The following is a 107103-nucleotide window of genomic DNA, read 5'->3' as shown; positions in this document are numbered from 1 at the left end:
ATTGGTATGATGGGCCTTTTGAAAAACCTCACAACTCAGGCTTCAAAGTGATGTGCTCAGAAGAAGGACAGGGCATCGTGATATATAGATCTGCCTTTAAAGCTCATTCAACATCATAAGATGAAAAACATCATCAAAGTTTAGCAAGAGCCACCAAACCAGCTGAAATTATTCTCAGAAAACCCCTCATTTGTGTGTGTGTGCGTGCGTGCGTGCGTGTGCGCGCGTGTGTTGGAGAAAAACTTTTAGTAAGCACTTCATTTTCAGTCCAGGCGTCTCTGTTCTCCATATGACCTTCATAGATTTGCTTTTAAGTGGATTTATGTCCACTGTTACCTGCTAAATGCTATACTGTAGGATAACTGTCTTATTAGCATAAGGAGAGGGGGTGAAAATCTGAAAGTTTATTTACAGAATTTATCTTGACATACAGGATCAGTTCTTTTGATATGTATCAAGAGGTTTTTATTTTCCAAGTATATTTATTTTGCATAAAAATTTTCTCAAGGCACCTCAGTGATATCTATCAAGCAGAATAATTTATGCAGGGTATAGGCAAAAAAAAAAATCTCTTGCAACACATTTAATAACTGGAAAGGGTAAATGATTGAGACATTTCAAAATACTCGACCCTACTTCTAGAATTATCAAAGGGAAAATATTTCAGTTTTATTTACTTATTATTATTATTATTATTATTATTACACAGTGGCTCAGACATTCAGTCACCCATCAAAAATAAAAGATCATTCCATTAATTTCAATTTAGGATAATAATATATGTACTGAGATTTACAGCTGTGAAATTCAACAGTGCGATACTAAAAGGCATACAGTGATCTCTGTACCACACAATCCACAGGTGTGATCAAAACTGTGACTGCAAGTGTTGCAGCAGAATTTTCAAGGAGTAAAAGATTCTTTGTGAGAAGCGAGACAGGTCCCTTTATCTGTCCATCACGGGCCATTCAAAGCTCTATACTCAGCTCAGGCCAGCTGAAGGAGAGAGATGTTTCTGTCTCTTCAGGATGAAAGAACTGCAGAAGCTGAGCTTGAAGCCCTTGATGTGGTCTGTGCAGTGGACCCTCTAATGAAGGGGAAGTTGTGCTCGGGTAATTATGATTGATATTTACCATATCTTATTTAATAACTGAAATTGAGCCAAAAGAAGATCATAGGCACTAGAAAAGTAATGAACACTGGATGAACTCTCTGGCATGTTTATAATCAAGGTCAGTGGCATCCACAACAGCAAACATATATAAGGAGTGATGGAGTAAGTTTGAGCTGCTTTTCTAACCTTTCTCCAGGGAAGAGCCACCTTCAGATGTGTGTACCAAGCAAACATCACAGAATGTCATCCATAATTGCCTCCCAGATTCTTCTCGCTCTGTGCTCAACTCGCTGGCCTGTGTGGAGATCCTGGCTAGCCTGTTTCACTGAAATAGAATAGCTGCCTCTTGTTAGTGCTGCATGCTATCGTAATCCTCATCTGCTTTGGCAAAATCGTGATTATATTGCTCATAATTGGTCTGGAAAGTATCAAACTTTTTGTAATATGGACATGAGTGTGGTAAGATTTATTTTTTGCCTGTTTGCAAGTAGCAGATGTGTAACACCTGTGGTTCTACTCACATCGCTCCGAGCGGCATTCGCTTCCAGCATGGCACTCTAACAAGGACACTAAAGACAGCAGTGCTGCGTTTAACTCCACTTTTAGACACTCGCAAACTTCCCTGAGCACTTCCCCTCGGGGGAATCCCCACCGGCATTTTGAAGTGCGTTCAACTTCGTCAAGTGGACGAGGGAAGTTTATTTGGACAGACCCTCCACCCCTCGGCTCTGAGCGAGGGAACAAGTCTACTCAACGTGTAGCCTACCCTTCAGTAGACCACAATGCGCCATGATTGTGATACCACAGCAGATCGCAGTTAGTTTACCCTCACCCCACACAACTTTCCCCCAGTCTCACAGACTAAAATGTATGTCTGAGCTGTTTGTACTGAAAGCAACTTGTACTGACATATCTTAAACATGCCAGTGCCATTGTTTTGTCTCAAGATGCACACCAGTAATGGTTTGTTTGCCACACTTTAGATTAGGGCCTAGTTCTCAATATGAACTATTAACTCAATAAACTCTTAATTACTGCTTATTAATAGTTATTAAGGTAGTCGTTAAGGGCGTGTTTACACGAGAACGCTCGCGGGTGAAAACGGAAAAATATTTTATCGGATGTGCCTTTCGTTTACACGGCAACGGCGTTTTTGGGGCTTAAAAACGCAAAAAAGTGAAACCACTCTCCAGAGTAGAAATCTTAAAAACCCTCCACCATCGCGTTCTCGTCTAAAGGGTAAAAACGGTAAAAAAGCAAAAGTCTGCTAGACAGTGAAGGCGTCGCGTACGTGTTTACGTCGCAGGCATGCGCCAGTACAGGAAAATAGCAAAACATTATCAAACTAAAATATACCATTAATTTAATTGACGAAAAAAAAATTATGTAATTTTTGAGCGACACGCGAAGAGCACCGAGGGTTAAAGCAGCAGCTTTACCGTATTAAACGTGAAAAACAGTGTCAGCGTCTCTTTCACTTTCAGTGCTCCACATTGCCACCTAGCCGCCTGGAGTGCATACTACATCGAATTTCACACACTTTTGCGTCACAATATGCACGCAGATTTCTGCCCCATAACGCTCGTATAAACGCAGAATAAAGAGTGATAACGCAGCGTCACTTTTGGGTTTTCTCTTCAGATCGTTTCCGTGTAAACATAGCCTTAGTTTTGGTATTGGATAGGATTAAGGGATGTAGAATATGGTCATGTAGAAAATATGTGCTTTATAAGTACCAAAAAACAGCCAGTATCCTAATAATCTGCATGCTAATAAGCAACTAGGTAGTGAGAATTGGACCCCAAACTAAAGTGTTACTGTTTTAAAATTGTATAAAAGCTACTTAAATGTCCTAATTGAACTAAGGCCTAATCCTGACTTAATCTAAGCCCTGTCTGTGAAACCACGCCATAGTGTATGATATTGGAGTTGCTCTGCTCCGAGCGGGATTCGAACCAGGGTCTTTTCGAATGCTGCAAGGCTAATAATAATAATAAACAATTATAAGTATATATTATTTTCTATTATCATTAGCCCTGCAGCATTCACTGTCCTGTGGCAAGGAGAAAATGATCATAAATAACAGCTTTCCCACTGTGATGCCTTTTGCCTGTCAGTCTAATTTAATCCCCATTAAAATGAGTGACGGCGGGCACTAAATGAATCGGCTCAAGTTCAGACTCTCTCTACCTCATCTCACCGTTCGCCAGCACCAGCAGACTCATTAAATCAGTCAAACCTCCGGCCTCATTTGACCAACCTCATCCATGACACTTATGAATTTAATGAACACTCTGCCTGCATGAGATAAAGGGAGGTGTTCAGCATGGACAATGTCAGATAGGAGGATAACATGTTCTCTCACTGTCAGCTATGGATCATTTATAAATCAGAAATTGAAAATCATGAAGTGAAAATCATGAATTGAAGTACGCCAGAATAGTTATTACATTTTAATCATTTCATAATTGTTAGGAGTACACTATAGCTTCAAAGCTATAACAGACATGGACTAAAAGATTTTATGAGGTCTTCTGAGGATTATCAGATTGCTTATCATCCACAGTCCACAAATCATTCCACTAGAACACAATTCAAGGTGAATAAAGAGTAAAGTTCATAATCTTTTCACTGTTTACTCAAGCAGCAGATGTTCTTTGAAGTTCTGAGCCCTGTACACCAGCAAACAGCAGGGTTGCAATGGGCCAGTGTTTCTCTTAAGATGTAGCAGAGGACAAATATCTTGTTTTTATTGTATCCCTCTTTCTATTCCTTCATGCCCCATTAAGATTGCACACAGCGAGAGATTTCCGGTCTTCAAGTCAGAGAGTTCGTTGTAATCTAACAACCTTGTGCGTGCTATAGAGAGCTCCTCAGATAGGCTGTCGATTATGCTCGCCGCATGAAAGTCTGGAGACATTTTTTGCTTGTTAAGGACTGTTTTGCTCAAGTGTCATGGCGTGTCAATTAAATGTAAAGTTATTTTTAAAAGTGTGTTTCAGACGAGACCCTTGTACTGTAATTCTCCAGAAAAAGTCTCAGGGCCAGATTCTTCTTAAACCCCACTCACTCAGAAAAGATAAGAGGATATGAAAAAATAAGAACTGCACATGCAGCACAATGTGTACTTTGAACGCTTTGACCTCTGGCCTGTTTTTTTCTTGTCTGTAAAGAAAGTAACTTTTACATTTTTCAAAGTCACTTGAAATTCTGAAGACATTTATATGCGATTCATACATTTTTAAGGGGTCTGAATATTTTCTGAATGCATTGTATGTATTGTTTTATAAATAGAAAATAATTTCAGGTATAGTATAAGATTTGATGGATAGAATATTTCACAAAATCTATCTACACAGCCTTTGATTAAAAAAAAATGATTTTCAGTGGGCGTAGGCTAGACTGAATTCATCAAATTTCATAATCGTGAGGCCCAGTGGCATGACTGTCAGCCATGACATCTTATTATCAGGCATGGCAGCAAGCAATGAGCCTGTTAATGCAATAAGACAAATCAAGACGGCCATAGATATGACTAAGACAAGCAAATCCAATCCCATGGCTTTTCTTCATAACATTTCACTTATAAAAATTCTGACCATGAGCATAGATGATCATCTCCTGCAACAGAAAGTACTAATGTGGCCACACACACAATAACATACATTTAATATAGAAACTTATTTCTAAACTAAGTCTTGCTGTCTTTTGTAATTAGCTGATGATCAATAAAATTCAGCTCATAACTGTTGCTTTTATGACGTGAACTCCATTAAATCTGCATATAACTGGAATTGAACAATGGATTTAAATCCGTTTTGCGAAAACACATTTATGTGACCAAGTGTAAATGGAATCTTTTTGATAAATCAGACAGCTATCCGATCTGAGAAAACGTATGAAGTGGCCAGGTGTAAACAGCCCCTTAGATCATACAGAGGCTTTTTAGGTTGTGTGGAATCTGCAATCTCTGACCCAGTTTGTTTGCTCGTTTCCAAGGCTGCAATATGCTGTGTTTCCTGCTAACTGGCATCCCGGGGTGTCAAAATACTATTGGGTGAACTGGCAGTGGGCGAGATCACACAAAACAAGACAAAACCCGACTGACAACACGGAGCGTGTAAAATAATAAGTAAAATAATTGGCTGTAGAAGTGTTTTTCATGGGTATGTGAACTTAGCATGTTTCCTAAATATCTGCAAACATATTATGGTATTTTACTGCTTTAGTAGAGTATAAAAGTTACATACAGCACCTTTAATTAAAACTCATCTTTCTCTCATGCACTATATTGATTTGGGTGGCTGTAATAATTGCACATGACACAGGAAATTCAATAACAAAGTCTTTACTTGGAAAACACACAGGGATAAAACTCATGTTGACACAACCACTTCAAAATAAACGACATGAACAGAAGAAACTAAGGGTTTAAATACACAGAGTAATCAACCGAACTGAGAACAGGAGAGGGACTAATGAATAACACGGGCAAAACGGGACAATGAAACCAAGGGTGCGTCTCAATCAGCTTCCACAAGGTCATGAATCAGTATCGTGTTCACCACTTCAGGCACTGGTAAGGACAGTTAGGACCCTGGTTCACTACATATTGGGACACTGATGACCCTATTTCTGGTGACATGGCAACGTCCTCATTGTACAACAGCACTATTGGAATTTATTAACAAAATCTGATATCTTTCTGACATCATTATGTTAATGTTATTTAAGGTACATTATGATAGTACGTGCAACATTTCAGCAGTAAATAAATGATAAATGTTAGCCAGATTATGTTTATTACCTGTCTAGCGATGTATGTTTATGCTGAACTATAATTAAATAATTGGTTGTATATTAAAAAACATCTATCGCGTGTCATTGTAGTGAGTTGGCTCACGTGATTTATGTTTTGCACTTCAGAACTCCTATCAAGGTAGTATTGATGCTTCTTTGCACGGTGCATTGTGAGACTATAGGGAGCAAACGTTTCAGTGCCCTGGAAGACAGCCCTTAAAATGGATGAATCCTTGCAGTGCCCTGCCTACTGAATATGGAGCAGATGAAACAATGAAACTAAATAGACTTGAACATAACCCTGACATTTACCTTTAATGTATTGCAGACATCACTAAAAAAAAACTGCACAAAAATGTGTACATTTTTTACTCAATTTTCAAAGCATGTTTAGCAAGAGCCATTGTGTTTGTAGCAGTGATTTTCAGTGTTTCCAGCACTGCTGTTTGTTGTTGTTGTCATTCTCAAAAACACAATGTATTCAGCTAATGTATTCATCACTCACTCAGGGGACCTGCAGAGCCTGAAACTCTTTGGTGAATATTGAATGTAGAGAGAGCATAGGTTCAAACAGAGAAACTTCCCTTTGGGTAATGACAGCCTGTTGAGACCCCAGTGTTTGAGTATGAAACCAAAAGCCATCCATTAAAATATTGCTGAGCTTCTCTTTTGAAGATGTATAGAACATCTGTCCATCTGTAAAGCATTTAGACTTACAGCCAATGCATAATGTATAGTGCTTATATTATATTATGCTTATTAGATAACATACTGCTCTACATAATATGCAACATCTCGGTAGAAATCGTAAAGGTCCTCTGGCCCCATGAATCTGGACCCCCTGTTGTCAGTCCCCTTTCCCCTGCTTGCAACGCCCCTGCTCTTTCCAAGAGCACATGGGAAGTGCTTTCACATCCTCTCTGGTTCTTCACAGGAGTATGCTGCTCTCTTGTGGTAAAAATGGACATAGCCTATTCAGTTATAATAAGGAGCAAATGCAAGTTGTGTTTTCTTCATCACTATCTTTGGCCTATGCTATATCTTTTTCTTTGTTCTTCGGGTACTTTGACACGCCCACCCATTCCACAATTACCACTGAGGTAGCCTACATGCATTGGATCTGCTTGCAGCCGGCAACAAGGCTTGCAAAAGTTACATCACCATGACTTGGCAAAAGAGATGGGAGGACTTTGTACTTTATTATCTACTACATGCTTATTAGCAATAGTGTTGGCTCAGTTTGTATATTGCCGTGATTCAAATACGGTCGTATTTAAAACAATAAAACTAATATGTAGCCTAAACTGTTATGTTAAAAGATTTTAATTTACATAAAGCTTTTAGGAGTCCGGTAGGCTACTTGTCACACATGGATGTTTATGCTTGTTTTCTCTAGCAGTGATTTAAAAAAAAAAAAAAGATTAGGCCTAATCTATTTTTCGTAAATGTCAGGCTCGTATATATGTGACTATATATTAATTAGGCCTACAAAATATTTATTTAATATTTTTGTTACCTTTTTATATTTTTTGAAAATAATGTGTGTTTCATAATTGTTGTAACCTACAGTTTGGGGTTTTACTGAAAAGCGTATGTTGTCACAAAAGATGTGTGTGTGTGTTGTTGTTGTTAATATAAATAATAAATAATAGTGAAGATCGAAGATGTAGAAATTCACTTGAAATATTCAATTAGGCCTAAGTCAAAAGATACAGGCTACTGATTTTCTCATGTGAGTTGATATTAATCAACAAAACAAAAAGTTTAAGCCTCATCTTTTTAAAGATGGCCTGCATTACTGTGAATTGTAGGGCGGAATACCGGTTTGAACCAATCATTAACCGCTGCACAAGCGCGTGTGTATCCCACCCTCTCACCCTCTCTCTCTCTCTCTCTCTCTCTCTCTGCGCTGAGAGGATACTCATCATCTTTGCTGAAGCGTCTCACACAGCGAAGAAAAGCCATGGCAGCTGCGAACCGTGTCCTTGTTTACGGAGGAAAAGGAGCACTCGGCTCGGCATGTGTGAATTATTTTAAGTCGAAAGGCTGGGTGAGTGGAAACGATTCTTTATTTTGATTCTACAGGAGCCGAGTCACTGTGAGTTGGTGCGTGTGCTCAAACTGACACCTGTTGATGCGACTGTATACATTTTGCTGTAGCATTCACTTCCATAGGCTACTTATTTTAATAGCATGCATTGTTAACTTGTTTCATAGCTATAACGTGTTTCTTTTATATTAAAGTGGGTTGCCAGTATTGACATAGTAGCGAATGAAGAAGCGAACGCAAACGTCCTGGTGAAGCTCTGCGAGTCATTCGCCGATCAAGCCGCTCAGGTGGGTGGAGCCAATGTCATGACGTCACATCTGCTTGTGTCTGTCAGCACATAGGCTTATTAAATGGCCTGTCATGCTGCCATCTACTTTCCATTTCACAGCCAAAGTAATTTCCTGCCTTGCCATGACATCCCCAGTGTTCTGGACAAGCAATCTTTTCTCATTATCGGCCTTATTGTGTCTGCCATTGACTTGCTGTTAATAAATAGTGTCAGTTAAATGGCACACCGTTGGAGCTGTCCTCCTTATGGCACAGCATTGTGTCCCTCGTTTTGTGGTCTTGTAACACTATTGCACTTTCATTCTTGAAATTGTTAACCCTGGGCCATTATAAACCTTCAACCTCATCACTCCAGATAATGGGTTCACCTCCAATGTTCTGCATTGTTTTCCTCGGACATAACATGAAAGTTTCTGGGACTGTGCAAAGCACATGAATCATGAACTGAGACAGATTATGATAGATTGTCTGTTTTTGAAAAACTCGCTGTAACATCGTATTATCTCTGAATCATAACCTGAAATCAAAACTGACCATTCTTAATTTTTTTTTAAATATAGCATTATTAATTATAAATTATTTTCTGTGCACAGCATAATTTTTTTTAAAATTCATATGTCCTCGTAATCTTTAATCAAAATAACTTCCTCCTCCATCTTTCACTGACATGACATCTCTTCTCTTCTCTGATGACGTGTTTAATGTGTTTGACAACCTGTCACTCACATGAGATCATTACAAACCACAATGAATCAATCAACTCTTGATGGACAAAATCAACTCCCGCCATACATTTTTTCTTGTTTGAGAATATTTTTAATTCGCATTTGCATCACATTAGGGAAGGAAAAACTAGCGCAACTTCCATATCATGCTGACTTTAAAAGTTGTTTAAAAAAAATATCAAATGTATGAGTGCTTTTAGTGTTTTCAGTGATGTACAGCCTGTATATATCTCTTCTCATCTAAAAAAATTATGTGTTATGGGGTTTCATGACTAAAAATTACAAGTGTGTATCTCAGGGTTAAAATGGGCCTTGTACAGTAGTGTAGTGTGAAAAAGCCTTTCATATATTATGTCAGAGGTCTTCATTGAGTTTGCACTGTTGTTTACACTAAATTGTAAGCACTTACTATTGAACCAGAACCTAGTAGAGTATGGTCTGTGATGCAGGTGACGTCTGATGTAGCCACAGTGCTGGGGGAACACAAGGTTGATGCCATTGTTTGTGTGGCTGGAGGATGGGCTGGAGGAAATTGCAGCTCAAAAGGTGAGCGCACCTTATTTGTCATCCCAGACAGCTTTTGCATGCTTTATAATTTTTATTTCATTACATATTTATGTATTTATTTGTTACATTTTCTGTGGAATTCTGTTAAACATGGAAGAAATGTGTTAAACATAACTGAGAGTGCTGCACTCTTATTGGTTGCTGAAAACATTTTCAAATTAGCTAACATTTTATAAATGAGCATGAAACAGAAGGGGGATTTGTAAAATGTTATGAATGACAGACAGTCGTGTTCCAAAGAGAGTGTAGATACTGTGTCACAACTCACAGGAAGCTAATAAAGATACTGTACATAGATGCTCCATTTAGTGAGAATTGCACGTCTGCTGCATATTTGAAAGGCATTTAAGATACTTTTAACTCCTCCTAAGTTTTTTTAATAGTAAATTTCAATCGGTTCATGATTTAATTGATTTTGCTGGAGATGTATCAACTTTCTCTACTCGTTTTAGACTTGTACAAGAACACTGATATGATGTGGAAACAGAGTGTCTGGACCTCAACCATTTCCAGTCATCTAGCATCGCTCCATCTGAAGCCAGGAGGCCTGCTGACTCTCTCTGGAGCAAAGGCATCACTGGATGGCACTCCAGGTACAGTAGTAACATCCATCCTTATACTCCTGCGACATGTCGCCTACTGGAAACCCCATCTTGTAAATGTGTTTTCAGCACAGGTTTACCTGAGGATACTTCAAAGTTTGATGTTTATTGTGTAAAGGTACATTTATATTCCAAAGTGGCTAAATAATATTGTTTATGTAGGAAAACACTTCAGTCTTCATGAGGTTTTCCCTTAGGTGGGTGAAGTCAGTAATAGCATTCATTTATAACACCAAGGATTTTTCACTGCTATTGGAAGTGTATATAGTTTTGAATTGGCTGTCACATCCATTGTACTTGATTAGCTTTACATATTGCCTCACATCCCAAATCGTTTCAGTGCCCCAGATGTGAAATGTTAGGTTAATTCCTTTAGTGACAAAACTCAATAAAGCACACAACAGAGGTCGCCTACAGCCTATTCAAAACCTCCAACATCAGCAGACTGCTCTGATTGGCTGAGAGGCCTGGGAGGGTAAATGAGTCAGCAGGTTTTTTTGGAGACGGGAACACATGTGGACTGTGTTTAGGAGTTTGAATTCCTTAACCAAATAGAACTGATTTCGACAGGAAATGCCCTGCAGCGATGAACACTGCTTTGATATAATATGAAGAGAACCTCTAGTTGGAGCGTTTGATGTACCTTGTTCAAAGAGACAGGAGCAAGCTCTGGTGAACATTTCTGATGGGGCTGTCAGCTCTTACAAGCCTACAAGATCAGTGTCATGTGCTAGTCACACCACAAGCTGAAACACTGCTTCTCTGATTGCTGTTTTGAAAAGTGAGACAGTTGTTATGATAGATACTAATGCCAGCTGTAGTATTGGTTAAGTAGCTAAAGAGTAATGTTGCATTTTGTTTAAATATTTTTATTAGCAATTTTGCAAAATAAAATCATTTGTAATTTCACATATTAAATTATTCATGCAAAAACAAAGCGTTCAATTACTTAAGAATAGAATGAATCCACATCCTAATATTAATATCCAACTTAAATTAAAATGGAAAATGAAATATAAATATAACATGGGAACTAAAAACAAGACATTTCTCCCTCAGAACATTTCATTTTAAATTACTTTTAGGTAATCTTATCATTTTGTTTTTGTTATATTCTATAAAAGGTGGTTTTAATCATTAACTTTAAATTCTTTATAATACATAAAATCTGTTCTAAAGCCGAAATAGCTGCAAAGTCCTGGTGTGCTGGGTTTGACTGACCTCAAAGCTAAAGTTCAGTCTGGATATCAGACATACCAAAGAGAATTTAAGTCAAAGCCGAGAGACAGACCATGTGATTAAACTGTGACCCGTAATGTTCATTCAGTCATGAAGGGTCACGCAGTGTGGCTGAAACTTTCACAAAACACTGAATTCTCTCTCTCTCTCTTTTCTTTCTTATTTTCTATAATATTGAAAAGAAAGAAAAATATATGGAGCTTCTCCACCCCTCTTTCTTATTGGCTCTTATTGGGTTTGAGGGTAAAAAATTTGATTATTGGAAAAAAAAGTAGTATTTAACCCCCTTATTACTACATCAAGTATGCTGGTTATTGAATCCAGATGCCAAGCCAACAAACATCTAGAGAGGAGCTGGCAAGACAAGCTCTCTACTTTGAAAACAACCAGATTATTCCCATTAATAATCTATAATCCATCCATCTATCTATGATGCATTCGATTTTTTGTGCTAAAAAAGTATTTACTGAAAAAATTACAAATTGTGTTGGAAACAACATACCTCTTTTTCGTTCCACCACCCTCCTTCCGGAAGATAAGAAAATAAAAATGCCACTAGTACAGACAATGAGGAAATAATTCATAAATGCTGTTTTAAAAACTTCTCTCATTGACACCTTACAAATAAACTGAACGTTACTGTGCCTTTAAGACTTCTGTGCAGCTGTGCCCTGTATCATATCTCTCTTCCTTATTATCATTATTACTACATATTATTATTATTACCTCACTGTGATATATGGGTACTAGTCATTTTGTGTTGTTTCCAATAGATGGTGTTTTTAAACTGACGTTTTGAGTTAAAGTACTTTGGAAAATCAAATTGAATTCCTCATGATGTGAACCCCTAAAATACACTGGCATTTATGCTCATAAAGCTTCATTGGTGAGAAAAAAAAATGATCTGACTGTGTAGGAGGAATCAAATTCAATTTGCTTGCTTTGTATTGCAAAATCCATTTTATTCTCTGCTTGAGGCATCCAACCAAATTATTATTGACCAAACCTCAAAGCAACAGCTGTTGCCTGTGAGACATTGTTAGGCAAATTGTGTAGTTGGCATGCTCTCAAGTGCTGTGTGCGCATGCATTGTGTCCCATAGTCTGCTGTATGGAGCGAGAGCTGTAGCACAAAGCATGTGAAGAGGGCTCTGTTCTCCATTCACCTCTTTGCATTTCTCTCTGCATGCAGGAATGGTTGGGTACGGCATGGCCAAGGCTGCAGTCCATCAGTTGTGCAAAAGTCTGGCTGGCGAGAACAGCGGTCTTCCATCTGGAGCTGGAGCTGTGGCCATTCTACCGTAAGAGCATCTGTCAATCATCATATGTCTCTACATACACTTATCTGTCTGTTTTAGTTATGCTTTCTCCCAAGATCCAAACTGAAAATATTGAGCATTGCTTAAAGTAGTGTTTTAGGCTCCTTTTAACTCAAATGTTACAGTAGCGTTCAAAAGTTTGCAGTCAGTACAATTTTTAAAGTCTCTTATGCTTACCAAGACTGCATTTATTTGACTAAACTACTATAAAAACAGTGATATTATGAAATAGTATTACAATTTAATCACAATTCTATTTTAAAAAAAGATAAATAAATAATAATTTGTTCCTGCGATGGCAAAGCTGAATTTTCAGTATCATTACTCTAGTCATAAGTGCATGATCCTTCAGAAATCATATATTTCTCATTATTGTCAATGCTGAAAACAGTTGCACTGCTTAATTTTTTTTGTGGAAGCCATGTTGGATTATTTCAGGATTCTTTGATGAATAGAAAATAACAGCGTTCATTTGAAATAGAAATCTTTATAAATATATATATATATTAAAATATTGATGAATAAAAGTATTCTTTAACTTGAGCAGTATCTTGAACAGTAGTGTATATATTTGTGCAATAGTGATATCAGTAGTCAATGTGAAACTCATTTCACTTCCATAACGTGACACATTTCACAGTGAAACAGTATATTCATATTTTAAAAATTTTAGATCCAGAGAAATTGATTACATTTTGAATGATTACAAAAAACATGCATTAAGGAAGTAAATCAGGTTGTTTTTAAGGCCTGTATTTAAGTATTCATTAATCCATGTTCATAGATAATATAAACGAATGCTCTGTTTTTGTGTGTGTGTGTGTGTGTGTGTGCGTGCGTGCGTGCGTGCGTGCGTGCGTGCGTGCGTGCGTGTGTGTGTGTGTGCGCGTCTGCTGTTATTTGTACTCTTAGAGATCTGCATGGTTCACATTTGACTGTTGCCTGTTTGCATTAACTGAACGTATTGAGGTGTGAGTGTTTTCAAAAGGCCAGTCTAGTTTAAGCTATCGCTGCAGGCTCTGTTCCACAGTCTCATCTTCCACCAAGATAACAACATTATGACATCATCCTCCAGGGTTACCTTGGATACACCAATGAACAGAAAATTCATGCCTGACGCAGATTTTGGGAGCTGGACATCGCTGGAATACATCGCAGAGTGAGTGCACTTTTCCCATGTCCACCGAGCACCAGATTTCATTACGTTTGCTGATAATGTGATAAATCGCAGATGAGACCTGTTTGGAAAATAGAAAAAAGCCTCAACAATACAACATGTCCTTTCTGCAGCCTGTAGTGCAATGGCGTACTGCATTAAATCCAACACGCGGACAGTTTAAGGTTAGGGTGTAGGTTTAGGGGTTAGTGTCTATTGTAGCCAATCAGCTCTGTGATTGACAGGAGTAATGACAATTTTAATATCAATTGTTTGTTGCATACAGGTTTGGGAAATAAAAAGGACGCGTCCACTATATCGGTTTTGGGTTTTAATGCAGTAAGTCATGGCCCTACAGCAGCAAGGACAGTCTCCAACAATGGGATAAACTAAAAAGCATCCATTTCTCACCAGAAGAGGGCAGTGAAGTTCTTCCGAAAGACACCTGATGTCTGCTTCATGTTATTCAGGGATTTGAATATTGTGAAATACACATTATTAATCCACAATCCATTGTTATGATTTATTTCATGAAGGTCTCATGTCATCCAGCTAGCATTATTGTTATCCCAGATTTGATTTCAACACAAAATCTCGCTCCCATAAGATAGAAATGTTTTAAATCAGGTCTTAAAAACCTTCCTCAAATGTTACATTTGATTTGATTCAGTAATATTAACCAAAAAAGCCACAGGCAATTGTAAAAGCCTCTTAGAAGCAAACACATCCTGCTTGAATATTGAATTACAACAGAATTTAAGTGAATAATGTCAAGCATCAACCCAAGCACAGACCTTTTAGAGAAATGCATGTATTTATATTCAGTGGAATTGATATGAACACAAATGCCTCTCGAAAGATTTCACGAAAACGAATGAGAAATGATTTATAGGGGCCATTCACACAGAACACATTTGTGTGGTTAATAAATGTGGGATGCAGGGCAGTGAAAAAATAAAAAAAATCTCTTTAAAAGTTGAACTTATAGAATGCCGTGCCATATGCAACATGCTGTAAATGATGTGACCACAACTGTCAAACACGTCCATCTAATGCATAGAAAAACAGGAGAGAGAAAAAACATAGGAAAAACATGCAGTGGAATGGAAAAAAAGTGTTCTGTGTGGACTTGTTTCTAATATATGGCTCAGATGTGTAGCCAAATCTCTCCTGCCAGTCAGCACAGATTAGGATGAGGATTTGATGCAACTCCATAATCCCAGAGGAGCCGCAGAAAACCCGGCTGTATTAGAGGAGCACATGAGAGATGGAGGAGTATAAATGGTCTTTGTGTTAGAGGCAATTAATATGTAGTATTACTTCAGATGCTACAATGAGTTCAATTGTCTACAGTTTCTCCCGAATGTTTCAGAGTAGACAAGGCTTGCCATTCGGTTCTTAATTTCCTCTCTCCGTCTCCCTCCTCCCATCTCTGTTCTCATTATCTCTCTCTCTCTCTCTCTCTCTCTCTCTCTCTCTCTCTCTCTCTCTCTCTCTCACTATCCATCCTTCACCACCATCATTTTACACCTGTCTCTCTTTCTCTTTCTCTGTTCCAGAACCTTCTACAGCTGGGCCACTGGATCAGGCCGGCCAGCCTCAGGCAGCCTCATACAGTTGGTGACGACTGGGGGGAAAACCGAGGCCTCCGCGGCCCAGTAAAGGGGGAACAGAGAATAAGAGAAATACAAAGAGTATGTTTACCAAAATACTGTGCAGCAGAGAAGAGAGGTCAAACGAAACGATGTGGCATTTCCGTTTATCCAGTCTCATTGGAAATGCACAGTACAGTATATCGAATGAACAAAGTAATAACTCAACATGTTTATGTCGAGTCAGTTATGTGCTGTATATGAAAATATAGATAAGTGTACGTTTGTGACTTCCTTCTTGACAACAAAAAATGTGCTGCTGTCGTATGTGAAACTTACAGTCTTCTGTTCAGAGAAGTGGCCTTAGTTTGTAGTTGTGAGCGTATGTGATTACCGGTTCAAAAGCAATCATGTACGGATGCTGTATCTTCTCTCGGAAGTATTTCCTCTCCAGTGTGTTGAATTCCTGCTGGACCATACTTGCATAATAAAGACAAATAAACACAATATTTTGTCATTATAAATAATTAACATTAAGTATTTTTTAAAATGTATTATTTGCAGGAATAGATGATGTAAACAATTATATTTCTGTAATTTCTTCCCATGTCAGTTTAATATTTAATTTAATATACTGTCATTTTTTCCAGCTCTCAATTTTCTCCACCCCTCATATTTGAAACTGGCTCATCGTGTTTATTGCAACAGAGAACCAGTGGTGTTTTTGTATAGATGACATCAAAATTGGCACACAAGGTGCCATTTGTATTTTATTTTTTTAATCCGAACACAACCACGATTGAAATTTACAAGCTGCAGTATGGGACAAATATTCAGTGAATAAATTAAATTTCACAATGCGACTTAAAATTGTTGTTCATCCAAAGCTATCACTTGTTGTTCTATTTGGTCAGAAACATTATATTAGGCATATTATGTTATAACAGAAGTTATAAATGGATAAACAAATACTTACCTTAAACTTTTACTAGCCTGCTAGCTTAGCTACCACTGCTGCAAAACATAACCAGAATAATATTTTTGATGCAAAAGACTGGATGAAGATTTAAAAAAAAAATGTGTTCCATGAACAAGAATTCCACAACAGCTTATGGATTTGCAAAAACATTGAGTAAATAATACAATTATTAAATTTGAGGTCAGCTGTTCCTTTAAGAGATATTAGTTCTAGCAGTGTATAGTTAAAACTAAGCCCTCAGTAATAGGCCTATACAAAATATTTTTTCTTCTCCCATTTATTTATTGTCTATCTGTTTATTTGAACAGATGGTTTGTATTCAGTCAGGATGTGCTGAAGACAGGGTTTGTCTGTATCTTGTCTTGTTTTGTTTTGTCTGGCTGATGGTTTCTCTCTGCAGTGCTGGGTTTTGTTGGCTAAATCTCCTTCTCTCCCTGCAGTTGTTGTGGTTCTGTCTGATTGCCATGTGGAAGCCATTTTGTCTGGCGAGCGTGGTGACGGTATAAATGAAGAGCTTACAGATGGAAGTGGTTAGTTCAGCCATGGTAACTTGAGTGTGAGGACACTGGAAGGTGATTGTGTGTGTGTGTTTATGTGTTTGTGTGTAAAAGAGATAAAGGACAGAGTAAATGATAGAGGACAAACATTGTCTCTTCCAAATGTTTAGCATGCACATTTTTGGCATGTGTATCCTATTCACAAATGTAAACCGAGTTGTTTGATGTAGCACAATTTACAACAATCACAATATAACATTCACCTCCTGTGCAGTATTTGCCATGACCTCAGTCACCTCTAGATGGCACTAGCAAGCAGCTTCGCTAACCTGCACAACAATCAACACGTTGAACTCTTTCTCTCCTTATATTCCTCTCTGCTTATCTCCTAGTCAGTTATTAATACTGATACACTACGATTAGACTGTCACAATATAAATATATCACACAAAATATACTACAATATCCACAATTTACCTTATAAATTATATGCAGAAAATTAAGTAATGCTTAAATAAATAAAATGTATAATATTTATATGCAGAAAAGATTGTAGTCCAGTGTAAATCAAGAATTTTATTAGCACACACACACACACAGAGAGAGAGACACACACACACACACATATATATATATATATATATATATATATATATATATATATATATACACAGTGCTGGATATGCTGCATTACTAAGTAGGCCTAATACAAAATACCATTGAAGAAGTAATTAGTACCTAGTAATTAATTCATTTTCCCAAGTAACTTTCCCAACATAAGTTGGGATATATACAACAATATATATACACACACACTACCCCTTTTTTCCTTTAGGGGTAGTGGTAGAATATTCAGTCAAATAATTAATAAAAAAAGTAATAATTATAAATAAATAAAAACATCTACGGTATATGTCCTACTCTAGATAGATAAGTAAATATGTCTGTTTTTGTTATTCACGGATTCACTGGTCTTTCTTTTACCTCTCCCTGTCTTACACTCATTTACTTTTTTTCTTGTTCTGTTTTGCTCCCACATTTTGAATGTCTCTGCTAAATTCTGCATTAGTTTCAACTGTGTTGCTGTCTATACACTATATTTGGACCAAAGAGAGATGAGTACATGAGGTTGAAAACCACCACAGGCAAAAACTATATTGGATATATTCTTTTTTTTAAGAAGACAGCGAAGCATTTTCAATTAATGTTATGAATTGGGCTGGTAAAAAGACATTACAACATGTTAATGTTGCCATGACCTCTTTCAAACGGAGTCAATATCCACATGAATGTCAACATGCTGAGCCGTTTTAAACAAATCAATAATTTCTCAAGCTAGTTTCAGTTGTGTGTTATTGTGCCTCGTGGTTGGAAAAATGATTCTCTATACTGTAACTAGTTATGCATAAAAGGTTTTACATAGCTTTGCTACATCCTTTTATGTGCAAGCGTCAATCAAAGTAAATGACAGATTCTCTATAAGCGTGACGAGCTATAAATGGACTGAAGTCCTCAGATAATATTGTAGAGACAGTGCCTGAGAATTTCTGAATAGTTATCCAACCAAAAACTTCATTTTTTGGGCGTTAACTTTAAACTGCTCTGCTTTCTCCGCACTGTCAAACCCAGAACTGTTCAATGCTTTTCCTCTATGTATTTTTAAATGGTTTATTATTATTAGGCTTTTCTGAGAGCTCTTTCTGTTTGTTTTGAGTTTAAATATAATGTGAATGATCATATGTTCACATATTTCTGTTCTCTGCCATTCTTTGCATCATGCATGCTATGTACATTCAGTAAAGTTGCTCCAACTTTGTTTGGTTTTTTAATTTTAACATTTTCCCTCTTTAATGTGTGTGACATGAATGTTTTCAATAATGTGCAACACATACAAACAAATACATCTCCCCAAAAAATTGTGTAGTGTGTCATGACCCTTTAAATAGACATGCACCAGCATATTACAGCGTGACAGTTCATTTAACTTAAGCAGATGACAATCGACACTACTGTGAAACATCTGACCCGAGTCACTCTACTTTTTTATCAAATGTATACTTATGATGATCTGAAAAGAAACCAAATCATCAGCTAAATTTTATCTAGCAGTTTAAAGTTCAGCCCTGCATTATTCATGCTAATTTATGCAATAGAATATAAGCCTAATGATATTTTTGAATATGTAAGTGTCTCTGTCAGAGGTAATGAGATATGCAGATAATGATATGCAAATTTGGTGAATTATTAAAGAGGCATAGATTCAAATTAGTTCCCATGTTTATTTCAAATAAATATTTTTTAATCATTCTCTGTGCTCCTTTAGATGGTAGTTTACGTTTCAATTAATTATGAAGCCATTTATTTGAATTTAAAATGTGAGTATATTCAGGTGAGAGTGTTTAAGAGCAGAGAAACAGTCGATCACAGTTAAAACACTTTTCTTTAAATATGTCATACAGTCTGAGATTATTAAAAAAAACTGCCTTAGGTTTTACTTCCTATTCAACTTTATTGCAATGTCTGGTTATTTTGAATGCATGTCTATGGCGGCAAATCAATGACAATAATAAACGAGCGCACAGCTGATGCTGGCGCGCGCGGTAAATGACTTTCGCGAGCGAATAACAGATCTACACGCGAGGAAACGGGAACTCGCGAGCTCATTCAAGCCCTGCGCACGCGTAGACATCTCCTCTGCACGCAATTCAAGCCCTCGAGCACGCGCAGACATCTCCTCTGCACGCAATACAAGCAATCGCGCGCGCGCACGATCATTCCCCACGCTCTCGCGCTCGATCTGCTCTCGCCTGCTGATTTTGCTCGCTCGAACACTTTTATTTTTGGCAGTCGAGGGGCGGGGCTTACTGTTTTAATAACCTCAAATGTCATTGGTTACATCCCTTTTCCCGGAAGTCACTTGTGATTGGACGCCTGTGATTGTCAATCAAGAGCGGCAAAGGCACGACCCAAAAGCTGGTTGTCAACCACCGTTAAAAACAAAGAAGAAGAAGACAATCACTTGACTTAAGACATGGCTTCATTAACGGAGCAGATGCATGCGAGTTATCACTTAATTTGTTTTTATTTTATTTATTTATTGTTGTTTATTAATGTGTAATGTGATTTAATGCATTGTTAATATAGAATAGATTCTTACCAGAAACTACACTAGTCTTAGGGGTAGTGATTGCATTCTTGTGTTGTTAAGAGATATTTACAGACTGTAATGACACATTTCCATGGTTATTCGCATTGCAAATCTACCAAAATGTTTACAATTTTCTACATTTTATATTTATAACACTATTAATTGTGTTATTTGTATTAAATATTTTTTTTAAAATTGGAGCAAAATGGGAATGCAAAGATATATGCTGTAGTTCACCACTACATAACAACTATACTCCCTCCCATTCACCACCATACGTTTACCCAACCAAAATGATATTGGTTCTGAGAACCTCAGAAATGTAAAAAGTGTCCATTAAATAGTTGTAAATCTAACAAGGGCTTTGGATGAAAGATAAATTATGTGTTTATATCAATAAGCACTGTAAAAATGAAAACATAGATTTTATTTATATCTAATTAATAAAAATGAGGCAACAGATTACAAGCAATATTATTAATTAAATTTAACAAATTAGAATTGAGTAATAATTAATTAAATTAATTCCTTAAATGTTAACCATTTAAAATGAGTAAAAATTACAAAATATATGTTATTGCCAACATTGAAGACACCTGATGTTAACAAGCAGTTTTTTGTAATTTTGTAATTTTTACTCATTTTCAACAGCATCTTTGCATTCCCATTTTCCTCCAATTTTTAAAAAATATTTTAATACAAATAACACAAATAATAGTGTTATAAATATAAAATGTAGAAAATTGTAAACAATTTACAATGCGAATAACCATGGAAATGTGTCATTACAGTCTGTAAATATCTCTTAACAACACAAGAATGCAATCACTACCCCTAAGACTAGTGTAGTTTCTGGTAAGAATCTATTCTATATTAACAATGCATTAAATCACATTACACATTAATAAACAACAATAAATAAATAAAATAAAAACAAATTAAGTGATAACTCGCATGCATCTGCTCTGTTAATGAAGCCATGTCTTAAGTCAAGTGATTGTCTTCTTCTTCTTTGTTTTTAACGGTGGTTGACAACCAGCTTTTGGGTCGTGCCTTTGCCGCTCTTGATTGACAATCACAGGCGTCCAATCACAAGTGACTTCCGGGAAAAGGGATGTAACCAATGACATTTGAGGTTATTAAAACAGTTAGCCCCGCCCCTCGACTGCCAAAAATAAAAGTGTTCGAGCGAGCAAAATCAGCAGGCGAGAGCAGATCGAGCGCGAGAGCGTGGGGAATGATCATGCGCGCGCGCGATTGCTTGAATTGCGTGCAGAGGAGATGTCTGCGCGTGCTCGAGGGCTTGAATTGCGTGCAGAGGAGATGTCTGCGCGCGCGCACTGCTTGAATGAGCTCGCGAGTTCCCGTTTCCTCGCGTGTAGATCTGTTATTCGCTCGCGAAAGTCATTTACCGCGCGCGCCAGCATCAGCTGTGCGCTCGTTTATTATTGTCATTGATTTGCCGCCATACATGTCAGATTTGTAAATTGTGAATTTGCAGCCTTGTTAGTTCCTCATTATAAAGAGAGTGTATTGTCAGATTACAGTTTAAGTGCAGTTATGGTATCTTTTTTTGCAAACTGGCCAAATGATCTTGTTTGAAACAAGATAATGGTTGGTCTCCAAGCAATTTCAAGAGTTATTTTATTCAAAAACTACAGTAGTAGTTATATGTTATGGTTTGATTCACTGTGCATTTATTCATCAGTCACACCAACACTCCTTCACTCATGCAGTCATTCTCTGCATGTTAGTGCTGTGCTTCCCTCTCTTTTTCTCACTCTCTCGTTCTCTTCTCATCTTTGGATCTCACTCTAACTCTGTCACTCTCTTTCTCTCCCTCTCCCTCTCCCTCTATCTCCCTCTTCTTCCTGTGCCTCATTTGCAATGATTATGTTATCAGGGCAGCCAGGCAAAAGGGTGGAGCAACCATAATTTCAGCGCTGGATTAGGCTGAAATAACGAGGTCACCAAGTTACTGTTGCCTTGGCAACGGCACATCCAAGAACACAGGATGCCATTGCAAATCCAGGACCCGGGAAAATCTTCTCTTTTTTTTTCTTCCTCTGTCTGTGTCCTTTTTTTCTTTCTCTCTTTTTATATTTTACAAATAGCATTGTTTTCTACAATGAACCTTTTTGTTTTACACATAAAACTGCATTTAGAAATATTCAGATTTACAGGATAAATGAATGATGATGTTATGAATCGAGTCCTGGTGGTGTATCGTAAATTGCACCTGTGCTGAGCGTACAGAAGCAGCGAGACTGCAACGAAAATATGGAAAACTTGTTCATCCATACCAAGTGTAACAGTGAACAAACTTCTATGGGAAAATTAGTTGAGGTGAACAAAGTAACAATATGAAATAATGAGGAGTCAAGACCTCACCTGCAATTTACTTGGACAAATTATGAAATAAGACCATTAATAAATGGTAATTTTATTATATAAAATCATAAAAGTCATGGTGCTCTCCCAAATACTATTCCTTTACTTTTTTTTTTTTTTAGAAAGTAATCTTATCACGTTTGATGTTAAAATTTAATTAAAGTTTAATCTTAATTCAAATTAAATGGTGAATAGACTAAAATGATTTTGAAACGTTTTGATATCTACTTAATTTTTAAGATAAAAGATTACATAAAGTAAATCTAAGATATTAGCAACAAAAAATGTGGATGGATTTTAGATGTTATTTTTTATACATCAATTTCTTTATATCTATTGTATTTTGGACATAACAACTATTACAAAGATCAAACTAACAGTTGTTCCCTTTCAAAGTGGAACTCAACACTGCCTCTGGAATGATGTTATGAACAACGTCATCTGTGGGACCGGTGTCTGAAGCACACGACACACGACAATTTTGAAGCAAAAGACTGGATGAAGATGAAGATGAAGACATGCTTTGTGATGCGGTTGCAGTGAAAAGCTCCTATGCTTGACTCTCTCTTGAGGGGTGAGAGTTGAGCACCTACACACCGCGGTTTGGGTCCCACGGCCACCATAGCATGGGAGGAGTCTGACGGGGAGACCTTTTTCAACACTTTCATGTCGGTTTCTGATCAGGAGTACAGAGGCGGGACACTGGGAGAAAGTAATTTGAGGAAGCGATTTGGTAAACAAGACCGAATCGTAGAGGAGAAGTAACATCCCTCAGTGTTGTCAGAGGGATGTAATACTGTACACCCAAAGAGCTGAACAATCATATCAGGGAATCTCTCCTCAACCACCACCAGTGTGCAGCATCCACAGCAGGTGCTGGGAATATTGGGACCCTGGACAGACTTGAGTGTAGAGTAGAACCCTCCCTACTCTCTGGGTTTTAAAGTAGGGTCCTCTGCTCCCTATTGGGAGCCTAAACCGGTCCCGGAGAACCTAACAAATAGAGGTTAAATTGCCTTTTAGCAGTTCTTCTTGTTATCAGACGCCTTTTGTCAGGTGCTGGGAGTCTTGGGACCCTGGACAGGTTTGAGTGTAGAGTAGAACCCTCCCCATACTATCAGGGTTTTTAAAGCAGGGTTGTCCACTCCATGTTAGAGCCTCAATCGGTCCCTTAAAACAGTAGAGGTTGATGATTTACTCTTGTAAATCATCTGTATGTAAATCCCTGTATGATTTACGCTTCTGACTCCGGCTAAACAAGTCAAATGCTATGGCCATTGTGGTTGTGCATAGGCACAGCTAATGAGGCAGGCATTCCCTCTGCATGGCGGAGTGGGTATTTTTGCCCCCATAGCATTGATCCAGATGCAATGTTGAGTTACACTTCGAAAGGGAACGTCTCAGGTTATGACTGTAACCACAGTTTCCTGAAAAGGGTACTGCGTCTCACTGCCATGCCTCAAGCTCGACTGGATGTTTTTTTTCCTATAATCACGTGCGCTCCGGTAGTGATGTCATTGACTGTCGTCGGCTAATGAAATTATCATGTGTATACAAGTGATTCAAACACTGGTCACACTGATGGCATTCCCCATAGTGCCGATCCAGACGCAGTGTCTTGTTCCCCTTCTCAGGGTACCGTGGTTACAATCGTGATCTAAAAAATGTTGCAGTAAAAAGTTTCTTGCTCTCTCTCACATTTTTCTTTCCATCGTATGTGTTTGCCGCCATTTTTTTTTTATTCCTCCCAGTACTTGTTTTTTCATTTCTTCTTATTTGTGCTCTTTCCCTCTTTGGAAGACATCTGTGTTGCCATAGGACCGCAGCCAAACTCAAAAGGATGAGAAAACAAAAGAAAGAAGAGAGCTGATGATGATGCACCATTTGCTTTCCTACATATTGTTTTTCCTTTCTTTTAATGATGACAAATGTGTGTCAAATACTACATTTTAAAACGCCCCTCCAATGACTGCCTTGTCTAATTGAATTAATTCTAACACACAATAAAATAACTTTGTGTCATGTTTTAAGCGATTGCAAACCTCTTGTTATATGATGAAGTGGTTCATTCTGAGCTCCGACTGGGAGAAATGAGCGATTCGGAAGCTGTGATTGGCCGGGGGCCAGTTTAACAAGCTGGCTTTTGCCCCCTAGAGTGTGGAACATGGCCCTCAAATGACCCCTGTCATGCGGTCTGTGGTCCCTGTGCCAAACCCGCATCAGTGCTGGTCACTGTGGCACAGCAACACAGAGAAATGACCACCACGCTCATACTGGGCACTAATGAAAAACATTAAGATATATGTGACAGGAGAGGAAAACAAACGAGAGTTGGGTGAGAGATTAGAATTCTGGAAAAGAAGATACAGCAGGCGAAAAAGCTGGATGGAGAGAGAGAGAGAGAGAGAGAGAGAGAGAGAGAGAGAGAGAGAGAGAGAGAGAGAGAGAGAGAGAGAGAGAGAGAGAGAGAGAGAGAGAGAGAGAGAGAGAGAGAGAGAGAGAGAGAGAGAGAGAGAGAGAGAGAGAGAGAGAGAGAGAGAGAGAGAGAGAGAGAGAGAGAGAGAGAGAGAGAGAGAGAGAGAGAGAGAGAGAGAGAGAGAGAGAGAGAGAGAGAGAGAGAGAGAGAGAGAGAGCGAGCTAAAGGCAGAGAGGGGTCAATGTTACTGTGACTGCACAGAAAAGCACAGAAAATCCCCAAAGGAATTTTTGAAGGCTTAAATCCAAAAAAGAAAGGGGGAAAAAAACCCAGCAAAGGAGCCCGTCTTAGACAACACAGATAGAAACCGGTTTGGTGCTCAGACGCTGAAATGACTTTATGTGCATATAATGTGGATGGTCACACCTCCCCCGTTCTACACATACAAGTGTCATTTATTAGAAAGAAAGCACACACACTTGTTTTTGTTTTTGCTCAATTTTGAATGATAAAACAATAGATTTGTTGTTCAAAACGAATGGATAAATATTGTGACACTTTCTGTTTATATGTGATGAACACCTGTGCTACACTGTGACATACGTTTCTTTTTTTCTGGTAACCTCAATAATGTGCTTCATGTGAGAACATCTTTTAATGTTCTATTAACTCATCTTTTATTCTTGAGTTCATTTTTAAGTCATTTAATCAGACTAAAACAACCTGATAAATTACGTTACACTAATAAAAAAAAAAAATTTATGGGATCGATCAATTACATTTTACATTTATCAGACGTGTTTATCCAAAGCGACTTGCATTGCATTCAAAGTATACTGTGCATTTTATTAGTTAATGTATTCATAGGAATCAAACCCATGTCCTTGTCATTTCTAGTGGCATGCTATACATGAGTTACAGGAATGCAGAACTCTGAGGTAACTCTTGCAGGTTACAACTTTTTTCAGTGTATGGCATCTGTATGAACTTGAGGGAAATTACTTAATACAGCCATTCAAAGCCACCTTGAGACCAGTTAAACTCATTGTAAAATGGCTTATAAAAGTGATAGAAAGAACTGCATCATTTGCTTTCAGAAGCCACTCAGTTTGATATTTTATTATCTAATGCAATGAAATTAATGCATTCTATGTGGTTGCCCAAATCCTTTTTGGACCATTGTTATGACATAAATGAACTTCCAAAGTACTTAATGCATTAAAGAAACATTATGAAAGGTGCATCCAGAACATTTGCAAATTAGATGCTATTTTTCAATCATAACAATCCAGATCAGGTCCAGTTGTGTGTGCAGTCAGAATGTTCGGTGTAGAAGCCGACTGCTATCTTCAACAACATGAGTTGAGAATCTGCGAGAATGATAATCTCGTCTGTGCTGTCGGGGTAATCTCCAGTTGTGTGTGTGTGAGTAATCTGTCGATAGAGGTTTTTGCCTTTCTCTCTCAGTCTGAATGCCTGCAGCTCTGGCCACTGATGTTCTTACAGTCATGCTGTCTGTGTCTGTGTACGCATCTGTTGCATTTTATGCACAGTATGCATAAATAAAGCTATACATTAGTGATTTCACCAAGGGGTGCTTTTACCATTTAAAAGGCAACCCAGCAAACAAAAATATGTTCTATAAGAAAATTTTGATAAAGTTTAAGTCACAGAAAGGTTACTGAATGTTACTGGAAGAATATTTGTTCATAACCCTGCCAGAATGTTCTGAGAACATTTCCTCTTAGCTGGGAACATGCAAAGGATCTATTTCTATTTTCTACTTTTTCTAGATAAAAAGTACTTTCATTGGTGTAACCTAATCTTGTCAGATTCAGTCATATTATGTTATTTATTTATTACTTAATTAAGTTAATTATACATTAGTTACCACGCGTAGCACATTTCGGTTACCTAACTATCCATTTATAATGCTAATTAAAGTAATACACACAAAAATGAACATTTCGTCATCAATTACTGACCTAAACATGTAAGATTGAGCTTCTGTTTATGTTTGCTGATATATTTTTATATGTGAATAAAAGCCTGAATTGAATTTGTTCATCATATAAAGTGATCGTGTTTTTTCAGAAGACAGATTACAGCACTCAATATGGATCTCTTCGTGAGCGTTTTGAAGAGTTTTCATTGAAGGGAAATCTCCCAGAAAAAATATTAATTTGTGTCCTGAAGATTAATGAAAGTCTTACGGGTTTGGAACGACACAAGGGTTAGTAAATGATGTCAGAATTTTCATTTCTGGGGAACTAACCCTTTAAGACATTTCACCACTGTGAAAACTATGTATTTTTGCTCTGCACATGAGTGTGGTCCCAGCAAAAAAGAGACGAATGCATTTCTACAAACAGTGTAACTATTTTTGTTTATTAAAGACAGCAGAGAACACATTGGCATAATTTATCTGTTGCTTGTCTCATTTACACTTAAAAGGTTTCGTTCTCAGCTCAATCATCACAGAGTCACGTCTGGTGTACATCAGCCGATATACGCAGTGTAACTTCAGTCAGATGCATTACTTCTTATAGTCAGGTGAAACATCAAAACATCAGATGCGAGTAAGATGCTAGTCATTAGGACTGCTCCTGAATCCACAGAGAGGTGGAAACATTTGTCAACACATGTTAGTCATTTTCTGTTGTGTGGAATAGAAGGAATAATCACGAAGCAACTATGGAGAACAAGACAGACAGGCTGAGAGATGTGTGTGTGTGTGTGTGTGTGTGTGTGTGTGTGTGTGTGTGTGTGTGTGTGTGTGTGTGTGTGTGTGTGTGTGTGTGTGTGTGTGTGTGTGTGTGTGTGTGTGTGTGTGTGTGTGTGTGTGTGTGTGTGTGTGTGTGCGTGCGTGCATTCGTGCGTGTGTGTGTGTGTGTGTGTGTGTGTGAGTGCGTGTTCGGGTCTCATGCTGAGGTGGAGTGTGGGTAAAATTCCACTCCCTCATTCCTGCAACGTTCAGCCTGAGACTATTCCCTTGAGACTGGACTGTTTGTGCCCTAGAGAGACAAATACACACAAAAATCACAGCACATACTTACAAACAATTTGAATGCATACTCTTTTAAATAGTTATGTGGATGAACAGTCAACATATGTGCATCTGTGGGTGTTAAAATATGTGCCATGGTTCACATGCTCGTTTTGTGTGTGCGTGCGCGCGCGCATGTGTGTGTGTGTGTGTGTGATTCAGTCAGACTGTGAGGTTCAGGCAGGCTTCCTCTCTTATTAACTGACCTGCAGGGGGATGGGAAGCAAGCTTGAGGAGAGGAGAGGAAGTTGAGATGGGGGAGGGAATCGGTGTGTGTTGCTGGTTTTATAGATGTGTGTACTGTATTTGACATTCTTTCTCCCTCCCTCTACCTTTTTCTCCATCAATAAAACTGGGTGTTTCCCTGTGTGAAATGATGAAATCAAATCACAGGACACTGGGACAAAGTCATTTATCAATTTCGATACAGATCACCATGAGACTGTCGTGTCAGTTGATATGTAAGTGTTCGTGAAGGGCCTCAACCCCATGACTGAAATTGTAAACAGATGTTCGATGATGGTGAAGATCTATGTAGACTTCAAGACTGGGCAGAGGGTGAGAGCGAATGAGTGAAAATGTCGAGAGGGAAAAACAGTGAGTGCTGAAGAGAGAAAGACAGAAGGCTTCAATGCTAAATCGATACAGTGTCAGTTGTTGGTTCAGTGGTGTAGTTGGTACAATGATGGAATAATAGTAACAGAAAGATTTATACAATTAAATGTAGCAATTATCTTATAGCCTTTATATAATTTATTAAACTAATTTATTAATAATAGGCTATATACTGTTCAAAAGTTTAGGTCAGTAAGATTTTTTAAAAGAAATTAACTCTTATTCAGCATTAAGTTTTATTCCGCATTAAGTTGATCTAACGTGACAGTGAAGACATTTATAATCTCACAGAATTTCAAATATTCACTTTTGAAGATTCTATTAATCAAAGAATCCTGAAAATGTATATCACAGTTTCCCAAAAAATAGTAAGCACCACAACCGTGATAATAATAAGAAATGTTTCTTGATTTCTGAAGGATCATGTGACACTAGGACTGGAGTAGCGGCTGTTGAAAATTTAGCTTTGCATTACAGGAATAAATTATATTTTAAAATATATAAAAACAAATAAATCATATATATATAATAGTTGTCGGTGGTTCTTTGCCTTCACGTCGCACATTAAAATCGTTTAATGCACAGCAAGCCATGGATTATCTCTTACATAAATAAATGTATGTGCACACACACACACACACACACACACACGATAACTTCAAACAGATTTTAAATGTCTAATATGTCTAATATATTTTGTCAATATACTACTCTGGATATTTACTCCATGGGAAGCTCAGTATAAATAGCAATCAGTTTAGTTTACTCTGTGGTTTAGTAAGAATAATTACCTTGATTCTTTAAGTACAGCCTTCCTTAATTTTCTTTTATGTTTGCTACTCAGGCACAAGATATAATATATGTACAAAATACACAAATAAATTATTCTATGCAGCTTCCAACTAAACTAAGTCAAGATAATTGTTTCCCATAAATCACTCGGGGAAAGTCAACAGTTAGGTTGTGCATGCTCAAGTGACACAAGTCAGACAAGCCAAGCATGTTAAACTGTGAAATTAGATTTTTTTTTTTATGTTTTTTTTTTTTTTTTATGTAGTGGGAAATTTAAAAGGTTTCCAGATTTTCAGTTTGGCTTTAAAATGTCACCATCAAGGAAAATGAGTGTGCGAGACAGAGATACCGCCGTTTGGTGACCACCAGCAGAGCCGCCGTATTTAAGCAAATATTGCTTTCACATTACAATGTCATACGCCACTGAAATGAAATACCACATGGAAAGGTCAACTGTAATAAAGTATGCAGAAGAGATTTCTCATGCCTACAGTTAAACTGCAAGAAATTGCACTTCAACTACATATAACACAAAATATTATTGTCTTTAATAATTGTAATTCTGAGATAATGTCTGCAGTCCTTCAAAAATGTGTTTGGGTTCCTCAATGCTAAAATTTCCCTCAGGTGACACATTTGTTGTCCTGAAGTTTCAGATTAATTGAGAGACAAACTATAATGTTTTTGTTTATTTTGTGATTTTCTTTTCTTTTTTTTCATAATGAGAAAAAAACTTAAGTGTTTATCTCAGCAGTAATGGATGTTTTCTCTGCAAATGCTCAACAAGTCAACTATTTGTATCTAATACAAGCAGGGAAACATAATTGAAAGGCGTCTTTCAATTAGAATTTATTTAACTTAAATAATGAAATAAAATATGGAGCTTCAAAGTTTTAGCTTTTTTTTTTTTTTTACCAACTCTCTCTCTCTCTTTCTCTCCTTTATCCAAAGGGGAAAAAAATCACTCTTGGCAATATGCAAATAAGGCTGCAAGCTATTACGATGCTAATGAGATTCTCCAGCAAAACTAGCAGTTCTTCCTCGAGCACAGGGGTACATTTCATCCATATTCAGAAAACATTAGTGTGTGTGTGTGTGTGTGTGTGTGTGTGTGTGTGTGTGTGTGTGTGTGTGTGTGTGTGTGTGTGTGTGTGTGTGTGTGTGTGTGTGTGTGTGTGTGTGTGTGTGTGTGTGTCTGTCCTAGGTCAAAATCACATTGCATCTACCTCTGTGTCCTGCAGTGAAGATCTTTGTAAAGTATTACTCATGAACAAGATCACACCATTATTCATTATTAAATTCACTAAGTCTGTTTGTGTTGATAGACTGAGATGATTTTTCATAGAGTAAATTGTTCTTGAGGCTTGATGATGCTGTTGTTTAACATAATCTATTGTTATGTGTTTTGGAGCATTGGAAAATAAAGCAGAATGGATGCAAGATTAATAATTATAATTAAGTTACAAATTGAAAAATAATATATTGCAAGACTATGTTTATGTTTAGGTAGGTGTGTGTGTGTGTGTGTGTGTGTGTGTGTGTGTGTGTGTGTGTGTGTGTGTGTGTGTGTGTGTGTGTGTGTGTGTGTGTGTGTGTTTGGGTTCAAACCTGCCGAAAAGGCGGCATCCGCCACGCACCATGGTATGTTACCATAGTAACAGTGGGGAGCCTGGCGAAGGATTGTCTATATGTGTCCTGACCCATTTCGATTTCCCCCAGAAGTGCTCTTCCTCTTTCACCTTACCACATATATCTCCCTCAACACCACTAACTCCACGCTAAGACTCGACTTCTAATTAATAATAAAAAAAAACACTCCAATTCCAGACGCTCTCTCCTTAAACCTAAAATTAAAAGTAGATGGCAAATAAATAAAAAACAAGTTTTTTTTGCATAGCCTTTGGTCACACTCTGCAGAAATGTGCTTTGGGCAAACAACCACTTCTTCTAAATAATTTTAAGTTTTTGAGATATTAAATAATGTAATTTTTAATTAAGAGTTTTTTATTAATAGATTTTCACCCCAACTTTCATAATTACCTATCTCTGTGCCTGGAGTGTTTGGAGTTGAACTTTCATTTGTCTAAGATGGTCGAGCCTCAAATACTTCCACAGAACACACAATATAAGAATAATTTGTAATGGCTAATTAGCATAAATTGAGAAAATGGATTTCGAAGAGCATTTTTGGGCTTGACTTGAAAAGGCTTCTAACACTCAATGTGAAAATGTATGTATCAACATCAGCATTAGAATAAATTAGCATAAAAATAAATAGACATTGAATAATTTTCCAATTCTGAATAACTCCAGCAACATACTGTAAAGTAACGTTTCAAAGCACATTTGTATAGTGCAGTTTCTATTTACAACTGATGCAGCTATACCAGAGAAGCCTCAGGTGTGGCCATTATTCGGATATATGGAGGTGCTATAAAATTGCTATATTATTTTAGTTTTAAATTATAGAGGTTATTTTTGGAGCTATAAGGTGTTAGGATACTGTACCATACAGTATTAACAGAAGAGCAAAATCACATGTGCAACCTAAGCCTTACAATGTGGGATGAATAGTTTTATTAGTAGTATTTACAGTGCATTTGTCTTATTCAAGATGGGTCAAAATGTACACAAGCATTACATCATATTCTGTCCTTTAAACATTATAACTCTTTACTTTAATTGTATACTCTCTGTATATCCTCTTTTGACCACGTAAAATACACCAGTCATTATTTTATGTTGAATGCTTGAATATTAAATCATTAAATATATTAAAATAAATTCTCCATATAGTATGTGTAATTAATCAATAGGCATGGCATTTTAAGATACCTATTATGTTACAATTTAATCCAAACAGGATAATTCATTATGGTTACATTTTACCCCCACGTTTTGAAATGTTGCATGTTTGCTTAGAGCCCCATTCATTACATTCTGGCCCTGGCATAAGGTCTAAAGTGAATATTTTCCCCTTAAAGGGATACTTCAGGATTTAGCATTACGCTTTGTATCAGTAGAAAACCTGTAGTATTTTCAAATGCCCGTGCTTCCCTCCCTCATATCCCCCTGAGACAAGAGATTTATGTATTTTTTTGTCTGTAAAAAATCCTCCGATGGCGCAAAAAATCGTAATTTTGCGTCATCGGATGCTTTTTTGGCCAAAGGCTAAAAACTACAGCCAGTAGAAGGCGCTAGATCCGCATGTTTTCAACCCGCCCATAGAGGGTGGGATCTCACTCACAGAATGTACAAATAGTGTCAGCCATCTTTTATTTGGAAGCTAAGCTAACAGGTTCTTGTTCTGTGGAGAAAGCTGAGTAGTAGGGGTTACCATTCTCTTTTTCCCGGACATGTCTGGCCGTCGAGATCGTCCAAAATGTCCGAGATTCGGCTTTTGCTTTCTGCAGTCGCCATTCATTGTTTACATGCACACCTTTTGTTTCAATCTAACTGAATTCATTCCGATTGGTGAATCTGAATGTAGTGTTTACATGAACGCTAAACAAGTGATGGGTTGATGTGCGTTTTAACATTGCTAAGAAAATTCCCGCTCCTTCGTGAGAGATACGAGACCGGTGCGTCTCACAGGTGCCGCTCATCAGTAATCACGCCACTGGCCTCGTGTCGTTCTCCCGCGGCCCTCAGTCTCGTCCTGCTCGCCACAGTAAACATCATGAATGGTGACTGTAGAACACAAAAGCCGAATCCCGGACATTTTTGGCGATCTTGAAATCCCGGGCAGACTTGTCACGGAGACTCACTAGTAGCCTAGCCTTGTTGTTTAACTGCGCTCTAACCGGTAGGCCTGGCTTGGTAGTGGCCTCGTAGGGCAGCACAGCAAATGCATTAAGTTACATAAACAAATGCATGGGAGTTGTTGTCTTTCATCCACATGAGCCACAAATACATTTTCTGGCTTTTCTCAGTCTAGAAGGCTATAAATTAAAAAATAATTTCACATTTCTACTACATAAATGACCCATTTTAAATACACATTCATCTTTCCAGAGGTGAAGTATCCCTTTAAAGAAAGATACAGATCATGTTCGTGGTGTAGTTGTCACAATGAGAACCTGCCATATGCTTGGACATTGTAAAATATTAAAAACACATGTGACAACCTATACCCCCACTTGAGATTTGATGTCATAAGAACAAGTTTAAACTTGACAATGCGTGGCCTTAAAGTCACTATCAAAATGGACTATTCTTATTTTTGTGGAATATTGCAATAGCCTGTTTATTATAAATGATGTTTCCTCCATGCACATCATTATTTTTATATTAAATTATATGTGTCTTTATAATCATTAATCAAAAATAACTTAACCTCCGCAGCTTTTTTTTTAGCCACATCTCTTCTTCTCTGATTTCTCTGACGTGTTTGGCGCGAGGGCGGGACAACCTGTCACTCACATGATATCACAGCAATAGCACGACAACAATCCAACAATTCATTAAATTTCCGATGGACAAAATCAAACATTGACCTCACTGATCTATATAGATAATCATTATATAGATCAGTGATTGACGTACATTTAGTCTTGTTCGAGAAGCCGTTTCACTCGGAAATACGTCACAATAGGGAAGAAAATACTATCGCAATTGACTCTATTGTTTACCACAGTACTAAAAATACGACTGGAAAGTTCATCTGAAGGATATAGGCCTATTCCCAAATGATAATGTTCTAGGCTACTTCATATAGTTTTGAACTAAATGTTTGAAACCAACACTGCTAGTCACGAAGAAAACAACATTTTAGTGACCTATTGACGAAGTCCTCAGTGAAGACTTCCCCATGTGACAACTAGCCCCGGTTGAGCACAACACTGACACGCTAATGTGAATGTTACCGAACACAAACATTAACATAAAGGCCAGTTGCTTTTTGGTGGGATGGTAAGACTTGCTTGGCTCACCCTCAACAATGTTCCAGTGCAGCCTGCGGCTATCCAATGAGAGCCCAGCCCTCCTCCTCTGCTCTCCTCCTCTCCCGCCTCCTCCGCGCGCTCTCATCTCTCCGCTCCGCGTGCAGCCAGTGACTGCTGCTGCTGTCTCGCGGCGTTTGGAGATCCTGCACGCGCGCTGTATGGATGCTGAATCTTCGGCGCTGCTGTAAACGCGACACGGAATCAACATGTCCAACCCTCCGCACGACCCGTTCTACTCGTCCCCTTTCGGACCGTTCTACCGGAGACATTCACCGTACATGGTGCAGCCTGAGTACAGAATCTATGAGATGAACAAACGACTTCAGTCCCGGACAGAGGTGAGTTTGGCATCGCTCCACATGAGACAGTGACAGCTGTAGTTTGGGAAAAGTTATGCTGGCCAGTGCTTTTGCGAAATTATTCGCACTTCACCTGATTGTACAAAACTAAGAGTGTGAACTAAGTGATGAAACTATAGCCTATGTTTTAGTTTTGCAACTGGTTGACTTTGTGATCACTGTAAGTTGCATGGCTGTACAAGTGTATTGTGCATTGTGATGATATTGCTCAGCCTCAGACCACTTGTTTCGGGATAGTGATTACTCAAAATTCCAATGCACTTTCATTGAATTATTTCCAGCTTCGGGAGGGAAAGCGCATTTTTATATACATTTTCAGAACAAAATGCGTATTTAGAGACATATTTCAGACTTTCTGGAGAGCTTTTCTGAATTTACATCATTTAGGTGCGCTGCATACAAGAAGCAACATCCACTTTGATCACTAATTAAAATCCACGTGGAGTCAGTAAGGTAATGAACAGCGCACGAGCTCAGAGGAATGATGCTCTTCTAGAGCAACACAACCGTTTTAAATACATAGTTTAAAATTAACTTCTGCTATAAAAACTATACAAGTGTGGCTACTAATAATCTGACTATTAGTCTAAAGGTAAATTATTAAGTGTATACAAGATGCCAAAAGCACTTTGTGAAAAAGCATAACCGTTTGGCGTGCAAGGGAAAATGAATAGTCCCACAAACTTTGCTGCAAAAGTGATATCAGCACTGGAATAAAAAAGCATTATTTGATTTCAATATTTTAGATGCATTCAGAACTTAAATGTTTGCATGGTGTCGTCCACACCTAATAGTTTATTTGAATAATTATTAATAATAATACATATATTGTTGTGGAAAACTAAAAAATCAAGGCAACACAATAGTCCATTTGAATTTATTGTTCACTCATTTAAAAATAAATGTCACATTCAGCCAATTAATTGTCAAGGCAACTACAGATTTCTCATGCAGCACATTTTCAATTAACAACACAAAAGATTTGAATCGTCATCACTGTATGCTTTTTATGACTCTTAACATCAAGGGAACTCTGCAATCTTTGCCTCTAAAGGAGAGATACATTGAATTAGATGTAGATGCACGTAAACCTAAATAACGGTGATAATCACCAAGCATAAAGATTATATCACCACCACACACACACAAAATAACAGTGACAACAAAAACAGCATATAGTTAATATATTTAGCAAACAATAAAAATAAATCTGTAACAGTAAACACATAATTTATTCATTCTGCAGTGCATGCTGGGAACTCGCATATATTGTTCGATATGAAGTTGTTTATTCTGACTCTGACACCTAACTCTGTTAGGCTAGTTGGGACAAAAAAATAATTAACAACAGTTTAATGACAACAAAACATAGATGCACTTAAAACACTGCCAGCATTTTACTTCCTTTATTGTACTTTTAAAATAACAGTAAACGTCTGTAAATAATAGCTGTAAATATTTGTGCTGTGACACAGGGACATGTCTGTAAAGCTGATCCCAATGGGAAATAGTCATGTTTTCTTCAAAGATCCGCTGGTTATAATGCAAGTCTTGCAACCTCTACCTCCGTATTCCACTCAACTGTCAAAAAAATAATATATCCAATTACAGCATTTATCGCTATCACAATCAGTCTTGCCCATTTGTGATGTCATAGACAGAACAACTTTTGACAATTCCTTTAATTGTCCCATTGAAAAACAGCATGATATGCTAATGATGGCGCTGGTGCCTATCGCTGTCGCAGTTCTGACACGTGCGCCTCTGCTCATGTGTTTGATGGAGGTGTTGTAACTTTAAGGAGACCTGGGCTGTATTGCGGAGATGCAATGGAACAACATCATGAATAATGCATAAGCAACGGCCCAAACCCTGTAGACTGCCACTCTGAAACGGCACTTACCAAAGAGCCTAATAAACATGTGCCAATATATCATTTTAATCTTCACAACCTCACTTTGGCATAAAAGGGCATTTGCTAAGATTAAATCTTTATGTGTGATCGATCTTGGTAAGATATTTCATTGTGAGGGTAACAATGAGTTTAGTTGACAAATGTGATTTGTTTCTGGAAACTGTTGCAATCTATGCAGCTCTACAGGGGTAAAAAGAGAGAAAGCATAAAGAGAAATACAATTAAGAAAAAGAAAAATCACTTGTTTTTTAAGAGATTTGTTTAAATAATGTTACATTTTTGTGCAGATTAAGAACTTTTTTCTCATTAAATGTTAATATTGGATAAGGTTTCTGAAATTAATAAAACGGTGTTATTGAAATGAGTAATTGACTCACTCAAATAACTGAATTGTATTGCATTGCACTTAAATAGACTTTGGCTGAAATACTAGTCAGTTCATGGACACCACTTAGCGAGTACATCGTTCTTGACAAATTTGGAACAAACATTCTGATGTCTTGTTATACCTGCAACATGTGAGTTTCTTTGAGAATTCTGTTTAGGATGGAGGACTCAAATGAACAAACGTCTCTGCTCTGTGCACACAAATCCATCTGGCAGATGCTAGAAATGTTTGTAAGGTCTGATTTCTTGAATCCTTCCTGCGCCTTGCCACAGCGGAATAATAGCACAACGCTATTGCTAATATCTTTGCAAACAATGAGCGCAATGTTTATTAGTCAAGCACGCTGATGCGCATTTGAAGCTAGTGTTATTTAGCACGGATTTTACAAGGGAGAGTTCCCCCCACAGCCATCCATCATGTAGACATCCAGACTTTCTTAGTTTAAAAGCTCCAGGCAAACACTGAAACAACAAGGGGAGCGCAGCGCTGAAGTAGCCACTGTCAAACAAAGGTGTTTGATAACCACTTGGCTCTATATTTCTCTGCATCAGTCATGTAATGACTGTCCAATAAGACTAAATAATCTATATATTAGCGCTTAACATGGGAATTAAGCTCCACGGTGCGCATCACATGACTGGAGTGAAAGTAGAATTGGACAAAAGCAGGAAAGAGCTCAGGAAAGCTAGACAAGAGGGCTCAAGAGTCCCGACTCTTGACTTGAGAGTTCTCAGTACAGAAGCTGGTGATTGATGTATTTTATTGTCCAAAGGCTAAAACTGCTCAGCCCATTTGCTGGCAGCAAACGAACTTCAGAGCAGAGCAGTTAGTGTTGCGTTTTAAAGAGCGTCAGAGAGTTTGTCACGGAACGATAGATACATGGACTATACAGAATTAAAGGTGAAATTTTTTATATTTTGTTGAAATACTTTCTCCTAACCCAGCCTCACAGAGACAACAAGTCATTTATTGGTTGATTCTGTAAACAATGTGATTCTATGGTGCTATCAAAACATTGCTGTTTGTTTGAGCATCACAATTGAGCTCAACCGATAGCTTGACTTTGGGGCGAGTATGTGTGCATGTATGTATGTAATGTATGCATATATATACATATATATACAGACACAAATTTTGCATTTAGAAGAGATATGTATTCAATATTTACTGTTTCTTGCCGCATTCAAAATTGCATACTTAATGACAAAAATCGAAACTTACTTCTGATTCACCAGTTTGTTTACCGTACATAATCACGCAACTCTATGATGAAAGCACACAATAATGATGCAGATGTTTAAATTTCTAAATCAAATAAACGAGTCATAATCAACGCACCTTTTTACATAAAACATGAGAAACCATAAAGAAAGCTTTAATTTCACTCCCTCAAGTCAAGAACTACTGCCATCAGATCACTGTTATATTTCCAATACTTTTTATTTGTTATACTTTATGCTTTTCAGCAAAAGACACCAGAAACATACTACCTCAGCAGACGGTCCTTAGCGTGTCAGATATGTCCGAAAGACTGTTCTCAGTTCAGTCGGAGCACTCTTGGAGTGCTTGATTGAGATGGCAAAAATGGGCATCATTCATAGGATCATATTCTCCTGGATATCAGCTCATTTTGAGTAGGAGTGACTGTCAGGCACATCTGAAAGTGAGTTTTGATTGAGTAACTTGTAGATCTGTGCAGACTGCTTTAGACAGTTCAGTCCAATTTGGTCAACTGGCTCTTCCAGTTCACTAATAAGAACCAGTTCAAAAGACTGAATTGGACATCACTATTGCAAATATGGCCGCCGAATGGACTGACTTTCTTTGAAATGTACTTTATAGACTTTATCTTAGTCACATGCTTTTTTTGCTGAAAAAATTAATCATGGCTGACTGAACTGAAGAACAATACTATAATATACAATAGTATGATTTTGCATTATGCTGCATCCACACCATTAGGTTCATTTTGTCTGCTGTATCAGCCTGCGCTGCATAAACCAAAAAATGTGTGCTCCTTTAACAGAAGCCATATAGAGTTCGCCTGTTTGCCTTGAGGCATGCATCCTGAAAGAGCATCAAACATGTTTTCTGCCGTTTAAAAGGTTTGCTGGATAACCTGCCACATAAGCTTATGCAAACAAGCATGCTGGTTAACATTCAGAGGAGGAGTTTTGTCGACCTCCGCTGGTATAAGATCATTAGCATAATGCGTCTTAATATTCACAAGCTCTGAGAGAGTGAAAAAAAAAGAAGAGGTCGCCAGGAAGACAACAAATGAAAGACTAGCTATATTAATATGTCTAATGCTTTTGGAATGGGATGCATTTATGCAAAGGAGCAGTGCGAGTTCACAGCGGGGTTTGGTTTTGATCTGAGGGCGATCGATAATGCATTTCACTGTGGAGAAACTCGGTATCAAAGTCCTCGAGGTAAACCAATCATTGCAGATCTTCCACAGTCCCATTAGAGCTTAAAATGGCACCAAATGGCAAATCAGTCTAACCATGTCCATCATCATTTATATTACATGCTGCTTAATTGATTTTGTAGAAAGCAGGTGATGGACGATGATTGTGTTTTAAGAGCACATGAAAAGTCTAGCATCAATTGACGTGCCCAAATTTACGAGTTTTGTTAAGCAGTCAGCCATATAGGACTGAGATCTATCGAATTATTTTGCTATCAATTTGTGTTCAGATTAATACACATGTATCATCTCCATTTTGTTTTTTTTGTAGTAGCAGTGGACTTCAACTTTATTTTGCACTCACTCTGGGACGAATATAACGCACAACTCTCTTATCAATTGGCTGCATTATGCAAAAACAGGTTATGGGGTCCTGGCTGATAGTAAAAAATGGATTCTCTGGAACAATAAGGTGGCGTTCAAACTGGCAGGATACTAGGACAATAGTCCCACCTTTTTCCTGCGGCTTTCCCAAAGTTCCTTCCAGGCTACACTGTTGCGCTGATAACAGATAAAGAGGGATCGCCCATTTTTACCAACTTCCTGTTTTTAGACTTTTTCTGTACAGATCATATTTTTGATTCCTTTTGTCCAGCCCTGAGTGATGATGTTTTTGAGGAGCCACAAATGTGTTATCATTGATAAAACAGTGAAAAGTTCTCTGCTGTCAACGTTCTGCATGTGTTGGTTTTCACTGCACTTCATCCATATTCGGACTGGTTGTGAACCTTCATGCTTCTTTACCCATTTGCACAAAAATAGCTGAAAATGCTTTAATGTTGTGTCAACTATAGCACAAACACTTTTGCACTTAGAAATATATACACTACCATTCAAGATGTTTTATGTTTTTGAGTCCAAGGCTGCATTTGTTTGAGTAACAAATATAGTAAAAACAGTAACATTGTGATTGTGGATAATACAATATAAAAATAACTTCTATTTTCATATTTATTGAATGTAATTTATTCCTTTGATGTCAAAGCTGAATTTTCAGCCTCATTACTCCAGGCTTCAGTGTCACACTATCCAGAAACCATTCTAATATGCTGATTTGGGCTCAAGAAACATTTATTATTATTATCAACGTTGAAAACAGTTGTGCTGCTTAATATTTGTGTGGGAACTGTGATTCTTTGATGAATATAGAGAGTGCAAAAGAACAACCTTTTTATATATATGTATATATATTTATATATATAAAGTCTGTCATTTTTTTATCAGTTTAATGCATCCATGCTGAATAAATATATACTTTATTTTATTTTTTTAAAGCCTAACTGACTCCAAATTTTTGAACTGCTTGAACAAACAAACAACACAGTTCTTGGCACAGTTCTGGAGTTGTTTTCAGTGCTGTGTGTCATATAGGGTGAGGACTTTCTGAAGGATGTTAGTTCACTTCCCCGTGCCTTTATTGCATTTGCATAATTCAGATCATGTGCACTTAACCTTATACTCAAATATTGTCAACATTCTGTTGTTCTTAAAACAACAGCAGAACAAGGACAAGCAGACGAGAACAGCTTGCTAAAATAATACCCATAAACGTTGTTTAGGCTGTCTTTGTTTACTAAAATGAGGTATCATGAATTGATGCATGAATTGTTTACGTGCTTACTGGCATTTCTACTGCGGTTTTGGCTTGTTTACATAGTTAGTATTCCCTGAGATCTGTCGGTGGCTGTCACTGATGTAGGTGGAAGAAGTTCAACAGCAGTTGTACAAACCCTGCACGTGATTGCCCACACACAGCTCTGTTCAGCTCATCAAAGACCTTGTGTACATTTCATGAGTCCTGAAAGGTGAGTCTAAATGGAGTCTGCCTGGCTAAGGACTTTTTAAATGTCAGTTTGCAGATGTGGATATATAAGGGCAATTTACACCAATTCCCACGTTGTGTGAGCTATTAGGTTGCCTTCAGCATAGTACCATTCAAAACAGAAATGTTGATACTTCTCGTAGTACTATTAATGCTGTAACACACTGCCTCTAAATAAAGTTGGAATTCATTCTAAAACAGACTTATTGATTTAGGTGGTTAGGAAACACACCTGTCTTGTTCACTTTAAACGTTCACAACAAACACAAACAGGGTGAACACACTGATCCAGCACAACCCAACAACCGTTGGAAGCTGGTGTTTGCCAAGCTATACATTTAAATTTAGAGAATGGCAGAAGCCTTCTGCCAGAAGGGTTGTAGTGTTAGATATCGTTTGAGTTTTAATGATTCCGATTCTGCTTATCGATTCCGATTCTTATCGATTCCTAATTCCTCGTCTCATTGAGCCTCGTCCCATTCAGACCACATGTTCATTTTCTCGTATTTGAGGCGTGGTTTACGAATGCCCAGAGCTGTTTATTGGGTGCTGCGAATGTCTATCAAATGCGCCTGTACGTAGCTCATAGCCAATCGTATCAATTATACCAGATGACGTATGTAGAGCGACAGAAATTCGACGAGGAAGAAGATGATGGGTCATAGATTTATGTGTACACGATGGCGTTCAGCGACTATTGCCGGTTGTGCAAGACAAACATGAGGGTAGAAGGTAAATCTGCAGTGCACATGTTGATATAAACAAACTGCTTCGGTGTGTCGCATAGACGTCGTCATCGTCTTGCTGCTCTCTCCCCGTTCTGTGATTGGTCCCCTCGCTGAGGTGAAAATCTGATCCATGGTATCCAGGCTGCCTAGCAGGGTGAATAAAATCGCGCTGTGCGCAAGGCGGCATGGGAAAACCCAGGCTAATTTTCGACTCCAATGAGGTAGAAAACAAACAAACTTAGTTATCATTCACATTTATTCTAAATCTTATTGAAAAACGTTTCATTGTAGCTGAATACCAAAAATCAACAGGCTAAAGAATACTTACTCAAGGAACTTTTGCCTACGGTTTAAAAATATGAAAAAAACTGTGTTTGTGTGTGTGTGTGTGTGTGTGTGTGTGTGTGTGTGTGTGTGTGTGTGTGTGTGTGTGTGTGTGTGTGTGTGTGTGTGTGTGTGTGTGTGTGTGTGTGTGTGTGTGTGTGTGTGTGTGTGTGTGTGTGTGTGTGTGTGTGTGTGTGTGTGTGTGTGTGTGTGTGTGTGTGTGTGTGTGTGTGTGGTCTGTTTAAACCCTACATCGACATTTTGACCATGACCATCTTCTTTGAAAATGTAAAAATGCGAAAAGTTTTTGTGATGGCTATAGGTTTAGAGCAGAGGTCGGGTCCTGGAGGGCCACTGTCCCCAGAAAATGTGTGTGTGTGTAAAAAGTTCAGTTAGTCGTTGTGTCTACAGTAGCTATGTGTTGTAAAAAGCAGCTGCTATTGTTATTTACCAAGGATATGGGACGTTGTTGTTTCTCTAAGCTCTTGGATCTACCATAAATCTGAGCTGCTTGGCCCCTGCGGAGCGGTGACTGGGTCGAGAGCCACCATTGGCACATTGATGAATCCCTTTAGACATTCCAATCAATACGGCTTTATCTTCAGGCAGCCCGTGCAGACGCCCATGTTAGTTCACCTGAGGTCCTGAAGGACTGATCTGTGCGCAGTACATCAAAGCTCACTATCAGCTATAGCATGCTAGACAGCTACAATCAGCACTGGAGGCAGGAACCTCTCATTTTCTATGTCAGCTACAGATTACTGATCTATAGCCGACTCTCTCTCTTGGCTGCAGTGTTATATGTCATCTTTATCAAACATGATCTATGTCTCTGAAATGCAGAAGCTTTGGTTTATTCCAGCAGTCAGTCAAGAGCAAAAAAAAAAAAAAAATACAAGAACAGCGCAGCAGGGGGGCACAGATATATCACTATAAATGCAAATCACATCACTAGGGAACTTTTGTACAGTATAAGAAATGATCCTATTCAACTGTTAAAAATCTAGTCCTTCCTTTCCAACTTTGGCACATCACACACCTGTACGCAGGTTTACGGATACTGTTTGCGAGGGCTGCTGAGGCATTAAATAGGGTTAATTAGCGCAAATGGGCAATCAGATTTCCTATCGATTGTGACAGTGCAGATTGCCTTCCAGATAAATGAAATCCTATAACTCTGGGTCCTGGTGCAGATACTGATAATGCTGTTAGCGGCCATTAATGCTCTTCCGTAATTAGCTTATATCAAAGTAATTAAAACAATGACAGTGTAAAGTAATTATGTTACATGCTAACTCAATATTTCGTCCGTGTTATCTCAACCTATATGCTCGATATCTTGTTTTCTCAGCATAATGGAAGACCCTTTCACCATTTTTGTATGTGGGTCATTGTCTTCATTATGTACTGAAGTGATTTCACGGATTGTCTTTGTTGATTGTGATTTACAAAACTAAAATGGGGATAAAAATATAATAGATTATGTAATCATGAGATATTTATTGTAAATATATATATTATATTAACATATAATATTAATTTGATTTGTAATGTTTTATTATATTCTGACCCTTTAAACGCTTTAAAAAGCTGCAATAAAAAACAAATAAAAATAAATAAAAATATAAACATAAAAGTTATTATTATTATTATTATTATTAATGACATTGAAAATCAGTTTCTTAAAATCTAATTTATGTGATCACCTATTTTAATATATTTTAAAATGTAATTTATTCCTGTGATGACAAAGCTGAATTTTCTTCAGTGTCACATGATTCTTTAGAAATCATTCTAAAATGCTTATTTGGCGCTCAAGAGACATTTATTACTATTATTAATGTTGAAAATAGTTGTGCTGATTAATATATTTGTAGAAACTAATACATTAATTCAGGATTCTTTGATGAATAGAAAGTTTAAAAGAACAGCATTTACTTGAAATGTAAAATTCTTTACTGTCACTTTTGATCAATTTAATGTGTCCTTGTTAAATAAAAGTATTAATTATTGACTGAGCACAAACTTTTGAACGGTAGTATATATAGTGACCATAACAAAAAAAAAGTATATAGTCTAAAAAGGCTACTTCAACTATTACTTTATCAGTGTTATGCACTAGGACCTAACCTGAGGTCAAATGTCGTTGGTGCTGAGGAGGTCATTGGTGGTGACTGTACAGCATTGATGGATCCCCCTGCGGGCCATTGACCTCAGCACCAGGAAGATGTTGAAGTGGAGGAGATCAATGAACACTCAAAGAGAGCAGTCAACACCTGCTGATACAAACACGGTTTGATAAACTCCGCTCAAGAGCATCCATCAATGAGCTGCAAAGAGATATTGAACTGCAGAGAGCTCAGGGAGTCGTGGGATTTCAATCACAACTACATGATTGTCATGCAATATGGCTAAAAGGGAGATGAGGCTCACTGACCAATGATACAGACCAACAAGATCTGTTTTTCAGACCTAAAAGAGAGAGAAAGAGACTTTTTATTCAAACTTATTTTTTGATCAAAATCGATACTTAAATCCCAAGATTGATTTCTTAGTCCATGCTGTTTTCGGTTGATGCGTGAACAAAAACTGCAATTTGACTGCAATTGAAATGTTGGTGTGTACAACATAACATTTGAGTGTTATTATATCTAAAAATAAAGAGACATTAAATTTGAACTGGTTCATTTTAACCTTTAATATAGTAATGTACCAAATGACAGTATATTTATAGTTTACAAAACAGTTTATGAATCAGCTTGGGGATCAGAATCTAACTGATTCATGAAATCTGTCAATACCCAGGCCTAGTGATTAGAGAATAGGAAGGTTGTTGCAATCCACAAGAGACCGAGATGGGGGGGGGAAGCTAAAAATGAAGAAAACATGATTATCTGATGAAGTCATGCATCCTGCTGAGTGTGACTACAGGTTTATTCACACACATACACACGAAAACACACACAAGCAGAAAGCACGGAAAAGAGAGCTAGCCAAAACTGTGTGTGTGTGTCATCATGGGTGATAGTGCTGTGCTAATAACCAGCTGTGTTGGACAACATCAGCCTCCTGCCTTATTGAATGGAAAAAGGTGTCAAAACTGATCATTCACTTACAAGTGACTAAGACAGCAGATCGTAATAGGGCACTGAGTCACTCCCAAAACACAGAGCAGACGAGAACGCTTTCCTCAGTGCTGGAAAACAGCGCTTCTCGGATACAAGACTCGGGAGTAAAGGTCTCCAGGGTCGGCCACTGTGGAATGTGACGCTGCCTGAAGTCGACAGCCCTAATTGTAAACATCTGAGAGGGCTTGTGATCTGTCACCAGGCAACATCGGCTAGATGGCAACGTTGGCCTAAACGACGTCTGTTAGAATCAGAGCTCTGTCAATCACAGGACGCCGTGGAGTCTAATTTTACATACGCCGAGGATGTTCCCAGCTAGCGTGCCCATCTGATGGAGTGGCCTTAATTTAATTCAAGTGAATTAGTAAATCTTTCCATTAGCAGTGGATTTGGAGTTTCTAGGTGCCCTGGATGTACATTATTTATAATGAATTTGGTTGTTGTTGTCGACTTTTAATAACAGTGCACAGGTGCCCTCTACATAACCAGTCTTTAATTAAGGAAAAATCTTGCATTTATAAGCTCTGGGCTCATGTCATTTGAATGCTAGATCGCAGAATGGACGCAAAATGAGCTTTTAAAGGGGTCATGAACTGCTTTTTTTATGTTCTCTGAGGTCCACTTATGATGCTATCAAGATTTTTACATTAAAAAAAACATCCTAATTTAGAAGTACTGTAATAAGATATTTTCTATCCTGTTTTGACCGTCTCTTTCGAACACACCGTTTTGATTCGCATTCAAAACTTGGAAGTAAACTCCTGCTGCTATGATTGGGTAACAGTTTTGCATATTAAAATAATTTTGTCGTTGTAACATTGTTTTGAAAACTTTCGACGTTGAAAAATATCTTGCAACATAGTTGAAACCTCTGCCTACAAAGTGCTACATTTATGCTTATTACATATGCTTTATCAGTCTTGGTTGTGGCAAATAAAGTGTAAGCACTTTTTGAGTTACCACATTTATAGTTGACAAATGATAACTTGTGATAACTTCATGTAAATGGAATTAGGAATGAATGTGCGACTGTTTGTCACACTGCCATTCTTATAGGCTATTCATAGTTCATAATTCGATAAAGTGAAAATCGTACATTGTCATTTGCAGTGTCGTGTTTTAAATAAAATTAAAAGTGTATCTTACTGAAAGTATCTTACTAATGACAAAACAGATGTCACTGAAGCTTTTATTCAGGATTGAATGGCTTAGATCAAAACAATAACAAAAGCAGCGTTCTCTACATGCTTTATTCTCATTAACCACATAAATGCTGAAGAAAAGGAAAGAATAGCACATTACAACTATTCACAGTATGACTGTGGCGCTACAGTATAACTACTCTTGTAATCCTCAGACACATCTCTATCTTACTGTTGCTGGAGTAATCCTGTGTTTGCGTCTGTCTCGTATTTACTACTAAATGACATGCGCAAATCGGTGGGTGGGGCTAAAGAGGAAATGATGTAAAAGTAGACTTTGATCTTCTGCAGAGGCGGTCTTTCGTCGCACTATGACGTAATAATGTGACAAATCTGAAACGAGTCGTTTTCTAAGCTCGCTTTCAATAAGAGCTGTTTTTGGAAAAACAATGACCTCTTATATGTCAAAAGATCACGGAACATTTGATTTCTCAATTCATGACCCCTTTAAGAGAAAGAAGACATCAGGGATGGTACGGTTCCGCTGAACTGATGTTCTCGTGATCACATGAAAATTTTGTAAGCATATTTCATAGTTTTGCTTGGAATCAATTGTTTTATTTGTGATATTGCAGTGAAATGTGCCAAATTTTGTTGTCATAATTTTTCCTACAAAGAAATTATGAACACGTGCAAAAACAAGATAAATATCAATAACTGATTATGTTGTCAGTGTGTTTTTTCCTGTGAGCTTTTTTAAATGGTAAAGTAAAACCTGTAGCTGTTGTTTGCCTTTTTTTTGACAAATAATTTTATCAGATAAATACATTAACCAAGTTTAGTGTTTTGTTCCCCCCTCATATTTAACATATTTAAAAACTAAACAAATATTTTCCTCATATTTTTATAGTTTCATTGAAAAAATCTTACTGACCCCAAACCTTTGAGTGCATAAAATCCAAAAACAAGTGAAGCTATACACAAAACATTAAAACATGTTCCTCCTTTTAAATAGACTTCTAAGACTGACAAAGCATATCACACCATATAATTAACTCCCATTAATTAACCGTGACTCCTTCTTCCCCAGGAGAGTGATAGTCTGTGGTGGGATGCGTTTGCTACAGAGTTCTTTGAGGAGGATGCTACATTGACCCTCTCCTTCTGTTTGGAGGATGGACCAAAAAGATACAGTAAGATTTAAGCCTTTTTCTTGTGCCATGTTGTCTTGTCTGCAATTGTGCTTGAACTGGTGCCAGTTAAAAAACAAGAGAGTACATGATTGTGATATTGTGTCTATGGAGTCTGAAAATGTTGGAAGGTACCAATCTTCTAAAAATCAGTAGAAAATTTGATTCAACTAAACCCGCCAGTTCCAGATTTTATTGACTTTTATTGCTCTTCCAGGGAACAAGTTTTCAGAAAACTGCCCCTAAATGTCACATGAAAACAACACTGGTGTTAATCGCCTTCCTTGTCATATTGAGAACTATAAGAAAGTGTTGTAATTGGTAAACTGACTAATTATTTTATCTGCAGGTCTGCTGGAATTTACCACTTTAAAAACCATGAGAGAGTTATTGTTTCAGTGAGCTCCCTAATGTAGTTTTGGCTGTATTTGCTAAAGCTCTAGTATGCTAGTCTGTGTCCTTTTTTGTAATTTTTGGTGGTGGTCTCTCTCTCTCTCGTCTCTCTCTCTCTCCTGCTCTCTCTCCTTCTCTATCCTTCTCTCTCTCTCTCTTCTCATCTCTCTCTCTCTCTCTCTCTCTCTCTCTCTCTCTCTCTCTCTCTCTCTCTCTCTCTCTCTCTCTCTCTCTCTCTCTCTTCTCTCTCTCTCTCTCTCTCTCTCTCTCTCTCTCTCTCTCTCTGATGATTTGAGCTGCATTGTCTGTCCTTATTGAGTTCTCTGCTTTTGGTTAGTCATGCAGAACACTCTGCCTGTTGCAAAGAACGAGTGAGTCAAACATTGACTGAAGCCTCCTCCCTTCCCAGGGGTCTTTGTAGTGCTGATAGATTCAGAAATATATATTTTTATTATGCTAAATTAATATGCCATTTGACTGTGGGCAGCATTACAATAGCTGCAGCTTTAGCCTATTTTCAAGACATGGCAGAATGTGTGTCTTCATTTTGTGCAGTTTGAATTCTTATAATTGAACAAAGATGTAAAATTCAAACACTAAAAAGTTTAATTTGTCATCTAAGATGTATTTTCCCCAATATAGTTTCAAAGTTTTTTTTTATGTTAAGTCTACATTTCAGAAAGTAATATTTTGTAATCCTCAAATATAGTGTTTAAACAGTGGAAAGACCAAAATCTTGCAATCGGCTCCAGAGGCCTATAGGGAACCAATCCCCCATTATCGATTGAAGGGGGAGTTCAGTCCGTCTCTTGTGACAGCTCATCTTTAGTCTTCAGAAATGACTCCTCTTAGTTTCAGCCACAAACATACAACCTCACTCCATCACTGTCACACACATATACACAAGCACTGCATACTACATTTGCTCGGGCCCTTTATACATTTCTCGATCCTCACTCCACCAAGGATCATTAAGGATTTTCTGCTTCTCACATCAGTATGCTTGTTTATCCTTGCTTGTCTTTGACATGTTTACAGTAATCACTGTTCAGGTTTTATTGAGTAACTCATTCCTCTGCTTTACATTGCGAGATATCAGATCAGAGATAATCTAATCCACTTTTTGTTCACCATGTCCTGATTTAATGTATTTACCTGCTTATGAATTATTTATTCAAAATAAGGTCATATCGTACGCATCCAGCGTCTCATTTGATTCTGTGGTCAGATGTTTTACTAACCTGTATAATTGATTTGTTGTCCCTGGTAACCTTAGCGGAAGCTGTAAGATAATCTACAAGTAAACTAATATAATAATTGTATCTTAAATCAATATGTACATTTATTTATTTATTTGGTAAGTAGCAGAATAAACAGGATAATTTACAGTCAGTAGCAAGTCATTATTGTAAATAGGTAATAACAAGGACTCTGATTGAACATATGTTTTGTTCTTTTAACAAGGTCTAAATTTAATGTCATACTAAAATAATTTATATTTTGTTATTAAAATAAATATGAAGAATCTCAATAATATCGTTGTTTTAATGTATCTTTGTTGAATACATGTAATTAAAGGCTTAACATTAATATGATGGTTATAAAAATTCCATATAGTTATAAAAACTATCAGCAGATTCCTTCAGTACTGAGAAATGTCAAAATATCCCTTACAAGCAGAAAAACAAGAGGCACTGAAGTTTAAGATGCAAGGACTTTGCACTTATATACACAAACATGTTCGATGTAAGATGTGGGCGTTATTTCACCGCAGTACCATTGTGTAGGGATGGATAATGGATATATTATTGAAATACATTAGTTTAAATGGCCTCACTCTCTCTGTCTCTTTTCTATTTCTCTCAATCTCATTCTCCAGGACAAGTTATTTCCTTCTAGTTCACTCTCATTTCTTGTCTCCTCTGCTTTAAAGTAATAATGTATCATAATGTATATGTATATATATTTATATCTAATTTAATAAAGTAATTAAAAATAATAATTTATGTATGTATAATACATCTATAACATATTTTACCCAATATTTTTGTATACTATTGTTATGCACATCAGAATGTGTCATTAGCTTAGTGATATTAGTTCACAATATCAAACTCCATTGAAATCAATAGTGGATCAAGTCCCTTGCATGCTTCACGCGTGGAGCTGCTGCCATGTAGACCGTTCCAAATCACTTATGCATTTCCATTACGCCTTAGAAAGCAGCTGCGTATGTTAGTATGTAGGCTAGAGACAGAAACTCACTTGCCTTTGGAATAGGACTTAATGTATGTGACTTAATTTGAGTATTATAGTATATTTTAATTTGAAATATACCACCTCATTTATCACCTGAAGATAGGAATCTTACAAATGAACATTTTGGCTCATTGATCTGCTGCACCTAAACCGAAGACCATCACCGATACTATAGCCTGTTTCTGTTTAGTTTTTTTAGCTAATTCCTGAAATACTGTGAAGTGCTTCAGCTTCTTCTTCACACTTCTTCTCATGGACATTATTAGCGGGGGAATAATTAATATCTGATCTGAAACACTGTTCTTGTTTTGGGTTGAGGCAAGGCGAGGACGAATTTCAAAGCATGATGCAATGCTCCTGCAACTGTGACACCCTAGGAAACTTCCACCACTGAACTGCAACACTTCATCAGACAATAACAAGCAAAACAAAGAGGAATTTATTAGCAGATTTGGATGAAGACTGGAATCTGCTTTGCTTTTGGTTGCCATTGCTTTAGAATGACATCAAGCAATGATTCAATGTCAAATTCCAGTCAAAAACCTGAGGACATTACACTCATTAATCAGGTTGGAATTGAATCATTTCATAAGCCCCAGGAAAATTTCACTGATAAATCTCGAAGATGATTGCCATTTACCGACCTGAGAAAGTTGACAATAATTCCAGCAATCATGCCATGTGTTCTTTTGTATTCTGCTATATGTTTATACAGTAAATCAGAGCTGTCGATGCGCAAAACCTTAGTAGATCGATGCTTTGGGAAACTCAGTCCAGAACTACCCGATACCCGATTTGAATTTGGATTTTATGATGAACAAATGCATGAGAATCTTGGAAAAAGTTTTACCTGTAATACAGAAACATTCACGTCAAACAGTATCAAAACACCAGCAGTGTAAATGTATGGTTAGATTCATGTTGTGTATTAATGTACCATGCTGTGCCTGGTACCCTCACTGTACTGCTACGTTTGGCTGCTTTTTTTAACAAAAAATTGTGCTGTTATTGGGTGTTTTGATAGTGGTTTATAGCTCATAGGTACAGTAACATTACACAATAGGAGTAATGAAGAAAATGTAAAAATGTTGTTCCCAAAGTGACTAGAATTGTACACTTTATGCTGTTGTTGGTGCATGACACCTTTGCCTTCTACAAAATTGTTACTTGCTGGGTGGCCATTGCGTAATGCTAATATAAAGCTGACATGCTCATTCACTTTTTATAGCTTGAACGTCTTTGTGTTTGTTTGGGGTTACAAGCGATTTAGCTCTTTGTACTGTTTTTCACATACAATATACGTCACACACAAAACGTCACGTCACTGTTTCTGGGTCAATAAGATGCCAAATGCAAGCAACAACTTATGCTAATGTACATTCACAGTGTGCTGTAATACTACCAAAAAAATAAATCATGAACCTAACCTTTATCGCCATACCAAAATCAAATGGCCAGACAGGGATTCGTTTTTTATGAATCATTCAAATATTGGTGTCCAGGATGCAGTGACCCCAAATAATTTATATACACTGTGAGTGTTAATATGCTTAGCTTAAAATGTGTGAAATTAATAAAAAGTGCTCATAAACAGCTGTTGAGATGGTATTCTCAATTGAAAGGAGTAGAGGCTTGAACCGGAAACAGTATTCCTTTCGTCGTGGCTTAAAGCAGATAGTAGTTTGCTTCCGCATTCATCCCAGTCATCTGCTGCTACACGCTTCCCAAACCACAATTATGCTTCTGTGATTATTTATTTTTTTGCATGTGAAGTCTAGTCATTTCAATAGGAATTCAAGTTGGTCATGTGAATTTGCTGAAATTTTGCTAATGTGACCACACTTCTACTGAGAACAGGCAGTACAGAATGAGATATGAGCCGTTCCCACAGTACTCAAGAAACACTATCCATCTATTCATCTATGTAAAGGATAATGTTTTATGTATTTGTGTAGTGGAGAAGAGTATTCTAATATTTGTTGTGATCTTTTATAACATGAGAATTTTGTCCAAAAAAAGCTTAACAACAAGTAAACTTAACAACCTATAAGTTAATGGAAATGTAATGTGATGCACTTACTGCCTCAGATGTGGCCATTCTAATGATGGAAATAACATCTGGAATTCGCTGGTCAAAAACCTTGTAACTCCATTGATTTTTGCTTGATTTTGGTACAATGTTAATAATATAATGACACCTGTGTGTCTCTGACCATATATCAAACCACAATATAACTAAAAATAAGCCACAATATCAATAAGACTGTTTAATTATTTAAAAAATACAGTGTTTTTCCACTTCCTGAAAAGTAGTGGTTTCGGACATACAAGGTTTCCACCCGACAGCGATGATATAATTCATTTGAAACATTTGAATGAATTGCCATGCAGTCCTAGATTACATAAACCTTTCAAACTTTTGAGGTGGAGAGTCTATTGTTTAAGATGACTTGTGAAGGAAAACACAGCAAAGAGAGACCGAGCGAGCTGTGATTGACAGTGTGGGGGGTTGAGCAGGCTCAGCTGCAGTCCGGCGCTGGCAAAGACACGGGTCTCCGATGACTGACAGCCCAAGTTTCAAAACAACCTCTGTGTGTTTTTATATGAGCGCTCTCGTATGGTGTATCTGCGGGTCTGGATTGATACCGTTGAGATTAGAGATGTTAAATGCATCATTCTGTGCACTGGATGGAAATGTGTGTGTGTGTGTGTGTGTCTAATGGCACTGTTTCTGAGCATATGTGTGTATGTGTGTGGGCAGCAGGAAAAGAGAACAGCTGTGCGATAGGATGGGTCTTTCTCTGCTCTTCCTTCTGTCTTTCTTCCCAACTCCTTATTCAATAACAAAGCAATATCGACTGTACTATCCGTCTTAATTCACCTCCGGATCAGCATCAGACTTGTGCGTGTGCGTGTGTGTGTGTGTGTGTGTGTGTGCGAAAGCATGTGTCAGTGTGTGCCTGATGCATGCACAGCCATGATACGCACATGTGCATCCTGCTCTACCCTCATATTAATACAGATACAGAAAGTGTGTGTCCCTGAAAAGTGGTCGATCATGTCAAACAGGTAACTGGTTGAGTGTTTACCGTGTCCATTAAAGCTCTCTGAAATGAGCAGGGCACTGTTATTGTAGTGTGTGTGTGCATGTGTGTTTTACCCAGGAATGGGGGCAGACATGCAGTCACACTGCATGGTAGATTTGGTAAATACAGAGTCATGAAAAAATTAGGAGTTATGAGGAGCCGGGTGCACTTTTGAGCCTAGAACCTTCCAGAAAGTCAACATGGCCCATGCATAATGAACGTGAGGCGCTCTCTTCTTATACACTCAGAGACCTTATGGAAAGGACACACAAGCTTTGGCAAGTAGTTTGTAGACGTACACAAACTCTTACAGAGACACATAGCTAGCTATATTGATAATGCATGCATTTGGTCAGGCTCTTTATAATGGACTAATGTAAAACTAATGGATGGAGGATATATATGTGTGTCATCAGGATATTAAATGTTTATGTTGCTCTGTTTCCCCTCCTCACCGCTGTTGTGTGCCGAATGTGGGCTCAGTTCAGCCCCCAGCGTCTTATTTTCCTTTTTGTTCACTCCTGAACTCCCTCTTTTTTTGTTTTCTGCTGATGTCCCCAAAGTCCTGTTGCCCCCATTGACTGAAACATATCTATACTGCGAAAAAGTTCAGTAGTGATGGCCACCAGCATATTTGACATGCATGGGATGTTGCTGATCTCATCAGACTTCTTCACTAACTTAACTAACTGGTCAATTAATGTCACATATACACATTATAGATATTAAGATATAGAGGTTAAGTTTTCGAGGGAACACCGATGCCGCGTCATTGTGTTGACACATCGTTTCGTTCCCATTCTCAGGGAACCGTGTTGTCTACATTAACCTTTATTATGAGACTTTTTTACATTTTTAATTAGTTTATTATCATTCAAAATATTTGTTTAATATCTTTGAAGTCTCTTATGCTCACCAAGGCTTCATACATTTGATACAGTAAAAACAGTAATGTAGTGAAATATTATTGCAATTTAAAATAACTGTTATAGTATATTTTAAAATGTAATTTATTCCTGTGATGCAAAGCTGAATTTTCAGCAGCCGTTAATTCAATCTTCAGTGTCACGTGATCCTTTAGAAATCATTCTAATATGCTGATTTACTGTTCAAAAAACATTTCCTAATCCATGTTAAAAACTGTTGTGCTACTTAATATTTTTGTGAATGATTAGAAAGTTCCAAAGAACTTATGGAAATCATTTGTAACATTTATAAATCTCTTCATTTGATCAATTTAATGCATCATTGCTGAATAAAAGTATTAACTTATTTTAAAATAAATCTTATTGACCTTACGTTTTTGAACAGTAGTGTATATTAAATTGATATATGATCAGTTATTTGGTGGTAAAAAATAATTGTACTAATTAAAAGTAAAATAAACATTAATGTGGTAGGAACCAGATTTGTTATATTCCTTAAGCCTTTCTCTTTGTCCTTTTTTGACCCTCCTTCCATCGTACCCTCGTTTTCTATCCATCTCATCCTCAAGCATTCTATCTCTTATTCTACCTGATGTGAGGCATTGTTCCTGTAGGCCCGGCGTCAGGTGCACGCAGCAGTAAAGTCGGAGGTTATTTAAACACACCCGGCAGGGAACCTTCCCTCCCACTTCATAATTCACTCAAGAGGAATGGGAGGGTGGTGTTGGATTGATCGTGGCACAAAGGAGAGGAATTACCTCTTGGAATAAGACTTCCCACATGCTCTTTATCAGTGGCAGAGACAAGGCCATATCTACAAGCATCATCTTGAGCCCAGCAGAGGGCTAAAAGAGGCTTAAATGCTGCACTGAATCCTGACAGGGACAATGATACAGGCTTCAAGAGTCCTGTGGTGTAACAGAAACTTTGGAGATGTTTCTGACACATGGAATACTTGATGAAGAGATTGTCGTGGATCACATTGTGCCCATATCTTCAAAGTAAACGTGCTCCTATTGCGAACAAAAAAGTTGGCGTTTTACAGTGCGATGCTGTAGGATAAGCTTTTTATGTTTCACAATGAACTTTGAATTCTCTGCAATACGTTCTTCGGTATCTACTTTATTTTCTGGTGCTTTAAAGAACCCAGACACTTTCTTTGTTCTGCAATATTTAGGAGAATGTCAAAACTGTTTTAACAGCTTGACTCATTAATACTAACACTTACTATTCTATATATCTATATTTAAAAGCATTTTAGAAAAATATTTACGTTTTAAGAGATTCTTTAAATGCAGATGTCCGACAAAGAAAACCTTTGGAAAGGTAAGGTAATCAGTTAGCAGCAGAATGGAGGCTCAAAAGATCGAGATATGTAAGTTTTAGGTGAGAAGTAATTCTGGGATAGAAGCATTACAGTAATCATGTCACATTGTTAATGTGTTTTCTGTTGTTTATCATGGACTTTTAGTTTGTTTTCCATCTTCAGTGTTTTCATCATCTCTGTCGTCATTTTCATTAGTTCATTTTCGTCACCTGTTTAGTTAATTAGTCTTTGTTAATCATCATCATCATCACCTGTCGTCACTCGTTGTCATCTGTGTATTTAAGTTCCTGTCTCTCACCCTTGAGTTGTCGGTCAATGCTTATGCTAATGCTTATGTTTGATTATGTTACAGTGTATCGTGAGTGTTACCGTTTTGTGTAAGCTTTATTATAGTAAAAGTTTGAATTGGAGCTTTGTGCCTTTGCCTTTGTCTTCATCCGCACCATACCCGTGACAGATTGACCGACCAAAAACGCTATGGAGGCATTTCTGTTCAATCAGAATGGGAGTTCATTGGAGGAGTTGGTGGAAGTTTACCTTCATCTTCATCAGGATGTTTACTGGGAGGAGGAGTTTTTGAAGCAACGGTTCTGGAGAGGACTTGATGATCCACTAGCCCAGATATTGCTGCTCAGGGACTTAGATAGACCTTTTATTGAGTTTATGGACAGAGCACTTTGGGTGTGTGGTTCCTCACTCACTGTGGGAGACATCCAGCCAGATCTTCGCGTCCAGCCAGATCTTGAGCCCGCTGACCCTGCGCCAGAGCCCTCGTCGCTGCCCAGCACAGAGCCCTCATCGCTGCCCAGCACAGAGCCCTCATCGCTGCCCAGCACAGAGCCCTCATCGCTGCCCAGCACAGAGCCCTCATCGCTGCCCAGCACAGAGCCCTCATCGCTGCCCAGCACAGAGCCCTCATCGCTGCCCAGCACAGAGCCCTCATCGCTGCCCAGCACAGAGCCCTCATCGCTGCCCAGCACAGAGCCCTCATCGCTGCCCAGCACAGAGCCCTCATCGCTGCCCAGCACAGAGCCCTCATCGCTGCCCAGCACAGAGCCCTCATCACTGCCCAGCACAGAGCCCTCATCGCCGTCCATCCCAGAGCTTCCTGCACCGCTGGTCCCGTCCAGCCCAGAGCTTCCTGCACCGCTGGTTCCGTCCAGTCCAGAGCTTCCTGTACCGCTGGTCCCGTCCAGCCCAGAGCTTCCTGCACCGCTGGTCCCGTCCAGCCCAGAGCTTCCTGCACCGCTGGTCCCGTCCAGCTCAGAGCTTCCTGCACCGCTGGTCCCGTCCAGCCCAGAGCTTCCTGCACCGCTGGTCCCGTCCAGCCCAGAGCTTCCTGCACCGCTGGTCCCGTCCAGCCCAGAGCTTCCTGCACCGCTGGTCCCGTCCAGCCCAGAGCTTCCTGCACCGCTGGTCCCGTCCAGCCCAGAGCTTCCTGCACCGCTGGTTCCGTCCAGCCCAGAGCTTCCTGCACCGCTGGTCCCGTCCAGCCCAGAGCTTCCTGCACCGCTGGTCCCGTCCAGCCCAGAGCTTCCTACACCGCTGGTCCCGTCCAGCCCAGAGCTTCCTGCACCGCTGGTCCCGTCCAGCCCAGAGCTTCCTGCACCGCTGGTCCCGTTCAGCCCAGAGCCTTCGCCGCTGGTCCCGTCCAGCCCAGGACCGCCTTCGCCGCTGGCCCCGGTCAGCTCAGAGTCCTCTTCGCCGCGGGTCCAGTCCAGTGCTGACCTCCCCAAGAAAATTTTGGGGGGGGGCAATAAGTCCTCTGAGGGGATCGTGGAGGCCCTGCCGACACGACCGCCATGGCCGCCCGAAGGGTCCTCACCGCCATGGCCGCCCGAAGGGTCCTCACCGCCATGGCCGCCCGAAGGGTCCTCACCGCCATGGTCGCCCGAAGGGTCCTCACCGCCATGGCCGCCCGAAGGGTCCTCACCGCCATGGCCGCCCGAAGGGTCCTCACCGCCATGGCCGCCCGAAGGGTCCTCACCGCCATGGCCGCCCGAAGGGTCCTCACCGCCATGGCCGCCCGAAGGGTCCTCACCGCCATGGCCGCCCGAAGGGTTCTCACCGCCATGGCCGCCCGAAGGGTCCTCACCGCCATGGCCGCCCGAAGGGTCCTCACCGCCATGGCCGCCCGAGGGGTCGTCTCCGCCGTGGCCACTCGAAGGGTCCTCACCACCATGGACGCCTGAGGGTCCGTCTGCTCCGCCCTGGAGGCTTCCTGCTCCAGATCGGCCACCTGTTCATCAGCCTCCAGGGCGCCCACCCTCCCACCCCTTTGGATGTTTTACGGCGCGAGGACGCGCCTGGGGGGAGGGGGGGGTTCTGTCACATTGTTAATGTGTTTTCTGTTGTTTATCATGGACTTTTAGTTTGTTTTCCATCTTCAGTGTTTTCATCATCTCTGTCGTCATTTTCATTAGTTCATTTTCGTCACCTGTTTAGTTAATTAGTCTTTGTTAATCATCATCATCATCACCTGTCGTCACTCGTTGTCATCTGTGTATTTAAGTTCCTGTCTCTCACCCTTGAGTTGTCGGTCAATGCTTATGCTAATGCTTATGTTTGATTATGTTACAGTGTATCGTGAGTGTTACCGTTTTGTGTAAGCTTTATTATAGTAAAAGTTTGAATTGGAGCTTTGTGCCTTTGCCTTTGTCTTCATCCGCACCATACCCGTGATAAATCAAGCCTTAGAGATTAATTTTTGAATAACTGTGATCATACTTTTGAGGACCGTTTATTTTTTTATCACTTAATCATCATTGTTTTGCATTGCATTATATGTTTTGCCATGTTTTTATGTTCATTTTATGTTAGTAGTCTGCTATACTTTTATAAAGGTCTAATTGATTTACATTACAAGCTATCAGAATTCCACCTTACTTTTTGGCCATGTAAATATATGCAACTGACCAAATTCATTCTCTAAATGAAATCTCTATATATTCTTCTATATCATAATATATGAGCCGTAAAAGCCTGATGCAATGTGATACTTAGCAGCAACAACAACAACAACAAAAAACATCCAATTTTTTTTTTTTTTATCCAAAGGTTCAATAAACCTTGAATGGAAAAATGTAATGTCAGGCTTTACACGGTTAAATGTGTTTTTCACTTCCAAAACCTTTGCCCATATATTGCCATACTGAAAGTGCAACTGCAGCTGTCTCTTATTGAGTCACTGTTTCCATGTTGATGGAGGATAGACATTTCAATAAATCAAATCTGGAAGATGATGGGAAGTCATTCTGGTTGATACGGTTGTGGTGGCATCCGTCCGGGAGCCCTTGAGGAAGCATGTGCCCCATGAGCAGTGTAGCTGGGAGAGAGAGTGGGCCACGCCAGCCTCTCCTGAATTATGGATGGAGGGGAAAGGGGGGAGGTGTGGATCAGGACTCATGGGAAAAGCACAGCACACATTCAGACACACACACAAAGGCAGTGGTGTGAGGCCAAGCGTGTTGTGAGGGCGGTTGTGGGTGAGTGGAGCTGTTCGCCTGTGTCTCGTTTTGGCGCGGATGTCTTCGGGGATTACCGCTGAAGAGGGGAGAACTCGGAATCTATCAGACAACCTCGCTCTCTCGCTCTCTACCCATCCTCCACATCAATGAGACCGAGATGTGATGAGTCAGAATATTCTCTGTGGTGTATCACAATCACAATCTTTTTTTTGACAATCTTTTTTCACAATCTCACAATCAGGTTTCCAATCAGTCACCGTAGCACAGATGATTTGACCTCTAAAATAACGCAAACCCACATTGAGATATGACCAAGAGTTGTTTTAGTGGTTCACCTAAAATGTAAAATTAGGTCAACATTTACTTATTCTCTTTTGTGCCAAACCTATATTCTGTTTTGTTTTCAGTGGAACACAAAAAGAAAAGAAAATTAGGAATCGTTATGTGGCTCTTGTTAAACTTCAGTTCATAGTGAACATATTGAGTCTGCCAAGCTCCAAAAATGACAAAAAAGCAATAAGCAGAATAAAAGTATCATAAAAGTTGTCGAGGGCTTGGGTTGTCCACTCATGACAGACATTTTGAGCATAACCAAATTATTGTTCTTCCTATCAACTATGTAAATGTCATCATTTTATGTTATTTTTTTTTTTTTTTGCGAACAATATTTTTTATTCTCTGAGATCAATGTACTGACGAAAGTTTGAGAGATAGGGAGAAAGGAAGGAAGAGAGATTGAATTAAAGTTTTATGAAAGATGAATATTTCATATTCTGGGCACTGAATTCCGTGTGTGTGTGTGTGTGTGTGTGTGTGTGTGTGTGTGTGTGTGTGTGTGTGTGTGTGTGTGTGTGTGTGTGTGTGTGTGTGTGTGTGTGTGTGTGTGTGTGTGTGTGTGTGTGTGTGTGTGTGTGTGTGTGTGTGTGTGTGTGTGTGTGTGTGTGTGTGTGTGTGTGTGTGTGTGTGTGTGTGTGTGTGTGTGTGTGTGTGTGTGTGTGTGTGTGTGTGTGTGTGTGTGTGTGTGTGTGTGTGTGTGTGTGTGTGTGTGTGTGTGTGTGTGTGTGTGGCATTCTCTACGTTATAGTATATAAGTATAGTAATACAAGTAATTTTGCCCCCGTGGGGACATTTTTTGTCCCAATGAGAAAACATCATACAGACTCCTCTTTTTTTGAAAATATTTCCTTGCAGTTATATTACCAAGGTGATGGAACCAGATTTATATTGGCAAATATACAACTAATTGCTTATATTTAATTATGTAAATGAAAACAGTGGCATGGCTTATTACTAGACTATACTTTTGACATCCCTGGACATTTTGAATTGCATTGTAAACAGCAGAATTATTTCAAACAGAGGTTAATAGTTGATTGAACTGGAAACTGGCAAATGATCAGCTAGATATAAAGCACTACACAATCTTTTGACAAATCATTCTCTCTGGTATATATTATTATTCCAGTTTCACCTCTCCAAGTTCTCCTCTGAGAGGGGAAGGCTGTATATTCTCAAATCTCTATTTGAACCCACACCTAATCGTTACCTATTCATAATTCACACTTTGAATCTAACTGTCCCACCAGAGAGGGTAAAACACGGAGTCATGGGAGCTGCTTTTGCATTTTTATGCTGGGAATGTGTGTGTGTGTGTGTGTGTGAGAGAGAGAGAATATAAGTGTGGGTTGTGTTTTGAAATGGAGCGATTGTCCCCAGAGAGATAATTACTGACAAGGAAGGGCAGGGTGAGAGCTGTTCTTCTCTTTTTTATCCTTTTTTTAAACCACATTCTTTTTGGAACCCTGACTGTGAGTGTCTCGTGCCAAATGAAAATGTTGGATGCTTCTTGGAGTCAGTCAATATTGAAGTCGAATAAGTAAAACCGCAGTTGTGGTGTTTGATAAGTTCACTGTTGCGCCGAGCTTTGACACCCTTTCTTCATTTTTACTCGCTTGCACGTTCGTTGCTACAACCTCTTAAGTTCTTACGGCACACTTTATAAATAACAAGTTATTTGTAATGGTGGAAATAAAGTTTAGCTCGCTCACAGCAGGCTAGATTGTGCACTTTTTGGCCTGCTGTTTGGAAAGTCACAGTGTGACCTAAAAACTGGGTGCAATATTCCCTTCCCATAATGCTGAAGCACAATTAATGATGCTGCTGTTGCACTTCTTTTCAGCATTTCCTCAGTTCTAAAAATATTCAGTTGTTTTTTAATGGGATCTCACCTGGGGAACGCCATCCCAGCCACTGTTCCAAAACCTAGTGAGATGCCTCGCTGTCTACTTTTTGAGGCAGCATCCTAAATTAAATGAAACGCTCTACATCGGAGACTACTCTCTATTGATTTCAATACAGGGCAGGAATAATGTAATACTCGAAGACGCATATATATATACACATACAGTACACACAGAAACAAACTAATTTGGGATTTATATATATGAAATATAATTTATCCAAAACCACAGTAAAGACCTATATATTTTTACAAAAAAATTCTATAAATATTCTATTCATCAAAAATTCCTGGGGGAAAACTGTCACTGTTTCCACAAAAAAGGTTCATCACTGAAGACTGAGAATTCATCTTTGCTGAAGGAATTAAGAATAAATTAATATACTATTTTGAAATATGTTGATATAGAAAAGTTATTTTGAATTGTAATAGTCTATATTACTGTTTTACTGTATTTCTGATCAAATAATTGTAGCATTAGTGAGGATAAGAGACTTCTTTCAGAAACAAACATTCTTACCAACCCCAATTCTATTATATATTTATTATTTATATATTTATTATTAATAATAATTATTTTAAACTATTTGTATTGATTACTTTTTAGAATTGAATTAATTGTATTTATAGTCAACATTCTCTACCTTCATCCACCATCTTGTATTTAATTTTTTTGACTGAACTGAATTTGTCACGGTGCCTTGGGATTGTCTTCACAGTGAAGAAGCGTCAAAATTAAGTTGCCTACATTATATGATGCATGAAAAGACAACTCTCATAGGTTTCAGAACTGAATGTGTAAGTGGCTTTATTTTTATTATTTTAAAACCTTTCCAGATGTTTTTTAAGATAGCTCTGTGGTTCTAGGTTTATAAAATTAAAAGAGATGAAGTATAGACTTAGCTTTTTGGAGGAAATTCACTTCTTTTTCCTTCTCACAATACACTCTGTTCCCAGCATGCTTTTTTACTGCAGAGCACTGCCTTTGCTTTATAAGAGCAGGCCACACCTTCATGATTTTATTTCTTCTGTAAACACCAGTGTTTTAAAGAATTATGGTTGAACTTTTCCTTACATTCAGTTGCCTTGAAACCTGAGGCTTTAAAGCTTCAACAAAGAAGCAAAAGCATCCTATAAGTGATGCACATGGCAGTGAGCTCCTGTGAGCTGGAAACCACTGTGGCCAGCTGTGATTCACAGTGAATTCAAGAACTGGATCAGTCTGATTCATTTTTAAGATTTTTGATTCATTGAAATAATGAGATTCAATAGGTTCTGATTGAAAAGAATCTGATTGAATGCAGCAAGAACATATGTCAAAATTGTCTGTGAATATGATTTAAATTTTGGCATCACATGAAGCCCTTGTATGACTTCTTCTGACTTAAAATATAGTGCAGTAGTCATATTGACCACTTTTGTGATACATTTATGGTGCTTTTGTGTTCTTTTTGAAGCTTGAAAGCACCAGTCCCCATTCATTGTAAATGCATGAATAAGAGCAACTGGTGCAAGTCTTCAGAATTATTGAAGACAGAAAGTCGTATGGGTTTAGAATGACATGAGGGTGAGAAAATAATCACAATGGTTTTATTTGAAAAAGAGAAAAGTTTGACCTTTGTTTGCATGCAAAATCACTTCTGTCTGTCTTTTATTTACATATGTTTTGCCTGTTTCTCTGCATAACCTTTCTGTCCACCCCTCTGTGTCTCTCTCTGTCCTTCTCACCCTCTCCTCTCCGTCTGCTTTGCCACTTGAAACGAAACTCCTCTCTTGTCTTTTTGGCTGCGAGTGCTGGCAGCCGTCCTGGAGCTTACGCACAGCGTGAATTAATGTGCCTAATTAACACAACGTTAATTATTTGTAAATTGCGTGTTTGGGTACACATTACTTGAGAGGCATATGTTGCACGACGTGTTAGCCGAAACAAGTGACTGCTTAATCCAATCTCTGGAGTGCTCGCTTCTGTAGATGGGCCAATCAGTCTGGAGTCCCCTCACAACACGCAAAAAGAGCCACACATGCTCAGACAAAAAAGACGCAGAAAACATGTGGGTTATTGTCAGAATCCTGCGGAGGCTAACTTTCATTTTAAAGTGAGACTGTTTGAAGTGCTCCCTCTAAAGGTAGCAAAGGAAAATCTACATCCCACTAGGACCTTTCACCATTTCTTTCTTATCTGGCACAAATTATAATGAATACAGCATGAAAAAAATAAACAAGTGTGCAACAGTGCCAGCGTGAGCGGGGAGATTAAGCTTTCCCTGAAAATGACCTAAGGAAAATATTTCCTTTTTATTGGTTATTACTGGCGCAAGAAGTTACAGGTTTCAATTTGGTGAATTTACACCAAATTCAGTATTAACACTGAATAAACTAAAAGTGTTTGGCATAATCGCTATGACAATGTTGATATATTTGGTCTTGGTGGAATAGATCTGCTACGCTGCTGCTGTTGGTTATTGCTGCTGCTGCAGAGCAAGTACGCGACTTGCTACTGCCAATACATACACGACACTCTGCTGTGAGCAAGGAAGACATGCTGCTGCTGTGCAAATGCTAACAAAGTATTGAACACACCACAAGCTCATTGGCTACTGATACAGCAGAAACCAATCAGCTGTGCCCTATAGAGAATGATGTGATTCCAAGCGTTTGAGTTAAGTGAGGTTTAATGCCCGACGAGGTGTCCATTGTCAGGTTTTAATGGACAACGGCGAGGTGTGAACCGGCCGACGCGCAGCGGAGGACGGTTGCCTCCGCCTAAGTCCATTAAAACCTGACAATGGACACCTCGAAGGGCATTAACCCGCTTATAGCATGGTCACTTGCCAAATAACACATTTTTAAAACATTAGTTTATATTTTAATTAGTTTTACAATCGAAATCTAAAGTTACAAGTTACAAACAATAACTTGGTTTCCTTTGTTACGCCTGACTGTTTATTTAGGTGTCCTCTATTACTTTTTAACGGACACCCTGCAGCCAATCAGAATCGAGTATTCACCCAGACCATGGTATAAGGACCTATAATTAGCCTGCGCCATCTAAAGTTTCATTACAGAACTTTGTATATGTTAAAAAACACAAATATACTTTATGCCTAGGTGAGAAAAAGTAGCGCAAAAGTAAAGTAACACATTACTTTCCATAAAAAGTAATGCAATTAGTTACTTATTATGGAGTAACACAGAATTGTAATGCATCACTTTTAAAAGTAACTTAAGTCTTATTTATAGAATAGGCCTATCTATATTCTCTAATAGTGGTATTTCAAGACATTTTCCTTTTTAAAGAACTCCCGGACTCCTGGCAATAGGTTACCATGTATTTAAAGACTGGATGTATAGGATGTTAAAATGGATCAATTGGTTAAGGTTTGTTTGGTTAGCACAATCCAGTTATTCCTGGATAGCTTTCTCTAGGAATTATAGAGCTCCTTGTGTGTTCAAGCTGCCCTGGTACCACCATGCACACTCACACACACACACACACACACACACACACACACACGCTCATCTGTTATTTTAGTTTTCACTGGTGTGTCTGTGATTTTATGCCCCTTGGTTAGGCATAGCGTCCGCTATGCCACAGTGCTCTAGAACTTTAGCAGGCAGTCAGGTGTGCCTGCAGAAACAACATCTCCCTTCAGCAAGACACCCCTCGCTGTCACCCTGCCTGTCAGCCTTTCATTTTGTATCTCTCACTTTCTTCCTCTCCTTCCCTCCCTGTAGCACTTTCTGTGCGCCTGTATTCTGTGCCATTTTTTCATTCATGATCATTTCATATTTATTTTCACTGTCCTTCAGTCCTTCGAAGCGCTCTACCATTCTCTCATTAACAGTCAGCTCTCGTCGTCGACTCACTCTGTGTCTTAACCACTAGGGAGACCTTCATTTATACGCTCAAGCTCGGGCTCTCCCTCCCTCCCCTTTTTCCTCTTCTCCCGTTTTTCTCACTCTCTCCCCCTGCCAAGTATTTATGTGTTGATTTAGTCATGCCAGACTTTAGCCAATTTAAGAAACAGGCCGCGTTTGCAGCTGTTTCATTTTCTCCTTCTGCCCGTGCAGTTTTAACCAGTGGCGGCAGTGGCGTCTGTCTTAAGGGAAGCTGGGTAAATGAAGTTCTCTCTCTCTTTCCCTTCACCACCCCCGTTCCGCTCCCTCAGGGCTGGAGGCACAAACATAATTTCTCTCAAAGGGGAGTTTGACTGTAAGATGGATTATTTCTGCCTGAAATCAGACGCTAAGCTGGATAAGGCTGCTCGTCCGTTCAGTTTCAATATTAAAATGATAAGTTAAGACTGCAAAGCCACTCGCAAAAATTACAAGTTGCTTCTGCGGGCGCGTCTGCTACTGTCTTGGCCAAAGATGTCCAGCTAAATGTGCATTACAATGTTTTGTAAAGCTTTTCAATAGGTGACTCAGACATATATATATGTATATTCATTTTGGGGTCTGTAAGTTTTTGTTTTTGAAAGCAATTGGTAATTTGAATTCAGTAAATAACGCATTAAAGTGATCAAAAGTGACAGCAGAGATTATTACATTCTATCATGGGTTTTCCCAAAAACGCTAAGCAGCACAACTGTTTTCAACATTGATAATAATAGGAAATGTTTCTTGAACATCAAATCAGCATATTAGAATGATTTCTAAAGGATCATGTGACACTGAAGACTGGAGTAATGATGTTGAAAATTCAGTTGTGCATCACAGGAATTACATTTTAACCCTCCACTTCACTTCTTTCTAGAGAGAGAGAATATATAATAAATGAAGTTTGTCTTTACCCATTTCTATTACTCAATCCAAGAAGCATAACCCTGACGAAATCTTCGTAGCTTTACCAAAAAAAGTATGTTTAAAATTCAAAATATTTTCTAAATATTCTAAATGTATTGATGTTTTAGATGTTTGTTATTATTGGAAACCATGATTTGAAATGATTTCTTACAGGGCGTACTTTCTGGATCCGAGAATGTTTATTTTATTTCATATAGTGAAGCAAGAATATAAGAAGAGGGGGAAAAAAAGAACCATGCAGATATTCCCGAGGCCACAAATCCAGACAGGGGCTCTGTCTTTGTTCATTGTTAAACAACAACAAAAAGGTTGTATAATTATCTCCAGCTGCAGGGAAGAATAAGTATTCCAACTTAACTTTTTGTGAGACCTCAGGCAGGTTACTGTAAACAGTTTACAAAAATGAATTAACATACTTCATATCAGTTAGGCTAATCTTCAACAATTGTTAACAAACAATTCCCAGTCTTACCATCTCGCTGGTGATGTGTGGCCACACATCACCAATCGTGTGGGAATGAAGGATCCTTTCATCTGTCTCAAGTCTTGAGTCTATTCATTAGTTTTCTTTCTGTCACATAATATTTTCAATGTTGTAGGAATGCTTCATGACAGCATCACAGAGCTCAGATTTACTTTTAGGGGGCCAACTATAATCTACCTTAAGTGTTTAGTATACATAAAGCACATGCATTTTTGAAGTAGACAACCAGATACCAACCAAAATTAAGTACATAATGACTTTAGCCAAAATCTACCTCTACATCTTAGACTGGCTCCTTCTTTAGGTTATTTTAAACGAAACTGAAATTACATTTACTTGAATTAGCGTTTGGTTCAGTAGGCTAATTGGCAAGAGGCTCTTAACAGATGTCGTTAGTCATTGTTTGTGTGAAAGTACATTTTATTTGTGTAATTTTATTGTGTGATTGGACAGCACATTGGTCATTTATAAAGTACATTTAATTGTGCTTTATAAATAAATAAATGATGAATGTTGAATTGGCACTATGTGTAGTAGTCCAATCCAAGGGTTTGCCACCCCAAAATCGAACATCCCAGCTTACAGGGATCATTCTCAGAACTTTGGCTAACATTCTTGAAAGGTTCTCTTCTCAAGTTATGAACAAACATTCTTCCAGTATGTAAATAGGATATCTGGTCTTTTATAATGTTCTCCACAAAATTGTTATTTGTACATAGTTCATGGAACATTTTTCCCTGAAATAATAGTTGGACGTTTGTCTAAAGATTTTAGAATGTTACTACTTGTTTCGGAAGGTTCATGGAACATTCAAAAGTAACGTTCTCATAATGTTTGCAAAATAATAAAAAAATTATTTTCCTTCAACTTTCGCATAATCAAGAAATGAAAAAATGTTTTTAAAACGATTTTCAGAAATAACGTTTTTATAACTTAATGGGAATACAATTCTCAGAACATCTTTTTGTTTGCTCTGGGATACAATGAAAATGTTTCAAAAACAAGAATACTTACTGTTAAAAACAGAAATGTATAATTCAAATGTGTGTGTTTGAACTATGATGTCACATATTTGTGAAAAATTTGTAGAAACCGAAAGGACTCAAGGTCCTTGCACACCGAGTCCGAAATTCGCACGTTAAAAAATAAATACGAACTTATGTTATGTCAATCACGGTTACACACTGCCTCCGAAACTTTCATCCGCCATGAAAATAATCGGAACGGGTTCGATTTTTCGCATCCGTAACAAACATTTAAATGGTGTTTTGACAATTCAGAGCCACCGAATAACGAATACGAAAAAACGCATGCGAAAATTTCGGACTCAGTGTGCAAGGACCTTAAGAGTTCCAAGAAATGGCTTGGATGTGGGGATCAACATCTTACTTTACTAATAATGTAGCGCAACAAATAGTGAGAAATTAACAGATGTTGAGACATTTGGAGTCATTTAGTAATGCATTAAAATGAAATGCAATGTAAATGACATCTTATCTCCCTCCTCAGCAATCGGGCGGACCCTCATCCCTCGTTACTTCAGCACGGTATTTGAGGGTGGTGTGTCAGACCTCTACTACATCCTGAAACACTCCAAAGAGTCCTTCCACAACTCCTGCATCACTGTAGACTGCGATCAGTGCACCATGGTCACACAGCACGGCAAGCCCATGTTCACCAAGGTAAAGAGTGTGTGTGTGTGTGTTGTGTGTGTGAGAGAGACCATGTCCTATCCTGGCAAAACACAGAGAGTTTTGAGATGTACGAATAGGCGACGAGATGATGAGTTGCTCTTTGTCAACAAAACGTTTTTCTTCTTGTGCATTTTTGCTCATTGTTGTAACTTCAGTGGAAGGAGCATCTGACACACGTAAACTGTCTAATAGAACAAACAAACATGGCAGGCTTGATAATTTACTACTTTAATCACAGCTATTATTTTGTGTTTACTGGTGGAGGTTGTTAAGAATACTCGTGAAATATTTGTCATGCTTTGGACTCTGCTGAGAAAGCTCTTTATGAATCTATTACTCAGTACTCACTCTGTGTGTTGTCATATACTTCAGTTTTTTAATGGTTTCATAGTCATGGTAAAACAAAAACACACATAATAAAATCAAGTTGGTGAGATTTCATTTTCTTCATTGTCTGAATGCACTAAAACAAGGACACAAAAGCAAGCATATCTTACATATCATACAGATCTGCATTTGAAAGGGGAGACTAAATGAGGTGTCCGCTAACTGTTTTACTGATTAAATATGCAGTTTGCAATTGATTTAAAGCAGACCAACATGGTTGATGGCATCACTTTTATTGGTTTTATTAGAGTCACTTCCCTGTTGACATGTTTATGCCTCGGTCAGGCCGTCTGGGTCATCTGGAATATAAGATATGGATGCTTCATCACTTTTTCAGCTTGAATTCCTGCTGTCTTACATAATAATAATAAAAAGCCATATAATTATGAAAAAAGGTCAAAGGTCATCGGCCCATTGTGGTTTCGGTGTAATGTCACACCCTGAATGGTTAAAAAAATGACTTTTAACGATCTGTCAGCTGTAGTGGACATCATGCATCAGAGGGTTAAACCACTTATCTACAGATTGTACGTTTCTGCCTTGTCCATCAAGCACTTTAGATTATTTCCACATACTGTTATGGACTAATCCACTTTAATCCATACAAGAGTCCATGTACTTATTACAGACATACAGAGGAATAGAGACCCACTAGTCTTTGAGGAACTGATTACAAAATCTCAGCTGTACTCGTGTGCTGCATTCAGAGAAATAGTCAAAAACATGATAGTGGATATTTTGTAGTCATTTGTGTATTTGTTCAGAGTGGAGAACCAAATTCATATAGTTTGTTTCTCCTACAGGCTATTTTTTTATGTCCCAGGGTCATAAAAACTGACAGATTTAACTTTTTTTCTTTTTGTACAAATGTAACAATTTTGTATCAATTTTTTTATTTTATTTTTATTTTTTATTATATATATTTATTTTTCATTTCATTATTTATTTTTGGCACTTTTTAAATGGCTTTTGTCTATAGATTATAGTTTACTCTTATCCCAGAGCCAGACTACTGGCTTAAACTATGAACATTTAAGTTAATATTAAATTATTAGTTTAAAAGTATCTAAACAAAAAGTAAAATAAACATAAGCCATTTCAATATTTAGTGTGTGAAAATATCCTAGTTTACACATATTTCACCTGTCACTTTCAACAACTTTTTCACCCATAAAGTTTATTCAAAAGTTAGTGCATTTGTAAACCAACTTGTCAAAACAAATTCCATGGTGTTTTATTGGCAATCAAGCTTTTTAATTGTATTGTTGTGTGTGTATTAAGGATACATAAAAAGCTAGCTATGAAATTAGCTTTATAAGGAGATTGAAATGATGATGTGATGAAAATGACATGGTAATGACAGTTTTTTTTCTGTTATGTATGTATGTATATCCTCTTGTGGACATATAATCCTATGAAGAAGCCCCTATATTTTAATATTCTTATGATTGGCTAGACCGGTTGAAATTTTAAACACATCCTGAAGCACAGATATGGAGCAGTACAGTGATAGAGGGAGAGGAAAAGACAGATGCTTTCATTTTCACTTCGCTTTTAGTTTTTCCTCAGCATGTTGCGGTGTCGAGCGATGGTGCTGAACAAGGGATGGAAAGACGGACAAAAAAAGGAGAGACGGGAAAAGAGTGAAACAAGCAAAAACCGATGCAGAGAGTAGGAAAAGCATACAGAAGATGAAAGAGGGGAGAGCGAGCGAGAGAATGTGAAAGAGTGTGGTCATGTGATGGCGCTGTGCTCTCCCGCCAGCCTCTTTTCTTGTTGATCCTCCAGAGACCATCTGTGCTGAGGGCATTGATTAGAGTGGCTCTGGCGGGATTACATCTTTGCCGTTGCCATGCCAACTAATCAGCTGACGCTCCCACCCCCCCAATCCCCCTTCCTCCTCCTCATCCTCCGGTTGCCCCAGCAACAGAACATTGGGGCTATGAGTAGCGCAGCTCTAAATTCAGCAAAATGTTTTTCTCATCCTGTTTTTTTTTTAGTAATTGCTAATGGTTTATGACCTCTGCATGTATTCAGCATTTTGTTGTTTTGTTTTTGTGTAAGCTCGTCTCAAGTATTTCCATTTCGTTGGCCTTCAGTTCAGGTATACAACATAAACACCTTTTATTAGGAAATAGCTCTGAAACTCTGAAAAGTCGAACTACTCTGACACAATATCTGAATTGACTGTATAAATCTTACCTGCGTTTAGGTGATGCCTTCTGAAACTCTCTGAGTTTGCACATTTCTTTAAACTTCTTTCATCACGATGAGAGAGACATTTAACACAATGGACATATCAGCAGACTGTAGTCTTTCAAGACATCATCATAGATTTCTCAATGTTTGCATTCTCAGGTGTGTACGGAGGGCAGGTTGATTCTGGAGTTTGCCTTCGATGATCTGATGAGGATCAAGACGTGGCACTTCAACATCAGACAGTATCGGGAACTCATCCCACGGAGCATTCTAGCCATGCACGTGAGTTTGATATCATCTCTCCATCCTAGGGCGTTCCTACCACATGTGTGTGCAGTATATCAGCTATTTTGCAAAGCTATTCATTTTTTGATCTTTGGTTCTTAACTCAAATGTTTCACTACCATTCAAACTTATGATTTATTTTTTATTTTTGAAAGGCTCATTCTCATCAAGATTGCATTTATTTGATCAAAAATACAGTAAAAACAGTAATGTGAAATATTACTACGGTTTAAAATAACAGTGTAAACTGAACTGATAACATAGAATAATTATGCTTTATACTTATTTTACATATAGCATAAATTAAGAAATCTTTTTTTATGTTTATTATGAAACATCAAAGCTGCCTTGGATGGAAAATATATATTTTTTAAAGCACAATCAAAAAATAAAATGAGTAATTTTAATTGAGTAATTAATGAGCACTGCAGACATACTGCGATTAAGGAAATTAAGCAACTGAAAACCTGGTGGTCATATTTTCTCATTATAAAACTTAATTTTTAATGACTCATTGCTTTTTAAGCAATATATTTAGCTTTAAATCACATTTGAGTTTTAACTCATCACTCCCCCTTGTAGATTCTGTAGAGATACTGTAGTTTTAGAAAGTTTGTTCACAGCAACTTGTAAAATTCACATGCTCTTAAATTGGGCCCTTTGGGGCCATGTGTTCTGGTGGAGAGGGAGAGAGAGTGAATGAAGGAGAAAAGGCTTTGAAAGATTTTTGACAAGGATAGTGCAAAAGTTACTGCAGCATGTTTGATCAACTCATTCTCGTACACATGGGTAAAGCTGCAAAGAAATTGAGTCAAACTCATCTGATCAAGGCTAATGAGAATATGAGCACATTGGAGGAACCGTGTTTTAGATGCTCAAAGCGGACTGTGGTCTGGTTCCGGACCCTGGCCTGGTTACAACCGGACCATGAGACATACTGACAGCGGTAGCACCATTTAACCGTTTCTAGAGTTCAAAGTGAGCCACGCATTAAAAAAAAAACCAGAGCAGCACACACACCACAAGCGCTCAGGGTCGTGTATGGTAATGATCTTTAGGCGCTATATCCGTTTTATCAAGAGCTTAATTCGAGCCCTGTCCATTCTTTGCGTGTTGCTTCTCTCTCCCGCTAAATCGACACTTTAAGAGATGACGCAGTATTTTAACAACAGTAGCAGAAACACAGTGAGCAGCAAAATAGATTGATATTTTCTCTTAAACACTGCCGAAAATAAGAATGCAGCAAATACAATTATTTTTATCATATTATTCCAACCGTTCAAATAGACAAGTTTTCTATAAGACTTTTTTCATCTACATTTAACATTATTAATCAATATGTCAATTGCATTTCATAATAAACAATGTTATAATTGGGACAATTATTTGTTGATGGCAAGGAAACAACTAAAACTTTTAAATGACTAGAATGACTGTTTTCTGCTCAAGAAGAGAGTGTTTTGATTATTATGTACATTGCTTGTTTGTATTTTAGATACCATTTTAAGCTAAATATAAAAATGGTCCAGACTTCAGGAGGAAAACCCTGAACCCCCATACAGTACAGTATTTTCTGTCACATGACCTTCTGCCATACACACTGTAGTGTAAAAATAGTAATAGCCTGATAAAACATCTCATCTTACCTTTTAATATTCATATCCAATTAGATTTTTATTTTATTTTTTTACAAAGTACTACTGCTGTCAAGATTCTACAAAACTATTCTACAAAATGTGTTGTCCAGACCTCCACTGGGAAGTAAATATAGAGACCGGACCACGTGGAAATTGAATTGAATACCCCTGCTCTACTCTGCTAGTTTACACTGCCCCGACCAAGTGGCAGGAGCTCAATGATTGGCTGATGTCATTGCTATGTCAATCATCTCATGCTGCTTTACACAATTTACCTTGATGAATATGGTCAATAATTTACCAGTAAGAACAAAAACTGCATTAGTTTGTAATTCATAGTGGAATTCACTATAACATTTCAATTTACATTTAGTCAATCAATATTAATTAGCAGCTGCAGCACACCCCTGATTCAATGCCCAAAATCTGAATCAAAAATGTATTCAGCATAATCACAGTGATTCAGATAAATTGCATCACTAGACTCTCTACAGCACACAGAAATAACAGCTCTTCCAGTGTTACAACCACCATAGACCACCATAGATATTCAAAATATAGATCTGAATATAACCATGAATATCTGGGGCCTCATAAATGAAGCATTAGAAAAGCCATATGAGTTGCTTTTGGTCGATAACATGCTGTGGATTTTGGGGGGAGGTTGTATTAAGTGATAACGTTCCTTTTTTGTCCACCTACAGGCACAAGACCCTCAAGTCCTGGAGCAGCTCTCGAAAAACATCACCCGCATGGGACTGACCAACTTCACCCTCAACTACCTCAGGGTAAGCAGAACTAAAATGATTTTGTTCAGTCTCCCTTACAAAAAAGTATTGTGAAGATACCATCGTCCACTGATGGTATCAGATGATAATTTTGTATTCCAGTGGATTCTCAACCAGGGGCCCAGGGACCACTAGGGGCCCTCAGCAAACATCCATGCATCCATATCTGTCTATTTATATATCAATACAAAAACAAGAGAAATTTGTCATAATCACAGCAGAAATACTTAAAATATCTTATATGTGGGGTGGGGGTTTACTGTTATTCTTAGACTGTGCATAGATATTGAAAAATGTAATGTAAAATATGTATGTAAATTTGTACACTTATATGTGACTAAATGTGTCTGTGTGTGTGTGTTAACACTGCTCAGAATTTATTAGCCAGCTTCATGGTTGCTTTGTTTATTCTCGTCATTTCAGTGTGAGTGACAGCTCCGTTTTGCAAATGGGAGAACAAGAGAGGGAGAGAAAATGAATTGGATAGAGAGAATTAGCATAACATTAATGAGCGTTCCCGTTTGAGGTGCGGCATTGTGGGTCTCTCTCTGCACTGAGCTCGAGCACAGCAAAAAAAACACAAACTTGTTTATCGCGAGCTGCTGGGAGAAGCGAAGAAAAAAAGGCCCTTTCAAGGTTTTCAACGTTTTTTTTCTCCCACTGAGTGTGTCTTTCTCAGCTGTTGTTGTTGCTCGCATTAAACGCACAGTCTCACTTATAAACGCAGAGTTAAAATGCAGTGGTGCAGCCTAAGCTGAATTGTGAATTAAATTGGGATTATACGCAGCTCTTGTAACAGCAAGTTTATGCGCCCTGAGCTAAATCTGCACCTGTTTTTTTTTTTCACTGCACATGATCAGCCATGGTGCATAATAGAGTAGTATATACCATCATGTATTTTATATACAGTATACCGTATAAATACTGTCATATGTTCCTATTATAAATAAAAAAAACTTAAACTCATTCGGTTTTGAAAAAAATTAATCATTCATAATTGTTTTGACTGACTTAATTGAGGGGTCAACCTCTGGGATTTTAGCAGTGCACTGTAATTCCCGTAAACAAGATCATTTTTCCTCTCTCCGGGGTAATTTCTCACGATCCTTGCATTGGCTTGCTGTAAAAATACCTCGTAAAAGTGACTCATTAGCATCGCCTGAAAAAACTGCATTTGTTTCAGCACGTTTATCAGTAGATCCACACGAGGATGTTTCCTGTGCTCGGACGCAATAAGACCACTGTCCGGCGAGATGGACAAGGAAGCTTGTAGGTTTCCTCACATTCAGACTAGAAATAGCCCTGCTCTGTGGGCCCGGATCCAGAGATTGTTTCCCTGGACCTGTGGAAGTGAGAGGATACAGCAGCGTTGGGATACGATCCTGTCAGTGGGAAATGATTTGTGTGTGTGTGCGTATCCGTGTGAATTTCAGGCCACCCGCTGTGTGATTTAAATGCTAATATTGTTAAATCTTTAAAATGGGTAAACTGACAGTAACTGATGATGTTTCATGTTTATGTGTTTCTTCCAGTTGTGTGTCATTCTGGAGCCGATGCAAGAGTTAATGTCTCGACACAAGACCTACAACCTTAGCCCGAGAGACTGCCTAAAGACCTGTCTGTTCCAGAAGTGGCAAAGAATGGTGGCCCCTCCAGGTAACAGCAAATCACTGTCCACTGTGTTACGGGACGGGGACTCTCCTAATGGCAGTAATTTGTGCTCTGATCTGATCCTCACGGATGTGTGCGTTTAACGTCATGGTCTTTGGGAATATAAGCTCTAATTCAGCTCTTCGGTGGGACCTATCAGTTAAAAACGAGTGGGAATGTTGGGAAAGCCCGCCGGCACGTTGACGTGATTGGTTACAAGGTAGTTTGTGACGTATGAAAAACCGGCGATTTAAAACCATGGTTTTGAGACTGTATTTTTTCCAGTTTAAAGAAGAAAATACTCAGCAATGGTGCTGACTTATGAATTTGCACATGGTTTGTCTTAAAGCATATTAAAAACACCACATAGACATAAACGACATTGAAAACTTGATTTTCACCACAGGGGGACTTTAAAAACACTGCATTTGGCAGATGACGAAGGGATTAGGCATCAGTAGATATATCTTGTGTTTGACGCCTTTGCATGTCGCTCGCATGTTCCTCAGGGGGTAAAATCAATCAATACCAATGATTTAAACTCGTCTTTAGAACACAGAAAGGGTTTACTAGACATTATGATCGAAACGGTGACAACATGACATGTATGAGACTGAAAACACATCCTTCATCCGCTCCCTGTGGATGAAACCCTGTACGACCCTCGTCCACTTGTTAGTCGTCAGCACTGGCCTTCTCACAATTCGTATCCAAGTGGATCTTCTGTAATTGTCGTTTCCTTATTAGCTTTGCTTCCCTCTTTCCTCCCATTCTTTTAAAATCTGGTGAGCATTTGTGTTCAGGAACAGGAAGGAAAGAAGGTTGTCTTTAAACACTGATAAGTTTTTTTGGCCCTTTTTTCGCATGTATATGTATATGTGTGGAAGTGAGTGCGTTTTAGTACGTCATTCACACACTTGCACTGATAAAAATACAAAAATAAAGGTTATTTTCCAATGTGCCAAATATTTTAATTGTTTTACTGAAATTAAATGAATATAATAAAAACAATACATGGCTGTACAGAACATTATTTTCAACATTAGCTAACTTTTATTTGTATGTATATTTTATATAGTTTAGGGTTTGGAAAGTTTTAAGAAGTATCTTATACTCACCAAGGTTGCATTTATTTGATGAACGATACAGTAAAAACAGTTATATTGTGAAATATTATGAAACATTTTATTTTTTTATTTTTTAATGTTTTTAATCTGATTTATATCCGTTCAAATGTATTTTAAATATTATTTATTCCTGTAAAGCTCATTTTTAAGCATCATTACTCCAGTCGTCAGTGTCACATGTTCCTACAGAAATCATTCTAATATGCTGCTCAAGAAACATGTATTGTTATTTTAAGAAATCGTATTATTTTAGAATCTCGTAAATTTACAAAAAGTGTGAAAACTAATTTATGATAAAGATGTCTGCATGTTCGAATAAAACCCCCTGATTGTGCAATTAAAGTGATATATGTACAGTATTTATCTTTTTTAATCTGCTGTTATCAGCAGTCTTGCCATTTACATTTGCATATGTCTTCTGGTCTTGGATATGCATAACTACTTAATTTATTATAAGTATTATCTGGAAAATAAATCTTGCTTTGGATATGGTTTCAGCTGGACATCCACAGAACTTCAAAACGGAAATTTTCCCCACAAATCACAAAAAAGGTACTTGTCTCGTCTTCTGAATCATCTTCTAATAGGGAAAACTCATTCTGTGTCTAAATGGAAACCTATGAAATACATTTTCCTCTCTGTTTGAATCATGAATGCTCAGCATAAAAAGAGAGATATTGCAGGTTGATATTTCAGTAGTCACTATAAATAGGCAATTTGTTTGACTAAAACTTAATCAAAATTGTTTAATTTCTTCATTAAAAGGTATTTTAAAACGGTTACATAAATGTGTTACATAAGTTATCCAGGATTATAAATCTCATTTTAAAGACTGTGATATTTAATGAAAATAAACAGCATTTCGACATTAATGATATAAGCGTGCATGCGTGGCTGCAGAGACTGCAGTGCGCACTGTTGAGCATTTATGCAAATGAAAGCAGAGGTTCTTTCTTACTAGTGCATGTCTTGGGAGATGTTTGAATGCTCTTTGATTCTCTCTCTCTCAAAAAAAAAGAAAAAAGCATGATGCATTTGTTTCCCTGTGTAATCGCCCATGTGTGTTTGTGTGCTCTGATATGTTGGAAAAGTCTTTTGTCTTCCTCTGTGTGCATGCACTCGCATTGTGGCATGTTTGTGAGTGTGGATGTGTGCGTTTGTCTTTTATTAATACTTCTCGTCTGTGTGTGTTTGGTGGAGAGCAGAGCCCACTCGACAAACCACGACCAAGAGAAGAAAGAGGAAGAACTCCGCCAGCAGTGCGTCTAACAGTAGCCTAGGCAACAGCGCTGGCGGCAAGAAACGCAGCCCTGCCAACAACTTCACTCTGGCCAGCCAGGTACCTGTAAGCATCAAATCTTCTTATTTACACACACACACATTGTAACCATCCAAAAACGTTAATGCTATTTTACTCAGATTGCTTTCTTAAGGATATGATTATAATTATGCTGTCAAAACACATATTAAGTGCCGCTTGTAGTTTTGATTCACTCCGACAGTTGTTTGGCAATAACTCATAGGGATGAGTTATTGACAAACAATATGCCGTATAGGGATAGTCCACTCAATAATGAAAGGTTCTGTCATTTTTACTCATCCACATGTTATTTAAAACCCACATGACTTTGTTTCTACCGTACAACCCAAAAGTTGAATCTTTTTGGAGAAAATTATCTATTTGCATAAAAGTCTTAATTATTTCTTTTTCTTTCAGCTCAGCTTTTTAGTAGTAAAAAAGTTTTATTTTCAATATCTGATACCAGTATCGAAAGAATGCTCAATATATAGCCAATATATATGCATATGATAAAATATATTATAAAAATATATACTAAATAAATATATATAAATTGTATTTAAAGAACAGTTCGCGTGCGTGTGTGTGTGCGTGCGTGCATGTGTGATAAATATACAATGAAAACTAATGATGACTAGGGCCGTCAAGTTCCAAAATTACATAAAAAGTACCAAAAACTGATCATACAAGTAGTCCATATGACTTCTGCGCTATATAAATATTGGTATTCGCCATAGCTCTCCTTGAGCACGTTCATGCAAAAAGTAGAAACGTCCGATTCATAAAAAAAAACTTTATTTTTAGTCGAATCTTTTCTGTGAATCAACTGATTATTTTTATAAAAGCAGATTGAATTATTTGTTTATAAATCTGACTCAGTCAACCTGGTTCTGAAATTCAACTGATTCAGTGATAAGTTTGCAATGGTTAACGGCACACTGAATGTTTGGATTATCAGTGAATAATGACTTCAATTTCAGTCTATTCACACAAAACTGAAGACATATTATAGCGCATGGGTCGTATGAATACTTTTATGGTGTTTTATTGTAATAGCATTGAATAGTGCAATTACAAGTACCATCAAAATTTCTCTTTTTGTGTTCCAAAGAAATCCATACAGGTTTGGAACAGCATCATTGTGAATAAATGACAGATTTCTGACAGAGAACTTTTAATACCTTTAAACTGTATTTTATCTGTATTGATTCTGCACCTTTAACAACTAATGGTGCTATAGTAATGTGATATTAGTTTGTTCATGGTTTAAGTTTTGGGCCATGACACACATATAAAACCTATTCAATTCCAATGCCAAAGTAAATACACTCTCAGCACCTTCACAGAGAGAGACTCCTTAGCCCTCATTTTCAATTCCTATATTACCCACTTACAGTGTTTAACCCCAATACAGAGGCATTTATCCCAGAGTGCCTCTTTATCCCCCAGGCTTCCTTTTCAGGCATTACTCTAGCGGTTGATGTGTTCTCCCAGTTTGCACACCGCAGGGTCAAACGCACAACACACGAGTGCTAAAGCTGTTTTGGGGAGTGGTATTGTGAGGCGGTAAATTTGTTTGCAGATGGATGATGGGATTTGTAGTGCGTGGCTTTTCCCCTGGAGTTCAGGGACACTTGGATACATGAATGCCATGGAGGAGATTAAAGAGAAGTGTTCCAGCCCAGTCTGTCAAAACCAGAGCTGTTTGCTTACATGCTCTGGTGGCTAAAAATTAGTTTTTCGTTTCCAGAAGAATACAGAAAAAATATTTATTTTAAAATGATTTTAGTTTGTTTGTTTTTTCAAAATCAAATGCCAATATCTAGTGAACCTGACAATGGCTAATATATAGTCAATTATTTATATTCATATTATATTATTATAAAATAAAAAATAAATGTATTATATAAAAGATTAAAAAATATTTTTAATTGTATAGTAAAATTATATTGTATATCTGTTAGTTTTTTTTGCATTTCAAATATACTACTATAGTATTTATTTATTTATCAATTTTGAGTAAGTTTTACTAATTTTCCCTTGACATTTTGAGTTTTTTTTATTAGTTTTGGAAATATATTTCTATTAATTTTCTAATTTTCATTTAATTAAAACATTTTAAGTGTAGCCTTTCATATAATATTTATGTTTTATTTTAATTTTTAGATTTAGTTATAACAGATTTGTATGATATACGTGTGTATAAATATACAAATATTCCATATAATTCCATTAAAAATTAATGTATATGACCATATAACATTTTATATATATATATATATATATATATATATATATATATAATTTCTCTCTGTGTGTGTAGGTGACTTTAATTGCATATATTTTGTCCTGCTTGTATCTAGCCAGTGTCCATCATTTTAAGGACACCAGACACATTCACACAAGCAGTGAGAAAATTGTTGGTGTGAGCAACTGGCTCTGTGCCAGCACTTATTATCATATAGATCCTGTGTGTGTGTGTGTGTGTGTGCGTGTGTGTGTGTGGTTGTGGTCATACGGGTGTGTGTCACAACACTCTTCATTTTACTCCTCATTCGAAGCAGCGAGCCTCATTGTAAGCAATGTCGCCGTGCGTCGTGGAGAGGAACACGCTGGTTACATATGTAGCGTGGCCACTTGGCTTTGTCTGTGCAGTCATCGCATGCTGCCTGATCGGCCTCCTACGTGAGCCCAATCACAATGAGCTGATCATGTGATCACCGGGTTGGGGAGGGGGTCTTGTGTTCAACAGTATTACAACAGTGCCCTCTTGTGATCATATTTTTGGCCTGAAATTATGATTTCAATAGTATAATAACAAGTTGGATAGTTGTGCGTGTGTAACATACCTGGATATGTGAATGGATTGAAATTTTCTCCAGTCTTAAAAAATGTCCAGCTCAAACGAGGGCTTTCTGTGCACCTCGAGCTCAGATCCAGATGATGCTGAGCCAGTTTGGGATCATTCATTCAGGTAGTCTGTTTGTTTAGCTGTGGGCGGCTCAGTGTGGGTTTAGCCACAGGCTACATCTAATTAGACAAGAGCACTGGACAGCCTTTCCATTTGATAGCAATTAGAGCTCTTCGTCAAACCACCAGCTGGAAACCTGTAGGTTGCCTGAGCACGTGCGTGTGTGTGTGCGTGTGTGCGTGATCCTGGCCCCTGGTTTAAAACCCAGACTGCAGGGCGACAGTTGCCGTTCAAAAACAGATGGCAAATTCAAGGCTCGTTGGCAAGCGCCGTTCTTTTTTCTTTTTTTTTGTCTAATCGGTAACATTTCAGCTAATGACTTAATTAGCTATGCAAATTGACAAATCAGTGTGTGGATATTGTTATTTAGTCAAAAAGCCCACCTTAATGAATGAGAGTAATTAAGAAGCAGAGGGGTGGGAAGGACTGACAGTGACTCTGGGGTCTCAGCCAAACCCCTCACGAAACGACACGAGAGCCATCGCTCAAATAAACACAGATGCAACAGTAAAAGAGCTGAATCACGAGACCGGTTATGCAAAGTGAGCAGCTCCAGGAGTGTGAAGGGTACGAGGACTCGCACAGCTGGAAACCAGAGAATTAACAGGAAAACAAGGCGCACTTTACTTTTAAGGTTCAATTGGTTAACATTATACTATCATGAACTAACAATTAACTTTTTTATTTAATTTATTCCTCTAGAATAATGCTAATGTATGCATTTACTATTGTTAATATATGAATGTTCACAATACATTAACTAAAGTTAAAGGGTTAGTTCACCCAAAAATGTAAAGTCACTATGTGACTAAATACCGAAGATGAACGAAAGTCTTACGGGTTTAGAACGACATGAGGGTGAGTCATTGATGACAGAATAAAACATTTTGGGTGAAATCCCTTTAAATTTATATGGCTTAAAATGTTAAATCTATTTTAAATTGTAATAATATTTCACAATATTCCTGTTTTCGCTGTATTTTTGATCAAATAAATGCAGCATTGGTAAGCAGAAGAGACTTCTTTCGAAATCATTAAAAAAATTGTACCAGACTCATACTTTTGAACGGTACTGTATGCATAACCAACATAATAAATGATGTAAAGTTCATTGTTAGGTGATTGTTACATAAGCTAATGTTACGAATTGACCTTATTTTAAAGTGTTACTGGGCTGATAGCACATTTGCCATTTGCAGAAATTTGAATTAAATGCTAAACTGCATTTGAAATGCAATCACAATGATTAATAGGCACACTGACATTCAATTTCATTGCTTCTGTTGTAAAAAAATAAATTAATTTTAATGTCATACTAAAGTGTCACACACTACTACTACACATTTCAGTTTAGCTTCGCCCAAATTATAACACTAGAGAACTTGACTGCATAAATGTTTCATTAGAAACTTTTTAATGCTTTGTATTTTAGATACATTTATCTTACTTAAAAGCAACAAATCCTGTGGGGGAAAAAAATTAAAAATACATTTATTTTAAAATGTATTTTAGACATTTTAATTAAAAGCAACAAATCCAGTGGGAAAAAAAATGCACATCCACTTGACTAGGTTTCTCTGCATTTCATCAGAACATTCTGATTAACAGTACAAAGTGCAAAAAGATAACAAATAAAATATATTAGTACTCCTCAGTTTTCCCATGTGCACTTTTTCTTCTTGCGGCAGTAATTTGGTCAGCCTATATTTACAGTTACTCACTTTGCATTTTGACTGATTGGTGTCTGATTATAAATGCACATGTCATTTATATTTGCCCACATTAATGCGTCTCAGCAAAACGGATATGAATGCAGTCTACTATAACCACGCTAAATGCAAATTCACTTCCCTGATGCTAATGCTGGGACCAAAATTATCTTTTGAACTCTCTCTCTTACCTATAAGGCAAATATTGTTTGAGTTTCCATCCGTGTGTCTCATCTGTGTTTGCTCACTCATGTGGATTGTGGGGCTCCTAAACGTCCGTATGCTGATGTAGTTCTGTCCCATATGGATCTAATATTCTGTTCCCTTCAATATGAGACAATTGGACTGTTGGCAATCATACATAGACTCAGAATGGGAGCTAGAGGAGTAGACAGAGGCAGACAGGTAAAGATAAAGAGCTCCCGTGCTGCAGCGTGTCGACACACATGATCAACGAAGCGTGCGCTCCAGTTAACTGATCAGAGAGAGAGAGAGAGAGAGAGAGAGAGAGAGAGAGAGAGAGAGAGAGAGAGAGAGAACAGTAAAGAAGAGAAGACTTGTGCTGCACTAAAACAAACATCCAGCTCTGAAATTGTCAAGCTGTGAATGGCTTAAAACTAATTAATCACACAGTTGATAGCTATTTATCATGTCTGTATATTTAATATATTATATTTGTATATAATGTTTGTTTATTGTATACATTTTGTTTTATATATATATATATATATATATATATATATATATATACACACATTATTTTTAGCACATTAAAATACAATTTAAAAAGGTTGTAACTAATTAATCTCAATTTAATCAATCACATCTAATCTTTATATATTTTATATATTTTTAATATACTGTATTTAATACATTATTTTTTAAATATAGTGTTCTTAATAATGTATATAAATATGAATATTTCTCAACCCTAGATTAAACATTGTATCTGGTGCTTGTTAAGGGATAGTTCACTTTAAAATGAAAATTCTGTCATCATTTACTCACCCTCAAGTTGTTTCAAACCTGTATTAATTTATTTCTTCTGCTGAACACAAAGAAAGATATTTTGAAGAATGTCAGTAACCAAACAGTAGTCTGTACCCATTGACTTCCATAGTAGGAAAAAAAAATACTATGGAAGTCAATGGGTACAGACTACTGTTTAGTTACCGACATTCTTCAAAATATCTTTCTTTGTGTTCAGCAGAAGAAATAAATTAATACAGGTTTGAAACAACTTGAGGGTGAGTAAATGATGACAGAATTTTCATTTTAAAGTGAACTATCCCTTTAAGGTCAGGGTTAGGGATTACTGGTCCTTCACCGTCCAACATTGGTAGTGATAGTTTTCTCTTCATCTGTACCCAAAGTTTCTTCACAAGTATGAAACTTGTCTTTAATATAGTTGTTCTTTTGTCCGTTTTTTTGACTGTGTAACTGTATTTATTGCAGGATGTGATGGTGGTAGGTGAGCCCACTCTGATGGGCGGGGAGTTTGGCGATGAGGACGAGCGTCTGATCACGCGGCTAGAAAACACACAATACGACGCCACCAACGGTCTGGACGATGACGACGACTTCACGAGCTCGCCGGCACTCGGCAACAACAGTCCCTGGAACAGCAAGCCGCCCACAGGGCAGGACAGCAAGCCCGAGAGTACGGCCTCGCAGCCCTCTCAGTAGGAGACCACAGGCGCAATGCCCTGTCACACCACCAGGGCGGCGCACTCTCTCTCTCTCTCTCTGACCTCAACTTTTTACCCTTGATGATGTAAATCCCATGTCATGGTGTTAATGATGTCATCCATTTTCACCAGAAACTGATGGTTCCACTCCGTATTTTGGGTAACATTTAGGAACTTCACTGACCAAACTTTGGCAGCAATATTTGCTCACTGGATTTTTTTTAAATCAACTAGCTAGGCTACAAAGCAGCGCAAGAAATGTGACTCTTGGAGGAACTTGACTTTATTAAGGCTGAATGAGGTCTGAATTAACAGAGACCTGAATTTGGGACAACTTTAGCCCAATAATCAATGTAAAAACAAAAACTACCGTCTGTCTCTCAGTTCATCACGCACCTCCATAGTGACTTCAGTTGGCAACCACACTCAACGTCAACCAATGCTGAAGAGATGGTCATGTTGGCTGTCCTCTAACTGACGACTGGAACTGCAGAGGCATCCACCGAGACCAATCCCTGAACATTTGCATTTTTATTGGAAATTCGTTTGCCTATTGTCTTCTTCCCTCTGCTTTCAATTAAAAGTGAACCGCCTTGCATTTCTTCAACACAACAGACTGTATTAACAAAGACAGCTTGTATAGAAGAAAAAAACATGGGCAGTTACCATTTACAGATTGTACTTTTAATTCAAATATTCCTATTTGATTTCAGAGTCAACGTGTTATTTTATTAATTTGTGACTATTATGTGTTCTCCTCGTACTGTACCATCAAGATTAGGAGTTACTTTTTTGACAGGCAGGCACATATGAAAAGCATATTTGTCCATCTTTCGTCTCTTTCCCAGTATTGACTTAATTTCAAAATGGAATATGTTATGTTTCTGCATGACATTTTGAAATCTGTAACATGTTTATTGCCAGACTTTTGAGGTCATGCTGGACTTTGGTTATCAGTTTGAAAGCACAGTAAACCAGGGTTTTGACTTTGACAGTAAAAATGCATTCTGCTTCATCTGATGTTATTGATGTCGTCAAACCTTGATGTAAACGACAGCTGTTTTGACATTTGCGACTTATTTAACTTTCTTTTTTTTAATATAATGGATTTCATACTCGGGAATGAACACCATACTGAGAATTGAGAATGTTAAATACAGATTACTGTAAATCCAGCCACAAATATTCTGTTCATTAGCTTTAAATGAGTTGAAATAACATTCATTATGGCAAGCTTCACACTGCTTTTAATATGTATGAAAACAGCCCTTTTATCTGAAAATCATCATTCTAAAAAATGCAATACCCTTTCAGCAAGTTATGTGATCAGGTTTATACAGCTTTATGTAATTTATGTAGCTAGATACACACACCTTTTTCCATATACTGTACATTGGATTTGTAAGTCCCTTTAAAAGTTGCATACAGTGTGCTTTAATGATTGAAAGGGTGATGATGATGATGATGATGATGATGATGATGACGACGACAAAGAGCCAAATATTTCTTTTTTTAATTCGTTTATTTGTTTCTGTACTTAATTACAAAATTTATTTCCTGCATATTCTCAAAGCCTGAGATATTTCCAAAACCAACAAAATGACTAGACACAATATCAGCCACCCACCGTTTAATCCTTGTATTATTGAAACTCTGCAGTTTGTAAAATATTTAGCAGAGGTGTTTTTTGTGTCATATCCAAAACTCTTCTATGTATGCTTTGCCATTTTGTGTGCCAATAAATTGTGCTTACAAAACTTTTTGCATCAATATTTCTGACCCCTCTTACTCGAGGTTTACGTTACTTTGTCCCGCACCTCCAAGCTCTCTGTGTGTGTGTGTGTGTGTGTGTGTGTGTGTGTGTGTGTGTGTGTGTGTGTGTGTGTGTGTGTGTGTGTTTTGCTCTGTCTGACCTGACATATGGAATACCGCTGCAGATCTCTCGTCGAAGTACTAAGTTACGTTTGTGTCTACAATCTTCCTGAGTTCATTTTGACAACGTTCTGCGTCTTGTAGAGTCTCAATAAAGTTCCAATAGCGCCACCCTGTGTTCAATAGGCTATTATCACACACTAGCACACAGCACTCAGTAAAATGTTTTACTTAAAAATGCGTTATATTCCTCCTTGTATTATTTTGTATATTTATAAATGTTTTTAAATATATATATACATTTCAATGTATACATTTATTAATTTTCAGTAAATAAATTAAATTTATTTGGGGGGGGGGGACTACTTAGTACAATTTATATATACTTAAATCTATCATTTCTATCACAATTTTATATATTTATATATTTAAATATATGTATTTATTTATAGATATTTCTATAACGTGCTTATTCTGCATACTTTTATTTGATCAGCATCGTGCACTGTTTATCAATATCACGTGCACAATGTGTGATGACGCCACAGCGAAGATGGCGGATTCGCTGGGTATCGGGACGTCAGACGAAAAAGATTCCGAAAATGACGATCACAAAAGGGTCAAATGTTCCTGGGGTGCTCCAGCGATATCGAGGAGGACAAACGTATCTGGGTCGGCGGCGAAAATGACGGAAACTCTCGGATTTTACGAGAAACCCGCCGTTAAAGACGAGCAGCACGAGCCCTCAGGTGAGCTTGAGCATCTGACAACTGACCTTCGCCTTTGCTTCCAACGTGGCTTTAGTTTAACGTTACCTGATTTTACTAAATGAATGTACCAGTCTTTTAATGTTGCCACATTTAAAGTGTTTACAATGATGTTTAGGAATTATTTTTATTTCGTTTTCTTACTAAGAAGTAACTGAACCTAGTTCTAAATTGTGTTAATTTAATGTTTACAGAACGCAGATATATTGTTGCATTCATTCAGATATCAACTTTTCTCTGTGTCTAGTCTAAAGTGCTCATGGGAAGCCCGAGTGGGTCATTTGAGGTCTTTGAATAATTTCTCTTAAACAGCCTGTCTGGTTCTGTTCCAAAGTAAACATGGTGTTAGGAACAGTTCCAGAGATAAATGCACTTAAAATCTGACCGAGGGTGTCCTCTAGCTGTGCCCTATTCAGAGGATATGTATCCGTTATAAAGAAAGTACTGCAATGAGTGGACAAAGTGGACTTTTTATGTATTTTTTATCTATCTAAGGGTATACATGAATTCCCGTTGTTTTTATTGTGATTTTGGGCATCCAAAAATCATTCCCCCCAAATATGTTTAAAAGTATCTGATGTTACAACTTAGTTACTTTTCAATTGCAGCATATGTAGCCACACGTTGTAGGAAATATCAGGAGTGCAAACTCATCTCGTCAACGATCCACAACCCTCAAGTGGTATTCTGGTGGTTGAGCGATTTGTTTTGTTTTTTTTCAACAGCCAGATATCTAAAGAGAAGAGTGAGAGATACATAATACCCAGTAAAAAAAAAAAGTAACACTACAATCATTAGTTAATGTATTAACTACCATGAGCAATGCATAAGTTTCTGTATTTGTTCATCTTTTTTAACGTTAGTTAATTAAAAATGTAGTAATTTATTGTTTGGTCTTGTTTAAATTAACATTAACAAAGATTAATAAATGCTGTATACGTGCAGTTCATTATTAGTTCATGCTAATTAATGTAGTTAACTAATGAACCTTATTGTAAAGTGCTACCAAACACTTATTGTTACCAAAACATATATATAGGCTATATATGAGAACTCAAAAACTTGAGGCAACCGACTTGAACTTATGAGGGGGAAAAAATGTTGTGTGTGCTTTCACCAAACAAAATAATACAATAAGTTCTATAAATTCAAAATAATGTTTTTACTTGTTTCCCGTGGGCTCACCACCTGCAGGAGGGGCCATAAGGGGCCGGTGCTGAGAGGATCGGGCGGCAGTCGAAGGCGGGGGCCTCGACAACCCGATTCCTGGACATGGAAACTAGCTCTAGGGACGTGGAACGTCACCTCGCTGGCGGGGAAGGAGCCTGAGGTTGTGCGTGAGGTTGAGATCACCTCTACGCACGGCTTAGGCTCTGGAACCACACTCCTTGAGAGAGGATGGACTCTTCACCACTCTGGAGTTGCCCATGGTCCACGTGGGCAACGACAGTGACACCTGGAGGGGCGTGATTGGGAGGAACGGCCCCCCTGATCTGAACCCGAGCGGTGTTCAGTTATTGGATTTCTGTGCTAGTTACAGTTGTCCATAACGAACACCATGTTCAAGCATAAGGGTGTCCATCAGTACACGTGGCACCAGGACACCCTAGGCTGTAGATCGATGATCGACTTTGTGGTCGTTTCATCTGACCTGCGGCCGTATGTCTTGGACACTCGGGTAAAGAGAGGGGCGGAGCTGTCAACTGATCACCACCTGGTGGTGAGTTGGATCCGATGGCGGAGGAGGAAGCTGGACAGACTCGGCAGACCCAAGCGTACTGTAAGGGTCTGCTGGGAACGTTTGGCCGAGTCTCCTGTCAGAAAGATCTTCAACTCCCACCTCCGGCAGAGCTTCGACCGGATCCCGAGGGAGGCTGGAGATATTGAGTCCGAGTGGACCATGTTCTCCACCTCCATTGTCGAAGCGGTCGCTCGGAGCTGTGGTCGTAAGGTCTCCGGTGCCTGTCTGGCGGCAATCCCCGAACCCGGTGGTGGACACCGGAAGTAAGGGATGCCGTCAAGCTGAAGAAGGAGTCCTATCTGTGGGACTCCTGAGGCAGCTGACGGGTACCGGCAGGCCAAGCGAACTGCAGCCCGGGTGGTCGTGGAGGCAAAAACTCGGGCCTGGGAGGAGTTCGGTGAGGCCATGGAAGAACCTCGGATTCAGGAGGAACAGTGCGGTTTTCGTCCGGGCCGTGGAACACTGGACCAGCTCTACCCTCTACAGGGTGCTGGAGGGTTCATGGGAGTTTGCCCAAAGGCATTCGACTGTGTCCCTCGTGGCGGCCTGTGGAGGGTGCTCCGGGAGTATGGGGTCCGGGGTCCTAGGGCTGTCCGGTCCCTGTACGACCGAAGCAGGAGCTTGGTTCGCATTGCCGGCAGTAAGTCAGACTTCGGTTTGCAGCCGAGTGTGAAGCGGCTGGGATGAGAATCAGCACCTCCAAATCCGAGGCCATGGTCCTCAGTCGGAAAAAGGTGGCTGCCTACTTCAGGTTGGTGGAGAGTTCTTGCCTCAAGTGGAGGAGTTCAAGTATCTTGGGGTCTTGTTCACGAGTGAGGGAAGGATGGAACGGGAGATTGACAGACGGATCGGTGCAGCTTCTGCAGTAATGTGGTCGATGTACCGGTCTGTCGTGGTGAAGAAAGAGCTGAGCCGCAAGGCGAAGCTCTTGATTTACCGGTCAATCTACGTTCCTACTCTCACCTATGGTCATGAGCTTTGGGTCATGACCGAAAGGACAAGATTCCGGATACAGGCGGCCGAAATGAGCTTTCTCCGCAGGGTGGCTGGGCGATCCCTTAGAGATAGGGTGAGGAGCTCAGTCACTCGGGAGGAGCTCAGAGTAGAGCCGCTGCTCCTCCACATCGAGAGGGGTCAGCTGAGGTGGCTCGGGCATCTGTTCCGGATGCCTCCTGGACGCCTTCCCGGGAAGGTGTTCCGGGCGCGTCCCACTGGGAGGAGACCCCGGGGAAGACCTAGGACACGCTGGAGAGACTATGTCTCCCGGCTGGCCTGGGAACGCCTCGGTGTCCCCCCGGAAGAGCTGGAGGAAGTGGCTAGGGAAAGGGAAGTCTGGGCATCTCTGCTTAGACTGCTGCCCCCGCGACCCGGCCCCGGATAAGCGGAAGAAGATGGATGGATGGATGGATGGTTTTTACTTGTGTATCCAAGTTCAATGAGCTTGTATTTTAAGTTAACATGTTAAGTTGACATTACTAAATAGATATAAAAGAATGTCTATTATCTGCTGAGAAGGCTGTCGTCAGACTTTGCACTTTTCAGATGCCGAAAATGTCAAAATGTCTGAATTGTTAGCCTTGCTTTCACTATTATTTTTCTCATGCACTCACATTTTTTTTTCCAGTTCATTGGAATAATTATTTTGTCTGTTATGCATATGTTATGTTTGTAATTTAGCAATTTTTGCAGAAATGCTGAAATGATTCTATGCTGATCGCCATTTTAAATGTTAAGCCTTTAATTGAATGGCATTGAACCCCTTATTTCCTCTGTACCCCATAGACTTGGATGACTCAGACGAGCCGTCTCTGTTGAGGTTCATGTGTGCCGAGCTGACCAGGGGGTACTTCCTGGAGCACAACGAGGCCAAGTACACGGAGCGGAGGGAAAGGGTGTACACCTGCATGAGGATCCCCAGAGAGCTGGAGAGGGTGGGTCCCACAGTTCTTCTCTTTCTTTTGGTGCATGGTGACGATTCTGAAGTGTGACTCATGTGAAATGAGTAAATCCGAGGACAAATTGCTGCATTTTCAAATACAATACAACTTATGTATTTCATGCATGGATACTTTTCCAAATATTTAAAGTGTTTGTTCACCCAAAATTTTTTAATTCTGTCTCATTTACTCACCCATAAGTCTTTCGTTCATCTTTGGAACACAAATGAAGATATTTTTTATATCTTTGACGCTTCAAAAAGTTAATAAAGAGATTGTAAAACTAATCCATATGAATTGAGCGGTTATTTTTAAAATTTAAATTATCTGAAGAGATCTTTTCCCTTTTTTCACCTTTCCTTAATAAACACAATAAAAGTGTTTATTGCCACCAGATGGAGATATTGAGCTATTGAAAACAGATATTGAGTTATTGAAAGGCTTAGTTTGGGACTTGAAAGTTGCAATATTGTTGCTGTCAATGGAGGGACAGAAAGCTCTTAGATTTCATCAAAAAGTTCTTAATTTGTGTTCTGAAGATGAACGAAGGTCTTAGGGGTTTGGAACGAGATTAGGGTGAGTAATTAATGACAGAATGAACTAACCCTTGGGTGAACTAACCCTTTTATTAACCATATGGTCATGATTCATATAGTGTATATCAGATTTCGTATTTTCTCGTAGCATTTTTCCATTCACCTCAAGACCTCAGGATCACACTCTCACTACTCCGGTTTGTGTGATATGTTGACAGCTGAGGTATGTGCGCACAAAGACGGCTCTGTGACCCTGAAGTCGCTCCGCCCCTCAAACCCTAGAAAGAGCTCAACAAACTCTCCAAACACCAGTGAGACGACCTGGAAACAGTTTGTTCGTTATGTTTCCAGTGCACAGATGAGAGGCTAGATCTGGAACTACTGATTCCTGGTCAGTGCAGACAGACTGAAGACAATACAACCCCAAACCAGCTTTGCTGCTTCCCGTGTGCCACGATTTTACATGCTTTTCTGGAACTAACATCCGCTCAGTCAGTGATGAGCTGCATAATAGATATCCACCTTCATTCAGAATGATTGCTGTCTGCCAGTGTGTTTTCCCTGAGCAGGTAAGGCTCATGCTTCCATCATCTCGCAGGGCTCAACTATGAAGATGGCTGATGGGCCCTGGTTGATGAAACCGTCTCACAACCGCATTGACCAGTGTTTTGTTGCTTCTATAGTTTACCCAACATGTTTGGTAACACTTTAGTTTAGGGTCCAATTCTCACTATTAACTAGTTGCTTATTAGCATGTATATTACTAGTATATTGGCTGTTTATTAGTACTTATAAAGCACATATTAATGCCTTATTCTGCATGACCATATTCTACATCCCTTGATCCTACCCAATACCATAAACTTAACCTTACTATTAATAAGCAGTAATTAGGAGTTTATTGAGGCGAAAGTCGTGGTTAATAGTTAGTAAATAGTGAGAATTAGTCCCTAGTCTAATGTGTGGCCCATGTTTTTATGCTTTGCAAACTTCAACAGTGGATTTCGAGATTTTATTAATGACAGCTAAAGTTTTGTCAGAAGTGTAGTAGTCATATATTTACACTACCGTTTCAACAATCAATACGATTTTTAAATGTTTTGGTAAAAAGTGTCCTACGCTCACCAAGACTGCATTTATTTGCTCAAAAATACAGTAAAATCAGTAAAAATGTGAATTGTCTTTAGTGTCACATGATCTTTCAGAAATCATTCTAATATCCTGATTTGGTTCTGAAGAAATCTCATTATTAATCAATGTTGAAAACATTTGTGCTGCTTAATATTTTCTGATACATTTGTTTTTTAGGATTCTTAGGATTATAATAAATATAAAGATAAATAGAAATTGAAATCTTTTGTAACATTATAAATGTTGTTACTGTCACTTTTTGATCAATTGAATGCATCTTGCTGAATAAAAGTATTACTTTCAATAACAGTAGTGTATTAATTTTATTTATTAACAGAAAGCTTTAATGTAATGAAAAATATTTTACTTCTGAGACCATTTTTTCTGGAAAACTTTGGTTGGTAATATATACTTTATTTTATTGTTACATATTTGTTTGTTTATAAATTTGTAGTGATTACCAAGCTACATAATGTAACTGTATAGTTAATGGTATTATTGCAAAATATATATAAATAAAAATATTTTATTTTATTTATTTGCTTTTTGTATGTAATGTAATGACAAATTCTGATATATAAAGAATATGTAGTTTTATTGAGAGGTCTGTATAAGTATTGGCCTTTTATTTTCGTTGTCCTTCTTTAAAAGGGTTCTAGTGGTCTGTGTTCATCTCCCAACAAGCTCTGCTGGAAAAAACTGTCCCTCGGGATTCACACTCAGACTTTAAAGAGCCAGTTGCTTGTGGTGTATGTTAACGTTTTAATTTGTTCTTAATGGTCTTTCTCTGAAACAAAGGAGTGCCTTCTGAAGATGAAAAATATTTTAAGGTTACGCAGTGCTGGCAGACATATTCAAAGCCTCCTTCAACACATTACACGCCTCGGTGCGCTCAAGCATGTAAAGCATCAGGATTCAGGGCCGAGGGGTTTCTTAGTATGATGTCAGTGTGGTTTCTGTATAACATGACTGAATCCGACTAAACAAATGGATTTCTGGTTTGCATATTGCATATGCGAGTGCATGTGCTAACAGCACTGTTTGTGTCTTCCTACAGTTGATGATCTTCGGGGTCTGCCTGTGTCTGGATGCCTTTCTGTACGTGTTTACTCTGCTGCCCCTGAGAACTCTACTGGCCTTCCTGAGAGTGTTGACGATACCTTGCTGCGGCCTCGGGTAACACACACACACACAAAACTAATTTATCTTCAAAAAGATATACTGCCATTAAAAATGTGAGGTTGGTAAGATTTTTTCTTAATGGTTTTGAAAGTCTTATGCTCACCAAGGCTACATTTATATGATCAAACATACAGTAAAATATTATTACAATTTAACATAACTGTTTTATATTTTAATATATAAAGAAATATGTAATGTATTCCTGTGATGCAAAGCTGAATTTTTAGAATCATTACTCCTGGCTTCAGTGTCACATGATCCTTCAGAAATCATTCTAATATGCTGATTTGGAGCTCAAGAAACATTTCTTATTATTACCAATGTTGAAAACATTGTTGTGCTGCATAATATTTTTGTGGAAACTCTGATACTTTTTTAGGGTTCTTTGATTAATAGAAAGTTCAAACGAACCGTTTATTTGAAATGGAAATCTTTTGCAACATTATAAATGTCTTTACTGTCACTTTTGATCATTTGAATGCTTCCTTGCTGAATAAAAGTGTTTCTTAAAAAAAAAAAAAAAAAAAACCTTACCCCAAACTTTTAAACTGTCAAGAAAATGTGCAAAAACAGCTTGTCAATGGGGCAGTACCATTAAAATGACTACTTTGTACCTTGCTTACCCCTATAGGTGCATTTTAGTAGCTTAAAGTAGTAATATGTATAAAAAGTATACTTTTTTATATATAGCCCAAAGTGTACAGTTGTACACATATCCTTTCACAGTATACTACATTTGACATGTACTGTATACATACACAAGGACAGTAAAATGCAGTGAAGCCAAGTATCTTAAAAACACAAGAAATTAGTGTATTTAGCATTGACCCACCTTTACTAGGAAAAGATTTGCGACTGCCCATAAAAGATGTAGATTCATTGTGAATAATTTCAGAATCAGATTGTGACACTTGTTTGTTTGTTTTTTGCGCAAGTTTGTTCTTGTACATGTACGGACATGTGTAGGACAGTTTCTACGCAACATTTTATAAATGAAGCCCCAAATCTTGCTCTCTTCTCATTGTGCTTTGATTATGCCATGTTCATAATGAACAATTGTGTATTGACATTTCCTCATATCAGAGTGCAGTAAAGTGCCTAATGTGTGCCTCTCCCTCCTCCCTTCAGCGCTAACGTTTGCCCTTATTGCAGACGGAGCAGGTAGGACGCCTGCCTTCACTGACTGTGACCCATTCTTCATTCTTCTTGATCCATATATTTTATATAACGAGCATGTCACTGTAGCATTTGCCAGCCTGGTAGGGTGTATATGTCACTGCCCATGATAACTTCATTGAATGGTTTTGCTTACGATATGACGGTGCAGTCATTTTAATTTTAAATGTCAGCTGCTGGCAAGTGAAGTGGTTGAATTTTGAACTGTTAAGTGTAGTCTGGCAGTGGTTGTGTTTCATTTCTGTAGTGTGTGGCTTGAGTGTGTGTCTGGCACCTGTATGACATTGAAGTGCTACATTATATGCCATCCTACTGAAAGAAAAAATATAGTTTGGTAAATTTAGTTTAAGCTGGTTTATCTTGTTGTCTAACCACCTGCCATAAATAATAACCAACAAGCTAGACTAACTTGGTGGTCACCTAAGATCAGCAATCCACTATAGGCTGGTTTATACTGTTAAAATGTGGGGTTTTTTCTCTCTCTTGTGCATTTGGTGACGATCTCTCGAGTCATAGCAGCTTTTCCCTTTGCTTTATCAAACAGCAAAGAGGTTTAACTGGATCCTCCTCAGATCCATAGCTACACTTTAAGATTTTATTAATACCTCACGGTCATATCTCCAGCACTAGGAGATTGTTAAAAAATATTTCTATGTAAATGTAATTGACGAGCTTACAAGTCACACTCCTGTTTTGGTAAGATCTTGATTAAATTTACTGCTACTTTTAGGATCCTTCACAATGGATGAGACGTTTCAGTAGCCTTTGAGATGTTACTGGTCATTTGCAGAATTAAACCCATTCTGCATCTCATTACCTCAACATTATTCTAGGATAGAAACGTCTTCTTACACTTAAGCCTGGCACTTTAGCACAAGCAGAAGCTCTCGCAGATAAAAGGCTAATATCAGTATGTGCGCAGTCTTTGCTTACATAGAGACAGATTTCATATCCCAGCTGTCATCTTTGAGTACTTTCTATGAGTTTCTTATGTAAAAAATGTAATATTTTAAGGATATAAAGAAGTTTATTGGTGCTATCTATTTCATTGTATTGTTTGTTGTAGTGCCTGCCAAATATAGTTTCTATTATGTATTTTTGGTAATGTAGTATTTGAGCTTCACAGTTATACTCAGAAAGTAAACAAATTCTGCTTTGTCATTTAAATATATAAAAATAAATAACACTAATATTCAACAAGGATACTTTAAAGTCCCCCTGTAGTCAATAATTGTATCCCTTAAAACTCCTCTTTGATCACCAAAATTATACATTTAAATGTTTTTTCCTTGAAAAAATATATAAATAATTATGCCTTAGCTTGAATGTAACTCTACACCCTTGCCTCACTTAGTATTTGTGGTTCTATAAATATACAAATTAGCCCCGCCTCCACTCACTCAACACCAGTTCCGAGATCCACACGTTGACGATCACTCGTTGACATGATTGGTTACAAGGTAGTTTGTGACATCAGAAACACCAGTGATTACAAATCGCTATTTTTAAACTGTCTTTGGTTCACTGCAGTTTTAAGGAGAAACTACTCCGTATGTAATGGTGCTGACTTATGAATTTGCACATGGTTTGTCTTAAAGCATATTTAAAATACCACTTAGACATATAAACAGCATTAAAAGCTTGATTTTCACTACAGGGGACTTTAAACAGAAGTGACAGAAAAGATGTTACAAAATATTTATATTTCAAATGAATGCTGTTCTTTTGAACTTTATATATTTATCAAAGAAACCTGAAAAATATGTATCACTGTTTTCACAACAATATTTTTTTCACAAAGTTTTCCTTGCATATTAGAATGATTTCTGAAGGATCATGTGACACTGAAGACTGGAGTAATTATGCCGAAAATCCAGCTTTGCCGTCACAGGAATACATTACATTATTAAGTATATTAAAATAGAAAATAGTCCTTTTAAATTGTAATAATATTAAATTTTTATCAAATAAATGCAGCCTTGGTGAGCTTAAGGGACTTCTACCAAAAACATATATGTATCTATATGTATATCTTCCTCAGCTTTCTGTTGCTAGTTCTCAGTCTTGCTGTTTTCCTGAGGATGTTTATGTAGATTCGTCCTCATGAGTGGGAGTGTGATGCCTCAAGTGAAAATGAAACATCTGTCAAGTTTTTCCTTTTTTATTCTCCTTCCCCACACCCTGGTTGCAGGATCTTTGCACACCTCTAAATCGCAGCTCTGCTCCTCAAATAAATCTGATACCTTCCGTTTATTTGTCTACTGCTGAAAGTGTCTTAACTGTGAACTAAGCAGGGTGTGATAGACGTCAGTGCCAAACTGATGTTATATTTTCTCATTGTCTGTACATGAAGACCATACATCAGACATCTGCATGGGTTTTGATGTGTTTCTCCATCTGGGTGTTTCTCCAACTACTGCCACTTTTGACCTTGTGATGTTTATTAACTCACTTTAACACTGCTAGTTTGTCTTCAAGATGCACAGAAAAACAATCATGTAAATCCTTTTCACACACTAATCGTTGAATATTTCATGTTTTTGCATCATTATCGTTGTAAAAATGCAAATCGGTTTTCATATTTAATGATTTAAATCTAAGTCTTGGACATTATTATGCAAATAATGATGAAGTCGTTTTAATTTTGATGTGATATTCAAGTGTTAGTTAGTCCCTGGACTGTAGTTGAAGAAATCCCCATCTGTGTGTTTCTCTAGTTTGAAAGAAAGCCAAAGCTTTTCTTCAGTGCGGTGGTGTTGATGTGTAATCATTGCATTTGGCCTCATTTTGTAAACTCATAAGTTTTATTTCTAATTAATGTATTCAGTCATCTTTCTCTGCAGTTTGTTCTGACTCCCAGGCCTGTTTAATACACTTCTGCTGTGTGTGTTTGTTTTTACCAGTGGCTCTCGGTTCCTGCAGCCGGCTCAGGTGTGTGACCTGCTGAAGGGTTTAATCATGGTGCTCTGTTACTCCATGATGCACTATGTCGACTATGCTATGATGTACCACCTGATCCGCGGCCAGTCGGTCATCAAACTCTACATCATCTACAACATGCTGGAGGTATCGAGCTGCTCTTTTCGGATCATGTTATTAAGAAATTGTTCACCCAAAAATGAAAAAACTATCCACACTTGGTTTGTTTCAAACCTGTATTCTGAACACACTCGTAGCATATACAACAAAAAGCAGCTTACAGCTTTGGAACGACATCAGGGTCTGTAATTAATCACATTTTCATTTTTGAGTGAACTATTCTTTAAAATGTCTATTTATTCTAGTTATAATAAGAATATATAATTATTCTTATTTAATCTCTCAGGTGGCAGACCGTCTATTCTCTTCTTTTGGGCAAGATATTCTGGACGCTCTCTACTGGACGGCCACTGAGCCAAAGTCACGGAAGAGAGCCCACATTGGCGTCATCCCTCATTTTCTCATGGCTGTCTTCTATGTCTGTATCCTTTTCAGTCTACAGTGCTTAGGATAGTTGAGACAATATTGATCCAATTTTTCATGATGTGTCATAATTTAGTGTAGGTATCATTATTCTTTAATTCTATATTAATGTTGAAAGAGGTGTGGTGTAATTTCAATTTAGTGATTTCCACAAACCCTGATCGTATTTCTTATAAAAACAGAATTTCCTGTCTGAACTTTCAAGATTCTGATATAAATAATATTCTGTTGAATCTAATTCAATATACTGCAACTTGTAGCACCATAACATAATTTCCATGACATAAGTAGTTCAATATAATTGTTTTCCTCAGTGTATATTTGTCTCAGTTCTGCATGCCATCCTCATCATGGTCCAGGCCTCTACTTTAAATGTGGCCTTCAACTCACATAATAAATCTCTGCTCACAATCATGATGTCTAACAACGTAAGTGTACACACACACACACACTCATTCTGCAAACGGCAGAATCTTCAAATCTCTGTTCAAGACCTAATGTGTCACTATATACATTTAGAATTTTGTAATCATGGTATTTACAGGCATGTGTTCATGTTTCAGTTTGTGGAAATCAAGGGAAGTGTGTTTAAGAAGTTTGAGAAGAACAACCTCTTTCAGATGTCTAACAGCGGTGAGTCTTAAAACCAAGTTATATATATAACTTACGTACACACACACTGTTGCTTTTCATCAACTTAATGCACCCTTGATTAATTTTTTTTAAAAATTGTCTATATATATTTATTTTTAAATGTAGACTCTTATTTAGCAAGGGTCAAAAGTGACAGTAAAGACATTAATAATTCTACAAATGTTTTCCATTTTGAATAAATGTTGCTCTTTTGAACATTCTATTCATCATAGAAAAACAAATATGTCAGAGTTTTCACAAAAATATTAAGCAGCACAACTTTTTTCAATATAGATTATAAGAAGAAATGTTTCTTGACCACTAAATCAGCATATTAGAATGATTTCAAGGATCATATGAAAATGATTACTAGCGTAATGGCTGCTGAAAATTCAGCTTTGCCATCACAGGAATTAATTACATTTTAAAATGTATTCAAATAGAAAAGTTATTTTAAATTGTAATAATATTTCTGTTTTTACTCTATTTTTTGATCAAATAAATGCAGCCTTGGTGAGCATAAGAGACTAGTTTCAAAAACATTCAAATTTGACCAACCCCAAACTGATGAATAGTAGTGTACGTCCTGGTATTCTGTGATTATTACGTTCATGTACCCTGCTATATAAGTTGCTGCAAATAATACTTTGTTATAACCATGCAAAATGTCCAAAAAATAATGGTCGTACCCTTTTTGTTTTTAATTTAGATTATACAGTCAGTAAATATTACAGCAGCCGTTCTGGTTATTCAAAATGACTACCAAGCTGTATTATTATAATCACTTAGAGACTCTTTGATCGACAAGCAGGTGAAGGTGTGTGTGGGCTGACTCAGAAACATTATAGCATCTTTTTGAAATGCTAATCAAAGCTCACAAGAGCTTTCTGATAACGCTCTGTGAGATGCTGACAGGATGTGGTGCGTGTGAGGTCCTCTTTCCTACAGAGCCCATCCTTTTATGAATACTGTAATCAGCTCCTATTCTGCCTTCCGCTGTTTACTCTCTCTCCACCTTCAAATGGCCACTGAGTCTTGTGGTCGTCCATTTAAGTCTTTGTGATGGAAGAAATCCTCAAGCTACTGTTCATACACCATCTGCATGCGTCGTACGGATTACCATCCTTTGAAGTCTTACAATCTAAAAGCTTTATTTGTTGACCGTGGTTTCCCCTCACATTTTGCAGGGAGAGTGGCTTTGAGAATATAATGTATAAGATGTGCAGACATTGTTGCTCATGTGTTGGGTTTATGTTTCTGCCTTCCAGATATCAAGGAACGGTTCACCAATTACGTATTGCTCCTCATCGTGTGCCTGAGAAACATGGAGCAGTTTTCATGGAACTCAGGTCTTGATTATGACTCTAGTCTTGATTTAAAAGGCAGACATTTTTAAAGTAGAATCTATTTTCTTTTTAGTCTAGTAGTTGGTTTATTGTAGTGCCAGAATGATGCTTTTGGCATCTTTATGAGGCTGATTCATAATGACTGTGATACTTACTTAACCTACTATTTCAAAAGTGCTTGGTTAATCTATTAATAGTGTTGATATTGCTTGCAGATCACCTCTGGGTTCTGCTTCCTGATGTCTTCATGGTAATCCTGTCTGAGATTGCGGTTGACGTCGTCAAGCATGCCTTCATCACGAAATTCAATGACATCACAGCTGATGTGAGAGCCACAGATTTGTAATTTGTTTTTCAAAGATAATCGATTTCAAGACCACAAGTACATATCAAGTGTGCCATTCTAGACGGGGCCATAAATTGCACTAAAATATGCACAAACACAGGCACCACATATGAACTTTTCATTTCCATCATGTTCTTTAGGTCTACAGTGAATATAAAGCCAGCTTGGCCTTTGAACTTGTCAGCAGTCGACAACAAAATGTAAGTGATCATTTATTGTCTGATTTGTGAATGTAATATGTAATCATATGTATTAGTAAATACTTTTCATTTGAAAAAGAAATCTGACTGCACTAGTATCTGTAAACAGCATAAAAAAAGTTTGAAAATAATGAATACAAATGTGGTTTATTCACGGACAGGCCTACACCGACTACAGCGATTCAGTGGCGAGAAGGATGGGCTTCATTCCTTTGCCTCTTGCTGTACTGGTGAGAAAATGTTTTTTCACAAAATACTCTCTGAAACAATGTGTACTATGTATTTGTAATGCTTATTAGAGTATCATGTTGTTTGATTACCAACATGCTTATTCCAAACTGTAAAAGGACACATTAAACAACAAATGATATTACTGATATGTGATACTGAAGATACGGTTTTATTTTCATCTCCTTCAGTTGATTCGGGTGGTGATGAGCTCAGTGAAGATCCAGGGCGCTCTCTCATATGTCTGTCTGCTCCTCTTTTATCTTGGGTAAAATCAATTAGCTAATTGTAGGCATCACATAATGTATCATTTTTACTGCATAACTCACCGTGCAACCCAATCTCGACAGACCTAGTGTTTGATTGTTTTGTTTTCCTGCTTTGTTAAAGGGGTGGTTTACTGCTTTTTTTCTTTGCATGATTGTATTTATGGGGTGCAATATAACATGTCTTCGTTTTTTTTTTTTTTTTTTAAGCCTTATTTTTCATAAATTTGACCTTTATTGTAAGCCGCTTTCTCCTCTGTCATTTGAACGACCGGTTGACTTCCTGATTCTATGAAACCACTCCCTCAGAAACAGGCAATGGGCTCAGATTGGTTAGTTGGGCCGGTGCGTTGTAATTGGCTAAACTGCGCAGTGCACGTTGTCCGGAAACTTCACGCCCATCACCTTTACGGGCGAAAGTTGCATGTGCTCCGGTCAAATGTAAATAATGGTTTCAATACTACCGTACAGTTTGAGCCAGAATCAGACCCAGAAAGCGGCAATGAAGAGTCAAGCAGAACCTGCCCAAACACGGCTCTTACAAAACGTTTCTGAATGGTATATTTTTTTTATTATTATTATTCTATTCTACTATTATTATATAATAATTTCGATACGCTGTTACTTGAAAATGCCACTGCTGACACTTGTTAGCTTTTGAGATACGGGTTTCTCCTGATTAAACATTTAATATAACTAATATTAATAATACCGCAGCTGAAGTTTGCTGTTGCGATTACATATATACTTTTTTTTACTTTACACGTTTGTCTTACACACAAAATAGCATCGAACTAACTGGCTACTATAAACAAACAGCTTTGGCATTGGTTTACGTTCTTGATCAAATCGAAAAATTACTTCATAAAGTATACATGGAAAATACATTTACAAAATTAGTACATAATTACAAATTGCAGGTTCAAAATGTTTGTACGCGTTTGTCATAGACACACGAAATAGCATAATTAAGTGGCTATAACGCGAGCGCTGGCATTTGTTTACGTCCCTGATAAAACTAAAACATTACGTCTGAAATTATACATGCAAACATTTAAAATTATTAAGTCTTACTTACAGGTTGTGGCCCAACAACGGCTGCCTCTGCGTTTAAAGTTGGAACTGCTTCATGTTTTAGAAACAGTTTCTTGTTTAATCCGGCATTGAATTCGTGGAGATTCTGGAAGCGGTCTTCCGTAAAATGCGCAGCACAGAGAGCTACGATTGTAATTTTCAGGAACATAATAAAACAGAAATTGTAGCCATTGTTGACGAACTACAGCGTCCATAGGAAGCCCGAACACCGAAGACATGACAGCTGGGTGAGAATAACACACTTTCGACGGCATGGCTACAGCTCTCCACTATAACTCTTCCTCTTCCACAACACCGCAGAAATATGGCCACGCCCCATATTCCGGAGGGAGGGTTGATGATGTAAATGTATAGGTTAGCTACGTATAAAACCCGGGAAGTATCTCGTTGTAGTCCCATTCGAGTCGTTTTTGTAGGCATTAAACTTCCTGATTTTTAAAAGACAATATATCTGCTTACGTTGAACTTTCAGCACAGCAACTTTGCAGATACTGTTCATGCACCAACAGCAACATTACACACTATTTAAAATGAAAAAAGTGAAATCGCAATCAACCACCCCTTTAACATACAGTCTGTGAACGGATTCTGGTAACCGTTTTGGCCAGTAGTACAACTACTTTTCAAATCATGTAGTGAAAGTAGGGTTGTTGTTTTTTTATACATTATTGTTCAAATTTTGGGGCCAGTAATGTTTCTTATTAAGAAGAAATGAATACTTTTATTTAGCCAGGATGCATTGAATTGGTCATCATTTATAGTAAATACTATCCTAACATTTCAAAAGATTTCCATTTCAAATAAATGCTGTTCTTTTGAACTTTCTATGCATCAAAGGATCCTGACAGAAAAGTACCATGGCTATCATAAATCATATTAAGCAGCACATCTGTTCTCAACATTGATAAAAATCAATGAAAAGAGCACCAATTCAGCATATTAGAGTGATTTCTGAAGGATCGTGTGACACTTAAGACTGGAGTAATGATGCTGAAAATTCAGCTTTGCCATCACATTAATAAATTGTTAAAATAGACATTTATTTTAGACATTAAGTTTTACATTTCTTAATGTAGAGAGGTTAGCTGTAATGTAGTCTGACCTCTGCTACTTCAGTAGTTTGTAACATTTTGGCAATATTTTGTGAGTCGACTGCCTGAAACAAGCTTGTAGTTGTAGGTTTTAGCTTTAATCTTTTTACTTGTTTGGTCTGATTCTACAGATTGATAACACTGAAAGTGTTAAATAGTATAGTTATTCTGGGAAAGTCCTGTCGATATGTGAAAGAAGCTAACATGGAGGGTAAGCTGTTTGAAAGACCGACTCCTCAAACCTCAAAGCAAACTCCCAAGAAAGCCAACCCTGCCAAATCTCCCCCACCCTCAGGTAACACCAGTGTTGTTTAGACATTCTGTCGTTCTGTTCTGAACATATTGTTTTGTGTGGAGGAGAGTTTTCAAATAATCATGTTGCTTTTCTGCTTTTTTACCTCTGTTTTTAGCTGAACCTGAAGTTCAGCGGCCCTCCACCTCCATCACCAAACAGCCGACCCCCAGGGCGAAGCCTTTTCCCGTGGCTCCACCCCCTGTAACTGAGGTGACCAGTGATCCGCCACCAGATTCTCCCCCTAAACCAGAGGAAAGCAGCAGCGAGACACCACAATCTCCTGAACTTAAACACAGAACCACAAATAAAGATCTGTTGGAGATCGACCGCTTCACAATATGCGGCAACCGAATCGGGTGAACTTTAACCCCATCACCACAGTAACTGCTCAGGAACGAAAGTCGAGGAGACTCAGGAGGATGAGTCTGACATAATTGCGTGGGGCTTTCGAGTGAGTTCTTCAGAGGTTGCTACTATTTATCTCTAACTGAAAAATGAACCTGCTTCTATTCCTGTGGAATATCTACTAAAGGAATCAGATCGAGTGCGTAAAGCATTTCAAATCAAAACTAAGAAATCTGTTCACCCTTGGCAGGCTGGCACATCACATGGAATAGAATCTTGTAAACGTTGCTCTAGGATATGTTTGTCTCGATTTTTATCCGAGACAGAACATATTGAGCAATAAATGAGGCGTGAACCGAACGTCTTCCAAACTAGACTCTTCCCACTCAAAATTTGTCTGAGTAGAAACTAAAAAACATGAATTATATATTTATTTTTAAACACTATAAAAACTATTTACTAATTCGTATCTGATTCAAATTAATATTCATTTCTACATATTGACACTTTTGGCTTAGAATATTATGCTAAACAGATTTGCCAATAATGCTGCCATTTGATTTGTTCAGTCTGCCAAATATTAGTTTTTAGAAGTTGTAAAGGTGTTATTTGGTTTGATACATTACTGTGTTTTTCATTGTTTATTTAAAAGAAAGGGAAAGTTTGTCTAGCCTAACGCCAGGCTGCTTGATAATTTAGCTCTGTATAATATACAAGGTGCCAATCCAGCAGACTTAACTTTGCACTGATTTGCCATATTGTCTTAAGCGGTACAGAGTATTTTAGTTTATGAGTATGATATTGACCAGTTTACACCAGCTATGAAAGCAAATAACTGTTTCATATGAAGTGTAACATAAAATAGGATTGTGTTTTTTGAATGCACATTATGTATTTTGAAATTCAAATCATCTGTGACAAATCACATACTGAGAGACTATATTGTTTGATATAATTTTGTTGTTTTAAATGCAAGTAAATTATTATAGAGTAATTAATTAATAGTTCAATATTATGTTTATACTATTTTATAATGTTGCTTAGAAGTTGATTTAGCGATGAGAAAAGTTGAATGTCAATCTTAAGTCCGTACAGCCTGTCTAGAGTTGACCTCCAGTATACAGTCATGTGGTGCAGAAGTACCAAAAGCCAAGTGACTTCAAATGGATATTCCGTCATTCTCTTTTGACTGAAACTGTTTTTCAATAACTTAATAGAAGTGTTCCTGCCATGGTTTGAAATTTCCGTCATTTGCATTTCAGTATATTGTATTTTGTTCTGTTATCATTGTAAAAACTACTTTTGAAAGACCATTTTTGAAAAGATTCTGACCAGGGTTGCACAGGTTGTTGTCCTTATTGTTTTTAAAATTTACCATAATGCGAAAAAGTGGTTTCATACGTAAAAGGTGACGACTAAACTTTTTTATGTAATGCCATTTTTGGGATGGCAAATAAAAGTTGTTTTACAATTTGTGCCTTGTTTTTTTTTTTACTGTCATCTCTTGAATTTTTGTTTGGCTGTCAGTGTCCAATTGTATGTCCATTGTTTTGTTGTCTTTAGGTGAAATATTATATTTATTAAAGTGTGTATTTTTCTTGGCCGTCATCTTGTAAGTATTTTACAGTTTTTATTCACCTTTTAGTTTTGTCAGTCCATGTTATGCCCTGGTTTAAACTGTATCAGGCATCCTGAGACTGTAATCTGCCACTTTATGACCTTCTCTGCTACAGAATTCACAGACTGTGATGGACAGCTAGTAAATCCGCCGCCAGCACCTCCATGTTCATGAGGTAATGTTTGCCTCCCTTACACCCACCACAAACCTCCCTGTCCTTCTCCATTGTGACCTACAGATACCAACTTACCTACTTGACGCTCAGACATGCAGTAAGTGCGGAGGAGGTAGCAGTAGGTTGTTTCTAAGGCAACTGTGTGGCCATTTGGCTTTAGAATAAAGAAATCCTCTTGTAATTTTACTCTTGAGTATCTACCAAGTATATATATCAATATAGATATCCTTAATAGTATTTTATCTCAAAGTATGTGTGTTAATGAGAGTGTTTTGCTGGACTACCCAGTGTATTTGCCCACTGATGCGACCATGGTAATCTGTCATCTTACTGTTTGCCATGTCGGAAAAGAATTGTTTCTTCTCCAAACAGAACGTCAGGCTTTTGACACTGTTGGATTTTCCCTTTGTTCGGCAATGTCTGACACACAGAACATTCTGCAGCCATTGCATTCTTTACAGAATCCTTTAATCCACTACAAGAAAGAGAATGTAATCATGTGGATTGCAGCTCTGATATCATGTACTCCCAGCATTCTGAACCTTCCTCACATTCTTTATGAATTAAGCAGTTGTTTCCCAGAGTATAGTGAAGGAATAACATTTCTGGTGGTAAATGAAAGGCCATTTGTTGTAGTCAGGTATATTTTGATCCCATAGGCTTTTTGGAATTGCACAGTAAGAGGTGACCAAGTTATGAATGAAAACTGTTATCTAACATAATGCTGTCATGCTAAATTGGTCTGCGGTGATGGATTCATTAGTTTAGTAGTGTAATATAACGTACTCTCCATGTGTCGGCCTATAAGAATGAAATACATTAAGTACTTTCTGTTCTTGTTGTTTTGTTTTTTTCAAGCCTTTAATGCCTTAATCAAATCTGAGAGAAATCAAATGAGTCATGTTGTAGGAGATCTGAGCCCACTCAGTGGGTTAACTTATTTGGCTAACACATGAAAAGCTGAGAAAGTAGATACAATTCAGAAGTTTGAAATAAACATCCTCCATGTTTGTTGCTTATGATAGCATCCATATATTCCCTGTGCAGCACCTAATGACTCAGTAGACTGATTTTGCCAGGATTCCCATAAAAATCGTGTTGTAGGACTTGAACAATAATTTTATCAACTTTCCCATTTCCTCATGATTTCAGAGATGACTAATAATGTGCGGTATATATGACTATGTTTGTGTGACAGGAAACAATTGGGATCAACAAAAGATGCTGATCCAGGATGATGCCCTCTGTCATAAGGAAGATGTTAGTTTTTCACTAATGATGTTTCCACCAAGATACATGTAGGCTATATAAATTAGTGTTGCTGTAAATCAAAATAAATGGGCGGAAGATTTTCCTTTAGACCAAATAGGAAACTTTCAGAGTCTGTTTAATTGCATTTTTAGAGTCATATTAAGTTGCCACACATAAAATTATAATAACAGTGCTATTTTGGTGCAATTAAGAGAAATTTTACTATGAAATAGTAGGCTACTTA

General features: G+C 37.9%; 3 protein-coding genes across 5 annotated transcripts; all 3 read left to right on the top strand.

Annotated features, from left to right (window-relative positions):
* The first annotated feature begins 7727 nt into the window (after window positions 1-7727).
* qdpra (quinoid dihydropteridine reductase a) lies at window positions 7728-15958 on the top strand. Its single transcript, XM_079630521.1, has 7 exons — window positions 7728-7964; window positions 8159-8251; window positions 9427-9523; window positions 9997-10137; window positions 12577-12685; window positions 13779-13862; window positions 15419-15958. The coding sequence occupies exons 1-7, from the start codon at window positions 7878-7880 to the stop codon at window positions 15519-15521; spliced, it is 714 nt and encodes a 237-aa protein (XP_079486647.1). The 5' UTR covers window positions 7728-7877; the 3' UTR covers window positions 15522-15958.
* An 18407-nt stretch (window positions 15959-34365) lies between these two features.
* ldb2a (LIM domain binding 2a) lies at window positions 34366-85934 on the top strand. Of its 2 annotated transcripts, none has more exons than XM_079630616.1 (9): window positions 34366-34616; window positions 47645-47747; window positions 68241-68413; window positions 71171-71293; window positions 73638-73721; window positions 75254-75377; window positions 76997-77050; window positions 77704-77837; window positions 83934-85934. In XM_079630616.1, the coding sequence occupies exons 1-9, from the start codon at window positions 34485-34487 to the stop codon at window positions 84162-84164; spliced, it is 1158 nt and encodes a 385-aa protein (XP_079486742.1). In that variant the 5' UTR covers window positions 34366-34484; the 3' UTR covers window positions 84165-85934. The 2 variants fall into 2 exon arrangements, with proteins under 2 accessions (XP_079486742.1, XP_079486741.1); XM_079630615.1 differs by having other exon boundaries at window positions 34386-34616; window positions 77704-77843; window positions 83934-85919.
* A 606-nt stretch (window positions 85935-86540) lies between these two features.
* tapt1a (transmembrane anterior posterior transformation 1a) lies at window positions 86541-105422 on the top strand. 2 transcript variants are annotated; one of them, XM_079631776.1, is made up of 15 exons: window positions 86541-86787; window positions 90329-90477; window positions 93208-93326; window positions 94461-94493; window positions 97412-97574; window positions 97834-97969; window positions 98301-98398; window positions 98534-98603; window positions 99872-99952; window positions 100165-100274; window positions 100436-100495; window positions 100657-100725; window positions 100915-100991; window positions 103307-103470; window positions 103586-105422. In XM_079631776.1, the coding sequence occupies exons 1-15, from the start codon at window positions 86568-86570 to the stop codon at window positions 103828-103830; spliced, it is 1794 nt and encodes a 597-aa protein (XP_079487902.1). In that variant the 5' UTR covers window positions 86541-86567; the 3' UTR covers window positions 103831-105422. The 2 variants fall into 2 exon arrangements, with proteins under 2 accessions (XP_079487902.1, XP_079487903.1); XM_079631777.1 differs by lacking the exon at window positions 94461-94493 and having other exon boundaries at window positions 86556-86787; window positions 103586-105419.
* The last annotated feature ends 1681 nt before the right edge of the window (window positions 105423-107103 follow it).

The sequence above is a fragment of the Phoxinus phoxinus genome (assembly GCF_949152265.1).
Source record: "Phoxinus phoxinus genome assembly, chromosome: 12".
Lineage (NCBI taxonomy): Eukaryota > Metazoa > Chordata > Actinopteri > Cypriniformes > Leuciscidae > Phoxinus > Phoxinus phoxinus.
Note: the sequence above shows the minus strand (reverse complement) of the source record. Positions and strands in the feature narration are given on the sequence as shown.

Bases quoted from the DNA above. Each gene is read 5' to 3' on its own strand.
- qdpra (XM_079630521.1), top strand. From the start codon at position 7,878: ATGGCAGCTGCGAACCGTGTCCTTGTTTACGGAGGAAAAGGAGCACTC. The intron at 10,138-12,576 runs GTACAGTAGTAA...CTCTGCATGCAG, and splicing joins ATCACTGGATGGCACTCCAG to GAATGGTTGGGTACGGCATG. The intron at 13,863-15,418 runs GTGAGTGCACTT...TCTCTGTTCCAG, and splicing joins TCGCTGGAATACATCGCAGA to AACCTTCTACAGCTGGGCCA.
- ldb2a (XM_079630615.1), top strand. From the start codon at position 34,485: ATGTCCAACCCTCCGCACGACCCGTTCTACTCGTCCCCTTTCGGACCG. The intron at 34,617-47,644 runs GTGAGTTTGGCA...CTTCTTCCCCAG, and splicing joins GACTTCAGTCCCGGACAGAG to GAGAGTGATAGTCTGTGGTG. The intron at 73,722-75,253 runs GTAAGCAGAACT...TGTTTCTTCCAG, and splicing joins TCACCCTCAACTACCTCAGG to TTGTGTGTCATTCTGGAGCC.
- tapt1a (XM_079631776.1), top strand. From the start codon at position 86,568: ATGTGTGATGACGCCACAGCGAAGATGGCGGATTCGCTGGGTATCGGG. The intron at 97,575-97,833 runs GTATCGAGCTGC...TTAATCTCTCAG, and splicing joins TCATCTACAACATGCTGGAG to GTGGCAGACCGTCTATTCTC. The intron at 103,471-103,585 runs GTAACACCAGTG...CTCTGTTTTTAG, and splicing joins CAAATCTCCCCCACCCTCAG to CTGAACCTGAAGTTCAGCGG.